At 43.5% G+C, this 144179-nt stretch overlaps 2 protein-coding genes across 4 annotated transcripts; both read left to right on the top strand.

Moving 5' to 3' along the window:
- Window positions 1-5349: 5349 nt before the first annotated feature.
- Window positions 5350-16702, top strand: LOC6590634 (troponin C). Of its 3 annotated transcripts, none has more exons than XM_026987032.1 (4): window positions 5350-5382; window positions 16037-16064; window positions 16129-16524; window positions 16588-16702. In XM_026987032.1, exons 1-4 carry the CDS (start codon window positions 5365-5367, stop codon window positions 16620-16622), a joined length of 477 nt encoding a protein of 158 aa, XP_026842833.1. In that variant the 5' UTR covers window positions 5350-5364; the 3' UTR covers window positions 16623-16702. The 3 variants fall into 3 exon arrangements, with proteins under 3 accessions (XP_026842833.1, XP_026842832.1, XP_026842834.1); XM_026987031.1 differs by lacking the exon at window positions 5350-5382 and adding an exon at window positions 10716-10748; XM_026987033.1 differs by lacking the exon at window positions 5350-5382 and adding an exon at window positions 13385-13472.
- Window positions 16703-44365: 27663 nt separating this feature from the next.
- On the top strand, window positions 44366-124643 carry LOC113565246 (forkhead box protein N2-like). The gene is given in 5 exon segments (XM_026986991.1): window positions 44366-44374; window positions 103917-104521; window positions 104523-104970; window positions 105019-105285; window positions 124608-124643. Coding segments are annotated over 5 exon segments (1365 nt in total).
- The last annotated feature ends 19536 nt before the right edge of the window (window positions 124644-144179 follow it).

Genomic DNA, 144179 nt, shown 5'->3' with positions numbered 1-144179 from the left:
GCGAAAATCATGCAGAATGTAAAGGACATGGGAATCTTTACAGGTCGGTTCTATTGCTGGTCGGATTCGTTAACAGCATTATCTTGGATTAGGGACGAGCCAGCCAAATTTCAAGTTTTCGTGGCAAATCGAGTGGCATCAATTCAGGAGTTGACGGCAGCCATGGAATGGCGCTATGTTCCCACATCTTTAAATCCTGCTGATATCCTCTCGAGAGGCTCGCTTCTCAGCCATCTTATCCAGTCAGAGCTATGGTTTCACGGCCCATCCTTTTTGCTAGGCTCCAAGGATAAGTGGCCTGTATCTCCTGCTAACGACATAGCAACTTTGGAGCTTCGCAAGAGAGGATTGCTAATCACGTCTCCACATGCCGATCTCACGTCCGGATGCAAATTTGCGAATTCATTCTTTCGCATGCAGTGCACATTCGCCTACATGCTTAAATTTATACATCGTCTTAGGCATCCAGGACTCACCGTTTCTGATATTCGGCAAGGAACGCATCTTTTAATTCTTTAGCTGGCATTTTTAATGCTTTAGCTGGCAGATTGGTGGATGAATATAAAGGAGATTCGGCGCAATGGACAAGTCATGAAATCCAGTTCTATTAGTTCGCTCAACCCGTTCATCGATCGTTCTGGACTACTTAGAGTTGGAGGTCGTCTTGGCAACTCATCGCTAGGATTTGACGCTCAGCACACACTCATTCTGCGCAAGGGACATTCCATTACCTTTGCGCTGATAAGATATTGCCACGAAAGAAACCTCCATGCCGGACCTCGCGCCCTGCTATCCAATTCAGCTGGAATATTGGCCCATTGGAGGTATTAAAGCAGTGTCAAGGGTCGTCAGCAGATGTGTGAGATGCTTCAGGACTAGGCCGCGCATAGTTGAACACATCATGGGAGACCTACCTAAGGAACGTTTGTAAGGAACTTGCTATTGAAGTCACTGGAGTAGATTACTGTGGACCTTTTTTCTACCGATCAGAAGTCCGCACGAGGCCTCCGATCAAGTGCTACATTAGCGTATTCATCTGCTTCAGTCACTACGCTCTCCGCATTTTGGCGGGTTGTGGGAAGCGGCCGTAAAGACCGCAAAATATCACCTGTACCGCTCAGTTCAGATCTCTCCTTTGTTAACTCTCGCCCTTTGATCTTGCTTTCAGAAAATCCTGATGATTTAGATTTTAGGCGGTCCCCATGTGCAAATCCTCGAGCCTGACCTAACGAAGCTGAACTACTGTCGTCTGGATGGCTGGCAGAGGGTCACCCAACTACAAAAAATATTTTGGAGCCGTTGGCGCGAAGAGTATTTCACTCTTTTGCAAGAGCGCGCGAAGTGGCGTAGCTCCGCGCAAAACATCTGCAAGAACGTTCTCGTCCTGGTGAAGGACGAAAATCTTCCTCCAATGCGTTGGCCACTGACTAGAGTGGTCGATGTCGTTATGGGCAAGGACAGAGTTTGTCGCGTCGCTGACCTGAAGACATCCTCCGGAAACATCAGGAGGGCCGTCACTCGGCTATGTTTGCTGCCCCTTAAGGAATCTGTTGAGAGACTAGCTCCCAACGGGGGGAGTATGTTCGGACCAGCCGTCGAAGAATACCCATAAATTTAAGCATTGTTATTGTATGAGCAGAGTGAGCCGCCTATGTTTTGCAAACGTTGACGTTCTGCAGAGCTGAGAGGTGCTGCGCTCTCCCGCTAAAGGGGCTCTCTGCCGCCGCAACTTCGGCAATAACCTTGCTGTGCCGCCGCCACTTCGGCAATCACATTTTATCTGCCGCCTTCGTCTTTTAGTTCCATCCCTCTGCGCATCGGCTGCATACCTCTTACCTATCTGGCCCTAGCAAGTAGCCGGCCTTAGCCCATCCAAAAAATCAAATAAATATAAAGTTTAACCCAGTTCTCTTTTTATTTTGAAAACAAATAGGTGACAAAAAAGCTCGGCATCTCAAACAGTGCCCTCAGTACAAACTACACCGGGATCGTAAAGAATCAGTCCGGAAAAACTTCATACTTCCGTATCTCCTTAACTGGGATGCAGGTGTATCTACTTTAGGTGACGTAGATAGACCTAATCTGTTGAGCTGCATAAGCTTCAAGGTTCCCATTAGACTCACTAGAAACTATGTACCGTTGTTCCTTCCACTTTTTAGATCGAATTATTCCATGCATGAACCGTTTAGGGCCTTATGTGCGGATACATACTCATAAACCATTCTCGTAATTAGTAATAGTATTTCTATGTTGAATGCATGCTTAGTTCTCTTAGTAAGTTTTGTTCTAATTTTCCTCGCATATTAGTATAACATCATTCCTGCATGTTCGCGTTCGGTTCAGCTACGCGCTGCGCGTCATGCTTTAGCGCCCCTCTGTCGGTTGGGCGGGCGGAGGGCTGCGTTTTTCCTGCGATCCACGCGTAATAGCATTCTGCTGGTGTCACACTGGCCACTTGATGATGCAGTAATAGCATCGCCAATATAAAAAAAAATGTGGGAAGACAGTTTTCTCTTATATGAAAATATGGATGGCGGGCCGCAATGCTTGATTTTCTTACATATTTCAAGTCGATGCACAATTTTTTCACTAAGAGGAACCAAGGAGCATGCTTCGAAACAATTGGATTTAGTGGCTACATTTCACCTAATATAATATTTAATAATATTTTAATATTTCCTCTCAATATTTGTTCTTTTCTTTGGCGCAAAAAATTTTGCTTTATCTCAATTTCTGCTCTAATATTTTTGAGTGTAAAGCAGCAATCGGATTTTCCTTCGTGCGGATTCGTGCCAGTTGTCTGCGCACACAAACGGACTAAAAACATTTGAATGGCTGCATGCTGACCTCTAGACTAGACATAAGCTTTTTGTGCGCGGTCATACCAAAGTTATCCTAATATCCAAAAATTTTTACGCAGTTTAATCAAAAAAAAGAGACTTTGAATAGCGCTACATTAATCTTATAAATCTCTTCCATAGTTATTATCAAAATTACAATTGTCTAAGTTTTTTCAACTTCACATATTTTATGGTCCCCCGCAACTGGCACCAGCTTGTCAATTCTCATGCACAAACAATTATAGCAATTACAGTCTGTTTTTAGCGACTATTGCTTTGAAATCGGCTAGATTATTGCCCTCCCAAATATATTATATTATTGAGAAATGTTTTTAAAGGAATCCGGAAAATTTCAACCATATTTAGAACTTTAGCTAATATAAGTTATTCATGATATGATATTACAACCCAGTTGTAATAAGAGCAGATCGAAATGTAGAACAAGTTTTGTTTATATGTATACTTAACTATGATCATACTAAAAAACTACATAGAGTAGGAAACAACTGTCGAAGGTTATATATTTTCAAAATGTAAGAGTTAATCTGCTTCTAAAGTTTGGAATCTAAAATTGTATGTAGCAACATTATAACCGTAAAATCCATATAATCAGTTCTAAAAATATCTTTAAAAAAGTTGAGTCTTACATTACATGTGTTGCTCCCATTTTTGTATTCAATTTTTCCAATGGAAATTATATGAATATTGGTCTTCGTCTTTATAATAATCCAATAACCTTGCAAATAAGATGAAAGAAAGTCACAAAAGTAACAGACGAACAAATAATCATGTCTCGGGTAATTAAAGATATATTAATATCCTAAAGAAGGATCTAAAGGGGTATTTACAGACTACCTTTTTATATTGGAAGAAACCCAGAAACCCTACATATACATATACATATACATATACATATACATATACATATACATATACATATACATATACATATACATATACATATACATATACATATACATATACATATACATATACATATACATATACATATACATATACATATACATATACATATACATATACATATACATATACATATGCATATATATATACTTATACATATACACATACAAATGTATATTTATACGTACCTATATTTTAGTAATCATTAGTCTGAACCAAAATTGCATCTAATGTATATTTGTATATAGTTGATTGTGGCAAGTCCAATGGTTTGGGAACAAATTTAAGATATATTTATTACAAAATAAGACATTTGTTAACTATGCGCTTTGACTTAATTTGAGACACATATGTATGTATATAATTAACGTATGCATGTATGCATACTATTCGCATGTGATCATTCACACATAACTACGGTCCACTCTCTTTTCCAAGTTCAAGATCCAGTGTCTTGGGAAATCGACTCGGCTCGCTACGTACTTTTTTTATTTGTCAGGAGGGCATCCTCGGGCTAATCCTCGCAAGGGTATGTAAAAATGTATCTCATTGTGCAATGTAAATGTGTGAATAAATATTAATTTTTCACAAAAATAAAACATTTTTCACATCGACTTATTCGACCGAAGCGAAAGTCTATGGCCTCCACAATTTTGAAGATACAAGAAAACCAAAAAAGCAGAGCATAAAAAGAGAGATAGACAGATGTATATGGCGGAATACAAAAAAGTACCGGATAAACGGAAGCAGATAAAATATTCTAAAGTTCTAGTCAAATAGAATGGAATGGAATGGAAATAGACGGAATGCAAAAACTAACATTAGAACATGACTAGCCCTCTATATGTTTCTCCCATCACAGTATGTCTTTTCTCAAAACAAAACATTTTTTTTTTGTTTTTATGGAGCTATTTCTTGATATAAGGAAATAAGAATTTTTCTTATTTAAAATGTAGACTTGTATCTTACGAGAACCAGGTTAACAACAAGTCGAACCAAAATTTATTAAAATATACGAATTTGATTCGACTATAAGGCGTACACGAAAATTTTTCCTTCTTAAACATAACCATTCAACATCAACTACATACATATGTATAGCCGTAATTAACCTTGACAATTAATCTCGACAATATTTTGTGTATAAAAAGTTCTTTCAAAATTGTTTACTCAAAAACATAATTTTCTTGGACCCATTTTATCGCGTAGAAATATTTACTTGTATAACTATATATATATAACTATCTCTTTTCAGTGACGTTTTGGCTTTTCGAATCGCAATTTATAGTGGATTTCTGACCTAAAAAATATCTTCAACGTCATGAGCGCTTCACGCCATTTTCTGCATACAAAATCAATTTAAATGTGGGATGAAAATGAGTATGTGCTTTCATATGTATGCATGGATATGTGTATATTTGTTTTGTACTTACGAGTATATTTTGCGATATGAATTTTCCGTTCGTCTGCTTCCATCATCATAAATGACTTGGTCCAGTTAGTAGAGAATGGTCATTTAGTTCAAGCAGTAAATTTTTCGTGTTCTTCATAGATCGATTTCCAGTGCACATTTGCCTGTTCAAAAGTCAAGAAGATAAAAATGGGAAACTCAACAATGGTCCGTGTGAAAAAAAAAAATTGTGACTATAGTATTAAACATGTTATGGATAAAAGGCGTTAAAAATTAAAAAAAAAAAAATGACTTAAATATGTAACTTAAAAGTCGATATTCAAAGTATACGCAACCCTTATTCCCGAAACAATGTTTTATATACTCGTATTATAATAATAAATTATAATAAATAATAATTATAAAACGTTGTCAAGAAGAATCTTAGTTTGAGCAGTTAGTTTAATATAGTCAAGTGTTATCTTTTTTATCTCTTTTATACTTTTTTATTAAATCAACAAGTTCTGGGTCGATATTTTGCTTTGGGTCGTTGCCCGATATGCCCGAAATGTCTGGCGAAATAGTTGTAAATGCTTGATAAATCGTGTCTTTTTTTGGTGCTTAATCAATTGAGACGGGGTTTGACATTGGGCGTGTCCCCTATTTTATGTAAAAGTTATGTTTTCATTTCCGGCAATCACTTGAAGAGCGCTCTCCTCGGATTAATAGTGTAAATGTGAACTATGTGGACAATGATACAAACAAATGTATGCTTCGAACCATAAACAGTATATAAATAGAAAAGAAACCAAATAGTTTCTACTCAGCGTAAGAAATCGCTGTCCATCGAGGCCATTTCTGGAATGAGTATAGGCCGTATATCGAACATTTACCTGAATTCAGTTTGTTTCGTTTTTTCGCTTCCCTTATCGCACCCTACCTAAAATCGCTAAGAATGTGGCATCCATAACTTTGAATTTGTGAGAAAACCAAAAATGTTTTTATGTATGTTTAGGGACTGTTTTTATATGAACATTATGTATGCGCTAATTTATACAAGTGTAATTTCCCAAGCTCAAAGGGTATAAAAAAGTTCCATTTGGTCAAAAAAATAATATGAGAAGTTCTAGTCCTATTCGACAATTTCGTTTGTTCGTTATCTACGTTTTATCTATGTATGCGGAACGAAGCTGCGCTCAACGATCGGAGCGGCAAGGTAGCCATGCAAGTCATGCCCAAGCTTCACTTGCACTTTGGATACCACGCATTAAAGGGCATATCGCAATTTTACTTGTGCGTCGTATTTCCCTGTCATGAAAATTCGATCAGTGTAGTGCAGTCGGTAGTGCAGTGAAAACATCAATGCACACAAAATCACTAAAAGGGGAATCGGAAAGCTAAACTCATTAGCTGTAATCCCCTTGCTCGCGGTTCCCACTTGTATACATATACAGGGTGTCTTTTTCTGTCGTGCTAAGCGATTTCGTATAACCTCTTTTTAAAACATGGCATTACCTGAGCCTTATAATGCCGCAAGCGCAGTAATGCCGAGTGATGTCGATTTTTATAAGAATTACGCCGTCCATTGCGCGTCAATTAAAGGCCATGAATCGATTTCTCCCCAAGGAAGAGCTGACCGATTTACATGAGGCAGAGCTTCAAGCTCGCTTAGAGCAAATGAATTCGGATTTCGATGCCGCTCAAACGAGCCTTGAAAGTCTGGATTTGATGCTGTTAGCCCATGATACTCGACTGGAGTTTTCTAATACCTTTGTGGTCAGGTCCAAGCTGTCGCGATCATTTATGGCTGCTCGCACGGTTAATTCTGCTCATTCAACGGCTCGGCATATTCTCGACGAGAATTCGACTTGGTTCGCCTATGATATCATAGGCCGTTCTCGCCTGCCTGAGATGCAGCTTCCTCGATCTAGTGGAAACTAAATGGATTGACCAGAGTTCCATTCGAAGTTTTCGAGAATGGTGCACAAGGAGTCATTGAAAAATTCCAGAATCTTCGTGGATGCCTATATAGTGCTGAGCTGGATACGATTCGTTAGAGAATTACGACAAAGCATTAAACTTACGAATCAATAATAAACTTATACATTTTCAGGCACACGTCAAGGCTATTTTCGTAATGCAAGGGGTGAAGGAGCGCTAAATAATCGAATTGCGCGGGCTCAGCGACTTCTGACTTACATCGTGTGCACGAAATTGGACCACAATACACAAGCGAAATAGGAGGAGAAACTCGCGACCTCAAAATTGGCCGTATGGTCAGGCCTGATCTCGTTCTTGAAATCTTTTTCTTAACTCCACATGTAACCATTTCAATTGATCCGAATATTATCTAGATGTCAGGAATTCCTTAGTCTCTCTGCTTTTAGTCAGTATATAGAAACAAATAAGAGTCACTTATGTTTAAACTGCCTCAACAATGGACACGAATTGCAGAAAGACAGGTCAGGATCATGCAGGCATTGCCAGTCCAAACATTATACGCTGCTCGACTTCCAATCGAGAGCTGGTGGAGGAGCTTTATGGCTCGATCTGGAATCGAGGAATCGATCTGGCTAGCAACGTCCCTCGTCCATGTCACAGATCGTTATGGAAAACTTAACCCCTGTCATGCCATTTGGGATTCTGCATCGTAGACAAACTTTATAGCATCCAGACTCGCTAATTTTTAACAGATCATCGTTTGTCTCATGATAACATCTTCAGTATTGGAGATTCCATTCTACCTTTGAGCAAGTCTAGGCAGCAAGCTATCGCGATTCTTTCTTTAACGTGGATGCAAAGGGTTAGCCAATAGCGAAAAATGTGGATCCAGCTGACCCTGAATTCGTCAAGCCCGTACTAGCCGATATTCTGATAGGAGCTGGCCTATTCTTCGACCTATTGTGCGTGACAAAGATACGACGTTCGGCGCAATTACCAATATTAAAAAAGACAACTTGGTTAGATATCGTCTGAAAACATCAGTAGCTCAGAAGATAAGCGTGCAGTGTTATCCGCTTTTGAAAATTCTCCTCACATCTCCAATGACGATTTTAGTTCCACAATGCTGCACTGCAAGCTGACACAGCAATGGCACCAGGAGGAAACCGATCAAGAGCAACAATACAATGCGCGAACTTACAAGTACAACAAACACGTATATATCTACGTGTAATGAAAGTCAAACTTCCACAATTTAAATTTCTACCTTGCTAAATTCCCTATGATCTGGATGTACTCATCAAAACTCACAATCACTATTGGAGTAGCCGTCAGCCGCACTCAAAGATGCGTCTTCAAAAGTGCTTTCTTATCTATACGGATCGAAGCTGCGCTCAGCGATCGGAGCCGGCAATGCAGTCATGTAAAGGGCAACCAAGCTTCACTTGCACTCTGGATATCACTCATTAAACAGCATATCGCAATTTTTTTTGCGCCGTAATAATCGAAGTAATTATTTGGTCGATCGGGCATAGAAATCATTATCTCCACAAACTTGATTCAGTGAGACATTACAGGAGTCTTAATACAAAATTTCGTTGCTCTAGCTCTTATAGTCTCTTAGAACTAGGCGTCAAACAAGACGGATGGACATTCGGACAGACATGGCCATAACGACTCGGGTATAGATGCTGAACAAGAATATATATAATTTATGGGGTTGGGAACGCTTTGTTCTGGGTACTAACACATCCACTTTTACCACAAATCTAATACTCTTTAAGTGACTGCGATTTTTCAAGAGATACATTTTTATCTATGAGAAACAAGTGCCGCGGCTCTTTTTTATACCACGACTGAGCTCATTATATATATATGTAAGATCTAAGATCTAGTTTAAACAATACATTTTATGTTTGATTTATATATTAAGTATATAAACATATATATATTAATTAAATATATACATATATATACTCCTAATTCTGTATTTACACGGAAAAAACCGTGTAAAATAAAACATTCGTTGATCGTATGCAAAAATAGATGATTGGTTCCTTATCTCTACAACCTATTAAAATTAAGAAAAAAATTAGGAATCGTTGGAAAAACAAATTTGCGTATACAAAATTTCTTTACCAAACACGTCTGATTGCATTGTCAGTTCACAAAATACTAACAAATTTTGTTTGCAAAAATGTAATTCCCATAAATTTCCACATGAAGTGAATTCCCCTACATATGTGCTATCTACAATTGATCTGACCAGTAAATTTGCTTATACATATGTATGTATGTATACGCAAAAAAACAACGAAAGAGAAACAAATATGTATGTACATATTTTTATTTTCTTTATTTATATATTTATATATTCTTTATTTTTTATTTTCCAACCGTGTTATTTCGAAACTGTGTAAAAAAAGGCCATGTAAAAACAGAATTAGGTGTATACATACATATGTATATATATAGTCGACTTAGGTCACAACAATGAAACCAAGAATTTAACGAAAATAGTGTTATAATACAACAATAAGCAAGTTAAAAAAATATATATTCAACAAAAAACTTTAAAAATCTGAGACCATCTCCAAAAAGTCCTGCCACCTGGAAAAAAGGCTAAAAAAGTTCAAATTTGGCCTGTATTCCTTATATTTTTAATTGATTTCCTCTTGGTTAAGCCACGACTTGACTATCTTGCAGCAATTATTCGGGTCGTTGTCCTGCTGAAATATCCAGGCAAGTGGAAAATTATGGGCATATTCTCAGGGGACCTACGCCCGATGATCTGAAACAGCCCCAGACCATAATCAAAGCGCCACCATGTTTAACGGTCTTCTTTGTGTATTTTTGATTTAATTGTTTGTTGGGAAGACGTCCTGCATATAAATATATATAACTATATCTTCTTCTATATATATATATATATTAATATATATTTATATATATTTATACAATTTTAAAGTCTTTATAACTCAAGAACGGCTGAACCGATTTGCCTGAAAATTGATGGGGAGGTAGCTAAGATTAAGGAGACTACTGTATTCCGTTCGAAAGCGTTCCCGTGTTACATGACATAAACGTCAGCACAGTAGGTTGTTTGTGACAGCCCCGACTTGGCTGTGTTTTTCAAAACATGTAATCATTATTCTGGTAGACTCAGATACGAAACTATTTCAAAAATTCTTAAAGTTATTTGGAATGGATTTTGAATAAAAACAGAAAAGAGTACGCGTTTAATAAACATACGTGTTTTTGTTGTTCTCATTGGAACAATATTCCCATCATATCGTGCAGCATGTGAATAATTCAATTTACTCGAACAATCGAGGAAGCTTTTATCTCAGCATTTCTAAGTCAGAAACGCACATTATTTGCTAGCATCATTTCGACATGCTCTCCATCTAACCTGTGCCACAAATACAAGGATAATATGTCAGAAGATATTTTACATCAAAATCGTGTAGGTTCCAGAAATCCCGATCTTGAAATGATTAAACAAAATTAAGCGATACTATTGATTGAAAACATGTGTTACCTCAGATCAGCAAATCGTGGAATGAATGACGCATTTTATCGCGAATTTGAACGGGAATAATTGAAGGCAATTGATGATGGCTTATATATCCTGGATGGCCCTGGTGGAACTGGTAAGACATTCCTCATGTCAATAATTTTAGCCACTTTTCGTAGGAGAACAAATTTTACGGTTGCAGTTGCTTCTACTGGAACAGCAGCCATATTGTTAGAAGGATGCCGTGCGTCAGATTCAGCATTAAAATTACCGTTAAATCTTTAAAATATTGAAGAGCCTATATGTATTATTGCAAAACACTCCGCAATGGCCACATTTTTGTCAGCATCGAAAATTATCATCTGCATAAACGTGCATTTGAAGTACTTAACCGAAGATTATAAGATCTACAAAATGACACGAGATATTTTGGAGGAGCCATGATTCTACTGTCTTTCGATTTCCGCCGAACATTACAGTTTTATTGTAAAATTATCTCAGAGCATTTTCTGACTATCGGTAATGGTCAAGTAGCTGTCAACGAATAAAGCGGATTGATTTTATTTCCTCAGAATTTCTGTAACTTTGTCACAACAAAGTATTCCCAAACATCAATTCCAACTACAACGATGGGGAACGTTGTGAGTTGCTACTGCGACCGCAACTCTCCATTTATACCCGATACATAGTGAGTATGGCTACATTGAGCGACAATGTGTGCGTGCGGGAGGCAGAAAACGTGTCTGAACGTGTCGTCGGGCGCTGCGTAGCCACTGCAAATTGATTTGTTGCTTTTGGCTATAATAATGATGCGATCTGATCCAGATTCGCTAATCTGGTAGATATGCTCATTATGATTTATTTCATTCTTTATTTATATTATATTATATTATATTATTTATAATATTTGTATACCCGATATATGGGGTATATTAGATTTGTAGTGAAAATGGATGTGTGTAGCGTCCAGAAGATCAGCATCAATAGCCGAGTCGATTGAGCCATGTCTGTCTGTCCGTCTGTCCGTCCCTATTAGCGCCTAGAGCTCAAAGATTATAATAGCTAGAGAAACGACATTTTATATCCGGACTTCTGTGATATGTCATTGTTACAAGTATATTTCAAAACTTTGCCCCGCCCACTTCCGCCCCACAAAGGGCGAAAATCTGTGGCATCCACAATTTCAAAGGTACGAGAAAATCAAAACCGCAGAGTCGTAGAGAATGACCATATCTTCTACACTCTTCTAGAATCTGAATTGGATCGTATCATTATTATAGCCAGAATGAAGAAAACAATTTCATTTTTTCTCGACCTGTCTCTCTCTAACACACTCGTATCATAGCCGGCTTTGCTTAGCGCAAAACAATAGCGCCTAGATCTCAGAGACTATAAGAGCCAGAGCAACCAAATTTTCGTATTATTATTTTCATTTTTGAAGTTTTATGGCATTGAAAAATAATATGGACTTTTAGTTACGAATGATATTTCTGCCCCTTTTTAAAGAATTGGAATTTTTTAAAGATATTAAATGCGTTTATCCCAAAATAAATATTTTTGTTGGCTTCCTGTTTGTCCTTCAGATCAAAGCACAAAAGACCTAAGCACAGTTAAGAAAATCAAGCAAAGGAGGAATAGTTATAACTTTGGTGTTAATACACTTAGTCTCTCTTTCTCGTTCTCTTTCCATCAACGAATTAACACCCAGTCGTTCTGTCGCTCAATCCGCCAGGGCGCAACACTGGACTGCCCACGGCAGGCCAGGCAATATCACAGGAATCTACACAAAAAATTCGGACAAAACGGACAAACGTTAACGAAATTATTATACCCCTATCCTGTATTTTTGGGGTACTGGGTTCTAGGGAAAAGTTGTTTTGATTGTGGTTAAAAAACATATAATTTTTGTTTTGTTTCCCTTGTAATTTGTTGGAATCGTCCCATAAATTCCTTACTGGTTTTTGTGGTTAGTTTTTGATTGGGGACAAGACAAAATTATGGAAGTGTGGTATCTTCTGGCAGCTTTTTAATATAAAAAGTATATATGTAAATAAGACAAACGTATAGTAAAAAAACAGTACACGTATAAGCAACTTAAAATACGGATCTGTATATTTCAGAGAGTATGTGATTCAAGAAAAAATATAGTGCAATATAATAAGGCCTAACGTTGAACAATTTTACCAAGAAATATATTTTTCTATCAAGAAATTTGTAGCTTATTGTAAATCTATAAATAAAGTAACGAACCAGGGAAATTAGGGAAATTTTTCTGATGGAGAGAATATATGACGCTCCCCGAACATCTTACCGCAAATATTCAGAGAGGAACATGACGAATACAATGTTTATGCTCACATCAAATTTTTTTGATTTTTTTTTTAAACACTAGCAACTACTTCTACGAGTGCAGTTTGTGATTTTCGTCTCATCCGATGCTGCGACACATGTCGTTGATAGCAAGAAATACAAAAAATGTGGATCGCGTAAGAGGGAAGACTATATTTATTCCCTGTCTTCGATCGTAATAAACAGCGGTGGCTGTGGGATCTCTGATACTAACGTTAAAGGTGTTACGACTTAGGCCCTCTTGAACTATTGAGCAAACGACAATAAGGTTGTGTCCGTAAAATCTTGCAAGTAGATACAAATATAAATTTATACTCGTATTTACCAGCAAGCTACAAAATTATTTGTTTAGAAACAGTCTTCAAATCAAACACGCCTATACCTGATTCGCTGATTCGTTGTATGACAGTGTTCCTAAATCGTATGCATTTGTGTACAAAAATTAAAACTGCCAAAAAATATAATTAAATTATTCGGGATAACGAAAAATTCTTGAGTTGTCGAAATGAGCGTAAGTCTTTGTTGCCGTAGCTTATAGCTACGTTATAAGATATAAAAACAAATGCTTATTAGTGAATATAATGTTTTCTAAACAACACAACGTTTTCAAACAACGACCATAAGTGTTACTGGTTAGTTCATACGGCGAGCTGCGATACAATTTATTAAATAGTTTTCGATGTGTGCGTTTTACTACTTCGGGTAGGATTATATTTAAGCCGACAGATAGTCGTACGAATAATAATATACTAAAAAAAAAATCAATTTACTAAGCGGATAGTCATATAACAATTATTCCAAAAAATTAATGGTTCACTTAACCATTTTTTTTATTAAAAATAGTACCTTTAATAAAATGTAATCATTATTCTGCCAAACGACACAAAAGAAAATTGTAAACCGTTTTAATTGTGGGAGCAGGTACTGTTTCAGACATGATCATTATGTTTAAAATGTTTTTTATTTATGTATTTTGTTGAAAATAATTCAAATTGAAACAAAAAAGCACTACCTACAGACGATCAAAAAATCAGTATTTTTGAAAAAAATGGGTTTTCTTTATTACATTATTAAAAAACTTCGAAATTTTATTGAAATCTCATTATTTTTACCTACAGGAATACTGATATTTGTTTGTTGGGATTTGTTTGGACTACTTATAAGAGACGCAGATTTGACAAACACATTTTTATAAGCGATACTCAAAGAGTATAGGGGTATTTTAAATTTGTAGTAAAAGTGGATGTGTGTAACACCCAGAAGGCAGTGTCTCCGACCACATAAAGTATATATTCTTGATCAGCATCAAAAGCCTCGTTGATATAGCTATGTCTGTCTCTTGATTCAGTATCACATGAGTCTGGATACAAAATTTCGTTGTTCTAGCTTGTAGTCTCTGAGAAATAGGCGTCAAACAGGACGGACGGACGGACGGACAGATGGACAGATATGGCTCTATCGACTCGGATTGTGATGTTGATCAGGAGTATAAATCATTTATGTTGATTATTGGTATACAAAGTAAAAAACTTTCTATACTCAAAGTATATGACATTGTTTGTCAATACAAACTTTTTATGTTTTGCCAGATTTATAAATAATTAAACTATGCAACACCATATTTCCGCTCAGAACCAAACCGACTTTTTCTGATAGTTGTCTTTAAAAATGCTAACTGTTTTTTATGGTGTTTTTTTTACATTTTTTTCGACTTTCAAAGGTAAAATTAAAAAAAAATGTATATCGCCAAAAATTATTCATTTCGAATTTGAAAGCTTTCTATTTGGTAGGCTGTAAGCTGAAGCTACAAAGTGTTTGAATCAGATTTATAGCTGAATTTATCAGCTTTTCAGAATTGCAGTTTAATACCACCAGGAGTAAGACGCCGCTAATATTAAAAGACACGACAAAGAGTGAGTGCGAGAGAGACAGAAAATCAGCCTGAGCGTGACGTCGGGCGCTGCGTAGCCACTGCAAATTGATTTGTTCTTTTTGGCTATAAAAATGATCTGATCTGATCCAGATTCAGCAATCTGATAGATATGGTCATTATCTATGATTGTGCGTTTTTAGTTTTCTCGAATCTGCAATATTGTGGATGCAACAGATTTTCGTCTTTTGTGGGGGCGGAAGGGGGTGGGGAGAAATTTTGAGATATACGTTTTATAGTGAGATCTAACAGAAGTGCGGATACCGAATTTGGTTACTCTAGCCTTAATAGTCTCTGAGATTTGTGGATGCCCCAGATTTTCGTCCTTTGTGGGGCCTTCCGCCCCCACGAGTGTGGCGAAATTTTGAAAATAAACTCGTCAAGATCCGATATCACAGGAGTGTGGATAAAAAATTTGGTTGCTCTAGCTCTTATAGTCTCTGAGATCTAGGCGCTATTGTTTTGCGCTAAGCAAAGTCGGCTATGATACGTGTGTGTTAGAGATAGACAGGTTGAGAAAAAATAAAATTGTTTTCTTCATTCTGGCTAAAATAATGATACGATCTGACATATGACATATGGTCATTTTCTACGATTCTGCGGTTTGGTTTTCTTGTATCTTTAAAATTGTGGATTCCACAGATTTTCGGCCTTTGTGGGGGCGGAAGTGGGTGGGGCAAAGTTTTGAAATATACTTGTAACAATGACATATCACAGAAGTCCGGATTTAAAATTTCGTTGCTCTAGCTCTTTTAGTCTTTGAGCACTCGGCGCTGATAGGGACGGACAGACGGACGGACGGACAGACAGGGCACAATCGGCTCAGCTATTGATGCTGATCAAGAATTTATATACTTTATGGGGTCGAAAACGATTCCTTCTGGACGTTACACACATCCACTTTTACCACAAATCTAATATACCCCAATACTCATTTTGCGTAACGGGTATAAAAACGAGTTTTAAAACTTTTATAATATGAAATCGCTCATTGAAAAAATATTCGTTAAAAATTTTTAAAGACCCAAATCTATCAGAAAAAGTCCGTTGGGTTCGAAAGAAGCTTTATCAAAATAGATATAATTATTAGATACTATGTAGCTAAAATGAAAATATTAACTTTTTAACTTTCCGTATGTTTCAAGGATGAATTGACGAAAGAACAAATCGAACGTAAGTCTGCTTAAATACTCTTAACATTCGTATCAGATTTTCTCATTTATACGTTTTGATACAGTGCTTCGCAATGCATTCAATGCATTCGATCCAGAAAAAAATGGATACATCAATACTGCTATGGTTGGAACCATTCTAAGCATGTTGGGTCACCAACTGGATGACGCGACATTGGCCGACATTATAGCTGAAGTCGATGAAGATGGATCGGGTCAGATTGAATTCGAAGAATTTACGACATTGGCTGCTCGATTTCTTGTTGAAGAGGATGCCGAAGCAATGATGCAAGAATTAAAGGAAGCCTTTCGCCTTTACGACAAAGAGGGAAATGGTTATATAACAACAGGCGTCCTTCGAGAAATTCTGCGAGAATTAGATGACAAACTGACTAACGATGATCTGGACATGATGATTGAGGAAATAGATTCGGATGGATCAGGAACCGTAGATTTTGATGGTTTGCTAAATAATGTCATGGAAGGTGAGACATATGAATTGAATGACTATTTTTAATTTTTAGAATTTATGGAAGTTATGACTGGTGGCGACGACTAATACATGGATTGATCGATACAATGCTAGCAACAAAATTTAAATAGTCTTAAATTGTTGGTCTATAAAAAAAAAATAATAAAAGTCCAACTTGAAATATCAAATATTTATTTATAAAAATGTATTTTTTTGATACGTCAATCTTCATATATTCTAGCTCAGGACAACAAGTTTATCTAGCGATGTCTGTGTGTTTTGAAGATATACATATGTATGTACATATGTATTAGAAACATCGCCATACTATTCTTTTATAAAATATTCTTTCCTTCGTCAAAACTGGCTAAATTTTGTATTTTTCTACAGCAAACTGCTTTTGATTTAAGATCATTATTTTGATCGTTTTCTTCGTTCTTGAGTTAAATATATGACTTCAGATGCTTAAAAATCAATGTCAATCTAAATATTGAGCAGCGTTTCATAAAAAATTTCAGCCCTACCTACAATATGAAAATTCCCGCAAAAGTGAAAAAGGTAGCAAATAATTTAAAAGACCTTGGCTTCTTTGATGGCTTTGAAAAATTTCAGTAATGCATTAAAACAAAAAATATTTTTTTTTCTAGTCAAGATAAGCACAATGATAATGTATTATTTAAACAAGATTTCCTTTCTATGGAATTTTCACCGTATCAATTTCCTACCGTAGATACTGCTGCAGTGTTGGTTTCAATGTTTGCCCATAATCAACAGATTATAGTCAGTGGTGTACTAGTAGAGGAAAACCCTATTGTTGTCCGTCATTTGCACTGCCCACTGTACCACACTGTCATCTACATATGTACTTATAAATATTCTCGCGCTTTTCTTTCCTTCCTTGGCTCTCTCAATCTGTCGCGCTCTTGTCGAAGCCTCGCTTGCATTGAATTTGAATCTTTGAATTGATCTATGCCTACTTATTTGTCGTGCTCTCGTGCTATATCTAATTCTATCGTTATCGAAGCGGCGCACCTCTCGCTCTTGTTCTATATACCAAAAATACAATAAACATTTAATTCAGTTACTATATTAACCGATTAGAGCGTTATTATTGTATTAGAAAGCAAGCTGATATATTAGATGATCTCCTTTAAAGAGGAGCGTTCGGTAAAATATCAAGTTGATGTGAGAAAAGAAAAAGGACTAAAATAATCCAACCTAATCTTTCACATTTGTATTTCAATACTACGTACATGTGCAACTTGCAAACAGAAAGGGGCTGGAAATATTACTCGAAGAGTAGATTTTTGTTATAGTTATGATATATATTTAGTTATTTATTTTTCTCTAATATACTTACAAGCTAAAAGTGTACTGTTGGGGCTGGGTGCCCTAAAAAAGGTGCCATAAAGTTAATATATTATTGATCAGCATCAATAGCAGAGTCGATATAGCCATGTCTGTCAATCCGTTCGCTCGTCCGTTTTGAATCACAGAATCATAGAGAAGTATGTGGTGTGGTCATTACCTCTGAATGTCTGAGATGTAATTATAAAAAAAAATATGATGTAGAATGTGAAGAAAAAAAAAACAAATAAATATACAAAAAAAAAAAAATAACAAATCTAGTATATTAATTTTAAAATTATGAATCAAAGGCTTATTTTTTTTTTTTTAGAAATCAGCTTCACTTAAATTATGATCTAATATAAATGATATTTACATTGGCTTACTACATATTTTAAGAGTTTAATTGTTAGGTTTTTTCACACAAAACACAGCGCTTTGATGATTAAGTATCTTTATTAATTACGTTAGTTAAAAATTCCTCAGAAGCGTTAGCTAGATAGGTTAGGTTAGGTTGGGTAGAGGCGGCTGCCAGGCTCGTTCGGAGCCCGGCACACTTAGGCCGGTGTCGGCCCATTGTGATACCGCTTGGGATCATTCCCTTCCTGCATTGAGACTTCATGTCAGCAAATGTCAGCTCTTATAAAGTTTGCGATCTTTCTGAGATGTCGTCTAGCAAGGCAGAGCATAAGTGTTGTAGCCTTCTTCTGCTGAGAGCTGGACAGGATCAGAACAGGTGTTCCACTGTCTCCTCCTCATCTTCTTCTCTGCACCTGCGGAAGAAATCATTATGTGGGGCACCCAGCCTGTTTGCGTAGGTGCCTACTAGCCAATGTCCTGTGAGGGAACGTATGACTGCGCTGCACCTTTCCCTGCCTAGTTTGCAGAGCTCTGAGGTGCGCTTCTTATCTATGGTCGGCCATGTTTGCCGAGTTGTGCGACAACGTGTCCCTATTTGCCACTTTTCGTCTGTCAGTCGCTTGTATTGCTCTTTTATGATAAGCTTGCAGGTGGCCATAGGCATACAAATATCCTCCTCATCTTGGAGAAGGGGGTTCGTAGTACCAGATCTAGCCAGCTCGTCCGCTATGCTCTCGATGTCCCGGTGGCCCGGGAACCATTTAAGGCTGAAAGCAAATTGCTGAGCCATCTCGTGAAGAGATTTGCGGCAGTTCGCCACAGTAGCCGAGTTCGAGGAGATCGCGTTAAGTGATCTGATCGCAGCTTGGCTATCGCTGTAGATGTTTAGATTGGTGGCCGTGGTGGTAACCGTGTGAAGGCAGTACAGAGCCTCCCTGGTTGCTGTAACTTCCGCTTGGAAGACGCTACAGTGATCCGGAAGCCTGAAAGATTGCCTTATGTTTAGCTGTTCAGAGTAGATTCCCCCTCCAACCCTGCCGTCCAGCTTTGAGCCATCCGTGAAGATGCTTATGGCCCCGTCTGGGCCGGGGAGTCCCTCGAGCCATTCGTCTCTATGAGGGATAATTGTGCTGAATGGAGTCTCCGTGTGCTCCCTTCGAACTTGATAGTCCGTTCTTGCTGGGACCATGTTGTTTTTATTTGGTATAGATGAGTGACCTATGTATGTGTTGAGGTACCCATTGTTCAGAGTCCCTAAGACGTATTGCTGCCATTTCTGCCCGCTCCTTTCCTGCAAGGTCAAGGCTCTGGAGGCATAACATGGCGTTTAGCGCATAATTTGGTGTAGTTCGAGGAGCTCCACTGATGCAGAGGGCGGCCGTTCGCTGAACCTTGCCCAGCTGATTGGTGATCGTCCTTTTTGTTAGGGCAGGCCACCAGACAGTAACTCCGTAGAGTATTATAGGTCTGACTATTGCCAGATATATCCATAGGACTATGCTTGGGTTCATGCCCCACTTTAGGCCGATGCGCTTGGGAAAACCAAACACAAATGACCAATCTCTCAGCCTCTTCACAACTTCTTCGTGACCTGTTGACTTAGTTGGGAACAGCCACACAAACTTGGAGAAAGCATCTACCACAGCAAAAATGTACTTGTATTGCTAGGCTGTCGCATCCATTGGTCCCAAATGATCAACGTGCAGCGTGTATTGTGGTGTGTCACCCTTGTCAATGCAATGAAGATAGCCTTCTTGTTTGCCCAACTTTTTGCTGAAAATTATACAACTGATACAATTAGTAATCAACTTATTTACTTTCCGTTCAAGGTGCGGAATCCAGTATTGCTGCTGAACTGAGTGCATTGTCTTCGCTGTGGAGAAATGACCAACTTCATGCGATCCTTGAATGATTTCCCTTTCCATCAGCCTTGGAACCACCATTACGTCATTGCCATTTACAGATTTGAAGAGAAGACCTCCTTTTAGCTTGTAGTCTTAATATGGGTGCTGCTTCAGGATCTCAACTGCTTTCTTTATCCGTGCTGTTAGCTCCGTCGTCACGAACATGCATGTCTGCGGAAAACGAATGAGACAGTCCACGTGTCTCATTCTGTCCCCTGGGCGGTGTACTGCTTTGAATGTAAAGCCCTTCATATACAGAATCCACTGGGAAACTTCTAAACGCCACACAGTCAGTGGCAAGATAAAATTTGATCCCCAACAGGTAGTGACGAAACTTCTTGAGTGCGAGGTATGCAGCTTTGACCTCCAAATAGTAACTGTGACGTTTGGACTCAGCTTGTGTAGTCTTTTTACTCCAATAGTAAATCGGGTGGAAATTGCCATCAAACTGCTGCAACAAAACTGCTCCGAAACCTTCTTTGGATGCATCCGTGTGGAGTTCCGTTGGCGCTTCTCGTGAGTATAAATGTAACACAGGTGCGATTACAAGCAGATTCTTTAAGGTTTGTAGCGACTGTTGCTCTGCTTCGCCAATGTTGAAAACTGCTTCCTTCCTGAGTAGATTCGTGAGCGGCCGGGCAACTTGTGCATAGCCAGGGATGAACTTTCTGAAAAAGCCTGAGTCCCAGAAATGCTTGAACTGCTTTAATGTCTTTGGGCGTAGCAAACCGACTGACAGCTGCTGTCTTCTCTTTGCCGGGCCAGATTCTCCCGTCCTCAATGATATGGCCCAGAAAGCTAATGCGTGGCTGCATGAAGCTACATTTCTTCCACTTGATCTTTAGGCCAAACTGCGCAGCTGTCTCCAGAACCAACTTCGTCTTCCTCATGCATACCTCGGGCGACGCGGCGTAAACAATTATGTCGTCCATATAAAGCTGCATAATGTCAGAGTTGATTAATTCTTGAAAAATATAGCTTACGAACCGAATGAACGCAGCTGGCGAGTTCTTGAATCCGAAAGGCGCTTTATTAAACTCAAATAATCCCTCCTTTGTGACGAAGGCCGTATACGACTTGCTTTACTCTTCCATAGGCACATGTAAAAATCCGTTTTCAAGGTCCATTATGGTAAACCACTTAGCCGGCTGCAGCTTTTCCAAGACTTCCTCCATAATCGGGACTGGGAAGCAGTTCAGCAATACCATGCTGTTTAACTTCCTGTAGCCTACGCAAACTCTAAGTGTACCATCTTTTTTCTTCACGACGACAACTCTGCTCGCTACATTTGAAGACGACTTGCGCACGATTCCTTGCTCGATCCATTCTTCGACTTGCTTCTTTACGCACAGGCTTCGTCTGTTGATAAACGACTCGGTGAGTGATTACTCGGCTTGATTACTCCGTCGGGAACTATCTTCAGTTGGATTGGAGACTGCTTTGCAACTTCTGTGGTAACTGTGGCATTTGGTAACTGTTTCTTATCATCTGTTCAACGTCTTTGCGGTATTTGCGATATTGCGGCGGAGCTACAAAGGATGACTCTTCAGTTACATTATATATAAGAGCATGCTCATCTGGTGGCACAGGATTTGCGTCATGCTTTAAAAACGTATTCTTGCATATCAGCGACGAAACGGAACTTTTTAATGAAATCATGCCCCAAAAGTGCGTCGAAGTATCCAACAGGCTTTGTTGATATCTGACCCAGACCGCGCAACATAGTTGTGCACTTCAAAAGTTTAAGTTTTGGCATACTTATACTCGTTTCTTATGTCCAGACCGTTCACAATATGGCTTATAACAGCCACGTCTTCAACATGTGCACTTCAAAAGTTTAAGTTTTGGCATACTTATACTCGTTTCTTATGTCCAGACCGTTCACAATATGGCTTATAACAGCCACGTCTTCAACATGTCCGACTGCTGCTATTTTTCTCATCTGCAGCAAGTACTCGTGCATCGACTCACTACTCTTCCTCTTTCTTTCTTGCAGCAGCTTATGAATTTCTGCACTGTTATAGCTACATGTGAATTCATCCAATAATACGTTCTTGAGTTCCTCAAAGGTGCACACGCATTCAGCTTCAAGGAAAAGCTTAGCTGCACCGGTCATTTTTCCTCTGGCCTGCACATACTTTTGCTTTTCAGTAAGCTCATATGCGTCGGCATTTTTTTTCGAAAATCTCAAACCATTTTTCTATGGGAACCGATTTTCCATCACAATCGCTCACAACTTTTGTAAAATTACTGTACTGTACTGTACAATACTGTACTGTATTGTACTGCGCACGGACAAGGCGACGCTGCGGCGCGACAATGAATTTCACAATTTTCCAACCGAATTAAACGACCGATCTTTTATTAAACTCCGTGGCTACTGTTATGCTCACAGAATTTGGATTGTTCAACTTAATGTTTATAGCCACCAACAACAACTTTACAACTTTATGTAGGTACAAACAACAACTTTAACAACTTTTCAACAATCCTCTTCTTGCATCAGCTTCTGCTTTCTTCTGTTTTTCTTTTTCACACACTCCGAGCTCTGTATTCGACGCGGACGAGTCCCCAAATGTAAGATTAATAATAATGTATCGTTTATTAATAGTGTTTTTCGAAAAAGAGTACAAAGTGTATGATTTAAGATGTGAAATTAATGAGTCTGTTCTTCCGACTTTTTGTGCAACTTTCTGCTTCTACTTCCCACAACCGACTACTTTTTCGATAGCCCGTTATCGGTTATGGTGAGAAATGAGCCTCGTAGTTTTTAATTCAATGCTCATGTATATTGCGATTGACCTATTTACACGCTCATGATTGTAGTACACCGCCTAAGTAACTATTTTTACGCGCATAGCTGTATTGTTGTTTTGCTCGTGTCCAAAACATAGCTGTAATGTTCTCACACGCATAGCCAAGCCCGCAGCTGCACACGCACACACCGATGTGTACCGTTTGGCATTGGACCGTCGCATCGCCTGATCTTCCAATTCCCTTTTGGCTCGACTTCTTTTCGCGGAGTTGAGTCAGTAGAAATTTCTAGACGAAACCGCCCGCACGCATACTTTGTACCGCCGCAGAAACGATCCCCCCGCTGTTCTTGTAATATACTTGTAAAATAACCACCAATATTAAATAATCAAGAAAATAAATAAGCTCAAGATACAAACGATTATACAGTCCACTAATTCATAACCATAGCAAAATTTGGTCCTTCGAGCCGGATCTCCGCGTTTGAGTTTATTTATATACATATTGAGTGATACCGTTACCCGCTGTTTGCCATGAAGGCCCTAGTGCATCGTCTAATTCAGCAACGTGGGGCCTGCAAATCCCAATTAACTCGCGTGGCTGCGGAGGCTCAAGAGTTTGTACAGTCATGTACTGCTGTGCAAACATTAGAGCACAAGTTGGACCGACTTGTGGCAACTTTCAACCGCTTTATGGAGCTGTCTGAAGAGCTGGTCCAATATAATGATGAAGATGAATACGTGGATCCGGATTTGGACATCCCCGAATATGAGAAAAGGTTCTTTAGTGCGCATAGTATCTTCACTGAAGCCATACGTGACCGGAGCAGTCACGAGAATGAGCACGACAACTCAAGTCTACTGCTATCGACCACTGTGGAACGCTTATTTGAGGGACAAACTCAACTTCTGGAGAGGATTCGGGACTCATCGGGAACCACAGAGCTGCAGTTCGAGAAAATACGCATTCCGACGTTTTCGGGCAGATACGAGGATTGGTGTCAGTTTAGTGACTTGTTCTTATGCTCAGTCGACAAGAAGAGTAGTCTGTCCAAGTGCCAAAAGTTTCATTATTTGAAATCCTATCTGGATGGTGAAGCGTTGTCTCTGATCAAACATATTCCCGTATCGGATGCCAATTACCAGGACGCATGGGAGAGGCTCGAAAATCGCTATAACAAGAAGTCACTGATTGCTCGTTCGTTCATTCAAAACTTTCTTTCGTTGCCAACCGCAAAGGGTTCAAACATCGCCGAGTTGCGTAAGATAGTCGACACCGCTGACGAAAGTATACGTGGTCTACATGCGCTGAGCTGCGACAGCCGCGATGTGTGGCTAATCCATATCTTGCTCTCAAAGTTAGACCCGGAATGCAAGGAAGCGTGGGCCACCTCCAGTGAATCGTGCAAGGAAAATGTGACCATAAATGACCTGTTCGGCTTTGTCTTCGCCCGTTGCGATGCACTTGAGTCTTGTCAAGATCCAAAGCTAATCCAGGATACACACACGGTGCTGAATAAACGTCGTGCAATTTCTCATCATGTGGACGTGCCAAATACGTCTGCTCGTGACTGTGTATATTGTCACGAGCAACACAGTCTTTATGCGTGCACTCAATTCAAGGCTCTGGATGTTGTGGACCGCCGCAAGTTCGCAAGGGATGGTAATTTGTGCTTCAATTGTCTAAGCCGATCTCATCAAGTCAAGGAGTGTAATTCCACAAACACGTGCCGTCTGTGTAAGCTGAGGCACCACACTCTTGTTCATCCAGAGGACATACGCTCTGTCACGGCTTCCGCTGATGTCAACAACTCCGCTGACTCACCCGTCCGCTCGTCCAGTTTCCCTGCTGACGCTGATCCTGCCGTGGTCAGCCATCATACATTGGAGAGGAAATTCGTGGCCAAGAGTCAGGCCATATTGCCAACGATTTTGGCCACTATAGTCGACTCCTGGGGCAACGAGACCACCGGCAGGATACTGTTGGATACTGGTTCGACTATAACGATGGTCGCCGAATCATTTATTCAACGAATTGGTTTGCCGCGCACCCACGCTCGTATACCAGTGGTTGGTCTAGGCGCAAATCCTGCTGGGGTTACTAGAGGTCGCGCTACATTCACGCTGCTCTCCCGCACAAGCTCGGCCTCAGTGGTGGTAACAGGTCTGATTATGAACACTTTAACCTCCTCGATTCCAGCCCAGAGGATCGAGTCTAACACACCGATGTGGAAAAGGATTCGTGATCTACCCTTAGCGGACCCTACATTTGGTAAACCAGGCGAAATCGACGTGATCTTAGGAGCTGATCAGCTTTGGAACCTTTACACTGGACAACGCAAAGAGTTTGGTTCTGAATATCCTATTGCACTTCATACTAATTTTGGTTGGGTCATTACAGGCAGCTACCATCTCAGTAGTGATGCTCACAACCTGGATCTGGACACTTTGGTTCGATCGTTCATGGACATGGAACGAGTTCAACCAAGTGACGCTACCATTGATGCTAGTGATCCCGCTGAGCAACACTTCGTTCATACGCACGCCCGCAGAAACGATGGCGTGTACATCGTCCAATACCCGTTCAAGGAATCTGCCCCTCCGATGGGGTCCACACTGCCACAAGCACTACGCCGCTTTTCTTCTCTCGACAAACAACAGTATGTCGAGTTTATGGAGGATTATATACAACGAGGACACATGGAGGTGATTCCTTCTACTACCGTAGAAAACGGTCCCGCCAATCACAATTACTTAGCACACCACGCAGTATTTAAACCAGATAGCACCACCACGAAATGCCGAGTTGTATTCGATGGCTCTGGGGAGGACTGCAATGGATCTTCACTTAATTCACGACTACACATCGGACCACCTATTCAAAGGGATTTACTTGGAGTATGTCTACGTTTCCGTCAGCATCGCTATGTGTTTTGTACGGACATTGAGAAAATGTTTAGAGGCATCCTGGTTTCAGAAGATCACACGCATTACCAACGGATTGTCTGGCGAAAGGAGGAGACTGCTACACTCGATCATTATCGATTGCTGACCGTGACGTATGGTTTAGCGTCTTCGCCGTTCTTGGCTGTTCGAGTTCTCAAGCAGATCGCGCTAGATCATGCCGATTTGTATCCGAAGGCTGCTGCTGTGCTTGTACGAGACGCGTACGTGGATGATATCCCTACTGGTTGCGATAGTATCGACGATCTCATTGCACTCAAAGATGAATTAATTTTGCTATTGAGCCAAGCTCAATTTAAACTTCGAAAATGGAGTTCAAACTGTTGGTCACTACTCAAATCGCTGCCACAGGACATGTGTAAGTATCCACTTGAAGCCCTAGAGGGAAATAGCCCAACTCAATATGTCAAGGTTCTTGGAATACGCTGGGACCCGGCTGTGGACGAGCTTTCCTTCAAGTTGACCATTCCCGACGCCACAGGGGTTCTGACAAAACGGATTTTGCTGTCCGAGCTTGCCAAGATCTACGATCCACTGGGGTTGCTTGCCCCCAACTGTATTTCTAAAGGTTCTCTTTCAAGATAGTTGGCTGAGCTCGGTCGACTGGAACGAACCACTACCCGCGCAGCTATGCGCACGGTGGCAACAGTTTGTAGCTGAAGTTCATTTACTGGAAAGCTATCGCATACCCCGCTACCTATCCTCGCCACTTCAAGCAACGGAGCTGCATGGATTCGCCGATGCTTCATCTCATGCATACGCCGCTGTCATCTACAGTCGCGTAAGAGTCAATAATGACTACGCTGTAACACTGATCGCCGCAAAAACCCGGGTGGCACCCATCAAACCTATCTCCATCCCACGGCTCGAGTTGAATGCCGCTCATCTTCTGTCGAAATTGATGTCTCTGGTTAAGCAAACTCTAACTATTCCTATTTCCAGTACTTCGTGTTGGTCAGACTCCGAAATTGTACTACATTGGCTCTCATCACCCCCACGGACTTGGAACACTTATGTTTGTAATCGCACGGCTGAGATTCTAGAAGCTTGCCCACGTAGCTGCTGGCAACACATTCGCACTGAGGACAATCCCGCGGACTGTGCATCACGCGGACTTCTACCAAAGGATCTGGTAGAACATCAACTGTGATGGAATGGACCACCGTGGCTTTCCCAATCACATCGCACTTGGCCACCTGCTCAGGCCAAGTTTGCACTGTCGACTGAGGACGCTGAGCGGATGGGAGTAAAGGTCAAGCCCCAAGTTAATCTACACATTTCCAATGAAGGAAATGATCTTAACTGTATGATCAACAAAGCTTCCTCCTGGCCACATCTCTTGCGGACACTTAGCTATTGCTTTCGGTTCGTACATCGTCTTCGTTGCAAGGACCGCCTGTCATCATTTTTATCGTCATGGGAGCTTCAATATGCCCGCTCTAGGGTAATCAAACATGTCCAGATGGAGTTCTTCCAAGTGGAGTACAGACAGCTGAGCACTGGACAAGCCCTCTCTCAAAAATCCAAGTTGATTCACTACACTCCATTTGTTGACGACCAAGGAATTCTGCGCGTAGGAGGACGCATTGGAAATTCGATGACAACCTATGACGCAAAACATCCCATACTTCTTCCAAAGGAATCACCAGTCGCTGTTTTAATAGCTAGACACCAGCACGTCACATCGTTACACGCTGGAGTCGAATTTATGTTTCACACGTTGAGACATAAGTATTGGATCCTGGGAGCCCGTAACATAGTCCGCAAAATTGTATTCAACTGCAAGATATGCTTCCTCCAGCGCAAAGGAACGAGTACACAACTCATGGCTGATCTTCCCGCCTTTCGCGTTCAGCCCACCCGCTGCTTTCTACATTCTGGATTGGATTACGCTGGACCAGTTACCATCAAGACATCAGCAGGTCGGACACCGAAGTTTGGCAAAGCTTGGTTTGCCATCTTTGTTTGTCTGTCCACCAAAGCAATTCATATCGAGCTCGTCAGTGATTTGACGACTCCTGCATTTATCGCCGCTTTCAAACGTTTTTGGTCTCGACGTGGCCCTATATCCGACTTGTACTCGGACAATGGCACAACATTCCATGGAGCCAGAAAGGAACTAACGGGGATGCAAAGGATAGCTGTATCTCAAAGTCAAGACGAGGAAATTGCTAATTTTCTGACGAGTCAGGACATCAACTGGCACTTCATTCCGCACTATTCCTTCGAGGAATATTCAAAAATTTTAACTCAGATTGAAGGGTTACTCAACTCTCGCCCACTGTGCGCGCCCAGCGATCACAGCTTGGATCCCCTTACCCCCGCTCATTTTCTTACAGGTCAACCTCACATGTCGGTGCCGGAGCCGTCCTTGTTAGACGTCAACATTAACAGACTGCAGCGTTGGAGACAACTGCAAGCCAAGGTTCAAGGATTCTGGAAACGTTGGAATCTGGAATACCTTACTTCCTTGCAACCTCGCACGAAATGGCAGCAGGAGTCCAACGACATAACCGTGGACACTCTTGTGGTATTGAAGGAGCCAAATTAACCGCCTAGCAAGTGTCTGCTTGGGCGAATCACCGAAGTTCATCCTGGCCAAGACGAGAGGGTTCGAGTGGTCACCGTCAAAACCGCCCGAGGAGTGTACAAGAGGCCTATTACCAAACTTGCTGTGCTTCCCTTGTTCTGAACAGTCGTTCAGGGGGGCCGGTATGGTGAGAAATGAGCCTCGTAGTTTTTAATTCAATGTTCATGTATATTGCGATTGACCTATTTACACGCTCATGATTGTAATACACCGCCTAAGTAACTATTTTTACGCGCATAGCTGTATTGTTGTTTTGCTCGTGTCCAAAACATAGCTGTAATGTTCTCACACGCATAGCCAAGCCCGCAGCTGCACACGCACACAACGATGTGTACCGTTTGGAATTGGACCGTCGCATCGCCTGATCTTCCAATTCCCTTTTGGCTCGACTTCTTTTCGCGGAGTTGAGTCAGTAGAAATTTCTAGACGAAACCGCCCGCACGCATACTTTGTACCGCCGCAGAAACGATCCCCCCGCTGTTCTTGTAATATACTTGTAAAATAACCACCAATATTAAATAATCAAGAAAATAAATAAGCTCAAGATATAAACGATTATACAGTCCACTAATTCATAACCAGGTTAGGTCTTTTAAACATCGGTTAAGTCTGGTTATATCGGTTAGGTCTTATCGATGGTATGTTAAGTTTAAATGTTAATTTAGATGGGATAGTGTTAAGTGCTTGATACACGGTCCTTTACATTTATTTGTGAATAACACGAGTTCCGTTTTCCAGGGATTTAGTCCCAATCCGCGCAATTCTGTCCATCCGGACAATCGAGCAAGCTTTGTGGTCATTAAGTCGCAGAGTGTTTGTGGGTATTTCCCCGCAAAGATAATTACAGCGTCGTCCGTGTATGCTATGATTTTTCGAGAAAAGCTATTAGTGAGTTTTCTTTGAGATGCAGATATTTTTCTACACTCGAGATAAGTCTCTCAAAGGTTTTGAGTAGGAAAGACGATAAACTAATTAGCCTAAAGTCTTTCGTGGTTGAGTGTGATGCTTCACCTGGTTTAGGGATGAAAAGTATTAAGCCTTAAGCCTTAAGCCATGCTTGTGGTATTGTACTTACCGCCAGTATCTTCCTGAAGATACTGTTCAACCAGTTAATGGCCGTATCCCCGGCTTTCTGAAGTTGCGCCGGGATTACCTGGTCCGGGCTTGGCGATTTAAACAGGTTGAAGCTGTTTACTGCCCAACTTATGTTGCGTTTTGTAAGGATATGGTCCATCGATTCTACCGGTCTCTCTCCTGGGAGGTATGCCGGCTCGGTGGCTGTACATCCGGGGAAATGCGTGTCGAGCAGAATGTGTAGGGACTCCTCACTGTAGTTGGTCCACGTACCATCAATCTTTTTTAGGTAACCTACCAAAGGGGTTGTTTCTGAGAGAACTTTCCGGAGTCTTGCGGCCTACGACGTTTCCTCGATTTTGGATCAAAATTTTTGCCAGGAGGCTCTTTTAGCCTTCCTCGTTACCTTTTTGTATAGTGCTAGACTGATTTTATAGTCTGCCCAGTGAGTATCCTTATTAGCTCTTGTGGCTCTATTGAAGAGAGTCCTACAAGTCCTACGAAGGATGTCTAGTTGTTTAGACCACAAGGAGGGTTTTTTTTTCCCCCTTGGTCTGTTAGAAGGCCATGCTGCTTTGAAAGGCTTTATTGCACGCCTACGTGAACCTGTTCACGTATTTAGGAGTTTTAGGAGGGAGTTGTTCAAGTTCTGGGCTTGATATAGTCGGTGGGTTGAGTGATCGCGAGGGATAATATCGTCTCGATGTACGTGTGGTCCGAGAAGGAATGGTTTTCTAGGACTTTCCAACTCTTGATTGTGTCTAGCAGTTTGTTTGACACTATCGTGAGGTCAATAACCTCCTGCCGATTTTTAATTATAAACGTGGAGTCGTTGCCCCGATTGCAAACGAATTAATTTGTGTCCAAGATGAAGCTGAACAGTGACTCACCCCTTACATTCGTGTCCGTCATCCCCCATTGGGTGTGATGGGCGTTGGCATCGTGGTATTGGTATTTGGTATTTTTCCGTGCTTTCGCTGTCGCTGGCTATTTTGCGAACAAGGTCGTTGGGAGGATCATCTTCCTCGTGGGCCATATAGGACGTCACCAGCCTGAGATGAGTCCCGTTTATCTCCAGGCTTGCCGCCGTGTTATCGCCATCGCTATAATTGTGTAGCAGAAAGAAATTTAGGTGCTTTTTAGCAAGTATGCAGGTAAGGGTTTTACCTTAATTTTGGGATACAATGATCTTGTATTCCATCGTCCCTAACACACAGACTTTGTTTCCTACCACCCAAGGCTTCTGGATCAGGACTACGACGGCTCCGCTCGCGTCTAAGCGGAGTATGAGGGCAGTCGATGCTGCTTTACAGTGGTGGAGATTGATTTGAAGAATCCTAAGGACCATCCAAGGTTCTCAAGCACTGTAATGTGTGCGTCCGAGTCGAAGGTAGGCGGCACCCAAATTCTGGCCTTAGGTCTGCTGGGCACCTGGCTTCAATCGACTGCAATTATCTTAACGTTTCCCTGGAACCACCCCATATCCTTGCAGACAGGCGGTGGTCATGAGTCTTTGTCGAGGAGGTCGAAGCAGCGGTCGGCCAATGCCGATTTCTCCCACTTCCACTGACTCCTTGGATTCCTTCGCTTTGCGCGGATTGCCAAGGAGAGGACTCTATTTGCGTCCCCTCCTTGCCGTTCTCCCTCGCCGCAAAAGAGGCTGGCTTCACTGCTGGCGTGTTGCCGCCGGAGTATGTGCCCTGCACTGCTCTTTTTGGCATAGGTGTAGCGTTTGGCTTTTGGCATTTGGGGAGTGCCGGACTCATTTTGTTTGTTTTTTAAATCTTCCATTCTTTTCCCACGAGCTGCAGAGAAGGGGTACGGTCCGTCCGGGCAGATCCACGTTGCCCGGATAAGGCATATTTAGAACAGGGGGCTGCCAAGTCCCTGAGCTCTCCGTTAACGACAGGGCTAATTTTATATACCGGGCCCCCAGCCAGGCTGACTCTCGGCACGGGTCGAATAACACTCTTAGTCCGGCCCGGTGTGAGGTGGGTGTTGGGATATGGGTAGGTATGGTAGGTGTGGGGATGGGAGTGTGTGAGCTACTTATTGAGGCGGTACCACAAGTGCATCGTCAGTGTTGCTACCTGGCTAACACCCGCTGGCTGTCCGGGACTGCCTATTTCGGTACTCTCCCGTGAGGGATGCCCGCTTATTCGCAGCAGACCTACCGAGGTAGACCGCTATCCGCAACCCGCGAACCGTGCGGTGGCCTCACCTAGGCCCCCTTTGAGCTACCTCACGAGCTTATCAGACCAGATAAGATAAGATAAGATAGCTAGATAAATAATATTAAATATATAGCGTTAGCTGGCCGAATATGATGAATGAGAATTAGTGATCAACGGCGAGCGATACGCTGCGGTTTATTTAGATTCTACTTAAGACTGAAAATTTATGAAATTTATGAAAAAAAGCTTTGATTGCAGCTGGCTTCTCGGCCAGTTCTGCCGCGGCGCTGCCGTCAGCGCAGAACCATCGCCGCCGTTATAAGAACTCCAACGTCGCTTGCAGCTGTTCGGCACCCGTGGGAACTGCTGACTTACGCCTTGTGGGTGGTGTCGGCATTGCTGCAGCGGCTACCAACATTGTTGCGACACATCCTCCGCACCTCTGGTCGACCGCCCTCGGTCGCGTCACAGTTCTGGACTATTTCGGAGACTAGTAAATTATGTTTCATGGACCCTTATTACGGAGCAGTCGCCATAGCTGATGGTGGCGCTAACATCGTTTACGATGATGATGCCGTGGTCGACCATAGTGACAGGGTCGAGGTGGCTTGGTTGCGTTTGACAGTGAGCGATGTCCCCTGAATGGAGACCTTGCGCACAGGTAACGTTCTCTGACGCGTTGCAGAATGTGGCTGTCGCTGTTTGGGTGCAATTTGTCGCGGCCATGACCTTCACGTTGCATTCGGCTACCTTCCTGTAGCTGGAGTGTCAAAATTATAAGCCTAAAATGTTAAATGAAAAAGGGATTAAAAATACAAATAACCGACGGAGGTTGTCTTTGTGGACCACCTTCCCCTTGATGAGGACCGTTGTCCCCAATTCCGCTTCAACCATTTTTCATCGCAGATGGGTGAAAGTTTGTTCCCTAACCTGTGGTTGCTTTTTACTGTCGGTTTTTATTTAGTCTGATATTTTGCTCGATCTGTGCTTCCTCTATTTTTTTACAATGCCCTGGATTCATTCCGGCGAATCGGTGGTTACGGCATTCTTGGGGCTTTGCTCGGTTACCAAATGAGTAGAACTGTTATATTCGATAGCAGCTTGCAAGATAAGGTCGACTGTGCCTACGATTCCTCTTTGGAGTTTCAGGCACCTGGCTATATCTAACAGGGTGCTGTGGAACCGTTCCACCTGGCCGTTCGCCGCGGAATGGTGGTGTGTTTACGATGTTTACATCATAATTGTTCAAAAGAAGACGTTCATTAGTATCAACAGAGTGGGTGGTAAGTCTTCTATTGTACTGGATTCAATGGGTTGTACCATTGCGAACTTGAATAGTTTGTCTACGCAGGTGAGGAAGAACTTTTTGACTGTGGAGAAGATGTCAACGTGTAACATCTCTCCAGCCTGTGAGGGAATCGGTGTTTGGCCGAGCTCTTGGTTTTTTGGTTGCCTATCGTACTTTTCCCTTGCGCAAACTTTACAATTTAGGACCATTTTGGAGAAATAATATTCCGTCATTATTTGTTTCTCCCTTTTACTGCGCTGCCCTGTGGCTGGGAAGGCTTTTTTCACCTCGTGTTGGATGTTTTCCACTTTTGTTAGGCTGCAGTGATTCGCATTCACTACGCCTCGGTTGATGACAGACTTGACTGTCTCCGCTAAGGTTTCTTTGTCGGTGAAGTTTATCAAGTGGCGAGCTTTTTCGTTGAACAAGATAAAGTTCTTTTTCAGTGGATGCCAGTTACAGGTCGCGCTTTTCAGCGTGTATTTGGAATTTGGGTTTCTCCAAGTGGCTGATGGTCGGTAAATATGTTAATATTTTTCGCACCATAGAGTATGTGCCACAGTTTGGCTAAGGCCCAGACGATAGCTGGCAGTTCTCGCTCTTTAGTTGCGTAATTTGCTTCTCTAAATTTCAATGATTGAGATATCATTGTTATTGGGCGGCCGTTCTGCCTCCGATGCAATACGCCGAGACGTCTGTAGTCAGATCGAATGGCTTTTGGTAATCTGGGTACATGAGGTTTACGTCCTCCGAGGCTAGTATGTTTCTTAACTTTTCAAACGAGTTGCGTTGGTCCTCATTAAACTGTACCTGGATCTTTTTTGAACTGTATTTGCAGACGGATCCGTTTTCTCCTTTCAGAACTTCGGAGCTTGGTTTCGCGATTGCTGCGAAATCCTTAATGAAACAACGGCAATAGCTGGCTAGACCCTTGAATGATCTGACGCTTAATACCGTTTTCGGCTTTCACCTTTTCAGGGTCCGTTTCTGCGCCGTGCTTAGTTACGACAAAGACCTCGGCTTTGTCGCTCTCGACTCGACGCTCTCTTTAAACTCGACTTTTCGCGGGCCATCATACTGTTTACACGATGAAGGTTCTTTAATATCCAGCGGACGTGTTTGACGTGATCCGCCTCATCTTCGGAGAAGACGAAGATATCGTCAACATACACGTAGCACGTAACTTTATCGATCGTGCGCCGAAAAATACCTCCAGCATTTTTTTAACCCGAAGGGAAGTCGACCAAATTCGTATTTCCCCCGTTAGCTAAGAAAACCGTTTTCTCTCGATCAGATTCTGCCAGAGTGATCTGGTGGTAACCTGATTTGAGATCGAGAGTGGTGAAGTACTTTGCTTTACCTAAATTTGCCAGTATCATCATAATCATGGTGATGCTCAGCTCGGGGTATTTGTTCCCTTAAAAAATAAGCGTTGTCGCTTTCTGTGTCAGAGTCGTTGCCGTCGTCTATATTAGCTACCGCTTCCTGTGCTACTTGTGCGTAGTTTGCCTCTTGTTCAGCGACTGTCTTTAGGCTTGCAAAAGCGTATCTTTCGTGCTTTGCTTCGACCTCCTGTGCCAATGCGAGAGCTTTTGGCAATTCGAGGGGGTTAGCGTGGAGCACAGAGCGCCAGTCAAGCTACGCTTCAGCCCAGAGATGAATACACGAAGTGCGTCGCCTCTGAACTTTTCGTACATGATCTTTGCCAAGCTAATGTCGTAGGTCATGTGGGCCTTGTTGGTCAACAAGGTAAGTTTCTTTTTTACCTCATCATAATACTGTAGAATTGACATTCCGCCTTGCCTCAGCGTGCCCATTTCTTATTCAATGACATGTACATATGTAGGGAGTAATCGAAAAAGAAGAGTTTGAGCTACGAGAGGGAGAGGTTGTGTTCTCTGTGCGCGTCGCAAATGGAAACGAAAGAAGAGAAAATTATAAAACATTTGTGTAAATTAAATATAAGACGAATGAATGAAATACAGCTATGATCTATTAATGAATCCGTCGACAGCAGTTATTGCGAGAAATAAGATTCAAATTCGACACAACCGGGAGGATTATACGTGCATGCCCTGCAGTACCATGACGAATGTCATCTACAATGTCATCTAGGCGTCTACGCCAGCCAAATCGAACCCTTTGTTTTTTCTTTAGTTTCTTTCTTTTCCGCGCGTGCCGAATGTAATTCGGTTCTGCCGACCGTGCGCAGTAGCAGAGAACTTCGTTTTTTCTATTCGTCGTCAGAACTCTTTTGCTTTGTTCTTTGCTATTTGCAATCGTCAAACGAAGTTTTAATAAGTGAAATTAAGTAATCTGTGATTATTATTATTATCAGGTAAGTGCAGTTTTTAAATAATTAATAATATGTGTTGTGCGCGTGTTAAATAAAGAAAATCTCAATTGTATAAATAGTTATATTTATGAAAAAACTGTGTTCAAATTATATTAATGTTTCGCTGCATTGACATTATATTTCTTTATTCTTCTCTTATGCTCGGGAATAAAAGAAGAATAAAGAAATATAATGTAAATCCGTATTAGCGAATTAAATTGTTATAATCTGCGGTGGGCACGAAATTGCAATTTGTGAGCAGTCCAGCAGCAAAACAAACAACAAAAGAAAAGTAACAAAAAGTAACCCTTATTTGCGGGGCTTGGCTCGAGCAGGTACATTTAATAAATTTGTAATAATAACAGCTCAGCGTATGGCTGGTCATCAGCTATGTCATCGGGGGTAGTGACGCGGTCATCGACGTGTCAGCAGCTGAGTCATCGATGACCCGTACTGCAGGGTATATTTACTCCGCCCTTAATACATTTGTTCCAGATATCACTGTACCTGTATCGTCCAAGCCTCCCCGGTTCTCCAAGTATTTGTCATACTTAAAAAATAAGAAATCCAGGCTTTATAAAAAGTACCAGAAGACGAGATCCACGTTGGCCTTAGCTCTACACTCCTCCGCTCGCTCTCAGTTCCTTGCCGTTAATAGTCAGTGTTATAATCAATATCTTTCACAATGTAGTAGAAACTTTCGTAGTGATCCTAAAAAATTATTTTCGTTCATTAACTCTTAGCGCAAGTCAAATGCTTTTCCTCCGTCCCTTCATTACCAAAACAAAACATAAGCTTCTGCTGTTGCTATTGCAAATTTATTCGCTACCTTTTTCCAAACAACGTACTCGTCTCATATTTACAACGCATCCACTCCGTATCCCTACCATCTACCTCACGCTAACAGCATTTTTCTGCCCTTTTTCGAGGAAAGCGTTGTTCTGAAAGGTTTGTCATCTATGGACAGATCGTTTTCTGCGGTTCCAGATAAGACACCAAGTTGCATTTTAAAACACTGTGCCCAATCCCTTTGCAAACCCTTGACCTTTCTCTTCAACCTCTGCTGAAGTTTTGTCTCCCAGTAATTTTGAATGATTCCTACATCATTCCGCTTCACAAAAATGTTTCAAGATCAAATATTAAAAACTATCGTGGTATCGCAAAGCTTTCCGCTATCCCGAAGCTTCTTGAGTTCCTGGTCAACTGCAATATCTTTGTTGCAGCTCGATATCTCCGTCGCAATACGGTTTTTTCAGACATCGGTCAACATCGACTAAAAACAGCGATGGTGCAACGACGGCAGGTCAATTAGATTTAGCCTAGACCGGTAGGGTGGCAAGATTCTACCCGAGTCCCAGTTAAAGTTATGTAGGCTATGCAAAAATTAAAAATTGCTTTTGCACGGATTCAATAACAACCTGCTGCTCTTTATACTGCGGGCTCCACACACAAGAACAATACTCCAGTATAGGACGTAACGTTCTGGTCGTCAAACTCCTTGGACCAACGCTTGATGAACGCTAAACACCCTTAGTTTTATTTACTGTTGCAGCTAAATGCAGCTGTTAAAACATATCTTATGATCAAAACGGACTCCGAGGTCATTTTAACTCGAAATTCGCTCCAGGACATGATTTCCTAGACTGTATGAGACAAAATGTGGAGCGCGACGGTAAATTGTCATAAGTTCGCATCAAGAGAGGTTCAGAAAAAGAACATTAGCTGAACACCAAAATAGTAATTCATTTAGATCCAGTTAAAGGCGTGTGCAAGTACCAATCAGAGTGAGGCAGACAGATTTTAGCATCATTAGCATACATGTAGTAGAGTATGTTATAACTTGAGCAAGGTCATTCACAAATAAAATAAACAGAAGCGGGTCCAAACGACTTCCCTGGGGCACTACTGAAGTAACTGTAGCGCCATTTGAATAATAATAATTGTTATTAGGATATTTTTTCATGAAGTCTAGTGTAAGTTAGGCTAGGGCAAAGCGGGAGCGCAATAAAAGCTCGCTCTCTCGCTCTTGGCGAATTCGCCCCGCTTTGCAACCGTAGGTAAGGTAGGCATAGAAGAAATTGTTAATATATGAAAAGAAGTCGAGAAAAATCCATGAAATCGAACGCACGCACCCCTTTTCTTTCGTCGTAATAAAATAAAATTGCAGTCACCCAAGAAATTTCGGTATTGTTATTTAGAAAAACTCTTCTAAAATTTCATGGCGCCCCCGGGTGGACTCGCAATTTAAACGTACATATTAATTCAAGTGGAAGGCAAAAAGTGACAGTGACACAGTGAAGAAAAAAATAAACAGCCAAACTCTATTATACATACATACATACATGTACATGCATATGTGCTGCAGCTAAATTGCCAAAGTGACCGCGACGTGTGTGCAAATAATTAAACAAACCAAACTAAAAATCACCGCGTCGGTCGTGCAATACCCTGTCTGCAGCTACATATATACAAGAGGAGAGTACAGCACCTGGAATTTCCTATCTTCCCAAGAGGTATTTGTGCAAAAAATTGAAAGCTCGAGTGAAGACGAAAAGATTAAAAAACTCGCAATTATTGTCTTGTGCTGAAACAATTGCACCTCGCTTTCAATTCTTGGCACATACGTATGACATAGTAGAGCTAGATTGCATGCTGTAGTTAGAGTTGAGCATATATATTAATACATATATACATACATATGTACATCTAACCCTCTTGGACGCAATAACTACACATATAACTCATTTTAACTGCAATCGCTGTCGCCCCTTTCCCCTTTCTCGTTTTCGTTGTGTCAAATATATGTATAGTTGGGTCATTGGCCAAGCACGCATACCAATACGCAGCTTGAGCGGTGAATTTTTTCGTCTCGCTTTCGCTCTTCACCGTTGCTTATCGTTGTTCTTTTGTTTGGCGCGCTTGATCCAAACCAAACACCAAGTGACGCGCTACCCTGTTTTCGTCGGGTATATTCGTTTGGTGTCAGTAGGATCCCACTATCAATTAAGACAAAGTCGTGCCTCGCCAAATTTAGCGTCGATCGTTGTCGGTGCATACGTATACACAACGTTCATTCTTCAGAACTGCAGCGGTGAAATTTTTCGTTTTCGCTTGTCACCAGTGCAGTTCGTTGGTATTCTTGTGTGGTTTTCGTGTACGCGCCAGCCAAGCGACGCTCTACCCTAAATTTTTCGGGTATATTGGTTTTTCACCTCGTTTGGGTACAATTACCCATTATTTCATTGAGTGCCTCGGCATTAAATACGATTATTAGAAACGATCTTTCGCCTTCAGTTGCTTGTATTGAGAATCAATATGACCTCAAAAGCCAACAATATCGTCCTTGAAGAGCTGAAGAAAAAGCGCAGTTGCCGTGTCAAAGGCATTCGTTTATTAGCGGACCGTTTAGAAGCGGGGGATATTCCGCTGGTATTGACGGAGCTCGAGTGCAGACTCGAAACGCTGATGCGTAGCATTGACACGGCACGCGAACTTCAAGAGAAGATTGAAGATATAGACATTGACGATGAATTTGGAGTCGAGTTGGAAGAACTCTCAATTGTCACAAAGGCAAAATTAATGTCTCTCATTTGCGCATTAAAGACAGCTGATGAGACAATACCGGCAGTACCAGCTTATGGTGGCCCAACTCATGCTCGCCTTCCGAAGTTAGCTCTGCCGCAGTTCAGCGGCAACTTTTCGGACTTTAAAAACTTCATAGGTTTATTTGAGACTCTAGTTCATAATGACCAAAGCATTCCAATTATCGAAAAGTTCAACCATTTGCTTTCGTGTCTCTCCGGTGAAGCGTTGGGAACAGTTAGGGCTTTCCAAGTAACCGAGACCAACTACGAGAAAGCAATGGCTAGCTTAAAACGGGTCTACGATAATGATTGTCTGATCTTTAAAAATCACATTGATGCCCTATTTAATCTTCCCAAAATGACCCAGCAATCAGCATCGTCCTTAAGGAACCTTATCGATACAGCCTCATCCATATATGGTTCGTTGTTGTCGATAGGCGATGATAAAAAGATCTCGAATGCGATGATTATTCATCTCGTCTTGAGCAGAGTGGATCCGGTGACCAAAGAGAAATGGGAAGAACAGCTCGATTATGACAAACTGCCACTTTGGACGGACTGTGAAAAGTTGCTTAATCGCAGACATCAGCATCTTTCGGCCGAAAATTCGGACAAACCAAAGCAGGAGCAGAAAGCTGTGCCAAGCAAGCCGCATAATCGGAGCTCATTCGCGTGTTCCACCGCGAATACCAAAAATCAACAATGCAGCTACTGCAATGCGAAAGGCCATTTGTTGACAGATTGCAGTCCATTTGGTCGGCTAGCAGTAATGCAAAGGTTCGAATTTGCAAAAACTGCATCCTTGTGCATCAATTGTCTGCAGCCAGGCCACTCTGTAGTACGATGCAAAGCTAAGAAGTGTCGAGTGTGTGGCTGCTCACACCATACCTTATTGCATAGGTACACAGTGGCGAATAAAAGTCTAGCGTTACCATCACCCCCAGAGAATTCTTCTCCTCCTCCCAATCAGAATCAACCTTCCACTTCGCATGCTCTCCATGCGACAGCTATGGATAGAGTTATTCTGGCTACGTCGATCGTAAGCGTCCGAACAAATAATGGTGAACATGTTTTGGCCCGAGCTCTGCTTGACTCGGGGTCTCAAACCAATTTTATAACTGAGGACTTAGCACAGCGCTTACAGATCCGTAGGGAGGAGTCGTGTATCAACTTGCTTGGTATTGGTGAATCCAATTCACAAGTCAAGAAAAAGATACACACGGTGGTGAAGTCGCGAATTACTGGTAGTGAGTTTTCGGTTGATTTCTGGATTCTAAGGTCCATTTCGGGGTATCACCCTGATCAGACACTTAACGTGAGTGACTGGAAAATCCCGAAGAACTTATCACTTGCAGACCCATATTTCTTCAAGCCACAGAAGATAGATATGTTGATAGGTGCAGAAACATTTTTCGAACTTCTATCTGTTGGTCAGATTCGACAAGGTCCTGACTATCCAACTCTGCAGAAAACGCTTCTCGGCTGGATTGTGTCGGGCAGATACACTCCAAAGGTGACTGCCACCCAAGAAGCTAGGAATTATTTGAGTTGTCGAGAAGAGTCAGTGATCCACATCGACAATACATTACAAAAGTTTTGGTCACTGGAAGAATTGCCGTCTTCTAAAAAGTCTTTATCTACTGAACACAAGTTATGTGAAAAGCATTATAGAAGGACTACTCAGATCGTGCCTTCAGGTCGGTTTGAAGTAAGACTGCCGTTCAAATCAGATCCCAGTATCTTAGGCAACTCCTTTGATGTGGCTAAACGGCGGTTTTTATCGCTTGAAAAAAGATTGTCTCGTGACCCCGAGTTGCAGAAAATGTACTTGGAGTTCATGGAAGAGTACCTCTCCTTGGGTCACATGTCTACCACAGACAACACAATCCCCAAAACTCCACATTATTTCATTCCACATCAGTGTGTGTTGAGGCCTCAAAGCACGTCGACCAAGCTCCGCGTCGTTTTCGATGCGTCTTGTAAAACGTCCTCTCAGGTGGCCTTGAACGACATATTGATGGTCGGTCCTACGATACAGGATGAGCTGTATTCGACATTGCTCCGATTCAGACTACACAGGTACGCCTTGACAGCCGATGTTAAGAAGATGTATCGCCAAGTCTGGGTCGCTGATGCGGATAGACAATTCCAGCTCATAGTGTGGAGAAGAGACCCGTCTGAGTCCTTGAGAATATACCAGCTCAACACCGTAACATATGGGACTGGACCAGCCTCATTTTTGGCAATTCGGTGTTTGAAGAGGTTGAGTGAGTCTGCAAAACTCTCATTCCCTAAAGCTGCTGAAGTTATTGACTCCGACTTCTATGTCGATGACATGTTGACTGGTGCTGGTTGCGTAGAGGAGTTAAAGACAATTAAGTCTGATGTGGCTCAGGTTCTTCAAACCGCTGGGTTTGAATTGACTAAATGGTTTTCGAACTCACCTGAGGTCACCGCATCCGAGAGCACAGTTAAACCGATAACGATCTCGGACTCAGAGTCAACTAAGGCGTTAGGAATATCGTGGCTGCCACACGAAGACGTCTTTAAGTTCCAAATTGACACGTCAGTTATGGGTCTCCGAGCGACAAAACGGAACATCTTATCGGTGACATCAAAGCTGTTTGACCCCCTTGGCTTGTTAAGTCCTTTAGTAATTAAGGGAAAGATCCTACTGCAGGAGCTTTGGCTCAACAAGCTAGATTGGGATGAGTCAATTCCAATGAACTTGGAAACAGCATGGAACTTATTAAAAGACTCCTTGGGTCAGTTGGAGAAGATTACCATACCTCGATTTGTGCTTACTGATCCCATGTCACCGATTCAAGTACATGCCTTTGCCGACGCATCCATGAGAGCTTATGGAGCCTGCGTCTATATCCGTAGAAAGACTGCAGAAGGTTTCGAGGTCTCCTTGTTGACTGCAAAGTCGAAAGTAGCGCCACTCAAGACGAAAACGCTCCCAAGGCTTGAGTTATGTGCCGCTCACCTTCTAGCAGACCTTTGTCACCGAATCAAATCACTGCTCAAGGTTCCAATTGATAAAATGATATTCTGGTCAGATTCAGAAGTTACTCTTCATTGGATCAGATCCCACCGTTCGTCGTTGTCAACATTCGTTGCGAACCGAGTAGCGGAGATTCAAGAGTGGTCAAGTGAAGCTACGTGGCGGCATGTGCCAACAAAACAGAACCCAGCAGACATAGTTTCGAGAGGTTGTGACGTAGAGGAAATCGTGCAGTCGATCTGGTTTGGTGGACCAGAGTTCTTAAAGTTCGAAGAAGAGAGCTGGCCCAGAAATCCACACTTTCCGAAGAAGAGATACAGATGGAAAGTCGGAAGAAATCGGTCGGACTGACCGTCGCGGCCAAGCCAAATTACTTAGTGGATGTAATCGAGGGATACTCGTCACACCTCAAACTGCTAAGAGTGTTCGTTTTCGTGTTCCGATCCATCCGAAAATGCAAAGACAAAAGTCTCAACTTTGGAAAAATTCCGTCATCCGTAGAATACGACGAGGCGTTTCTAAAAATAGTCGAAATAACACAGAAAAATGAGTGTCAAGAAGATATTGAAAGGGTTCGTAAAGGCACCAAGTTAGGCCCCAGTCTTCAGCGCTTGAATCCCTTCATCCATGAAGAGGCTGGGACATGGTGCTCTTTTTCGTTGTTGCGAGTTGGGGGGCGACTAGTTAACGCTCCTATGTCATATAATGCCAAGTTTCCTTTGTTATTGACAAAACGCTCGCAGTTTGTGCAGACATACGTTCGCTATCTGCATCAAACGAATTTTCATGCCGGCCCACGAGCACTCGTGAGTATCCTTAGACAGCGCATTTGGATAGTGAATGCTCAGGCGGTCTGCAGGGCGACAGTTAGGTCGTGTATTCGTTGCTTTAAATGCAAGCCGCTACTCCAGACCCAAATGATGGGCAACTTACCCGCAGACCGGCTCCGTGCTCTCCGCCCATTTTCAGTATGTGGCGTTGATTTTTGTGGCCCAGTCTATACGACTCTGAAAATTCGTGGAAGGCCCCCTTATAAGTCCTACATAGCGTTATTCGTCTGTTTTGCGTCCAAGGCGGTTCATTTAGAAATTGTCTCCGATTTGACGACTAATTCCTTCTTGTTGGCATTCCAAAGGTTCGTCGGTCGTCGAGGATGTCCGCAACGCGTGAACTGCGACAACGCGACAAATTTCGTCGGAGCAAGTCGCCACTTCAGCGAACTGCGGAGGAAGATAGAGGCGGAAGCGGACGCGATACGCGAATTTGCGTCAAGAAGCGGGTGCGAGTTTGCCTTCATACCGCCTCGAGCACCGCACATGGGCGGACTTTGGGAGGCCGGTGTGAAGTCTGCCAAGGGCCTACTCCTACGGGCAGTCGGAAGCGCTCTCCTCACCGCAGAGGAGCTGGAGACCGTGCTGGTCGGGATCGAGGCGGTACTCAACTCGCGCCCGCTAGGACCCCTAAGCCCAGACCCAAGCGACGGAGACGCGCTGACTCCCGGGCACCTGCTGACAGTCGGGCCGCTCATCGCACCCCCAGCACCCAGGACCCCGGACCAGGAGGGTCTGAGCTGCTTAAAGCGATGGCGGCTTGTCTCGTCAGCCAGGCAAATGTTCTGGCAGCGATGGTCCCGGGAGTATGTGCTGGGATTACAAATAAGATGCAAGTGGCACCAGGAGGAGCCAAACATAAAGGAAGGCGACCTCGTAATCGTCGCCGAGGACAACCTGCCCCCTCAACAGTGGCTCCTCGGAAGGGTGGTCGGAACAACCGCCGGGCAGGACGGAAGGGTCAGAGTGGTCGAGCTAAGGACGAGCAGCGGAGCCACGTTCAGGAGGCCGATACACAAATTGGCGCTTCTGCCAATGGTTTGAAGCCTTCCAGGCCTTCAACGGGGCCGGTGTAGCGCCATTTGAATAATAATAATTGTTATTAGGATAGTATTTCATGAAGTCTAGTGTAAGTTAGGCTAGGGCAAAGCGGGAGCGCAATAAAAGCTCGCTCTCTCGCTCTTGGCGAATTCGCCCCGCTTTGCCACCGTAGGTAAGGTAGGCATAGAAGAAATTGTTAATATATGAAAAGAAGTCGAGAAAAATCCATGAAATCGAACGCACGCACCCCTTTTCTTTCGTCGTAATAAAATAAAATTGCAGTCACCCAAGAAATTTCGGTATTGTTATTTAGAAAAAATCTTCTAAAATTTCAGTAACATTAACAATATTTGGCAACACATAAGAAAACAAAAACGTTGAGTAATCTAATCCAATCTAAAAGATTGGTTTTAACCCTAATATAGAGAGCCTGTGAATAAGCAGAGCATGGTTCACAGAATCGAATGCCTTGCTGAAATCCGTAAAAACTACATTCGTCTGCAAACTTCTTTTAAAACCACGGTGGATTAGGTTAGAAACCTCAAGAACCTCTACATTTATACCCGATACACAGTCAGTATGGCTACAGTGAGTGACAATGTGTGCATGTGGGAGAGACAGAAAACAGGTTAACAGTCTTCAGGAGAGTGGCTAATCGGGTTAGGAAGAAATTTGCGAAACAAAGCACCGCCGCCACGGATAGACTGCTATCGGAGGCCAAGAGCAGAATTGGACAGAGTGAAGGCTTTTGCGACGAACCTGGAAGAAAGAATCTAGAAGAGCAAAGATGGTCTCTGAGAGGCTGAATGAGACCCACCAGATGAAGTTCCCTGTGGCGCCAATCACATAAAAGAAAACTCGGAGGACATAAAGAAACTCAAGTCCAAGAAGGCCCCTGGCGTCGACAGGATGGACAATGTTGTGATAAAAGTCTTACCAAACAGAGCGATACTATATCTGTTGCTAGTCTTTAACGCGACGCTAAGATTAGCATACTTCTTCAAAGCCTGAAGATGTACCCGCATAATCATGTTGATAAAGCCAGGAAAGCCCCCGGAAGACCTCAACAACCATAGATCAATTAGTGTCTTGCCGACTTTTGCCAAGACTTTTTGAGCTTGCCTGGATATATCGCAGGCCTTCGAACAGGTGTGACACGAGGAACTGCTCGCCAATATCAATGTGATGATCAACACCAGGCTATATGAAGTTATCAAAACCTGCCTGACGGAGAGAAACTTCCGTGTAGTCCAGGATGGTGCAACTTCTTTGTCCGAGACCATCAAATCAGGGCCGATGCTGTACTGCTTATTCACACACGTCATGCCAAAGCCCACTACGTTCCGAAGGAAACCAGTGCAGACCCTCAGGGTGGCAACATTTTCTGACGACATGGGCCGATGGGCCCGCCGATGGAACACACACTTTAAGAAAGGGATCTAGCCCGAGGGTCTTCCTGCTTGCGGGTTTCGTGGAGAACGTAGGAATCACACATACCTCGGAGTTACACTGGATGCACGTTTAACTTTTGACAGCCACATCCGTAGCGTGAGGAGCAAGCTGGTGGTAAGGTCCAGAAAATGTGCTAGCTACTTAAACAAAGCAACAAGCTCAATTTCAATAACAAAGTCATGATCTACCAAGCCATACCTACCCCTGCCTGGAAGTACGGCATTCAGGTGTATGGGATTGCCGCCAAGACTAACCTTGCGCTGAGTGGTATATCCGTAGCCGGAACGTGATCTTGACTTTCGGTATGAACCATCGCGGGAGTGTCTATGTGGTTTTAAAGTCCCCGAGAATCGAGGCGGTTTTAGCATAGGCCAGCAGTTCCCGTGGCGTCCTCTTGGAGGCTTATTCCAGTGATGCCAGCACTGGGGCGCCCAGGTATTTCCTCCTTGTCCTTGAGAGAGCCGGACAGTTGCAGATGAGATGTTCCAGGGTTTCGATTGCCCCAGGTTCATCACAGTTCCTACAACTGTGTCTGTTGGTGATGCCTAGCTTTGTTGCATGTGCGGCAGCCAGAGAGTGACCTGTTAGTATTCCCATTGCGCGCTCGATGGTGGCTACTTGTGAGTGTAGTGCCGTCTCCACTGATTTCCCTTTGGTTTAGGCGTGTTGGTTTGTTGACATCAGTCCCCCTACCTCATTCGTGATGTTAAAATCCAACAGCTTTTCTGGTTTTTTTAGTATTAAGGAGGTAAGGCTTATCGGTCTGTAATCCTTGGGACGTGGCTGCACTCTTTTGCCTTTGGGAGGAAGACAACTCTCGATGTTCTCCATTGGATACGGATATAGCCCGTACTTAGACATGCTGAGTATATTGCTGAGAGCCAGGGGGTGATAACCTCTTTGGTCAACTGCATCATGGCTGGGAATATCCCGTCCAGTCCTGGTGCTTTTATTCCCGCGAAGGAGTCTATGACGCGTGGTTGGACTTCTCTATATCGTCCGCAGATTTCACTGAGCCCGGATTCGCGAGCTTTGAAGTAACTGTTAAACTTTACCCAGTTTGTGCTCCGGGGGTTTCTATAGGCTGTTTTCTTCGAAGAGTGTTCGAATTCGCACTTGAACTGAATGTACTTATGGTCTGAGAAAGATAGTCTTTCGAGGACTCTCCAGTCAGATACCAAAGTACTTTTTCCAGTGACGAAAGGTTAGGTCTAGCACGTTTGATGAGGTGGGACCGACGAAGGTGTGTTCCTCCCCCACGTTTGCTACGTCTAAGTTAGGAGTGACTCACCTCTATCATTGAAGTCGGGGCTTCCTCACACATTGTGATGGGCGTTGGCGTCTGCGCCATTGAGAAGTTGGAGATTTTTGGAGCCGGCATTTGTCACCAGACTCCCAAGATCTTTCGGTGGAGCGGGCCTGTCGTGTGCAATATAGCAGGAAGCTGCCATAAGGCGCTTTTCCTCACTCTACAGCATCACTACCGTCAGGTCATCCGTACTGCAATGAGTCATAAGATGAGCATGGATTCCCTTCCGTACGAGTACGGCGGTTCCGTTCCTGCCTACCGATGTTGAGTAGAGAAGGTTTGAATTTGAGGACTTTAGTCCGGCCACAGAGTTGCCTGACGCAATCCACGGCTCCTGAACTAAACCTATGACAGCGGGCCCTTGCTCCATGGCAATGAGGAGCTCCGCCGATGCTATTTTGCTTGTATGGACGTTGAGCTGCAGCACCCTTAGTGTCATGGGTGGCTAACTCCACCTCACACGACGGGCTGACTATGATTGTCAGGTCTCCGTCCTTCTCTTCCTCCGAGTCGTCCATCGCAAGACCCTGGGCGGCCTCCACTATGGTCTCCAGACCTAAGTCTTTCGCGACCTCGCCTGCCTGGAGGGTGTACGAATCTTTGTCCTCGGGGTGGCGCTTTTTCAGCCGTAGGTATACGCTTCCTACGCCCCACACCATCTTCCCAAACTTTGGGTACAAAGTATCCTCTGCCTCCTTGCTGATCTGGAGTATCACATGCTGGCCTCCCTCGTTGGGGCACCTTCTGCACCAGCCGCTGCCGCGTTGAATCGCCGTTCAGCCATCCCGCTCCATGGAACTTGGCAGGGGAGATCTGGGGTCCTTCTCCTTTCGCAAGAAGAGTGACTCAACGAGCTGCGCATGGACTAACTTCCACTGCACCGCCGTCATCTTCGCATTCTCGTCGATGCGGTCAATCAGGGCCACAATGAGATGTCTCTTGGACACTTCGCTCAGGGTCTTCTGTCTCGGCTTCCTCGTCTTCGGCAGGGGGGTGGCCACCTTAGGCCCGCGTTGCCGCTTGCTCGCCGGAGTGTCTTTGGCAGCACTCTCGATCGAACATCCCCTCCACCTTTTTGGCTAATCCACTTCTATATAAACGCAAGCACGCCCATGGCCTTATTAACCATTGTAGAAATGTGTTCAGAAAAGTTTAACTTGGAATCTAACATAACACCCAGATCATCCACAAGGGTAATTCTCTCAAGAGAACCACCAAATATTGTATAGTGAGCCAACAAGGGGCTAGAACGATGAAATGTCATAACTTTGCATTTCGAGGCATTAAGGTGTAACAAGTTTGCAAATCACCATGACTGAAAGTGATTGAGATCTGATTGCAAGCGAGAATGAAATGCAATGTACTTATACTGCTTAGAGTTTAATATCAACCGCATACATAAGACCTCAAGAGTATGTCAATATCGAAGATAAGTCATTAATATAGTATGGTACTCCCGAAGAAACCTTTACTGGTAAAGAGAGAGAGTTTTTGAAGAGGACTCTTTGAGACCTAGAACAAAGACAGCTAGAAATCCATCTCAGGAGGTTGGGCGGAAACCCTAAAAGGCCAAGTTTATGCGCTAAAAGGGAATGGTTTACAGAGTCGAATGCTTTACTAAAGTCGGTGTAAATAACATCCGTCTGTAAGTTACCTTGAAAGCCTTTAATAATGAAAGAGGTAAACTCTAGCAAGTTCGTGGTGGTTGATCGCCGCCTTATAAGTCCATGCTGAGCTGGAGATATAAGTAACTTGCAGAGATGTTGCAAGTGCGAAGTTAAAACCTTCTGAATCATTTTGGGAATAGCGGATAACTTTGTTATACCTCTGTAATTTTTTACGTCAGACTTGCTACCTTTTTTATGGAGAGGAATTATAAACGATTCCATCCAGATCGGGGGGAAGCAAGAAGAATAAAAGAGAAGTTAGTTTTTTGGGAAGGTGGAAGCAAGACGGGAAGTTGAGCAAGAGGAAGTTGAGGTTGGGGGTGGCACACTGGAAAGATTTGTAAGGGATATGGGGGGCCTATTCTTCTTCTTAGCCTTAAACTCCTTCACCACCAAATGCTCCGGCCAAAATTTGGCGGAGCAAATGGTGTCAAATTGAGTTGGGGAAATGCTTATCTTAAGCGAGGCTATCTCCCCCTGGCATATGAGAAGTTAAACTTCTCCACCTTTAAACCCAAGGCTTTTATTTTGCTTTGAATAGAATCAATTACATCATTAGATGTGAGGTCATGGGCCAGCCGGGAAACAAAACTTGTCGTTTTGTTGGGACACCTACCACTACAAGTCTTGCAGATCCCGCGGAGTGACCCTTTTACGCCTCGGAGACTCATTCAGCAGTTGCAGACTGACAAATTGAGACTCCATGGCTAGGAGCCGATCGTACTGTTTTTTAAGGGCAGAAAATCCTAAGCATTTTGCGTGCACTACGCTGTCGCAGAGCCAGCAGGGGACATTCGGCTGATCGTGGGTGATCTGCTTCTTACAAGTTTTTTTGGCGCAGACCACAGCGTATTCCATTTTTATTATTTATTTATTTAAAAATTTGCAACAAAATATTTCAAACAAATTGGTATCAGACCAATGTGCCAGCCAACGCGGAATTATTAAAAACGAGGGGGAACGTTGTGAGTTGCTGCGGACACCGCAACTCTACAGTTATACCCGATACTAAGTCAGTATGGCTCTCCTCCGGCAGACGCCGCTAATATTAAACGACACGACAAAGAGTGCGTGCGAGAGAGACAGAAAATCAGTCTGAGCGTGACGTCGGGCGCTGCGTAGCCACTGCAAATTGATTTGTTCCTTTTGGCTATAAAAATAATCTGATCTGATCTAGATTCAGCAATCTGATAGATATGGTCATTATCTATGATTCTGCGTTTTTAGTTTTCTCGAATGTGCAATATTGTGGATGCAACAGATTTTCGTCCTTTGTGGGGGCGGAGGGGGGTGGGGCGAAATTCTGAGATATACGTTTTATAGTGACTTCTTAAAGGAGTGTGTGTACCAAATTTGGTTACTCTAGCCTTAATAGTCTCTGAGATTTGTGGTTGACTCAGATTTTCGTCCTTTGCGGGGGCGGAAGGGGGTGTGGCGAAATTTTGACACAAAACGGTCAATGTCCGATATCACAGGAGTGTGGATACCAAATTTGGTTGCTCTAGCTCTTATGGGTTCTGAGATCCTTGAACTCATATTTTGCAATTGGCAAAACCGACCATGAAACCTGTGTGTTAGAGTGAGACAGAGCGAGAAAGAGTGAAATTGTTTTCGTGATTCTGGCTGTAATAATTGTACGATCTGGTTCAGATTTTGCACTCTAGAAGATATAGTCATCTTCTATGATTCTGCGTATCGTTTTCTCGTATCGTCGAAATTGTGGATGCCACAGATTTTCTCCCTTTGTGTGGGCGGAAGTGGGCGGGGCAAAGTTTTGAAATATTTTTGGAACAGTGACATATCACAGAAGTCTAGATCCAGAACATCGTTGCTCTAGCTCTTATAGTCTTTGAGCATTAGGCGCTGAAGGGGACGGACGGACGGACGGACGGACGGACAGGCAGACATGGCTCAACCGACTCGGCTATTGATGCTGATCAAGAATATATATACTTTATGGGGTCGGAAACGATTCCTTCTGGACGTTACACACATACACTTTTACCACAAATCTAATATACCCCAATACTCATTTTGAGTATCGGGTATAAAAAGAGAGCAGGTTGGAGAGCGGTTAAAGCGAGAGCTAGAGAGAAAAAACAGTGGTTTGAGTTAGGGAGAGATAATAGGGAGCGAGATATAGCTACAGCAAAGGCTAAGGGATAAGAGCGGGCTAGACTCTGCGTAAGCATACTTTCAGAAAGCAACACACAAACAAACGATTAACAAACGCAGATAATTTATATAAAAAACGAGGGGGAACGTTGTGAGTTGCAGCGGACACCGCAACGATTTATGACTCCGATTTATGAGAAAACGCAAGCAGAAGCAACGTCGACATTATCCCGCGTGCGCAGTCTAGAATACTGAAAACCATCACTCATGCACACGCACCAGCCAATCTTGCAGACACAGTCGGCTGCAGCGAAATAATAAGCCAGCACAGCTCCAAATTTCTCATAGGGCCGTATAATATTCATACAATTTGAAAAATTAGAAGAGTTTTTCTAATACAAAATAACCGAAAACTTTGGTTGGCTGTATCTTGATATAGATATATTAGCGGGACGAAAAATATTAGGTGCGCTCGATGGTCTTCAATTTCAACGAATGCCTTGTGTTTCTTCACAATTTAATCTCCTAGTCTAGCTAACCTACGGTGGCACAGCGGGGCATATTCGCCAAGAGCGAAGGAGCGATCTTTAATTTCGCTCCCGCTTTTCCCTAGCGTAACTTAAACTAGACTTCATAATTATGATTAACAATTTAAATTATTAAGAACTGCGGCCATGTCACTCAACACAATTAACTAATTAATTTTACAAATACATATATTAAATTAAGATTTGATTACATGTTGTCATTCCCTTATGATGAAGATGGAGATCGTGAAGGCCGTCTTCAAAACAATAAAAAAAATATTAAATTATTAGATTTGAGGTTTGGGGTGGGACCCCAACCATTATTTTTGCACCACAGGCCTGGTACATGTGATGGCAATATTCGGTGGTCCGGGACGCTTATTGATGGGATCGGGATAAGTTTGCGGACTCAACGGACTCTCCGAGGTGATAAATTCGGCTACCAAATCTGCATCAGTTGTCGTTGCCTTTGGAGTTACAAAGGATATCATCTGCTGCACTGAAGGAGGTGTCGGAGTTAGTTTCTTAGATGCCGACGGCCAGAAGGCTGTTGGCAATTGGTCCCGCGGAGTAGTTTTCTTGCGCCGGGTGTGCAGGGTGTCCATGGCCAAGAGCCGATCATATTGCTTCTTAAAGCCCTGAAGTCTACTTCATGGACAATCGCAAGATCGTCAAGATGGACGACAGACCAAAGTGCCAGACAAAAGCTGAAGCCGAAATCATTAAAAGCTGAGAGGAGAGAGGTTGCTTCAACAGCTTATATGAGAGAGAACTAATGCAGAGTAAGTTATTTAGATTTAGGTGATAGGGAGAGAGCTGATAGATCAGCTAAGGCTACGACAAGAGAGCAGGCTAAGTGCAATGTGAGAGCGTACTTACGAAAAGCCACACGTCTGAAATACTACGAAAGACAATGGACGGATAAAGAGTTACAAACTCTTGGTCACAAGCTGTTCCAGAATGTGCCTGTGGATCATAGATACATAGATCATAGATTTTCACATTGCAGGATAGTTATCTTATTGGATATGATGTCCGGGACCCACTGTTACTTTTAAAGTCGTCGGTTCTGCTGCCCCGAGTCTTACACGAAAGCAAATTCAACCTTTTCGGCAGTGACGGTAACACTATGGGTTGCCGGAAACCAAATACTGACCTGCATCTGGGGTCCTTCTCCTTTCGCAAGAAGAGTGACTCAACGAGCTGCGCATGGACTAACTTCCACTGCACCGCCGTCATCTTCGCATTCTCGTCGATGCGGTCAATCAGGGCCACAATGAGATGTCTCTTGGACACTTCGCTCAGGGTCTTCTGTCTCGGCTTCCTCGTCTTCGGCAGGGGGGTGGCCACCTTAGGCCCGCGTTGCCGCTTGCTCGCCGGAGTGTCTTTGGCAGCACTCTCGATCGAACATCCCCTCCACCTTTTTGGCTAATCCACTTCTATATAAACGCAAGCACGCCCATGGCCTTATTAACCATTGTAGAAATGTGTTCAGAAAAGTTTAACTTGGAATCTAACATAACACCCAGATCATCCACAAGGGTAATTCTCTCAAGAGAACCACCAAATATTGTATAGTGAGCCAACAAGGGGCTAGAACGATGAAATGTCATAACTTTGCATTTCGAGGCATTAAGGTGTAACAAGTTTGCAAATCACCATGACTGAAAGTGATTGAGATCTGATTGCAAGCGAGAATGAAATGCAATGTACTTATACTGCTTAGAGTTTAATATCAACCGCATACATAAGACCTCAAGAGTATGTCAATATCGAAGATAAGTCATTAATATAGTATGGTACTCCCGAAGAAACCTTTACTGGTAAAGAGAGAGAGTTTTTGAAGAGGACTCTTTGAGACCTAGAACAAAGACAGCTAGAAATCCATCTCAGGAGGTTGGGCGGAAACCCTAAAAGGCCAAGTTTATGCGCTAAAAGGGAATGGTTTACAGAGTCGAATGCTTTACTAAAGTCGGTGTAAATAACATCCGTCTGTAAGTTACCTTGAAAGCCTTTAATAATGAAAGAGGTAAACTCTAGCAAGTTCGTGGTGGTTGATCGCCGCCTTATAAGTCCATGCTGAGCTGGAGATATAAGTAACTTGCAGAGATGTTGCAAGTGCGAAGTTAAAACCTTCTGAATCATTTTGGGAATAGCGGATAACTTTGTTATACCTCTGTAATTTTTTACGTCAGACTTGCTACCTTTTTTATGGAGAGGAATTATAAACGATTCCATCCAGATCGGGGGGAAGCAAGAAGAATAAAAGAGAAGTTAGTTTTTTGGGAAGGTGGAAGCAAGACGGGAAGTTGAGCAAGAGGAAGTTGAGGTTGGGGGTGGCACACTGGAAAGATTTGTAAGGGATATGGGGGGCCTATTCTTCTTCTTAGCCTTAAACTCCTTCACCACCAAATGCTCCGGCCAAAATTTGGCGGAGCAAATGGTGTCAAATTGAGTTGGGGAAATGCTTATCTTAAGCGAGGCTATCTCCCCCTGGCATATGAGAAGTTAAACTTCTCCACCTTTAAACCCAAGGCTTTTATTTTGCTTTGAATAGAATCAATTACATCATTAGATGTGAGGTCATGGGCCAGCCGGGAAACAAAACTTGTCGTTTTGTTGGGACACCTACCACTACAAGTCTTGCAGATCCCGCGGAGTGACCCTTTTACGCCTCGGAGACTCATTCAGCAGTTGCAGACTGACAAATTGAGACTCCATGGCTAGGAGCCGATCGTACTGTTTTTTAAGGGCAGAAAATCCTAAGCATTTTGCGTGCACTACGCTGTCGCAGAGCCAGCAGGGGACATTCGGCTGATCGTGGGTGATCTGCTTCTTACAAGTTTTTTTGGCGCAGACCACAGCGTATTCCATTTCGAAATTCTGAGATATACGTTTTATAGTGACTTCTTAAAGGAGTGTGTGTACCAAATTTGGTTACTCTAGCCTTAATAGTCTCTGAGATTTGTGGTTGCCTCAGATTTTCGTCCTTTGCGGGGGCGGAAGGGGGTGTGGCGAAATTTTGACACAAAACGGTCAATGTCCGATATCACAGGAGTGTGGATACCAAATTTGGTTGCTCTAGCTCTTATGGGTTCTGAGATCCTTGAACTCATATTTTGCAATTGGCAAAACCGACCATGAAACCTGTGTGTTAGAGTGAGACAGAGCGAGGAAGAGTGAAATTGTTTTCGTGATTCTGGCTGTAATAATTGTACGATCTGGTTCAGATTTTGCACTCTAGAAGATATAGTCATCTTCTACGATTCTGCGTTTTTAGTTTTCTCGTATCGTCGAAATTGTGGATGCCACAGATTTTCTCCCTTTGTGTGGGCGGAAGTGGGCGGGGCAAAGTTTTGAAATATTTTTGGAACAGTGACATATCACAGAAGTCTAGATCCAGAACATCGTTGCTCTAGCTCTTATAGTCTTTGAGCATTAGGCGCTGAAGGGGACGGACAGACGGACGGACGGACAGACAGACATGGCTCAACCGACTCGGCTATTGATGCTGATCAAGAATATATATAGTGACATATCCATAATTCCCCACATCCCATACACATTATGTTTATGTACAATTCATCCACCCCATCCACACAAGTAACAGGACCCCACTCAAGAATCAATAACTGTTTCTTCCCATACTCCAAGCTAGGGCCCCCCATAATATAAACAATGGACCACATTGTTTCAGCAACATTAGAATCACGCCACTCTCGAGAAATCGATTCTTTAGAATCACGCCACTCATGAGGACCAATCAAAGCTAGACATAAAACCAAGGAGTATCACATTCCTAGCTCCGTCATGTAATGCAACACCGATCGCCAGCAGTGGATGCCTTTCATCAAAGCCGACGCATCCCCAAATATCGATCCAGGCACGTACGCCACCGACACGAAGATGCAGCCGAGGAAAGCAACGCCCGAAGCCAGAGTCGGGAGTTCCAAGAGAAGGGCTCATGGAAACTAGCCAGCAGCAGAGAGATCAGTTCCGTTTGAGACAAGCAGACCGAAAGTCAAGTCGGGGAATTCATTTAAATCTTGTGACATAAAGATATTTAAGTTGTAAAATAAAAGTCTTTGTTAAAAAACTTAAAATCGAGTTGCGGATATTTAACTGGCGCAGCCGGTAGGATTTCGTTTAAAATTAACACCTATATTTCGGTAATGGTCAGCTTGTGTAATTTATAATTACTGTGATCACGTAATCCCGGAATTGTTAATAAAATTGTGAAATCCGCCAAAGAACCTATGTGCTGCAAGCACATACGATTTGCAAAACTAATTTAAGTGAACTGAAGTAAGCGGAGATAGTGAATCACCAAGGACAGTGAAACACTTAATACAAAATCAAAAAAACTTACAAGTGAACCAAAATAAAGTTAAAAACTACAACAAAACAAAACCCAATCAACACCAACAATATGGCGTTACCACCACTATCATTGAGCGAAATCCACTTGAACCAGGCACTGCTGTCGAACCGACAAATACCTGCCTATGACGGTTCATCTGGACAGCTAAGCTCATTTATCAAACGAATCGAATATGTATGCGGATTATATCCAACTGAAGATCTTCGCCAACAAAGGATCCTATTTGGAGCGACCGAGATCCAACTGTCAGGAGAGGCACAACGCATATCGCAAATGATACAACCCAACACGTGGCTCGAACTGAAGACGGCGCTGATCAACGAGTTCAAAAATCACACACCATATGAAGAACTCTAACGACAACTATACACCACCAGATTCAACGGCAGTCTTCGTAAGTTTATAGAAGAATTAGAGATAAAAGCATTATTAATAAACAATAAGCTAAACTTAGAAAACATACCAGAAAATAATGTCATTTATAAAAACGCTTTGAACAACACAATTAAAGATGTCATTACTCGAAAACTTCCTGACAGAATGTTCATGACCTTAGCAAGAAAAGATATTACCACATTGTCTAATCTTAAGAAGGCAGCACAAGAAGAAGGATTGTACGAAGCTAGTACAACAGATTCAGGTACAAATAAAGATCAATCGAAATCGTCTCAATCAAATCGAAAGAATGTTGGAAACTATTATCCAAATTATAATACTACTAACTATCACAATCAAACTCAGAGTTCATCTGGAACAGGTCAGACTAATCGAACAAATCAAAATCAAAATTCCCAAAATCCTGGATTATACAATGAGTTCAAAAATTCCTTGAATCAAGGTAGGGCTCAGAATCCATTCAATCAGCAAATATCTCAAAACCAAGCTAGTGGGAGTGGACCCAACCAACCTACTAAAAGAGGAAGGGGGAGCCAGAGTGGCCAAACGAAGATGGACGTAAATTTTCATCAAGCCGCCTCGGAAGAAACCGAGGAGGACCCTATATAAACATTACCATTAATAAAAGAATATTAAGGTGTATCGCTGACTCGGGATCATCGATCAACATCATGAAAGAAAATTACACAGATTCCGAGATAAAAGACGATAACCTTACGGTCCATACCATCAATGGACCTGTCCGTTTAACTAAGAGTATAATGAGGAATGCGAACAAAACATGTCCGTCCGAACAAAAGTTCTACATACATAACTTTTCCGAAAATTATGATATTTTATTAGGAAGAGAATACTTGATGGCAAGTAAAGCCGTCATCGATTACAGAAATGACACTGTAACACTAGCAGCTAGGTCGTACCCAATCATTCAGGGTGGAGAAGCTATTGAAGCCGGCAAGACCCCACAGAAGTGCATAGATCCCTCTACAAAAGAAGAGAAGATCGCACATAAGTGCCTTGATCCATCTCCAGAGGGAGATCAATACTTCGCTTCCCCTCTAGACAGTAAACTAAGGGTATGTAATCAATTAAGATTAGATCATTTAAACGACGAAGATAGGGAGGCATTAAAGAAGGTCTTATATGAGTTTATAGATGTGCAGTACAGAGAAGGTGACAATTTGACTTTCACAAGTACAATCAAGCACGAGATCAAAACTCAACATGAAGACCCGATCTACAGACGACCTTACAAATATGCCCAGATACACGATCAGGAGGTAAACCAACAAGTCAAAGATATGATCAGACAGGGAATAATTCGAAAGTCCAATTCTCCTTACTGCTTGCCCATATCTATGATTCCGAAGAAGATAGATGCTTTAGGAAATCAAAAATATCGAATGGTAGTAGACTATAGAAGTCTAAATGAAATAACAGTTTAGGACAAATTTCCAACTCCACGAATGGATGAAATCCTAGACAAACTAGGTAAATGTCAGTATTTCACGACAATCGATTTAGCAAAGGGCTTCCATCAAATACACATGGAACCTAGCTCAATCCCCAAAACTGCGTTCTCCACTAAGCATGGACATTACGAGTTCACTCGTATGCCTTTTGGGCTAACCACTGCCCCCGCTACCTTCCAAAGATGTATGAACAATCTGCTAGAAGAGTTAATCTTCAAAGATTGCTTTGTATACATAGACGACATCATTATATTTTCCAGTTTATTGGAAGAACACCTGTTGTCACTAAGGAGAGTATTTGGAAAGTTGAGAGACGCCAACTTAAAGCTACAAATGGATAAATGTGAATTCATGAAAAAGGAAACTGAATTCGTAGGTCATGTAGTCACTACTGAAGGAATAGTACCAAATCCAGGCAAGATCTCTGCCATCGTCAAGTTTCCAATACCGGAAACGACTAAGCAAATAAAATCATTCTTAGGTCTGTGCGGGTTATACAGGAAATTCATTCCTAATTTTGCAAACATAGCAAAACCCATGACACTCAAACTAAAGAAAGGAGCTGTCATAGACCCCAAGGAAGAAAGGTACGTCGAGGCATTTGAGAGACTAAAAGTACTCATCACCTCAGACCCTATCCTTGCGTTCCCAGACTTTGACAAAATGTTCACGGTAACAACCGACGCTAGTAACATAGCATTGGGAGCGGTTTTGTCACAAGAACACAAACCGATCTGCTACGCTAGCAGAACCCTAAATGAACATGAAATAAACTATTCAGCCATCGAAAAGGAATTATTAGCGATCGTATGGGCAACCAAGTATTTCCGTTCATACCTGTTCGGTAGAACATTCGAGATACAAAGCGATCATAAACCCTTGATTTGGTTGAACAACCTCAAGGAGCCAAATATGAAATTACAAAGGTGGAAAATAAAACTGAATGAGTTTGATTTTAAAATGAAATATCTACCAGGCAAAGAAAATCATGTAGCTGATGCCTTATCAAGGGTAAAGATTAATGAAAATCTCCTGGGAGAAGCTTCCAATAGCGTTGGTGCAACTGTACATAGCGCACAGGAAGACAATCTAAATCACATTGCTATCACGGAACTATTAACTATTACAATCGGCAAATTGAGCTATTAAAAGGCAATGAAGATAAGGTAGAAACAATTCGTTATTTTCACAAGCTAATCATCAAGATCACGTATAAGGAAATGACTAACACCTTAGCGAAGGATATAATAAAGGAATATCTATGCACCAAAAAGAGCGCATTATATTTCCATAACGAAACAGATTTTCCTCCATTCCAAAAAGCCTATTTAGAAATCATTAATTCTAACAATATAACCAAAGCTATTAAATCAAGCACGAAACTCCTAGATATTCAGAATTACGCTGAATTTAAAGAAACCATATTAAAGAATCATAAAGGCTTACTCCATCCAGGGATAGAGAAAACCGTCAATTGGTTTAGGGGAAAATACTATTACCCGGATTATCAAAAACTAATCCAAAACATCATAAACGAATGTCCTACTTGTAATATTGCCAAAACAGAGCATAGAAATACGAAGTTGGCATTCGAAACTACACCGGAAATACTGAACATCAGAGAGAAATACGTCATGGATTTCTATATGGTTGGTAACCAACAGTTCCTATCATGTATTGACGTATACTCGAAGTTTGCCACTCTTGTAGAAGTAAAAAGTCGTGACTGGTTAGAAGCAAAAAGAGCCATCATGAAAGTTTTTAACGAGATGGGCAAACCAATTGAAATCAAAGCCGATAAAGATTCAGCTTTTATGTGCACAGCATTGCAAGCATGGCTGAATGCGGAAAACGTCAAAATAGAGATCACTTCCAGCAAAAATGGAATATCTGACGTAGAAAGATTTCATAAAACAGTAAATGAAAAATTAAGAATAATATCTAGCGAGGATAACACAGAAGATAGATTCACGAAGTTTGAATTAATTCTTTATACTTATAATCATAAAACCAAACATAATACCACAAATAGGACACCAGCTGATATATTCATTTATGCAGGCTCACCTGATTATGACACACAACTAAATAAAGTGAATAAAATCACTCAATTAAATAAAAACCGCATAGAGTATGAAGTAGATACCCGCTATAAACTATCACCTCTAGTTAAGTCTAAGGTAACAAATCCTTTCAAAAGGACGGGTGAAATTAGACAGGTAGACGAAAAACATTATGAAGAAAAGAATAGGGGTAGGAAAATAACTCATTATAAATCAAAATTCAAGAAAAAGAAGAAATCTAATAGAAGCAAATATAATAATTCCAGAGAAACCGAGGAAGTTAATGGAATCGGCGAACTTCAACACAATTAAAATCCTCATCTTCCTCATAATTACCATCGTAATGGCACAGGGCCAAAACATAGAAATAAATTCTATAAAATCCCAAAACGGATATATGATATTCAAAACTGGATCGATCAACATACCTATCAATTACGAATACCATTATCTAACTGTTAATGTAACTAAAACCGAAGAACTATACCAAAATTTGTTAAGGCAAGCCACTAAATTCCAGGACATAATCCAAATAAAATATCTAGTAGACAAATTGCAAAGAGAAATGAACGGGCTAAAAATAACCAAAAGAAATAAAAGAGGCCTAATCAATATAGTAGGAACAGCCTACAAATATCTCTTTGGAACACTAGATCAGGAAGATAAAGTCGATTTGGAACAAAAAATAGAAAATTTAGCCAGCCATAGCATTCAAATGAATGAACTAAATTTGGTAATAGATGCAGTTAATAGCGGAATAAACGTTATAAACAAACTAAATGAAGAAAAAGACAGGAATCAACAAATAGAAATTTTGATATTCAATCTACAACATTTCACAGAATATATCGAAGATATAGAACTAGGTATGCAATTAACTAGGCTCGGTATATTTAATCCAAAATTATTAAAACAAGACTACCTGGAACAAATACATTCTGAGAAAATACTAAATATAAAAACCTCCACATGGCTAAAATCCGATACCAACGAAATTCTAATAATTTCCAACATTCCCAAAGACATTACAAAAGTACCAATCTATAAAATCGTTCCGTATCCAGACGAATTAAATAACATGTTAACAGATATGACATACGACAAGTACTACATAAAAAATGAAGAAGTATTTGTTAAAGAAACTAGATTGAAAACCAATGACAATTGTATAAAAGGAATTTTAATGCAAACTCCCACTAAATGTCCATATTCCAAAACTTTTCAAAACTTTCAAATAAACTTTATTGAACCCAATATACTAATCACGTGGAATCTTCCAAAAACAACGCTAAATCAGAATTGTGTAAACCAAGAAATCATAGCGGAAGGAAATACCATTATATAAATCTACAACTGTTCAATCCAATTAAATGAATTTACAATATCAAACACAATGTTAGATTTTGCCCAGAATGTTTATGTCAACAACAACATAACTAAAATAAAACCACTGTCGTATGTCCAAACTAATGAAATAATTATGCAATACACCACATATAGTAACCTATTACAAATAAGTCTACTAATTTCATTTGTCATAATTATATTAGTACTACTAAGTTATGTAGCTGTTAAATTTACGAAAACTTCTAAAAGAGTCACGGTTAAATGTATAAACCCTATAATAGAAGCAGAAGAGGAACCAACCTCAGCCACCGCACTTGACACCCCGTCACTATACCCGAGGGTAATCGCCTAGGGACAGGCTAATAACAAACGTTGGGGGAGTGACATATCCATAATTCCCCACATCCCATACACAAATTGAGCTATTAAAAGGCAATGAAGATAAGGTAGAAACAATTCGTTATTTTCACAAGCTAATCATCAAGATCACGTATAAGGAAATGACTAACACCTTAGCGAAGGATATAATAAAGGAATATCTATGCACCAAAAAGAGCGCATTATATTTCCATAACGAAACAGATTTTCCTCCATTCCAAAAAGCCTATTTAGAAATCATTAATTCTAACAATATAACCAAAGCTATTAAATCAAGCACGAAACTCCTAGATATTCAGAATTACGCTGAATTTAAAGAAACCATATTAAAGAATCATAAAGGCTTACTCCATCCAGGGATAGAGAAAACCGTCAATTGGTTTAGGGGAAAATACTATTACCCGGATTATCAAAAACTAATCCAAAACATCATAAACGAATGTCCTACTTGTAATATTGCCAAAACAGAGCATAGAAATACGAAGTTGGCATTCGAAACTACACCGGAAATACTGAACATCAGAGAGAAATACGTCATGGATTTCTATATGGTTGGTAACCAACAGTTCCTATCATGTATTGACGTATACTCGAAGTTTGCCACTCTTGTAGAAGTAAAAAGTCGTGACTGGTTAGAAGCAAAAAGAGCCATCATGAAAGTTTTTAACGAGATGGGCAAACCAATTGAAATCAAAGCCGATAAAGATTCAGCTTTTATGTGCACAGCATTGCAAGCATGGCTGAATGCGGAAAACGTCAAAATAGAGATCACTTCCAGCAAAAATGGAATATCTGACGTAGAAAGATTTCATAAAACAGTAAATGAAAAATTAAGAATAATATCTAGCGAGGATAACACAGAAGATAGATTCACGAAGTTTGAATTAATTCTTTATACTTATAATCATAAAACCAAACATAATACCACAAATAGGACACCAGCTGATATATTCATTTATGCAGGCTCACCTGATTATGACACACAACTAAATAAAGTGAATAAAATCACTCAATTAAATAAAAACCGCATAGAGTATGAAGTAGATACCCGCTATAAACTATCACCTCTAGTTAAGTCTAAGGTAACAAATCCTTTCAAAAGGACGGGTGAAATTAGACAGGTAGACGAAAAACATTATGAAGAAAAGAATAGGGGTAGGAAAATAACTCATTATAAATCAAAATTCAAGAAAAAGAAGAAATCTAATAGAAGCAAATATAATAATTCCAGAGAAACCGAGGAAGTTAATGGAATCGGCGAACTTCAACACAATTAAAATCCTCATCTTCCTCATAATTACCATCGTAATGGCACAGGGCCAAAACATAGAAATAAATTCTATAAAATCCCAAAACGGATATATGATATTCAAAACTGGATCGATCAACATACCTATCAATTACGAATACCATTATCTAACTGTTAATGTAACTAAAACCGAAGAACTATACCAAAATTTGTTAAGGCAAGCCACTAAATTCCAGGACATAATCCAAATAAAATATCTAGTAGACAAATTGCAAAGAGAAATGAACGGGCTAAAAATAACCAAAAGAAATAAAAGAGGCCTAATCAATATAGTAGGAACAGCCTACAAATATCTCTTTGGAACACTAGATCAGGAAGATAAAGTCGATTTGGAACAAAAAATAGAAAATTTAGCCAGCCATAGCATTCAAATGAATGAACTAAATTTGGTAATAGATGCAGTTAATAGCGGAATAAACGTTATAAACAAACTAAATGAAGAAAAAGACAGGAATCAACAAATAGAAATTTTGATATTCAATCTACAACATTTCACAGAATATATCGAAGATATAGAACTAGGTATGCAATTAACTAGGCTCGGTATATTTAATCCAAAATTATTAAAACAAGACTACCTGGAACAAATACATTCTGAGAAAATACTAAATATAAAAACCTCCACATGGCTAAAATCCGATACCAACGAAATTCTAATAATTTCCAACATTCCCAAAGACATTACAAAAGTACCAATCTATAAAATCGTTCCGTATCCAGACGAATTAAATAACATGTTAACAGATATGACATACGACAAGTACTACATAAAAAATGAAGAAGTATTTGTTAAAGAAACTAGATTGAAAACCAATGACAATTGTATAAAAGGAATTTTAATGCAAACTCCCACTAAATGTCCATATTCCAAAACTTTTCAAAACTTTCAAATAAACTTTATTGAACCCAATATACTAATCACGTGGAATCTTCCAAAAACAACGCTAAATCAGAATTGTGTAAACCAAGAAATCATAGCGGAAGGAAATACCATTATATAAATCTACAACTGTTCAATCCAATTAAATGAATTTACAATATCAAACACAATGTTAGATTTTGCCCAGAATGTTTATGTCAACAACAACATAACTAAAATAAAACCACTGTCGTATGTCCAAACTAATGAAATAATTATGCAATACACCACATATAGTAACCTATTACAAATAAGTCTACTAATTTCATTTGTCATAATTATATTAGTACTACTAAGTTATGTAGCTGTTAAATTTACGAAAACTTCTAAAAGAGTCACGGTTAAATGTATAAACCCTATAATAGAAGCAGAAGAGGAACCAACCTCAGCCACCGCACTTGACACCCCGTCACTATACCCGAGGGTAATCGCCTAGGGACAGGCTAATAACAAACGTTGGGGGAGTGACATATCCATAATTCCCCACATCCCATACACATTATGTTTATGTACAATTCATCCACCCCATCCACACAAGTAACAGGACCCCACTCAAGAATCAATAACTGTTTCTTCCCATACTCCAAGCTAGGGCCCCCCATAATATCAACAATGGACCACATTGTTTCAGCAACATTAGAATCACGCCACTCTCGAGAAATCGATTCTTTAGAATCACGCCACTCATGAGGACCAATCAAAGCTAGACATAAAACCAAGGAGTATCACATTCCTAGCTCCGTCATGTAATGCAACACCGATCGCCAGCAGTGGATGCCTTTCATCAAAGCCGACGCATCCCCAAATATCGATCCAGGCACGTACGCCACCGACACGAAGATGCAGCCGAGGAAAGCAACGCCCGAAGCCAGAGTCGGGAGTTCCAAGAGAAGGGCTCATGGAAACTAGCCAGCAGCAGAGAGATCAGTTCCGTTTGAGACAAGCAGACCGAAAGTCAAGTCGGGGAATTCATTTAAATCTTGTGACATAAAGATATTTAAGTTGTAAAATAAAAGTCTTTGTTAAAAAACTTAAAATCGAGTTGCGGATATTTAACTATATACTTTATGGGGTCGGAAACGATTCCTTCTGGACGTTACACACATACACTTTTACCACAAATCTAATATACCCCAATACTCATTTTGAGTATCGGGTATAAAAAGAGAGCAGGTTGGAGAGCGGTTAAAGCGAGAGCTAGAGAGAAAAAACAGTGGTTTGAGTTAGGGAGAGATAATAGGGAGCGAGATATAGCTACAGCAAAGGCTAAGGGATAAGAGCGGGCTAGACTCTGCGTAAGCATACTTTCAGAAAGCAACACACAAACAAACGATTAACAAACGCACATAATTTATATAAAAAACGAGGGGGAACGTTGTGAGTTGCAGCGGACACCGCAACTCAACATTTCTACCCGATACTTTGTCAGTATGGCTCTCCTCCGGCAGACGCCGCGAATATTAAATGACATGACAAAGAGTGCGTGCGAGAGAGACAGAAAAACAGTCTGATCGTCTGCAAATCAGTCTGCAAACCACTGCAAATTGATTTGTTCCTTTTGGCTATAAAAATAATCTGATCTGATTCAGATTCAGCAATCTGATAGATATGGTCGTTATCTATGATTCTGCGTTTTTAGTTTTCTCGAATGTGCAATATTGTGGATGCAACAGATTTTCGTCCTTTGTGTGGGCGGAAGGGGGTAGAGATATACGTTTTATAGTGAAATCTAACAGGAGTGCGCATACTAAATTTGGTTACTCTAGCGTTAATAGTCTCTGAGACTTGTGGATGCCTCAGATTTTCGTCCTTTGCGGAGGCGGATGGGGTGTGGCGAAATTTTGACACAAAACGGTCAAGGTCCGATATCACAGGAGTGTGGATACCAAATTTGGTTGCTCTGGCTCTTATGGGTTCTGAGATCCTAGAACTCATATTTTGCAATTGGCAAAACCGACCATGAAACCTGTGTGTTAGAGAGAGACAGAGCGAGAAAGAATGAAATTGTTTTCTTGATTCTGGCTATAATAATTATACGATCTGGTTCAGATTTTGCGCTCTAAAAGATATAGTCATAAAAAAAAAGATATAGATATAAAAGATATCGTCGAAATTGTGGATGCCACAGATTTTCGCCCTTTGTGGGGGCGGAAGTGGGCGGGGCAAAGTTTTGAAATATTCTTGTAGCAGTGACATATCACAGAAGTGTGGATCCAAAACATCGTTGCTCTAGCTCTTATAGTCTTTGAGCACTAGGCGCTGAAGGGGACGGACAGACGGACAGACGGACAGACGGACGGACGGACAGACAGACATAGCTCAATCGACTCGGTTATTGATGCTGATCAAGAATATATATACTTTATGGGGTCGGAAACGATTCCTTCTGGACGTTACACACATCCACTTTTACCACAAATCTAATACACCCCAATACTCATTTTGAGTATCGGGTATAATTAAAATACCAAGCCCTAAATACACGCGCACATGCGGACCACCAATCCAGCGTCTTTCGAGCCGGCTATTGATACAACTATTCGACACAGGTACAACAATACGTGCCTGCACTATTCTTAGTCGTCACCCTACAAAAAAGTGCTAGCCGTGAGACGCAAAGCAAGCACCTCAAATAATCACATAATCGTAACTGGAGTGCCCCAAGGCAACTTTATCAAGCCAATCCTCTACGTAATGTACACGGCAAATATCCCTTCAAATAACCAGGTAACAACCTCGACGTTTGTTGATGAAACTGCGATTTTTAGTCGCTCCACATGGCCGGTAAAGACCCAACTAGTCACCCATCTGTGGAGAGATGGCTTGCAAGTAAACGAACAAAATGCAAAGAAATAAAGAAATATATACTTCTTTGGATCTAAACAATGCACGCGTCCCGCAAGATAATGAATTACCTGGGCGTCTATATGGATAGACGGCCCACCTGGCGCAAGCACATAGAAGCCAAGAAGACGTATTTTACAATTAAAGAAAGTAATCTCTACTGGCTAATAAACACACGCTCTCCCCTATACTTGGACTATAACGTCCTCCTGTAAAACTCCGTGCTGAAACCTATCTGGATTTATGACTCCGATTTATGAGAAAACGCAAGCAGAAGCAACGTCGACATTATCCCGCGTGCGCAGTCTAGAATACTGAAAACCATCACTCATGCACACGCACCAGCCAATCTTGCAGACACAGTCGGCTGCAGCGAAATAATAAGCCAGCACAGCTCCAAATTTCTCATAGGGCCGTATAATATTCATACAATTTGAAAAATTAGAAGAGTTTTTCTAATACAAAATAACCGAAAACTTTGGTTGGCTGTATCTTGATATAGATATATTAGCGGGACGAAAAATATTAGGTGCGCTCGATGGTCTTCAATTTCAACGAATGCCTTGTGTTTCTTCACAATTTAATCTCCTAGTCTAGCTAACCTACGGTGGCACCGCGGGGCATATTCGCCAAGAGCGAAGGAGCGATCTTTAATTTCGCTCCCGCTTTTCCCTAGCGTAACTTAAACTAGACTTCATAATTATGATTAACAATTTAAATTATTAAGAACTGCGGCCATGTCACTCAACACAATTAACTAATTAATTTTACAAATACATATATTAAATTAAGATTTGATTACATGTTGTCATTCCCTTATGATGAAGATGGAGATCGTGAAGGCCGTCTTCAAAACAATACAAAAAATATTAAATTATTAGATTTGAGGTTTGGGGTGGGACCCCAACCATTATTTTTGCACCACAGGCCTGGTACATGTGATGGCAATATTCGGTGGTCCGGGACGCTTATTGATGGGATCGGGATAAGTTTGCGGACTCAACGGACTCTCCGAGGTGATAAATTCGGCTACCAAATCTGCATCAGTTGTCGTTGCCTTTGGAGTTACAAAGGATATCATCTGCTGCACTGAAGGAGGTGTCGGAGTTAGTTTCTTAGATGCCGACGGCCAGAAGGCTGTTGGCAATTGGTCCCGCGGAGTAGTTTTCTTGCGCCGGGTGTGCAGGGTGTCCATGGCCAAGAGCCGATCATATTGCTTCTTAAAGCCCTGAAGTCTACTTCATGGACAATCGCAAGATCGTCAAGATGGACGACAGACCAAAGTGCCAGACAAAAGCTGAAGCCGAAATCATTAAAAGCTGAGAGGAGAGAGGTTGCTTCAACAGCTTATATGAGAGAGAACTAATGCAGAGTAAGTTATTTAGATTTAGGTGATAGGGAGAGAGCTGATAGATCAGCTAAGGCTACGACAAGAGAGCAGGCTAAGTGCAATGTGAGAGCGTACTTACGAAAAGCCACACGTCTGAAATACTACGAAAGACAATGGACGGATAAAGAGTTACAAACTCTTGGTCACAAGCTGTTCCAGAATGTGCCTGTGGATCATAGATACATAGATCATAGATTTTCACATTGCAGGATAGTTATCTTATTGGATATGATGTCCGGGACCCACTGTTACTTTTAAAGTCGTCGGTTCTGCTGCCCCGAGTCTTACACGAAAGCAAATTCAACCTTTTCGGCAGTGACGGCAACACTATGGGTTGCCGGAAACCAAATACTGACCTGCATAAGAATCAATTAAGACAAACAGTAAAACATGGCGGGGTAGCGTTATGATGTGGGGCTGCATTTCGACAAAAGGAGTAAGAAATGTGGTGTTCATTGGAGGAATAATGAATCATGATCAGTATCTGAAAATTTTAAAAGAAAAATGTAAGCAGATAGCGTAGAAAATGGGCATTGACAACACGTTCAAATTACATCAGGAAAACTACCCGAAACATTAGGCCTATGAAGTAAGGTCTTGGCTGCTATATAACTGCCCAAAATTAGTAGAAGTGAAACCGCAATCGCCTGATCTAAGCCTTATTGAAAATTTTCGGAGCTAGCTGTACCGCCGTTTACGCAAAACGCCAATATCGGCTATATCCGCGTTACAGGAACGGCTTCAGGAAGATTTGGCCAAAATCGGCAATGAATATACCCAAAAAATCTTAAAAAATATGACAAACGCCTAAGCGACACATTAAAAAACGAGGGGGAACGTTGAGAGTTGCTGCGGACACCGCAACTCTACAGTTATACCCGATACTAAGTCAGTATGGCTGTCCTCCGGCAGACGGCGCTAATATTAAACGACACGACAAAGAGTGCGTGCGAGAGAGACAGAAAATCAGTCTGAGCGTGACGTCGGGCGCTGCGTAGAAAGTGCAAATTGATTTGTTTCCTTTGGCTATAAAAATGTTTTGATCTGATCCAAATTCAGCAACCTGATATATATGATCATTTTCTATGATTCTGCGTTTTTAGTTTTTTCGTATCTTCAAAATTGTAGATGCCACAGATTTTCGTCCTTTGTGGGGGCGGAAGGAGGTGAGGCGAAATACTGAGATATACGTTTTATAGTGAGATCTAACAGAAGTGCGGATTGGTTACTCTAGCCTTAATAGTCTCTGAGATTTGTGGATGCCCCAGATTTTCGTCCTTTGCGGGGGCGGAAGGGGGTGTGGCGAAATTTTGACACAAAACGGTCAAGGTCCGATATCACAGGAGTATGGATACCAAATTTGGTTGCTCTGGCTCTTATAGGTTCTGAGATCCTTGAACTCATATTTTGCAATTGGCAAAACCGACCATGAAACCTGTGTGTTAGAGAGAGACAGAGCGAGAAAGAATGAAATTGTTTTCTTGATTCTGGCTATAATAATTATACGATCTGGTTCAGATTTTGCGCTCTAGAAGATATAGTCATCCTCTACGATTCTGCGTTTTTAGTTTTTTCGTATCGTCGAAATTGTGGATGCCACAGATTTTCGCCCATTGTGGGGGCGGAAGTAGGCGGGGCAAAGTTTTGAACTATTTTTGTAGCAGTGGCATATCACAGAAGTCTGGATCCAAAACATCATTGCTCTAGCTCTTATAGTCTTTGAGCATTAGGCGCTGATAGGGACGGACGGACGGATAGACGGACAGACAGACAGGGCTTAATGGACTCGGCTTTTGATGCTGATCAAGGATATACATACTTTCTGGGGTCGGAAACGATTCCTTCTCCTTACACACATCCATTTTCAGCACAAATCTAATACACCCCAATACTCATTTTGAGTATCGGGTATAAAAACTACACTAAAGCACTTCAACTTACACTAACAGCGAAGAAACTTTTAAAAGCTTAAAAATCTAATAATTTTATGGCGTTATATATATATATATATATAGTTAAATATCCGCAACCCGATTTTAAGTTTTTTAACAAAGACTTTTATTTTACAACTTAAATATCTTTATGTCACAAGATTTAAATGAATTCCCCGACTTGACTTTGGGTCTTCTTGTCACAAACGGAACTGATCTCTCTGCTGCTGCCTAGTTTCCATGAGCCCTTCTCTTGGAACTCCCGACTCTGGCTTCGGGCGTTGCTTTCCTCGGCTGCATCTTCGTGTCGGTGGCGTACGTGCCTCGATCGATATTTGGGGATGCGTCGGCTTTGATGAAAGGCATCCACTGCTGGCGATCGGTGTTGCATTACATGACGGAGCTAGGAATGTGATACTCCTTGGTTTTATGTCTAGCTTTGTTTGGTCCTCATGAGTGGCGTGATTCTAAAGAATCGATTTCTCGAGAGTGACGTGATTCTAATGTTGATGAAACAATGTGGTCCATTGTTTATATTATGGGGGGCCCTAGCTTGGAGTATGGGAAGAAACAGTTATTGATTCTTGAGTGGGGTCCTGTTACTTGTGTGGATGGGGTGGATGAATTGTACATAAACATAATGTGTATGGGATGTGGGGAATTATGGATATGTCACTATATATATATATATAGTTAAATATCCGCAACTCGAAATTTAGTTTTTAGAAAAAGATTGTATTTTTAGTACTTAATTTCTTTATGTCACAAGATTGGTTGAATTCCCCGACTTAATTTTACGTCTGCTTGTCTCAAACGGAACTGACTTCTCTATTGTTTGCTAGTTTCCATGAGCCCTTCTCTCGACTCTGGCTTCGGGTGTTGCTTTCCTCGGCTGCATCTTCGTGTCGGTGGCGTACGTGCCTGGACCGATGTTTGGGTATGCGTCGGCTTTTGATAACATGAGTGAGCTAGGAATGTGATACTCCTTGGTTTTATGACTTGCTCTGATTGGTCCTCATGAGTGGCATGATTCTAACGGATCGATTTCTTGAGGGTGTCGTGATTCTGGCGTTGATGAATCAATAGGGTCCATTGTTTAGATTAGTGGGCTCTAGCTGGAGTGTGGGAAGAATCAGTTATTGATTCTTCAGTGGTGTCCTTGTGTGGATGGGGTACTTGTGTGGATGAATTGGACATAAACATAATGAGTATGGGATGTGGGGAATTATGGATTATGTCACTCCCCCAACGTTTGTTATTAGCCTGTCCCTAGGCGATTACCCTCGGGTATAGTGACGGGGTGTCAAGTGCGGTGGCTGAGGTTGGTTCCTCTTCTGCTTCTATTATAGGGTTAATACATTTAACCGTGACTCTTTTAGAAGTTTTCTTAAATTTAACAGCTACATAACTTAGTAGTACTAATATAATTATGACAAATGAAATTAGTAGACTTATTTGTAATAGGTTACTATATTTGGTGTATTGCATAATTATTTCATTATTTTAGTTATGTTGTTGTTGACATAAACGTTCTGGCAAAATCTAACGTTGTGTTTGATATTGTAAATTCATTTAATTGGATTGAACAGTTGTAGATTTTTATAATGGTATTTCCTTCCGCTATGATTTCTTGGTTTACACAATTCTGGTTTGGCGTTGTTTTTGGAAGATTCCATGTGATTAGTATATTGGGTTCTATAAAGTTTATTTGAAAGTTTTGAAAAGTTTTTGAATATGGACATTTAGTGGGAGTTTTCATTAAAATTCCTTTAATACAATTGTCATTTGTTGTCAGTTTAGTTTCTTTAACAAATACTTCTTCATTTTGTATGTAGTACTTGTCGTATGTCATATCTGTTAACATGTTATTTAATTCGTCTGGATACGGAACGATTTTATAGATTGGTACTTTTGTAATGTCTTTGGGAATTTCGGAAATTATTAATATTTCGTTAGTATCGGTTTCTAGCCATGTGGAGGTTTTTATATTTATTTGTCTACTAGATATTTTATTTGGATTATGTCCTGGAATTTAGTGGTTTGCAATAACAAATTGTGACAGCGCTTCGGCCGGGGAATGCTCGTCGCGCCGGGTTCCACAGAAATTTGTTTGATCTCTGGGTGTGGTAGCTGAAAGAGAGTCTCGTGGTTCAAGAATAAGGCGGGGCTTGAGCGGTAATAAAAGAGATAGAGTTATTTTTATTGTTCTTAAAAGGTACAAAGTTTGGTGCGCGGGTTTTTTCTTCTGGCTCTTCCTTCGGGGTCGTCCTTCGGGTTGGCCGCATTTGGCGGATGGTTGCATGCGGGTCCTGGTAGTCGTCCGGTCGGTGTCGGTTGAGGTCGCGGAGGTTTAATGCGCTCCGAGGAGGATGAGAGGATCGCTGGGGCTGCTGTTGGCTGCTGTGTCCCTAACGCGTTTGTACGGATCGGCTGATAGTGTGCCTGTTGGTGCTTGGGTTATGGTCACACTTGGGGCGGTCAGCTGTGGGTGTGACCGTGGGTGGCTGTGCTACGGGCCCATTGGTGGTGATCAGCTGTGGTTGGTTTTATGTCTCTTTCGTGTTTTCTTTATTGTTTGTTTATTTATACTTATTTCTTTTTTCCTTATGTGGCAGGTCTTCATGTATTGTCGCTTATGTTCTACTTATCCTACTAATACTTATAGCTTAGTCTTCATGGCTTGTCTTGGTGTTTCTAATGTCTTGTTGTGGTGTTTGTTGCGCCGGCGCATGGTCTTCCTGGCGCTGGGCGTCACACTCCCCCCTCCTTTCCCAGTGTGGCGTTTTCGGTTGTCTTTCCTTGTGTCGCCCGGAACCAGGTGCCGATGCGGACATCTCCAGCTCGGCCGATCTTGACCCAGCACGCCTCCTGTTCCTCGTTCCATAGTTTGAACCGTCTTTGCGTGTGTTTCGGGCGGTCTTCGAGTTTCGCTTTGATGATTTTGATTAATGCGTCCAACAGCTCGAAGCTAAGCGGAACGTTTCATTCCAGGTTTAGGTCCAGCACGTCCCTGTCGGATTCTTCGTCTTTCACTTGTTTGGCCCATGAAAGTTTCGTGACTTGTTGTTCGCTGACTCTTCGTGCCGTTTGTTCCCGTTGGTTGGCCTAGTTTGCCCAGCTGATCCTCTTCTTTGTTGGGATTACGTCCTTGTTGCTACTGGTTCTCCTTTTGTCTCGTGCTGTCCTGCCGTGGTTTCCATCGTCTTGGTTTTGGTTGTTTTCCTGGGTGCTGACACTTTTGTTACTGATGTTCTCATCCGTCAGCTGAGTGGGGGGGCGGCCGATAGTAGCTTTGCCGCTCGGTTTTTGTGGCAGGCCTGTGCCATCCTCTCCTTAAATTTCCGGGCCGAAATGTCGAATTTATTTTCATTATTTTCCATCTTTCTGAAAAGGTAGAGAGATGGCATCATTATTGTGTTTGCTTCCTCTATTTTTGCTGGTTTTAGTTGTGAGACGTGTGCCCGTAGTTTTTTGTTCGTTGTCGTATCTTGTACTGTTGTAATCACTGGTGGGGTTAGTTCGAGTACCTTACACGGACCGGTGTATTTCGGTTCTAGTTTCGCTGTTGTTTTGTCGATTTTTTTCGATAGTGGGTGCGTTCGTACCCATACCAAGTCCCCTATTTTTGGTTTCCATGCTCGCTTTCGCAAATTGTAATGTCTTGCTTGTTTTGCTGCTGCTCTTTCAATTTTTGCCTTGCTATTGTTTCTGTTTGTTTTCGTTTTTCGGTGCTTTCTTGGTTTGTTTAATTGTTGAACCCTGACCCTAGTGTTACCTCGTCGAATAGGTTGCCCGGTAATCTAAGTTCTCTCCCGAATATCAGGTATGCTGGACTAAACCCTGTTGCCTCTGACTTGCTGCTATTTATCGCTAGGCTTAGTTCTGGTAGTTGTTCGTCCCATTTGTTGTGTGTTTCCTCCCGCGAATTGTGCGATCATCGTCTTTAGTGTTCGGTTCGCGCGTTCGGTTGGGTTTTCTTGTGGTGTGTATGGTGCCGTGAATTGTTGGGTGATGCCCCACGTTTTCATTACCTGTTTCGTTTTTCTGCTTGTAAATTGAACGCCGTTGTCTGAGATCAATCGCTTTGGTGCACCTCCCCTTGCCAGTATTTTTTCTTTGGGCGCCTTTAGGAATGCGTCGGCTGTTGCGCTTCTTGCCGGTGTGACCTCCACCCATTTCGAAAATTTATCGATAAACACGATTAGTGCAGTGTTGCCGTGCGGCGATCTTGGGAGTGGTCCCACAAAATCGACGCATATTGTTTCCCATGGTGCGTTTGCGATTTTGGTCAGAATTTTGCCTGCCGCTGCTTGTTGCGATACCTTAAATTTTTGGCAGCTTTCGCATGTTAGTACGAATCGTGTTACGTCTCTGCTCAACCCTAGCCAAAAGTATCGCTGCCTTATTCTGATTGGTATGTGTCGGTATAATCTTCCGTGTTTTATGCTATAATCCGTAGCTTCGTTTGGTATCTTCTCTACTTGGTTCCATTTGTTTTGATACCAAGCGCATTCTACGATTTCTGCTATTCGGGGTTCTTCGCATGGTAAGTGGGATAGTCCGTCCGCCACTGCGTTCAACTTGCCTTTTCGATATCGTATTTCGAATGAGAATGGTTGCAGTTCCAATGCCCATCTTGCTACTCGTCCGGATGGGCTTTCGATGGAATTTAACCATTTGAGGGCTAGGTGATCTGTAATTACAATAAATTGATAGCCTTCTAGGTACATCCTCATATTGTGTATACCAGTAGATGGCTAGGCATTCTTTTTCCGTTGCAGAGTATTTGGTTTCCTCACTTTTGAGCTTGCGGCTTGCGTAGGAAATTACATGTTCTCCGTCCGCATCTTCCTGGGTCAACACCGTTTGGAGTATGAATGTTTTTCTGCAGTCTGGGCATGCCAATATTGGTGCTTCCGTTAGACACAGCTTTAGGTCTTTGAAGCTGTTTTCTTGTGCTTCGCCCCACTCAAATTTTTGTCCCTTTTTTAATAGGTCTTGTAGTGCTTTTGCTCGTTCGGTGTACGCTGGTACGAATCTGCGGTACCAAGATGCCAGGCCTAAAAAACCATGCAGTTGTTTTAGTGTAGTTTGTGCGGTGAGTTCTTTAATGGCCGCCACCTTGTCTGGGTCTGTGTGTATTCCTTCCTCGCTCACCATGTGTCTTAGGTATTTAAGTTTCTTTTGGAAAAAGTGGCATTTTTCTGCGTTAATACGTAGGTTTGCTGTCCGTAGTCGTTCAAATACCGTTTGTAGTTTCTGCATGTGTTCAACTTTCGTCCGCCCAATTACGATTATGTCGTCTAGGTATGCGAAAGCGAATGGTTCCATGTCCGGTCCGATTACCGAGTCTAGGGCTCTTTGGAACGTAGCAGGTGCTGTTGTGGGTCCGAATGGCATGACCTTCCATTGATACAATCCCTGCCAGGGAGCTGTATAGGCTGTGTAGTGTCGGCTCTGTTTTTCCATTGGGATTTGCCAATACCCTGACTTTAAGTCGAGCGTGCTAATGTATTTAACCTCTTTAAGCTGATTTAGAATAAAGTCCATCCGTGGTAATAGGTATGCATCCTTCTCTGTTTTTATACCCGATACTCAAAATGAGTATTGGGGTATATATATATTCTTGATCAGCATCAATAGCCGAGTCGATTGAGCCATGTCTGTCTGTCCGTCCGTCCGTCTGTCCGTCCGTCCGTCTGTCCGTCTGTCCGTCCGTCCGTCTGTCCGTCTGTCCGTCTGTCCATCCCCTTCAGCGCCTAGTGCTCAAAGACTATAAGAGCTAGAGCAACGATGTTCTGGATCCAGACTTCTGTGATATGTCACTGCTACAAGAATATTTCAAAACTTTGCCCCGCCCACTTCCGCCCCCACAAAGGGCGGAAATCTGTGGCATCCACAATTTCGACGATACGAGAAAACTAAAAACGCAGAGTCGTAGAAGATGACTATATCTTCTAGAGTGCAAAATCTGAACCAGATCGTATAATTATTATAGCCAGAATCAAGAAAACAATTTCATTCTTTCTCGCTCTGTCTCTCTCTAACACACAGGTTTCATGGTCGGTTTTGCCAATTTCAAAATATGAGTTCAAGGATCTCAGAACCCATAAGAGCCAGAGCAACCAAATTTGGTATCCACACTCCTGTGATATCGGACCTTGACCGTTTCGTGTCAAAATTGCGCCACACCCCCTTCCGCCCCCGCAAAGGACGAAAATCTGGGGCAACCACAAATCTCAGAGACTATTAAGGCTAGAGTAACCAAATTTGGTATCCGCACTTCTGTTAGATCTCGCCCGACCCCAATCCGCCCCCACAAAGAACGAAAATCTGTTGCATCCACAATATTGAGGATACAAGAAAAACGCAGAATCATAGATAACGACCATATCTATCAGATTGCTGAATCTGGATCAGATCAGATAATTTTTATAGCCAAAAGGAACAAATCAATTTGCAGTGGCTACGCTGCGCCCGACGTCACGCTCAGACTAATTTTCTGTCTCTCTCGTACGCACTATTTGTCGTGTCGTTTTCTCTTTCCTTTCTCTTTGGTTTGGTTCCCCGTTGAAGTTTATTGTGCCTGCATCCTTTAAGAATTCCATTTCTAGTTTGGGGGTGTCTGGTACCCCTGTCATGATTAGGAATGATTGGGTGGTTTCTTTTCCCCCTAGTTGTACTGTGAGTTGGACTCTTCGTGTTGTTCTTCGAGTGCTTCCATCCGCGAGCCGGATTAATCTGTTTTCCACTCCTTCGATACCTTCTCCTTTTAGTTTCTCGGCCGCCCTTTCGTTTATCATGCATCTTGTTGCCCCTGTATCGATGATTACTTCCATCAGTTGTGATGGAATCCTGGCCCGTCCTAAAAGTTGGTTCTTGTCAAATATTAGTTGTGTGTTGTCCCGCTCAGCTGGTTTTGGGCCACAGGAGATTCGCGGGCTGGTCCTGCGCCCTGTGTGTTTTCCGGTTGTTTTCTGCAGCAGTCTATTATGCGTACTCCTTGTTTGTTGCAGGTCCAGCAGTACAGTACGGGTTCCCTGCTGCATGTTCGGGGCTCGTGTCCATAGTTTCCACATCTTTGACATTTCCTTTGTCGGTATTGCGTCCTTTGCCATGCTGATTGGTTTGTGTCGTTTTGTGGGTAATTCCATTGGCGACCTGTAACCTTGGAGAGTCCTGCATCTGTCTCTATTTTTTCGAATTCCTCTGCGATGATAGTGAATTCCGAAAGCGTTTGGAACTCTCTTCTCTTCACGTATAGTTTCAGCGGCAGCCGGCAGTTCTGGTATATTATTTCCAGTTTTTCCTGCTCTGTGTAGGATCCGAACCTCATTAACTTCCTTATTTCTTGGATATAGTCTCGAACTGGTTCTGTTCTCCTCTTGGAATCTCGGGGATATGAAGTTCTCTTTTAGACCGACCTTTGCTTCCTCCCATGATGTGACTGGCGCTGGCTTTCTGTGCCACTAGCTACTGCTTCTGGTGATCCTTTCTTTATCTGTTTTCGAAATAGCGATTTCTTCCTGACTGTCCTGGTCTCCCCTTGGCTCTCTTCCATTGTTGGTTGTTGGTACTCCTTTTGGTGATTGTTGCCTTGGGCTCTTGGTTCTCGGGCCTTTCCGTCGTGTTTGGGTATATGTATTGGGAGGTCTGTTCTCTCCGAAAATTGTAGTAGTTGTTTCCTTTGGGTCTCTAGTCCGTCCAGTTTCTTCAATCCGAATTCCTCGCAATAGTTTTATAACTCCAGTTTCGTTACTTGGTTTATCCATTGTTTTGCCATCTTGACCTTTGAGATTATGCTTCTTATGCTACCACAACATGCTCGGGCGCCACTGTGACGGCGCTTCGGCCGGGGAATGCTCGTCGCGCCGGGTTCCACAGAAATTTGTTTGATCTCTGGGTGTGGTAGCTGAAAGAGAGTCTCGTGGATCAAGAATAAGGCGGGGCTTGAGCGGTAATAAAAGAGATAGAGTTATTTTTATTGTTCTTAAAAGGTGCGCGGGTTTTTTCTTCTGGCTCTTCCTTCGGGTTCGGCGGGGTCGTCCTTCGGGTTAACCGCATTTGGCGGATGGTTGCATGCGGGTCCTGGTAGTCGTCCGGTCGGTGTCGGTTGAGGTCGCGGAGGTTTAATGTGCTCCGAGGAGGATGAGAGGATCGCTGGGGCTGCTGTTGGCTGCTGTGTCCCTAACGCGTTTGTACGGATCGGCTGATAGTGTGCCCGTTGGTGCTTGGGTTATGGTCACACTTGGGGCGGTCAGCTGTGGGTGTGACCGTGGGTGGCTGTGCTACGGGCCCATTGGTGGTGATCAGCTGTGGTTGGTTTTATGTCTCTTTCGTGTTTTCTTTATTGTTTGTTTATTTATACTTATTTCTTTTTTCCTTATGTGGCAGGTCTTCATGTATTGTCGCTTATGTTCTACTTATCCTACTAATACTTATAGCTTAGTCTTCATGGCTTGTCTTGGTGTTTCTAATGTCTTGTTGTGGTGTTTGTTGCGCCGGCGCATGGTCTTCCTGGCGCTGGGCGTCACACTCCCCCCTCCTTTCCCAGTGTGGCGTTTTCGGTTGTCTTTCCTTGTGTCGCCCGGAACCAGGTGCCGATGCGGACATCTCCAGCTCGGCCGATCTTGACCCAGCACGCCTCCTGTTCCTCGTTCCATAGTTTGAACCGTCTTTGCGTGTGTTTCGGGCGGTCTTCGAGTTTCGCTTTGATGATTTTGATTAATGCGTCCAACAGCTCGAAGCTAAGCGGAACGTTTCATTCCAGGTTTAGGTCCAGCACGTCCCTGTCGGATTCTTCGTCTTTCACTTGTTTGGCCCATGAAAGTTTCGTGACTTGTTGTTCGCTGACTCTTCGTGCCGTTTGTTCCCGTTGGTTGGCCTGGTTTGCCCAGCTGATCCTCTTCTTTGTTGGGATTACGTCCTTGTATGTTGCTACTGGTTCTCCTTTTGTCTCGTGCTGTCCTGCCGTGGTTTCCATCGTCTTGGTTTTGGTTGTTTTCCTGGGTGCTGACACTTTTGTTACTGATGTTCTCATCCGTCAGCTGAGTGGGGGGGCGGCCGATAGTAGCTTTGCCGCTCGGTTTTTGTGGCAGGCCTGTGCCATCCTCTCCTTAAATTTCCGGGCCGAAATGTCGAATTTATTTTCATTATTTTCCATCTTTCTGAAAAGGTAGAGAGATGGCATCATTATTGTGTTTGCTTCCTCTATTTTTGCTGGTTTTAGTTGTGAGACGTGTGCCCGTAGTTTTTTGTTCGTTGTCGTATCTTGTACTGTTGTAATCACTGGTGGGGTTAGTTCGAGTACCTTACACGGACCGGTGTATTTCGGTTCTAGTTTCGCTGTTGTTTTGTCGATTTTTTTCGATAGTGGGTGCGTTCGTACCCATACCAAGTCCCCTATTTTTGGTTTCCATGCTCGCTTTCGCAAATTGTAATGTCTTGCTTGTTTTGCTGCTGCTCTTTCAATTTTTGCCTTGCTATTGTTTCTGTTTGTTTTCGTTTTTCGGTGCTTTCTTGGTTTGTTTAATTGTTGAACCCTGACCCTAGTGTTACCTCGTCGAATAGGTTGCCCGGTAATCTAAGTTCTCTCCCGAATATCAGGTATGCTGGACTAAACCCTGTTGCCTCTGACTTGCTGCTATTTATCGCTAGGCTTAGTTCTGGTAGTTGTTCGTCCCATTTGTTGTGTGTTTCCTCCCGCGAATTGTGCGATCATCGTCTTTAGTGTTCGGTTCGCGCGTTCGGTTGGGTTTTCTTGTGGTGTGTATGGTGCCGTGAATTGTTGGGTGATGCCCCACGTTTTCATTACCTGTTTCGTTTTTCTGCTTGTAAATTGAACGCCGTTGTCTGAGATCAATCGCTTTGGTGCACCTCCCCTTGCCAGTATTTTTTCTTTGGGCGCCTTTAGGAATGCGTCGGCTGTTGCGCTTCTTGCCGGTGTGACCTCCACCCATTTCGAAAATTTATCGATAAACACGATTAGTGCAGTGTTGCCGTGCGGCGATCTTGGGAGTGGTCCCACAAAATCGACGCATATTGTTTCCCATGGTGCGTTTGCGATTTTGGTCAGAATTTTGCCTGCCGCTGCTTGTTGCGATACCTTAAATTTTTGGCAGCTTTCGCATGTTAGTACGAATCGTGTTACGTCTCTGCTCAACCCTAGCCAAAAGTATCGCTGCCTTATTCTGATTGGTATGTGTCGGTATAATCTTCCGTGTTTTATGCTATAATCCGTAGCTTCGTTTGGTATCTTCTCTACTTGGTTCCATTTGTTTTGATACCAAGCGCATTCTACGATTTCTGCTATTCGGGGTTCTTCGCATGGTAAGTGGGATAGTCCGTCCGCCACTGCGTTCAACTTGCCTTTTCGATATCGTATTTCGAATGAGAATGGTTGCAGTTCCAATGCCCATCTTGCTACTCGTCCGGATGGGCTTTCGATGGAATTTAACCATTTGAGGGCTAGGTGATCTGTAATTACAATAAATTGATAGCCTTCTAGGTACATCCTCATATTGTGTATACCAGTAGATGGCTAGGCATTCTTTTTCCGTTGCAGAGTATTTGGTTTCCTCACTTTTGAGCTTGCGGCTTGCGTAGGAAATTACATGTTCTCCGTCCGCATCTTCCTGGGTCAACACCGTTTGGAGTATGAATGTTTTTCTGCAGTCTGGGCATGCCAATATTGGTGCTTCCGTTAGACACAGCTTTAGGTCTTTGAAGCTGTTTTCTTGTGCTTCGCCCCACTCAAATTTTTGTCCCTTTTTTAATAGGTCTTGTAGTGCTTTTGCTCGTTCGGTGTACGCTGGTACGAATCTGCGGTACCAAGATGCCAGGCCTAAAAAACCATGCAGTTGTTTTAGTGTAGTTTGTGCGGTGAGTTCTTTAATGGCCGCCACCTTGTCTGGGTCTGTGTGTATTCCTTCCTCGCTCACCATGTGTCTTAGGTATTTAAGTTTCTTTTGGAAAAAGTGGCATTTTTCTGCGTTAATACGTAGGTTTGCTGTCCGTAGTCGTTCAAATACCGTTTGTAGTTTCTGCATGTGTTCAACTTTCGTCCGCCCAATTACGATTATGTCGTCTAGGTATGCGAAAGCGAATGGTTCCATGTCCGGTCCGATTACCGAGTCTAGGGCTCTTTGGAACGTAGCAGGTGCTGTTGTGGGTCCGAATAGCATGACCTTCCATTGATACAATCCCTGCCAGGGAGCTGTATAGGCTGTGTAGGGTCGGCTCTGTTTTTCCATTGGGATTTGCCAATACCCTGACTTTAAGTCGAGCGTGCTAATGTATTTAACCTCTTTAAGCTGATTTAGAATAAAGTCCATCCGTGGTAATAGGTATGCATCCTTCTCTGTTTTTATACCCGATACTCAAAATGAGTATTGGGGTATATATATATTCTTGATCAGCATCAATAGCCGAGTCGATTGAGCCATGTCTGTCTGTCCGTCCGTCCGTCTGTCCGTCTGTCCGTCCGTCCGTCTGTCCGTCTGTCCATCCCCTTCAGCGCCTAGTGCTCAAAGACTATAAGAGCTAGAGCAACGATGTTTTGGATCCAGACTTCTGTGATATGTCACTGCTACAAGAATATTTCAAAACTTTGCCCCGCCCACTTCCGCCCCCACAAAAGGCGAAAATCTGTGGCATCCACAATTTCGACGATACGAGAAAACTAAAAACGCAGAGTCGTAGAAGATGACTATATCTTCTAGAGTGCAAAATCTGAACTAGATCGTATAATTATTATAGCCAGAATCAAGAAAACAATTTCATTCTTTCTCGCTCTGTCTCTCTCTAACACACAGGTTTCATGGTCGGTTTTGCCAATTTCAAAATATGAGTTCAAGGATCTCAGAACCCATAAGAGCCAGAGCAACCAAATTTGGTATCCACACTCCTGTGATATCGGACCTTGACCGTTTCGTGTCAAAATTGCGCCACACCCCCTTCCGCCCCCGCAATGGACGAAAATCTGGGGCAACCACAAATCTCAGAGACTATTAAGGCTAGAGTAACCAAATTTGGTATCCGCACTTCTGTTAGATCTCCCTATAAAACGTATATCTCAGAATTTCGCCCGACCCCAATCCGCCCCCACAAAGAACGAAAATCTGTTGCATCCACAATATTGAGGATACAAGAAAAACGCAGAATCATAGATAACGACCATATCTATCAGATTGCTGAATCTGGATCAGATCAGATAATTTTTATAGCCAAAAGGAACAAATCAATTTGCAGTGGCTACGCTGCGCCCGACGTCACGCTCAGACTAATTTTCTGTCTCTCTCGTACGCACTATTTGTCGTGTCGTTTTCTCTTTCCTTTCTCTTTGGTTTGGTTCCCCGTTGAAGTTTATTGTGCCTGCATCCTTTAAGAATTCCATTTCTAGTTTGGGGGTGTCTGGTACCCCTGTCATGATTAGGAATGATTGGGTGGTTTCTTTTCCCCCTAGTTGTACTGTGAGTTGGACTCTTCGTGTTGTTCTTCGAGTGCTTCCATCCGCGAGCCGGATTAATCTGTTTTCCACTCCTTCGATACCTTCTCCTTTTAGTTTCTCGGCCGCCCTTTCGTTTATCATGCATCTTGTTGCCCCTGTATCGATGATTACTTCCATCAGTTGTGATGGAATCCTGGCCCGTCCTAAAAGTTGGTTCTTGTCAAATATTAGTTGTGTGTTGTCCCGCTCAGCTGGTTTTGGGCCACAGGAGATTCGCGGGCTGGTCCTGCGCCCTGTGTGTTTTCCGGTTGTTTTCTGCAGCAGTCTATTATGCGTACTCCTTGTTTGTTGCAGGTCCAGCAGTACAGTACGGGTTCCCTGCTGCATGTTCGGGGCTCGTGTCCATAGTTTCCACATCTTTGACATTTCCTTTGTCGGTATTGCGTCCTTTGCCATGCTGGTTGGTTTGTGTCGTTTTGTGGGTAATTCCATTGGCGACCTGTAACCTTGGAGAGTCCTGCATCTGTCTCTATTTTTTCGAATTCCTCTGCGATGATAGTGAATTCCGAAAGCGTTTGGAACTCTCTTCTCTTCACGTATAGTTTCAGCGGCAGCCGGCAGTTCTGGTATATTATTTCCAGTTTTTCCTGCTCTGTGTAGGTTCCGAACCTCATTAACTTCCTTATTTCTTGGATATAGTCTCGAACTGGTTCTGTTCTCCTCTTGGAATCTCGGGGATATGAAGTTATCTTTTAGACCGACCTTTGCTTCCTCCCATGATGTGACTGGCGCTGGCTTTCTGTGCCACTAGCTACTGCTTCTGGTGATCCTTTCTTTATCTGTTTTCGAAATAGCGATTTCTTCCTGACTGTCCTGGTCTCCCCTTGGCTCTCTTCCATTGTTGGTTGTTGGTACTCCTTTTGGTGATTGTTGCCTTGGGCTCTTGGTTCTCGGGCCTTTCCGTCGTGTTTGGGTATATGTATTGGGAGGTCTGTTCTCTCCGAAAATTGTAGTAGTTGTTTCCTTTGGGTCTCTAGTCCGTCCAGTTTCTTCAATCCGAATTCCTCGCAACAGTTTTATAACTCCAGTTTCGTTACTTGGTTTATCCATTGTTTTGCCATCTTGACCTTTGAGATTATGCTTCTTATGCTACCACAACATGCTCGGGCGCCACTGTGACGGCGCTTCGGCCGGGGAATGCTCGTCGCGCCGGGTTCCACAGAAATTTGTTTGATCTCTGGGTGTGGTAGCTGAAAGAGAGTCTCGTGGATCAAGAATAAGGCGGGGCTTGAGCGGTAATAAAAGAGATAGAGTTATTTTTATTGTTCTTAAGAGGTACAAAGTTTGGTGCGCGGGTTTTTTTTTCTGGCTCTTCCTTCGGGTTCGGCGGGGTCGTCCTTTGGGTTGGCCGCATTTGGCGGATGGTTGCATGCGGGTCCTGGTAGTCGTCCGGTCGGTGTCGGTTGAGGTCGCGGAGGTTTAATGTGCTCCGAGGAGGATGAGAGGATCGCTGGGGCTGCTGTTGGCTGCTGTGTCCCTAACGCGTTTGTACGGATCGGCTGATAGTGTGCCCGTTGGTGCTTGGGTTATGGTCACACTTGGGACGGTCAGCTGTGGGTGTGACCGTGGGTGGCTGTGCTACGGGCCCATTGGTGGTGATCAGCTGTGGTTGGTTTTATGTCTCTTTCGTGTTTTCTTTATTGTTTGTTTATTTATACTTATTTCTTTTTTCCTTATGTGGCAGGTCTTCATGTATTGTCGCTTATGTTCTACTTATCCTACTAATACTTATAGCTTAGTCTTCATGGCTTGTCTTGGTGTTTCTAATGTCTTGTTGTGGTGTTTGTTGCGCCGGCGCATGGTCTTCCTGGCGCTGGGCGTCACACTCCCCCCTCCTTTCCCAGTGTGGCGTTTTCGGTTGTCTTTCCTTGTGTCGCCCGGAACCAGGTGCCGATGCGGACATCTCCAGCTCGGCCGATCTTGACCCAGCACGCCTCCTGTTCCTCGTTCCATAGTTTGAACCGTCTTTGCGTGTGTTTCGGGCGGTCTTCGAGTTTCGCTTTGATGATTTTGATTAATGCGTCCAACAGCTCGAAGCTAAGCGGAACGTTTCATTCCAGGTTTAGGTCCAGCACGTCCCTGTCGGATTCTTCGTCTTTCACTTGTTTGGCCCATGAAAGTTTCGTGACTTGTTGTTCGCTGACTCTTCGTGCCGTTTGTTCCCGTTGGTTGGCCTGGTTTGCCCAGCTGATCCTCTTCTTTGTTGGGATTACGTCCTTGTATGTTGCTACTGGTTCTCCTTTTGTCTCGTGCTGTCCTGCCGTGGTTTCCATCGTCTTGGTTTTGGTTGTTTTCCTGGGTGCTGACACTTTTGTTACTGATGTTCTCATCCGTCAGCTGAGTGGGGGGGCGGCCGATAGTAGCTTTGCCGCTCGGTTTTTGTGGCAGGCCTGTGCCATCCTCTCCTTAAATTTCCGGGCCGAAATGTCGAATTTATTTTCATTATTTTCCATCTTTCTGAAAAGGTAGAGAGATGGCATCATTATTGTGTTTGCTTCCTCTATTTTTGCTGGTTTTAGTTGTGAGACGTGTGCCCGTAGTTTTTTGTTCGTTGTCGTATCTTGTACTGTTGTAATCACTGGTGAGGTTAGTTCGAGTACCTTACACGGACCGGTGTATTTCGGTTCTAGTTTCGCTGTTGTTTTGTCGATTTTTTTCGATAGTGGGTGCGTTCGTACCCATACCAAGTCCCCTATTTTTGGTTTCCATGCTCGCTTTCGCAAATTGTAATGTCTTGCTTGTTTTGCTGCTGCTCTTTCAATTTTTGCCTTGCTATTGTTTCTGTTTGTTTTCGTTTTTCGGTGCTTTCTTGGTTTGTTTAATTGTTGAACCCTGACCCTAGTGTTACCTCGTCGAATAGGTTGCCCGGTAATCTAAGTTCTCTCCCGAATATCAAGTATGCTGGACTAAACCCTGTTGCCTCTGACTTGCTGCTATTTATCGCTAGGCTTAGTTCTGGTAGTTGTTTGTCCCATTTGTTGTGTTTTCCTCCCGCGAATTGTGCGATCATCGTCTTTAGTGTTCGGTTCGCGCGTTCGGTTGGGTTTTCTTGTGGTGTGTATGGTGCCGTGAATTGTTGGGTGATGCCCCACGTTTTCATTACCTGTTTCGTTTTTCTGCTTGTAAATTGAACGCCGTTGTCTGAGATCAATCGCTTTGGTGCACCTCCCCTTGCCAGTATTTTTTCTCTGAGCGCCTTTAGGAATGCGTCGGCTGTTGCGCTTCTTGCCGGTGTGACATCCACCCATTTCGAAAATTTATCGATAAACACGATTAGTGCAGTGTTGCCGTGCGGCGATCTTGGGAGTGGTCCCACAAAATCGACGCATATTGTTTCCCATGGTGCGTTTGAGATTTTGGTCAGAATTTTGCCTGCCGCTGCTTGTTGCGATACCTTAAATTTTTGGCAGCTTTCGCATGTTCGTACGAATCGTGTTACGTCTCTGCTCAACCCTAGCCAAAAGTATCGCTGCCTTATTCTGATTGGTATGTGTCGGTATAATCTTCCGTGTTTTATGCTATAATCCGTAGCTTCGTTTGGTATCTTCTCTACTTGGTTCCATTTGTTTTGATACCAAGCGCATTCTACGATTTCTGCTATTCGGGGTTCTTCGCGTGGTAAGTGGGATAGTCCGTCCGCCACTGCGTTCAACTTGCCTTTTCGATATCGTATTTCGAATGAGAATGGTTGCAGTTCCAATGCCCATCTTGCTACTCGTCCGGATGGGCTTTCGATGGAATTTAACCATTTGAGGGCTAGGTGATCTGTAATTACAATAAATTGATAGCCTTCTAGGTACATCCTCATATTGTGTATACCAGTAGATGGCTAGGCATTCTTTTTCCGTTGCAGAGTATTTGGTTTCCTCACTTTTGAGCTTGCGGCTTGCGTAGGAAATTACATGTTCTCCGTCCGCATCTTCCTGGGTCAACACCGTTTGGAGTATGAATGTTTTTCTGCAGTCTGGGCATGCCAATATTGGTGCTTCCGTTAGACACAGCTTTAGGTCTTTGAAGCTGTTTTCTTGTGCTTCGCCCCACTCAAATTTTTGTCCCTTTTTTAATAGGTCTTGTAGTGCTTTTGCTCGTTCGGTGTACGCTGGTACGAATCTGCGGTACCAAGATGCCAGGCCTAAAAAACTATGCAGTTGTTTTAGTGTAGTTTGTGCGGTGAGTTCTTTAATGGCCGCCACCTTGTCTGGGTCTGTGTGTATTCCTTCCTTGCTCACCATGTGTCTTAGGTATTTAAGTTTCTTTTGGAAAAAGTGACATTTTTCTGCGTTAATACGTAGGTTTGCTGTCCGTAGTCGTTCAAATACCGTTTGTAGTTTCTGCATGTGTTCAACTTTCGTCCGCCCAATTACGATTATGTCGTCTAGGTATGCGAAAGCGAATGGTTCCATGTCCGGTCCGATTACCGAGTCTAGGGCTCTTTGGAACGTAGCAGGTGCTGTTGTGGGTCCGAATGGCATGACCTTCCATTGATACAATCCCTGCCAGGGAGCTGTATAGGCTGTGTAGTGTCGGCTCTGTTTTTCCATTGGGATTTGCCAATACCCTGACTTTAAGTCGAGCGTGCTAATGTATTTAACCTCTTTAAGCTGATTTAGAATAAAGTCCATCCGTGGTAATAGGTATGCATCCTTCTCTGTTTTTATACCCGATACTCAAAATGAGTATTGGGGTATATATATATTCTTGATCAGCATCAATAGCCGAGTCGATTGAGCCATGTCTGTCTGTCCGTCCGTCCGTCTGTCCGTCTGTCCGTCCCCTTCAGCGCCTAGTGCTCAAAGACTATAAGAGCTAGAGCAACGATGTTTTGGATCCACACTTCTGTGATATGTCACTGCTACAAGAATATTTCAAAACTTTGCCCCGCCCACTTCCGCCCCCACAAAGAGCGAAAATCTGTGGCATCCACAATTTCGACGATACAAGAAAACTAAAAACGCAGAGTCGTAGAAGATGACTATATCTTCTAGAGTGCAAAATCTGAACCAGATCGTATAATTATTATAGCCAGAATCAAGAAAACAATTTCATTCTTTCTCGCTCTGTCTCTCTCTAACACACAGGTTTCATGGTCGGTTTTGCCAATTTCAAAATATGAGTTCAAGGATCTCAGAACCCATAAGAGCCAGAGCAACCAAATTTGGTATCCACACTCCTGTGATATCGGACCTTGACCGTTTCGTGTCAAAATTGCGCCACACCCCCTTCCGCCGCCGCAATGGACGAAAATCTGGGGCAACCACAAATCTCAGAGACTATTAAGGCTAGAGTAACCAAATTTGGTATCCGCACTTCTGTTAGATCTCACTATAAAACGTATATCTCAGAATTTCGCCCGACCCCAATCCGCCCCCACAAAGAACGAAAATCTGTTGCATCCACAATATTGAGGATACAAGAAAAACGCAGAATCATAGATAACGACCATATCTATCAGATTGCTGAATCTGGATCAGATCAGATAATTTTTATAGCCAAAAGGAACAAATCAATTTGCAGTGGCTACGCTGCGCCCGACGTCACGCTCAGACTAATTTTCTGTCTCTCTCGTACGCACTATTTGTCGTGTCGTTTTCTCTTTCCTTTCTCTTTGGTTTGGTTCCCCGTTGAAGTTTATTGTGCCTGCATCCTTTAAGAATTCCATTTCTAGTTTGGGGGTGTCTGGTACCCCTGTCATGATTAGGAATGATTGGGTGGTTTCTTTTCCCCCTAGTTGTACTGTGAGTTGGACTCTTCGTGTTGTTCTCCGAGTGCTTCCATCCGCGAGCCGGATTAATCTGTTTTCCACTCCTTCGATACCTTCTCCTTTTAGTTTCTCGGCCGCCCTTTCGTTTATAATGCATCTTGTTGCCCCTGTATCGATGATTACTTCCATCAGTTGTGATGGAATCCTGGCCCGTCCTAAAAGTTGGTTCTTGTCAAATATTAGTTGTGTGTTGTCCCGCTCAGCTGGTTTTGGGCCACAGGAGATTCGCGGGCTGGTCCTGCGCCCTGTGTGTTTTCCGGTTGTTTTCTGCAGCAGTCTATTATGCGTACTCCTTGTTTGTTGCAGGTCCAGCAGTACAGTACGGGTTCCCTGCTGCATGTTCGGGGCTCGTGTCCATAGTTTCCACATCTTTGACATTTCCTTTGTCGGTATTGCGTCCTTTGCCATGCTGGTTGGTTTGTGTCGTTTTGTGGGTAATTCCATTGGCGACCTGTAACCTTGGAGAGTCCTGCATCTGTCTCTATTTTTTCGAATTCCTCTGCGATGATAGTGAATTCCGAAAGCGTTTGGAACTCTCTTCTCTTCACGTATAGTTTCAGCGGCAGCCGGCAGTTCTGGTATATTATTTCCAGTTTTTCCTGCTCTGTGTAGGTTCCGAACCTCATTAACTTCCTTATTTCTTGGATATAGTCTCGAACTGGTTCTGTTCTCCTCTTGGAATCTCGGGGATATGAAGTTATCTTTTAGACCGACCTTTGCTTCCTCCCATGATGTGACTGGCGCTGGCTTTCTGTGCCACTAGCTACTGCTTCTGGTGATCCTTTCTTTATCTGTTTTCGAAATAGCGATTTCTTCCTGACTGTCCTGGTCTCCCCTTGGCTCTCTTCCATTGTTGGTTGTTGGTACTCCTTTTGGTGATTGTTGCCTTGGGCTCTTGGTTCTCGGGCCTTCCCGTCGTGTTTGGGTATATGTATTGGGAGGTCTGTTCTCTCCGAAAATTGTAGTAGTTGTTTCCTTTGGGTCTCTAGTCCGTCCAGTTTCTTCAATCCGAATTCCTCGCAACAGTTTTATAACTCCAGTTTCGTTACTTGGTTTATCCATTGTTTTGCCATCTTGACCTTTGAGATTATGCTTCTTATGCTACCACAACATGCTCGGGCGCCACTGTGACGGCGCTTCGGCCGGGGAATGCTCGTCGCGCCGGGTTCCACAGAAATTTGTTTGATCTCTGGGTGTGGTAGCTGAAAGAGAGTCTCGTGGATCAAGAATAAGGCGGGGCTTGAGCGGTAATAAAAGAGATAGAGTTATTTTTATTGTTCTTAAAAGGTGCGCGGGTTTTTTCTTCTGGCTCTTCCTTCGGGTTCGGCGGGGTCGTCCTTCGGGTTAACCGCATTTGGCGGATGGTTGCATGCGGGTCCTGGTAGTCGTCCGGTCGGTGTCGGTTGAGGTCGCGGAGGTTTAATGTGCTCCGAGGAGGATGAGAGGATCGCTGGGGCTGCTGTTTGTACGCGTTTGTACGGATCGGCTGATAGTGTGCCCGTTGGTGCTTGGGTTATGGTCACACTTGGGGCGGTCAGCTGTGGGTGTGACCGTGGGTGGCTGTGCTACGGGCCCATTGGTGGTGATCAGCTGTGGTTGGTTTTATGTCTCTTTCGTGTTTTCTTTATTGTTTGTTTATTTATACTTATTTCTTTTTTCCTTATGTGGCAGGTCTTCATGTATTGTCGCTTATGTTCTACTTATCCTACTAATACTTATAGCTTAGTCTTCATGGCTTGTCTTGGTGTTTCTAATGTCTTGTTGTGGTGTTTGTTGCGCCGGCGCATGGTCTTCCTGGCGCTGGGCGTCACACTCCCCCCTCCTTTCCCAGTGTGGCGTTTTCGGTTGTCTTTCCTTGTGTCGCCCGGAACCAGGTGCCGATGCGGACCTCTCCAGCTCGGCCTTGACCCAGCACGCCTCCTGTTCCTCGTTCCATAGTTTGAACCGTCTTTGCGTGTGTTTCGGGCGGTCTTCGAGTTTCGCTTTGATGATTTTGATTAATGCGTCCAACAGCTCGAAGCTAAGCGGAACGTTTCATTCCAGGTTTAGGTCCAGCACGTCCCTGTCGGATTCTTCGTCTTTCACTTGTTTGGCCCATGAAAGTTTCGTGACTTGTTGTTCGCTGACTCTTCGTGCCGTTTATTCCCGTTGGTTGGCCTGGTTTGCCCAGCTGATCCTCTTCTTTGTTGGGATTACGTCCTTGTATGTTGCTACTGGTTCTCCTTGTGTCTCGTGCTGTCCTGCCGTGGTTTCCATCGTCTTGGTTTTGGTTGTTTTCCTGGGTGCTGACACTTTTGTTACTGATGTTCTCATCCGTCAGCTGAGTGGGGGGGCGGCCGATAGTAGCTTTGCCGCTCGGTTTTTGTGGCAGGCCTGTGCCATCCTCTCCTTAAATTTCCGGGCCGAAATGTCGAATTTATTTTCATTATTTTCCATCTTTCTGAAAAGGTAGAGAGATGGCATCATTATTGTGTTTGCTTCCTCTATTTTTGCTGGTTTTAGTTGTGAGACGTGTGCCCGTAGTTTTTTGTTCGTTGTCGTATCTTGTACTGTTGTAATCACTGGTGAGGTTAGTTCGAGTACCTTACACGGACCGGTGTATTTCGGTTCTAGTTTCGCTGTTGTTTTGTCGATTTTTTTCGATAGTGGGTGCGTTCGTACCCATACCAAGTCCCCTATTTTTGGTTTCCATGCTCGCTTTCGCAAATTGTAATGTCTTGCTTGTTTTGCTGCTGCTCTTTCAATTTTTGCCTTGCTATTGTTTCTGTTTATTTTCGTTTTTCGTTTCTTTCTTGGTTTGTTTAATTGTTGAACCCTGACCCTAGTGTTACCTCGTCGAATAGGTTGCCCGGTAATCTAAGTTCTCTCCCGAATATCAAGTATGCTGGACTAAACCCTGTTGCCTCTGACTTTCTGCTATTTATCGCTAGGCTTAGTTCTGGTAGTTGTTCGTCCCATTTGTTGTGTTTTCCTCCCGCGAATTGTGCGATCATCGTCTTTAGTGTTCGGTTCGCGCGTTCGGTTGGGTTTTCTTGTGGTGTATATGGTGCCGTGAATTGTTGGGTGATGCCCCACGTTTTCATTACCTGTTTCGTTTTTCTGCTTGTAAATTGAACGCCGTTGTCTGAGATCAATCGCTTTGGTGCACCTCCCCTTGCCAGTATTTTTTCTCTGAGCGCCTTTAGGAATGCGTCGGCTGTTGCGCTTCTTGCCGGTGTGACCTCCACCCATTTCGAAAATTTATCGATAAACACGATTAGTGCAGTGTTGCCATGCGGCGATCTTGGGAGTGGTCCCACAAAATCGACGCATATTGTTTCCCATGGTGCGTTTGAGATTTTGGTCAGAATTTTGCCTGCCGCTGCTTGTTGCGATACCTTAAATTTTTGGCAGCTTTCGCATGTTCGTACGAATCGTGTTACGTCTCTGCTCAACCCTAGCCAAAAGTATCGCTGCCTTATTCTGATTGGTATGTGTCGGTATAATCTTCCGTGTTTTATGCTATAATCCGTAGCTTCGTTTGGTATCTTCTCTACTTGGTTCCATTTGTTTTGATACCAAGCGCATTCTACGATTTCTGCTATTCGGGGTTCTTCGCGTGGTAAGTGGGATAGTTCGTCCGCCACTGCGTTCAACTTGCCTTTTCGATATCGTATTTCGAATGAGAATGGTTGCAGTTCCAATGCCCATCTTGCTACTCGTCCGGATGGGCTTTCGATGGAATTTAACCAATTGAGGGCTAGGTGATCTGTAATTACAATAAATTGATAGCCTTCTAGGTACATCCTCATATTGTGTATACCAGTAGATGGCTAGGCATTCTTTTTCCGTTGCAGAGTATTTGGTTTCCTCACTTTTGAGTTTGCGGCTTGCGTAGGAAATTACATGTTCTCCGTCCGCATCTTCCTGGGTCAACACCGTTTGGAGTATGAATGTTTTTCTGCAGTCTGGGCATGCCAATATTGGTGCTTCCGTTAGACACAGCTTTAGGTCTTTGAAGCTGTTTTCTTGTGCTTCGCCCCACTCAAATTTTTGTCCCTTTTTTAATAGGTCTTGTAGTGCTTTTGCTCGTTCGGTGTACGCTGGTACGAATCTGCGGTACCAAGATGCCAGGCCTAAAAAACTATGCAGTTGTTTTAGTGTAGTTTGTGCGGTGAGTTCTTTAATGGCCGCCACCTTGTCTGGGTCTGTGTGTATTCCTTCCTCGCTCACCATGTGTCTTAGGTATTTAAGTTTCTTTTGGAAAAAGTGACATTTTTCTGCGTTAATACGTAGGTTTGCTGTCCGTAGTCGTTCAAATACCGTTTGTAGTTTCTGCATGTGTTCAACTTTCGTCCGCCCAATTACGATTATGTCGTCTAGGTATGCGAAAGCGAATGGTTCCATGTCCGGTCCGATTACCGAGTCTAGGGCTCTTTGGAACGTAGCAGGTGCTGTTGTGGGTCCGAATGGCATGACCTTCCATTGATACAATCCCTGCCAGGGAGCTGTATAGGCTGTGTAGTGTCGGCTCTGTTTTTCCATTGGGATTTGCCAATACCCTGACTTTAAGTCGAGCGTGCTAATGTATTTAACCTCTTTAAGCTGATTTAGAATAAAGTCCATCCGTGGTAATAGGTATGCATCCTTCTCTGTTTTTATACCCGATACTCAAAATGAGTATTGGGGTATATATATATTCTTGATCAGCATCAATAGCCGAGTCGATTGAGCCATGTCTGTCTGTCCGTCCGTCCGTCTGTCCGTCTGTCCGTCCCCTTCAGCGCCTAGTGCTCAAAGACTATAAGAGCTAGAGCAACGATGTTTTGGATCCACACTTCTGTGATATGTCACTGCTACAAGAATATTTCAAAACTTTGCCCCGCCCACTTCCGCCTCCACAAAGAGCGAAAATCTGTGGCATCCACAATTTCGACGATACAAGAAAACTAAAAACGCAGAGTCGTAGAAGATGACTATATCTTCTAGAGTGCAAAATCTGAACCAGATCGTATAATTATTATAGCCAGAATCAAGAAAACAATTTCATTCTTTCTCGCTCTGTCTCTCTCTAACACACAGGTTTCATGGTCGGTTTTGCCAATTTCAAAATATGAGTTCAAGGATCTCAGAACCCATAAGAGCCAGAGCAACCAAATTTGGTATCCACACTCCTGTGATATCGGACCTTGACCGTTTCGTGTCAAAATTGCGCCACACCCCCTTCCGCCCCCGCAATGGACGAAAATCTGGGGCAACCACAAATCTCAGAGACTATTAAGGCTAGAGTAACCAAATTTGGTATCCGCACTTCTGTTAGATCTCACTATAAAACGTATATCTCAGAATTTCGCCCGACCCCAATCCGCCCCCACAAAGAACGAAAATCTGTTGCATCCACAATATTGAGGATACAAGAAAAACGCAGAATCATAGATAACGACCATATCTATCAGATTGCTGAATCTGGATCAGATCAGATAATTTTTATAGCCAAAAGGAACAAATCAATTTGCAGTGGCTACGCTGCGCCCGACGTCACGCTCAGACTAATTTTCTGTCTCTCTCGTACGCACTATTTGTCGTGTCGTTTTCTCTTTCCTTTCTCTTTGGTTTGGTTCCCCGTTGAAGTTTATTGTGCCTGCATCCTTTAAGAATTCCATTTCTAGTTTGGGGGTGTCTGGTACCCCTGTCATGATTAGGAATGATTGGGTGGTTTCTTTTCCCCCTAGTTGTACTGTGAGTTGGACTCTTCGTGTTGTTCTCCGAGTGCTTCCATCCGGGAGCCGGATTAATCTGTTTTCCACTCCTTCGATACCTTCTCCTTTTAGTTTCTCGGCCGCCCTTTCGTTTATAATGCATCTTGTTGCCCCTGTATCGATGATTACTTCCATCAGTTGTGATGGAATCCTGGCCCGTCCTAAAAGTTGGTTCTTGTCAAATATTAGTTGTGTGTTGTCCCGCTCAGCTGGTTTTGGGCCACAGGAGATTCGCGGGCTGGTCCTGCGCCCTGTGTGTTTTCCGGTTGTTTTCTGCAGCAGTCTATTATGCGTACTCCTTGTTTGTTGCAGGTCCAGCAGTACAGTACGGGTTCCCTGCTGCATGTTCGGGGCTCGTGTCCATAGTTTCCACATCTTTGACATTTCCTTTGTCGGTATTGCGTCCTTTGCCATGCTGGTTGGTTTGTGTCGTTTTGTGGGTAATTCCATTGGCGACCTGTAACCTTGGAGAGTCCTGCATCTGTCTCTATTTTTTCGAATTCCTCTGCGATGATAGTGAATTCCGAAAGCGTTTGGAACTCTCTTCTCTTCACGTATAGTTTCAGCGGCAGCCGGCAGTTCTGGTATATTATTTCCAGTTTTTCCTGCTCTGTGTAGGTTCCGAACCTCATTAACTTCCTTATTTCTTGGATATAGTCTCGAACTGGTTCTGTTCTCCTCTTGGAATCTCGGGGATATGAAGTTATCTTTTAGACCGACCTTTGCTTCCTCCCATGATGTGACTGGCGCTGGCTTTCTGTGCCACTAGCTACTGCTTCTGGTGATCCTTTCTTTATCTGTTTTCGAAATAGCGATTTCTTCCTGACTGTCCTGGTCTCCCCTTGGCTCTCTTCCATTGTTGGTTGTTGGTACTCCTTTTGGTGATTGTTGCCTTGGGCTCTTGGTTCTCGGGCCTTTCCGTCGTGTTTGGGTATATGTATTGGGAGGTCTGTTCTCTCCGAAAATTGTAGTAGTTGTTTCCTTTGGGTCTCTAGTCCGTCCAGTTTCTTCAATCCGAATTCCTCGCAACAGTTTTATAACTCCAGTTTCGTTACTTGGTTTATCCATTGTTTTGCCATCTTGACCTTTGAGATTATGCTTCTTATGCTACCACAACATGCTCGGGCGCCACTGTGACGGCGCTTCGGCCGGGGAATGCTCGTCGCGCCGGGTTCCACAGAAATTTGTTTGATCTCTGGGTGTGGTAGCTGAAAGAGAGTCTCGTGGATCAAGAATAAGGCGGGGCTTGAGCGGTAATAAAAGAGATAGAGTTATTTTTATTGTTCTTAAAAGGTGCGCGGGTTTTTTCTTCTGGCTCTTCCTTCGGGTTCGGCGGGGTCGTCCTTCGGGTTAACCGCATTTGGCGGATGGTTGCATGCGGGTCCTGGTAGTCGTCCGGTCGGTGTCGGTTGAGGTCGCGGAGGTTTAATGTGCTCCGAGGAGGATGAGAGGATCGCTGGGGCTGCTGTTGGCTGCTGTGTCCCTAACGCGTTTGTACGGATCGGCTGATAGTGTGCCCGTTGGTGCTTGGGTTATGGTCACACTTGGGGCGGTCAGCTGTGGGTGTGACCGTGGGTGGCTGTGCTACGGGCCCATTGGTGGTGATCAGCTGTGGTTGGTTTTATGTCTCTTTCGTGTTTTCTTTATTGTTTGTTTATTTATACTTATTTCTTTTTTCCTTATGTGGCAGGTCTTCATGTATTGTCGCTTATGTTCTACTTATCCTACTATTACTTATAGCTTAGTCTTCATGGCTTGTCTTGGTGTTTCTAATGTCTTGTTGTGGTGTTTGTTGCGCCGGCGCATGGTCTTCCTGGCGCTGGGCGTCACACTCCCCCCTCCTTTCCCAGTGTGGCGTTTTCGGTTGTCTTTCCTTGTGTCGCCCGGAACCAGGTGCCGATGCGGACCTCTCCAGCTCGGCCTTGACCCAGCACGCCTCCTGTTCCTCGTTCCATAGTTTGAACCGTCTTTGCGTGTGTTTCGGGCGGTCTTCGAGTTTCGCTTTGATGATTTTGATTAATGCGTCCAACAGCTCGAAGCTAAGCGGAACGTTTCATTCCAGGTTTAGGTCCAGCACGTCCCTGTCGGATTCTTCGTCTTTCACTTGTTTGGCCCATGAAAGTTTCGTGACTTGTTGTTCGCTGACTCTTCGTGCCGTTTGTTCCCGTTGGTTGGCCTGGTTTGCCCAGCTGATCCTCTTCTTTGTTGGGATTACGTCCTTGTATGTTGCTACTGGTTCTCCTTGTGTCTCGTGCTGTCCTGCCGTGGTTTCCATCGTCTTGGTTTTGGTTGTTTTCCTGGGTGCTGACACTTTTGTTACTGATGTTCTCATCCGTCAGCTGAGTGGGGGGGCGGCCGATAGTAGCTTTGCCGCTCGGTTTTTGTGGCAGGCCTGTGCCATCCTCTCCTTAAATTTCCGGGCCGAAATGTCGAATTTATTTTCATTATTTTCCATCTTTCTGAAAAGGTAGAGAGATGGCATCATTATTGTGTTTGCTTCCTCTATTTTTGCTGGTTTTAGTTGTGAGACGTGTGCCCGTAGTTTTTTGTTCGTTGTCGTATCTTGTACTGTTGTAATCACTGGTGAGGTTAGTTCGAGTACCTTACACGGACCCATTTCGAAAATTTATCGATAAACACGATTAGTGCAGTGTTGCCATGCGGCGATCTTGGGAGTGGTCCCACAAAATCGACGCATATTGTTTCCCATGGTGCGTTTGAGATTTTGGTCAGAATTTTGCCTGCCGCTGCTTGTTGCGATACCTTAAATTTTTGGCAGCTTTCGCATGTTCGTACGAATCGTGTTACGTCTCTGCTCAACCCTAGCCAAAAGTATCGCTGCCTTATTCTGATTGGTGGTCTGGTCTGATGAGCTCGTGAGGTGGTTCAAAGGGGGCCTAGCTGAGGCCACCGGACGGGTCGCAGGTTGCGGATAGCGAACGACCTACCTATATACAGGTCATATAGGTAGGTCAGCTGCGAATAATCGGACATCCCTAGGGAGAGTACCGAAAATAAGCAGCCCCGGACAGCCAGCGGGTGTTCGCGAAGTAGCAACACTGACGATGCGCTTGTGGTGCCGCCTCGTATAAGTAGCTCACACACTCCCCTATCCCTACACACTACCTACCCACATCCCAACCCCCCACATTCAGCTCACACCGGGCCGGACTAAGAGTGTTATTCGACCCGTGCCGAGAGTCAGCCTGGCTGGGGGCCCGGTATATAAAACTAGCCCAGTCGTTAACGGAGAGCTCAGGGACTTGGCAGCCCGCTGTTCTAAGTATGCCTTATCCGGGCAACGTGGATCTCTGCCCGGACGGACCGTACCCCTTCTCTGCAGCTCGTGGGAATAGAATGGAAGAATTTAAAAACAAACAAAATGAGTCTGGCACTCCCCAAATGCCAACAGGGAGCAATCCCAAACAGGGGAAGGCAGCGGCCCAAAGGCCTGGCCCGACCCGCAAATCAGCAGGGAAAACCTGCGCGGCGGAAGATGCTAGGGAGAGCCCAAAGGGGTCCCATCCCGGTGTCGGGGTGGGTGGTGAATTGGCTCCCAAAACCGATACCTTGGCAGAGTGGCTATGCAATCCTGCGGCTGCTCTGCCTGCTGGTAAAGTGGAGGGGGAGGAGTCACCATCTACTAGTGTCAAAGCCAAATCCTTTACATATGCCGACAGAAGGAGTGCTGGCAACATACTCCGTCGGCAGAACGCAAGCCAGATGTCTAGCCCGACGGACAAATGGATTAAGAAGGTCGAGTGGGCCTCGAAGGTGCTGCCGAACTTTGGCAAGGAAGCACCGAAGAAGGAAGCCCCTCAGCAAAAAAGGCAGCGCTCGCAGGAGACTCCGGGGCCGACACCGAAGCGCTCCAGAGTGCTGCCTAACGCATCGTTCGCGCAGATTGCCAGAGAAAGGACGCTGATTGGCGTCCTGGACAAAGGCAGCGTGGACTCCCGGATCCCTAGGAACCAGTGGAAGTGGGTGGAAGCGGCACTGGCCGACCGCTGCTTCGAGCTGTTGGAAAAGCAGCCTGGACCCCCCCCCCCCCCCCCCCCCGTCTGCAGAGACATGGGCTGGTACCAGGGCTGCATAAAAATCGTAGCCTGTGAAGATGAGCGCTCCGTACAGCTGTACAAAGCAGCGGTAGCGCTAGTCGGGGAAGTCTACCCAGGGGCGAAGCTCGTCGCTGTAGACTGGAGCGAAGTGCCCAGTAGACCAAGGGCGAGAGTCTGGGTGCCCGCCTCCATGAAGGAGCCGGAGCGCATCCTAAAAATGCTGCAAAGATGCAACCCCCACCTCCCAACAGCGGATTGGAAGGTGGTCAAAGTTGAGACGACACAGGGCCCCACAAACCAGGCGGTGGTCGTCCTCAACAAAGAGTCGCTGGCCCCGATTGAGGCTGCCAAAGGCGAGCTCAATTTTGGGTTCAGCTCTGTGACCGTAAAGGTCTACAAGTCGGATGCGGCGGCCGAGGCACGTCCTGTCGACAAGCCAGTCGAGCAGGACGCTGCCTCGGAGATCGAAGCACCCGACGATCACACAGAGATAGACCCAGAGGGCTACTCCACAGATGGCACGCTGAGATGCGACTTCGAGGCAATGTGTTGCCACGAGGAAGTCGAGGACGATCCGGATGCCGACATTACAGTGGTGGAGAACACTAAGGATGTCCCTGAGGCTCCTTCAGATCAACCTCCACCACTGTAAAGCAGCATCCGCTGCTCTTATACTCCGCCTCGAAGAGAGCGGAGCAGACGTAGCCCTGATCCAGGAACCTTGGATAGTGGGAGATAAGGTTTGTGGATTAGGGTCGAAGGAGTACAAGATAATTGTAGCTCAACATGAAGGTAAAACTCGCACCTGCATTCTCGCCAGAAAGCACCTTAATATCTTTCTGCTCCATAATTATAGCGATAGCGACAACACGGCGGCAAGCCTAGAGCTGAAAGGGACACATCTAAGGCTGATGTCGTCCTACATGGCCCATGAGGGAAACGATCCCCCCAACGACCTTGTTCGCAAACTAGCCAGCGACAGCGAGAGGTCGGACATAGACCTATTAATAGGTTGCGATGCCAACGCTCACCACACTCAATGGGGGAGCTCGAACACAAATGCAAGGGGTGAGTCACTTTTCAGCTTCATCCTTAACTCAAATCTATTTATTTGCAATCGGGGCAACGACCCCACTTTTATAATTAAAAATCGACAGGAGGTTATTGACATCACCCTAGTGTCTTCCAACATGTTAGACATAGTCAAGAGTTGGCAAGTCCTTGATGACCACTCCTTCTCTGACCGCAGATACATCGAGACCACACTATCCCTCGAGTGTCCGAAACCTAAGGACTATATTAATCCCAGGAAAGCCAACTGGGAAAAATATAGCTCAGCCCTGGAGGACTTACTCCCCTCCAAAGCACCATCATGCCCTGACACAAAAGACGACCTAGATCGCCTAGTGAACAGGTTCACAGAGGCATGCAACAAAGCCTTCGCGGCAGCATGCCCCTCTAGCAAACCTAGGGGGAAAAAGACAAACCCCCTGGTGGTCAAAACAAATAGACATCCTACGTAAAAGCTGCAGGACCCTTTTCAACAGGGCCAAAAGCGCGAACGAGGAGAGCCACTGGGCAGACTATAAAATCAGTCTGTCACTATATAAAAAGGAAACAAGGAAAGCAAAAAGGGCCTCTTGGCAAAAATTTTGCTCGGAAATTGAGGAAACATCAGAGGCCGCAAGGCTTCGCAAGATTCTCTCAAAAACTAACCCCTCGGTGGGGTATCTTAAAAGGAATGACGGCACGTGGACTAACTCCAGTGAGGAGTCCCTGCAAATTCTACTTGACACACATTTTCCAGGGTGCACAACCATCGAGACGGCACATCTTCCAGGAGAGGGACCGGTAACCTCGATGGATCACATCCTCACAAAACGTAACATAAGCTGGGCAATAAACAGCTTCAACCCGTTCAAATCGCCAGGCCCAGACCAGGTAATCCCGGCCCAACTTCAGAAGGCCGGGGATACGGCCATAAACTGGCTACAAGGTATCTTCAGGAAGATACTGGCTGTGGGTACAATGGCTTAAGGCAAAGATAGTCTTCATTCCCAAAGCTGGGAAAGCCTCGCACTCAGCTGCAAAAGACTTTAGACCAATCAGCCTATCGTCCTTCCTCCTCAAAACCTTTGAGAGACTCGTCGGGCTGCAACTGAGGACAACTATACACCCTCAGTTGCTGTCAGGCGCACAGCATGCCTACCGGAAAGGAAAATCCACGGAAACGGCTCTTCATGAAGTGATCTCTGCGGTAGAGAAATCTCTGCATCACAAAGAGTACTCACTCATAGCATTTCTCGATATTGAGGGAGCTTTCAACAACGTTGTACCGGGTGCCATTACAGAAGCCCTGACTGACCTGGGGGTGGACCGTCACTTGCTCATTGATCAATTGCTCACATGCAGGACGGTGACATCATCGATGGGATCGTCCGCCCAGTCAAGGTATGTCAACAGAGGCACCCCGCAAGGTGGTGTCCTGTCTCCTCTTCTGTGGAACATAGCAGTCAACAAGATTCTATGGGACCTGGAGGGGGGGGGGGCTGCAAAGTCGTGGCCTATGCGGATGACGTTGCGATTATTTTCTCGGGGAAATACCCCCAAACACTGTGCGACTTAATGTCCACAAAGCTAGCGCAACTGTCGGATTGGACGGAATCGCGCGGTCTGGGAGTAAATCCCTCAAAAACGGAACTCGTATTATTCACAAATAAATACAAGGTCCCGCCCCTCAACCCTCCAATACTACAAGGATGCAGGCTCTCCTTTAGCGACAGTGCCAGTTACTTAGGGTTGGTAATTGACAAGAAGCTTAGCTGGAACCTGAATGTCAAAGACAGAGTGAAGAAGGCAATGACTGCACTCTATACATGCAAAAAAGCTATTGGGCGAAGATGGGGTATGATCCCAAGCATAGTCCAATGGATATATCAAGCTATAGTTAGACCAATACTACTCTACGGAGTTACGGTGTGGTGGCCAGCCCTATCAAAAAGGGCGATCACCAAGCAACTGGGCAAAGTCCAGCGGACTGCCGCCCTATGCATCAGCGGAGCTCTCCGCACCACCCCAAATGATGCGCTAAATGCCATCCTATGCCTACAGAGCCTTGAACTCGCAGGAAAGGAACGGGCAGAAGCAGCAGCAATACGTCTAAGAGACTCAGATCAATGGGTGACACAGTGCATAGGTCACTCAGCCATATTAAATAGCAGTACCGTCCCCTCAAAAACAGACTACCAAGTTCCAAGAGAGTATACAGACACTCCCTTCGACACAATCATCCCTCATAGAGACGAATGGCTCGAGGGACTCCCAGGCCCTGATGGGGCCATAAGCATCTTCACAGATGGATCAAAGTTGGACGACAGAGTCGGAGGGGGAATCTACTCTGAACAGCTAAACATAAGGCATTCCTTTAGACTCCCAGATCATTGCAGTGTCTTTCAAGCGGAAGTCATAGCAATCAGGGAGGCACTAGACTGCCTACAAGCGGCTGCCGTCACGGCAACCAAGCTAAACATTTATAGCGACAGCCAGGCTGCGATCAAATCGCTAAGCGCGATTTCCTCGAACTCGGCCACCGTGGCAGACTGCCGCAAATCTCTACACGAGATGGCTCAGCAATTTGCTATTAGCCTAATTTGGGTCCCGGGCCACCGGGACATCGAGGGCAACTGTATAGCGGACGAGCTGGCCAGATCTGGCACTACAATCCCCCTTCTCCAAGACAAGGAGGATATCTGTATGCCAATGGCCACCTGTAAGCTCATCATAAGGGAGCAATACAAGCGACTAAAAAACGATATGTGGCAAACAGTGCCACGATGTCGCACAACTCGGCAAACATGGCCGACCATGGACATGAAGCGCACCTCCGAGCTCCTCAAGTTAAGCAGGAAAAGGTGCAGCGTAGTCACACGTTTCTCACGGGACACTGGCTAATAGGCACCCACGCTAACAGGCTGGGGGCCCCACATAACGATTTTTGTCGCAGCTGTAGAGACGAGGAAGAGGAGGAGACAGTGGAACATCTGTTCTGCTCCTGCCCGGCTCTCAGCAGAAGAAGGCTACAACACCTGGGCTCAGCCTTTCTACACGACATCTCAGAGATGTCCAAACTATGTCCCAGAAGGATAGCGAACTTTGTGAGAGCATCTGGATGGGATAATTGCTGACAGGAAGTCTCACAACGCAGGAAGGAAATGATCCTATGCGGTATCACAACGGGCCGAAACCGGCCTAAGTGTGACGGGCTCCGAGCGAGCCCGGCAGCCGCCTCAACCTAACCTAACCTATTCTGATTGGTATGTGTCGGTATAATCTTCCGTGTTTTATGCTATAATCCGTAGCTTCGTTTGGTATCTTCTCTACTTGGTTCCATTTGTTTTGATACCAAGCGCATTCTACGATTTCTGCTATTCGGGGTTCTTCGCGTGGTAAGTGGGATAGTCCGTCCGCCACTGCGTTCAACTTGCCTTTTCGATATCGTATTTCGAATGAGAATGGTTGCAGTTCCAATGCCCATCTTGCTACTCGTCCGGATGGGTTTTCGATGGAATTTAACCATTTGAGGGCTAGGTGATCTGTAATTACAATAAATTGATAGCCTTCTAGGTACATCCTCATATTGTGTATACCAGTAGATGGCTAGGCATTCTTTTTCCGTTGCAGAGTATTTGGTTTCCTCACTTTTGAGCTTGCGGCTTGCGTAGGAAATTACATGTTCTCCGTCCGCATCTTCCTGGGTCAACACCGTTTGGAGTATGAATGTTTTTCTGCAGTCTGGGCATGCCAATATTGGTGCTTCCGTTAGACACAGCTTTAGGTCTTTGAAGCTGTTTTCTTGTGCTTCGCCCCACTCAAATTTTTGTCCCTTTTTAATAGGTCTTGTAGTGCTTTTGCTCGTTCGGTGTACGCTGGTACGAATCTGCGGTACCAAGATGCCAGGCCTAAAAAACTATGCAGTTGTTTTAGTGTAGTTTGTGCGGTGAGTTCTTTAATGGCCGCCACCTTGTCTGGGTCTGTGTGTATTCCTTCCTCGCTCACCATGTGTCTTAGGTATTTAAGTTTCTTCTGGAAAAAGTGGCATTTTTCTGCGTTAATGCGTAGGTTTGCTGTCCGTAGTCGTTCAAATACCGTTTGTAGTTTCTGCATGTGTTCAACTTTCGTCCGCCCAATTACGATTATGTCGTCTAGGTATGCCAAAGCGAATGGTTCCATGTCCGGTCCGATTACCGAGTCTAGGGCTCTTTGGAACGTAGCAGGTGCTGTTGTGGGTCCGAATGGCATGACCTTCCATTGATACAATCCCTGCCAGGGAGCTGTATAGGCTGTGTAGTGTCGGCTCTGTTTTTCCATTGGGATTTGCCAATACCCTGACTTTAAGTCGAGCGTGCTAATGTATTTAACCTCTTTAAGCAGATTTAGAATAAAGTCCATCCGTGGTATGCATCCTTCTCTGTTTTTATACCCGATACTCAAAATGAGTATTGGGGTATATATATATTCTTGATCAGCATCAATAGCCGAGTCGATTGAGCCATGTCTGTCTGTCCGTCCGTCCGTCTGTCCGTCCGTCCGTCTGTCCGTCCCCTTCAGCGCCTAGTGCTCAAAGACTATAAGAGCTAGAGCAACGATGTTTTGGATCCACACTTCTGTGATATGTCACTGCTACAAGAATATTTCAAAACTTTGCCCCGCCCACTTCCGCCCCCACAAAGGGCGAAAATCTGTGGCATCCACAATTTCGACGATACGAGAAAACTAAAAACGCAGAGTCGTAGAAGATGACTATATCTTCTAGAGTGCAAAATCTGAACCAGATCGTATAATTATTATAGCCAGAATCAAGAAAACAATTTCATTCTTTCTCGCTCTGTCTCTCTCTAACACACAGGTTTCATGGTCGGTTTTGCCAATTTCAAAATATGAGTTCAAGGATCTCAGAACCCATAAGAGCAGGAGCAACCAAATTTGGTATCCACACTCCTGTGATATCGGACCTTGACCGTTTCGTGTCAAAATTGCGCCACACCCCCTTCCGCCCCCACAAAGGACGAAAATCTGGGGCAACCACAAATCTCAGAGACTATTAAGGCTAGAGTAACCAAATTTGATATCCGCATAATCATAATCAGGTGAGCCTGCATAAATGAATATATCAGCTGGAGTCCTGTTTGTGGTATTATGTTTTGTTTTATGATTATAAGTGTAAAGAATTAATTCAAATTTCGTGAATCTATCTTCTGGGTTCTCCTCGCTAGATTTTATTCGTAATTTTTCATTTATTTCATTTATTCCATTTTTGCTGGAAGTGATCTCCATTTTGACGTTTTCCGCATTCAGCCATGCTTGCAATGCTGCGCAATTAAAAACTGAATCCTTGTCGGCTTTGATTTCAATAGGTTTGCCCATCTCGTTAAAAACTTTCATGATGGCTCTTTTTGCTTCTAACCAGTCACGACTTTTTACTTCTACAAGAGTGTCAAATTTCGAGTATACGTCAATACATGATAGGAACTGTTGGTTACCAATCATATAGAAGTCCATGACGTAGTCGCAGTCCAGTCCGTCTGAGGAGGGCGGCAACAAGACCTCAAAGACCTCCTCCAACCTGCTCACCACCGGAGACGTCTCCACCAACACGATCAAGCTGGCGCCCGGCATCGGAGGCCTGACCTTCTCCAACAGCGCCGCCTACCAGAAGCTGAAGCACCAGTCGTCGGCCAAGTCAATCAACGGTTCGTCCTCGAGTTCGGGCAACGGCATGGTCCTGAAGCGGGAAGAGGCCTCCAAGCGCGGCCTGCTGCAGCAGGGGAGCACCACACCAAAGAGCATCGCCTCGGCGGCCCATTCGCCGCACCACCAGATGCAGAGCATGGGCTCGACATCGTCCGGCTCGTCGCTGGCCTCCTCCTTGCCGCTCAGCAATGGCAGCAACAACAGCAGCGGCAGTGCTGGTCTCGTCAAGCCGCTGCAGCAGAAGGTCAAGCTGCCTGTCGTGGGCAGCGCCCTTCCCAAGCCGGCCTACTCATACTCCTGCCTCATCGCGCTGGCCCTGAAGAACTCGCGGGCCGGCTCGCTGCCCGTCTTGGAGATCTACAGTTTCCTGTGCCAGCACTTTCCCTACTTCGAGAATGCGCCGAGTGGCTGGAAGAACAGCGGCCACGAACGGCAATCAGCGTAACGGCTGCCGCTGGGCCTTGAACCCGGAGCGCATCACCAAGATGGACGAGGAGGTGCAGAAGTGGTCGCGCAAGGATCCACAGGCCATTCGCTGCGCCATGGTCTATCGGGAGCATCTGGAGTCGTTGGAGCGCGGCGAGATGAAGCACGGATCGGCCGACTCCGATGTGGAGCTCGATTCAACGTCGGAGATCGAAGAATCCTCCGATCTGGAGGAACAGGACTTCGACGGCACCCTTGTGGATGCGATGCTCGTTGAGGAGGACGAAGATGTCGTGGACGAGGATGAGGACGACGATATGCTGGGCGAGTCCGAGGCCGAGGAAGAGCTACTCGCCAGCCACCCCGCTGCCAGCCAGTCGAGCCATCACCTGCCCCTTGACCACGTCCTGCTCCGCTAGAAGGGCAGCGATTTAGACATTGAGGTGAGTTTGGAAAGGCACCTGGTCGAGAAGTCTTCGTTGCTATACGAGAAGGCCGACGAACAACTGTACGATGCCATCGACATCGAGGACGATAAGGAGGCAGTGCGCCGCGCCATAGCCAGCGGCCAAGGCACACAAATCATCGAGCTGAATCCGGCCGATCTTAATGCGAACCACAACGGCTACCACCACCAGCAGCAGAAGGTGAAGCGTGCGCGTTTGGACATCAACTATGCCATCGGTCCCGCCGGCGAGCAGCAGTATGGCCAGAAGGTGAAGGTTCAGCAGCTGGTGCAGACACAGGCGCAGCCACAGGTGTGGTTTCGAATGCCAACTTTGTATTTCTATGCTCTGTTTTGGCAATATTACAAGTAGGACATTCGTTTATGATGTTTTGGATTAGTTTTTGATAATCCGGGTAATAGTATTTTCCCCTAAACCAATTGACGGTCTCCTCTATACCTGGCTGGAGTAAGCCTTTATGATTTTTATACCCGATACTCAAAATGATTATTGGGGTATATTAGATTTGTGGTAAAAGTGGATGTGTGTAACGTCCAGAAGGAATCCTTTCCGACCCCATAAAGTATATATATTCTTGATCAGCATCAATAGCCAAGTCGATTGAGCCCTGTCTGTCTGTCCGTCTGTCCGTCCGTCCGTCCCCTTCAGCGCCTAGTGCTCAAAGACTATAAGAGCTAGAGCAACAATGTTTTGGATCCAGACTTCTGTGATATGTCACTGCTACAAGAATATTTCAAAACTTCGCTCCACCCACTTTCGCCCCCACAAAGGACGAAAATCTGTGGCATCCACATTTTTAAAGATACGATAAAACCAAAAACGCAGAATCGTAAAGGATGACTATATCTTCTAGAGTGCAAAATCTGAACCAGATCGTATAATTATTATAGCCAGAATCAAGAAAAGAATTTCATTCTTTCTCGCTCTGTCTCTCTCTAACACACACGTTTCATGGTCGGTTTTGCCAATTGCAAAATATGAGTTCAAGCATCTCAGAACCCATAAGAGCTAGAGCAACCAAATTTGGTATCCACACTCCTGTGATATCGGACCTTGACCGATTTGTGTCAAAATTTCGCCACACCCCCTTTCGCCCCCGCAAAGGACGAAAATCTGGGGCATCCACAAATCTCAGAGACTATTAACGTTAGAGTAACCAAATTTTGTATCCGCACTTCTGTTAGATCTCACTATAAAACGTATATCTCAGTATTTCGCATCACTCCCTTCCGCCCCCACAAAGGACGAAAATCTGTTGCATCCACAATATTGAAGATATGAGAAAATTAAAGACGCAGAATCATAGATAATGATCATATCTATCAGATTGCTGAATCTGGATCAGATCGGATCATTTTTGAAACCAAAAGGAACAAATCTATTTGCAGTGGATACGCAGCGCCCGACGTCACGCTCAGACTGATTTTCTGTCTCTCTCGCACGCACTCTTTGTCGTGTCGTTTAATATTAGCGGCGTCTGCCGGAGGAGAGCCATACTGACTTAGTATCGGGTATAACTGTAGAGTTGCGGTGTCCGCAGCAACTCACGTTCCCCCTCGTTTAAAATGGTTTCTTTAAATTCAGCGTAATTTTGAATATCTAGAAGTTTCGTGCTTGATTTGACAGCTTTGGTTATATTGTTAGCATTAATGATTTCTAAATAGGCTTTTTGGAATGGAGGAAAATCTATTTCGTTATGGAAATTTAATGCGTTCTTTTTGGTGCATAGATATTCCTTTATTAAATTCTTCACTAAGGTGTTAGTCATTTCTTTATACGTAATCTTGATGATTAGCTTTTGAAAGTAACGAATTGTTTCTACCTTATCTTCATTGCCTTTTATTAACTCGATTTGCCGGTTGTAATAGTTAATCGGTCTTTCCGTGATGGCAATGTGATTGAGATGGTCTTCCTGTGCGCTATGTACAGTTGCACGAACGCTATTGGAAGCTTCTCCAAGGAGATTTTCGTTAATCTTTACCCTTGATAAGGCATCCGCTACATGATTTTCTTTGCCTGGTAGATATTTTATTTTAAAGTCGAACTCATTCAGTTTTATTTTCCATCTTTGTAATTTCATATTTGGCTCCTTGAGGTTGTTTAACCAAATCAAGGGTTTGTGATCGCTTTGTATCTCGAATGTTGTACCGAACAGGTATGAACGGAAACACTTGGTTGCCCATACGATCGCCAATAATACCTTTTCGATGGCTGAATAGTTTATTTCGTGATCGTTTAGGGTTCTGCTAGCGTAGCAGATCGGTTTGTGTTCTTGTGACAAAACCGCTCCCAATGCTATATTACTTTCGACGGTTGTTACAGTGAAAATGTTGTCGAAGTCTGGGAATGCAAGGACAGGCTCTGAGGTGATGAGTACGTTTAGTCTCTCAAATGCCTCGACGTACTTTTCTTCCTTGGGGTCTATGACAGCTCCTTTCTTTAGTTTTATTTCTTGGACGTTGACATGCAATGACTGCATCTTTCAAGAGGCAATGCAGTTACTGCACCGTCAAGTGGCCCGTGTGACACCATCAGAAGGCTGTTACGCGCGGATCCCAGGCAAAACGCAGCCCTCCTCCCGCCCAACCGACCGAGGGGCGCTGCCGCATGATGCACGGTGCGTAGCCGAACCGAAAGCGAACATGCAAGAAAGATAGCTATTATACTAACATTCGAGGAAAATTAGTACTAAACTTACTAAGAAACTAAGCAGGCAATCTGTGGAGATAATTTTTTTATCCCCAATCGGCCGACTAATTATTTCGAATTAAATAAAACTCGGCGCAGAAATAAAATTACGATATGTTCTTTAATGCGTGACATCCAAATTGCAAGTGTGGCTTGTCTGCCCTTTACATTGCCGCTCCGATTGCTAAGCGCAGCTTCACTCGGCTGACGTCGGTAGGCAGACGCAAAGCGGAGATAGCGAAGAGCGAGCTGGCAGAGAGCGTTTAGCAGGGCAAGCACGCGCAAAGCTTTAACAAACAAATGAGTGACATAGACATAAGTAACAAATAAAATAAGCAGCTGAGGGCCAAGAATTAGGTGCTATTTGTCAAGCAACTAATCGGCTGGGTTCTGCTCAGAACTTTCACCCCCCGTTGGAAGGCAAAAGCTTTCAACAGATCCATCCTGAAGGGCTATTTTTCCAACGGCCCTCTTGAAGATGCTTGCTTGGGCGCAGCTGGCGGCTGCGCTGGGATGATCGTCAAATGCAGCAATCGGCGCTTCTTTACGAAGGCGCCTTGTCGTGATTACAACTTGATCATCGGGAACCTCTGTAATTGCAGAGAATGGCAGGAAATTTGGCAATGTAGAATTGTGGAAAGTTGAATTTCATTTAGTGTGGATATGTAGGTTTTTAATACATCGAAAAGTTCGCGCTGCATTTCCTGATTCTCCGATCGCAGTTTTTCCACTTGCACCTGGCACTCGAGCAGCTGCTTCCTGCATTGCTGATCTAAGTTTTGGTACTCCAGCGTTGTGGGCCGAAAATCGTCATTAGAGATGCAAGAGGAATTTTCAAAAGCGGCTAAAACTGCACGATTATTCTCCGAGCTATCAATGCTTCCTGACACTATCCAACCAAGTTTTGTCTCCTGCAATGTAGGCAATTGGTCTGATAGTCGAATCTGTCCAACGCACATTAAATCGAAGAACAAACCACAACCTATCAACAGATCGATACGTTGGGGCTTGGAGAAATTAGGATCAGCTAGTTTTAGACTATTCGGCATGGGCCAATCCTTTGCGTCTAGGCCGAAGTTGGGCTGCATTTCCGTAATTGAGTTGGTGACAATTGCAGCGAAGGAAGCTCGATAGCTTGCGTCCTGGGATTGTACAACTATATGTACAGACTTGCTCGAAGGTAGAATGGAATCTCCGATACCGGAGATGCTAACATAAGACGAGCGGTGATCCAACTGCAACTGATTAGCAAGTCTAGATGTTACAAAGTTTGCCTGTGATGCAAAATCCAAAATGGCACGACATGGATAAGTGTAACGATCTGTTACATGGACGAGGGCAGTAGGTAGCAACACGTTCTGGCTAGGCTGAGACTTCTGGATCGAGGGGGGAGGGCTAGAACATCCGCTTGCTAGAAGCACAGTCGCGGCCTCTTGCTGGATCGATTCCTCGGTCGGTGAAGAGGAAGATGAAGCACCAGTTCCCGATGGAATGTGGAGTAGCGTGTGATGTTTGGCCTGGCAATGCCTGCAAAGTTCTGACCTGCACCTCTGCAATTCATGGCCTTTGTTGAGGCAGTTCAAACACAAGCGGCTCTTCTTTGCTTCTTTTTATCGTTCAAACGCAGAGAGATTCAGGAATGCCTGACATCTAGATATGTAATGCTCGGAGGAATTGCAATGGTTACATATGGGGTTAGGATGGTCGTTACTGGAGGTGATAAGGGTGACAGGTTTGTCTTCTCCCACCTGTTGACTAGGACTTGTTGCCATGGCTGATACCAAATTCTCCAGCATCCGCCATCTTGCTTCCAAGACTGAGGCCATGCTTGACCACCGAGGCAATCCTGACGTCGGCAAGTTCTCTTCCCATTTCTCCTTGGTCTTGTGGTCCAGTTTCGTGCCTATGATGAAGATCAGCAACCTATCGGAAATCTCCTGCGGGGTCGCCAAGGTCTGAAGTGCACGCAAGTGCGAATTGATTTTGTCGCTGAGAGCGCGCAAGCCGATAGCCGAGCCATTCTCCACCCCTTGCAACCCGGAAATAGCTTTGACGTGTGCCTGAAAATGTAACAGTTTACTATCGAATCGCAACATTAGTAAATTCAACGCCTTGCCGTAATTCTACACAGAAAGCTCCAAGGAACGAATCGTATCCAGCGCAGCACCATCTAGACATCCACGAAGATATTGGATTTTTCAATGATTGGTATACGATGGTCTTTGTGCACCATTGTCGAGAACATCGAGTGGAATTCTGGCCAATCCATGTAGTTCCCACCGAATCGCGGAAGCTGCAACTCGGGCATTCGAGAACGGCCTATACTATTATAGGCGAACAACGACGAACTCCCCTCGAGAGTATGCCGAGCCGTTGAATTGGCAACATTTACCGTGCGAGCAGCCATCAACTCCCGCGACAGCCTGGACCTAACCTTGACATAAACATTCGAAGAGTCCAGTCGGGCATCATGGGCTAACTGCAGGAAATCCAGCCTTTCAAGGCTCGTTTAAGCGGCATCAAAATCCGCATTCATTCGCTCGATTTGCTCTAAGCGAGCTTGAAGTTCTGCCTCATCTAACTCGGCAAGCTCTTCCTTGGTGAGAAAGCGATCCATGGCCTTTAGTTGGCACGCGATGGACTCGGCCTTGTGCTTGTAGAAATCTACATCACTCAGGTGCTGCCATGTTGAGGTTTTAAAAGAGGCACTCAGCACGACCGAAAAAGACACCCTGTATACGTATAAACGTGGGAACCGAAAGCAAAGGGATTACAGCTAATGCCTTTATCTGTGCGGCTGTGCGAGCTGTCCGATTCCGCTTTGTACTCCGCTTGTGTGTATTAGTGAGTTCGCTGCACTGCACTGACCGAATTGTTGCGACAGAGAAATTAATAGCCAGCCATGCGTGTACCTATATATGTTTTAGCACCGAATTGTGCTTAAACACCGAAAATTTGCTAAGGCTAACGAATGTCGATCGCGAACGATTATTAATTGACACTGCAACTCAGAGATCACGTCGGGGTCACCAAATTTTATGTGGAGATAATGTTTTTTATCCCCAATCGGCCGACTAATTATTTTGAATTAAATAAAACTCGGCGCAGAAATAAAATTACGATATGTTCTTTAATGCGTGACATCCAAATTGCAAGTGTGGCTTGTCTGCCCTTTACATTGCCGCTCCGATCACTAAGCGCAGCTTCGCTCGGCTGACGTCGGTAGGCAGACGCAAAGCGGAGATAGTGAAGAGCGAGCTGGCAGAGAGCGTTTAGCAGGGCAAGCACGCGCAAAGCTTTAACAAACAAATGAGTGACATAGACATAAGTAACAAATAAAATAAGCAGCTGGGGGCCAAGAATTAGGTGCTATTTGGCAAGCAACTAATCGGCTGGGTTCTGCTCCAAACACAATCAAAATACAAATACTACTACAATTACTAATTACTAACGAGGGGGAACGTTGTGAGTTGCTGCGGACACCGCAACTGTACAGTTATACCCGATACTAAGTCAGTATGGCTCTCCTCCGGTAGACGCCGCGAATATTAAACGACACGACAAAGAGTGCGAGAGAGACAGAAAATCAGTCTGAGCGTGACGTCGGTCGCTGCGTAGCCAGTGCAAATTGATTTGTTCTCTTTGGCTATAAAATGAATATATCTGAAATGAAATGAAAATATAATGATCTGATCCAGATTCAGCAATCTGATAGTTATGGCCGTTATCTATGATTTTGCGTTTTTAGTTTTCTCGTATCTTCAAAATTGTGGATGCCACAGATTTTCGTTTTTGGGGGGGCGGAAGGGGGTGGGGCGAAATTTTGAGATATACATTTTATAGTGAGATTAGATCTCAGTGATGTGCGGATACCAAATTTGGTTACTCTAGCCTTAATAGTCTCTGAGATCTATGAATATCGCCAGATTTCCATCCTTTGCGGGGGCGGAAGAGGGTGTGGCGAAATTTTGAAACAAACTCGTCACGGTCCGATATATTAGGAATGTGGAAACCAAATTTGGTTGCTCTAGCTTTTACAGTCTCTGAGATCTAGGCGCTAATGTTTTGCTCTAAGCAAAGCCGCCTATGCTACGTGTGTGTTAGATAGACAGACAGGGCGAGAAAAAATGAAATTGTTTTTTTGATGCTGGCTATAATAAGATCCAATTCAGCTTCTGCAGTCTCAAAAATATGGTCATTCTCTACGATTCTGCGTTTTTGGTTTTCTCATATCTTGAAAATTGTGGATGCCACAGATTTTCGTCCTTTGTGGGGGCGGAAGTGGGCGGGGCGAAGTTTTGAAATATTTTTGTAGCAGTGACATATCACAGAAATCAGGATCCAAAACATCGTTGCTCTAGCTCCTATAGTCTTTGAGCACTAGGCGCTAATAGAGACGGACAGACGGACAGACGGACGGACGGACATACAGACAGGGCTCAGTCGACTCGGCTTTTGATGCTGATCAAGAATATATATACTTTATATATATACTTTATACACACATCCACTTTAACCACAAATCTAATATACCCCAATACTCATTTTGAGTATCGGGTATAAAAAGGTGTGTAAGGATTAGTAATTTAATAATAGGAAGAGAATTTGTGGTGGATATAATATGGTAGAGGGAATTATAATACGAGCATAAGACCCTAAACGGTTCATGCAAGGAATAATTCGATCTACAAAGTGGAAGGAACAACGGTATAAAATTTCTAGTCAGTCTAATAGGAATCGTGAAGTTTATGCGGCTCAACAGATCAGGACTGTCTATGTCACCCCTGAACAAGTTGTGCATAAATATCACACCAAGAATTTTTCTACGGTTAACTAAGGATAGGAGGTTTACTAATAGTAGTCTGCTAGAGTAAGATGGGAGTCTTACACCCGCATCCCAGTTAAGGCCCCGCAGAGCAAAGAGTAAAAAGTTTTTCTGTACTAATTCTATACGGTCCTGGTGTACTTTGTACTGAGGGCACCATACACAGGAGCCGTATTCTAAGATCGGACGAACAAGCGAGGTATAGAGAGTCTTTGTTATATAGGGGTCGTCAAATTCCTTTGACCACCTCTTTATAAACCCTTTATAATCTACCATGGAAGAAATGTGTTCGGAAAACTTTACCTTGGGGTCTAACATAACACCCAGATCATCCACCAGGGTAATTCTCTCAAGAGAACCACCAAATAGGGTGAAGAGAGCCAAAAAAGGGCTAGAACGATGAAATGTCATAACTTTGCATTTCGAGGCATTAAGTTGTAACAAGTTTGCACAACACCATGACTGAAAGCTATTGAGATCGGATTACAAGCGAGAATGAAATGAAATATCCTTGTACTGGACTCGAGAGTATGTTAATACTGAAGGCAAGTCATTAATAAAGATTGTGAAGAGTAAGGGGCCTAGATGGCTGCTGATGATCTGCTTCTTATAGGTTTTTTTGGCGCAGACCACAGCGTATTCCATTTTTATTATTTATATATTTGCACATAAAAATTTTCGAAAAGAAGAAAATTTCCAAAACAAATTGGTATCAGACCAATGTGCCAGACAACGCTCAAAGTGGAATTGGTAACAAATGAGAGCAGAGTGGAGAGCGGTAGCGAGCGGTACTGAGTAGAGAGCGCTATTGCTCAGAAAATTTAAAGAGAGAGAGTGTCAAGCTATTAAGCGTTTTTAATAACTGTTGCAATTTGAAGTTAATGAAAGTCGAGAGGCTGTTTATAATTCACAATTTATTTGCATATGTAAACCAACTTATCGCGTATGTACATATGGGGATGATTGGGCGAACGATTGATGCGAGGATGATAATCTAATAGCTGCGACGATTAGCTCAAGACTGCCCATACAAGGGCTGACGGGCCAAATTGCCGGACCCTATGCAGCAAGCTTAGACGCGAGCGAGAGCGTATGATAGCCCGAGAGCGTTAGAGCTGCTCGGGGACGCTGTTAAGCCGAGTCAGAGAGATTGCGACATAAGGAGACGAAAGAATTGCGCTGCATGCGCATATGCGGTAGCAAATGATCTTTGCAGTGGGGGCATTGGAAACGACAACACCAAAATGCATTTCCTTTGGGCCGCACCACTGGCAATAATTTAAAATATTTAAGCTGCTTGACCCGACATACTCCCCCCGTTGGAAGCCTGACTTTCAACAGCATCTTTAAGGGGCAGCAGGCACAGCTTTTTGACGGCGCGCTTGGTGATTCCAGATGACGTCTTCAGCACAGCAACTCGGGAAACGCCATCTCGTCCAGGCAAATGCTCGACCACTCTCGACAGTGGCCACTTCATGGGAGGAAGATTCTCATCCTTGACAAGAACCAAATCTGCGACTGCTAAACTAGGCTTCGCAGTGCGCCACTTTGAGCGCTGCTGAAGTGACGTTATGTACTCCTACTTCCACCGGTACCAAAAGAGCTGCTGCAGGTACGAAACGCGCTGCCAGCCGTCCAGGCGATCGAAGTTTAGCTGCGTGACGTCAGGCTCAGCGAACGAAGCAGGAGGGCCACCATTCAAAAAATGCGCTGGAGTTAGAACATCTAGATCGGCAGGGCTCTCTGAAATCGAAACTAAAGGTCTTGAATTAATCACTGCCGTGATGGGGCCAACAGCGTCCGCAGCTCGTCAAATCCAAGAACCGAGTTGCCTATCGCACGGTAGAAGTGGTACTTGGCCGTCTTCACTGCAGCCTCCCATAGACCACCAAAATGAGGGGAGCGCGGAGGAATGAAATGCCAGTGTATAGCCTCGACCAAGCAAAAATCCAGCAGCGCCTTCTGATGGTCATCGCTGAGGACCAGGCGCTTTAATTCCATCAGCTCATTCTTAGCGCCGACAAAATTGGTTGCGTTGTCTGACCAATTTTGCCGCGGCTTTCGTCTGGTACATATGAAGCGCTTTAGTTCATGTAGAAAAGCAACTGTGGATAAGTCCTTTATAAGCTCCAGATGAACAGCATTGGTAGCGAAACAAATGAAGACGCAGACGTAGGACTTGATTGGAGCCTTGTTGCGTGCCTCCGGCTTGTAGAAAAACGGCCCACAGAAGTCCACGCCTGTGATCTCAAAGGCATGAGAACCATCGAGCCGCTCCTTTGGAAGATCCGACATAATATGCTCCAATACCCTGGGCTTCAGTCGAAAGCATCTTACGCACTTGCTTACTGCCTTGTTTACCGTCTTCCTCCCCCCAATAGGCCAATATTGGGATCGAATTAGTCCAAGCAAAGCTCGAGGACCAGCGTGCAGATTCCGCTCATGAGAATGGGAGATTATTGCAAGAGTCAGTGGATGGCTGCTGGGCAAGATGATTGGATGACGGCCATCAAAATCCAACGAAGAGTTTTTCAGTCGACTATCTACCCTGGGAAGTCCAAACTGATCCATGAATGGCGATAACGATGCGATTGAGCTCGATGAGGAGACTGCTCCACTTGCCCGCAGTGACTTCATGTCCTCCCATAGCTGAGTACGCTGGACTAGTCGTAGCAATACCTGGGTTCCATGTTCAATGTCTGAGACAGTGAGTCCGGGGCGCCGAATTCGGTTGCAAAACTTGTGAATGTATCCGAAAACGCGTTGCAAAATTCGTATACTTGGAATCAGCAATAATGTCCATGTAGGGCGATTAGACCAGAAGAGCCTTCCGACGAAGTTCAAGGGCTGGCTTATCAGGTAGCACAGTGGGTGGCCAGTCATCTGCGGAGCCGCAAAGAAATGGAGGACCATGAGCCCAAAGAGGTGACTCATTCAGCTCAGTCGGATGAGCCCCTCGAGACAGAATGTCGGCTGGGTATAAAGCTGTGGGAACATAGCGCCATTCCATTTTTTCGGTCATTTCCTGAATCGTTGACACTCTATTTGCAACAAAAATATTAAATCTTGACGGCTCGTCCCGAATCCAAGAGAGCGCAACAGCAGAATCACACCAACAGTAACACCTTCCCTTGAAGACATTCATTCCAGCTATCTTAGATATGAGCCTAGCCAGCAACTCCGCTTCACAAAGCTCCAACTTTGGTACTGTAAGTGTCTTCAAAGGAGCCACACGAGATTTGGCACAGAGTAAGTGACTGCTGGAATGCTGACCCTTGGACACGACATAAATGCATGCACCATAAGCCGATGCTGGCATCGCAAAATCCGTGAATTTCCAGCGTAGAGTCTGGAAGGAGTACAAGCCGAGGAAATTCAAGTCGACGAATCTGACCAAAACTGGTGCATATTTCCTGCCACTCGGTGTTCAGTGCGACTGGAAGGCTTACATCCCAGTACAACTTCCCTTGGCACAAACGCTGGAGAAAGATTTTGGATTTAGTAATTACGGGACCAGCTAGTCCGAGAGGATCGTAGAACCGCGCTATGGATGACAAAACAGAGCGCCTGCAGGAATTCAAAGAAGATTGAAGGGCAGAGAACGAAAATAATAGTAGATCAGAAACCGGATCCCACGTAAGTCCTACAGTTTTAGTCACATGGCTGCCATCGTCGAACTTCAAAAATGTTTCCTTGTCCTCTTCCGGAACTCCATCCAGCACAGCAGGGACGTTAAAACACCATTTCCTCAATCTGAACTGACCTCTAGCCAAAATTCCAGTAGTTTGCTCCCGAATTCGGATAGCCTCCTCCTCCGAGCTGGCTCCAGATATCAAGTCATCCCTTAGAAGTCACGGCGAAGGATTTCCGCTCCAACTGGAAACGCCATCTGCATCGCTCGCACAGATAGATAGGAGGCAGGCTTCGTCCCATAAGTAACGGTGTCCAATTGAAACACACGCAAGTCTTCTTCACTGGAGTTTCTCCACAGAATACACTGCAAGTTGCTATCCTCGGTCGAGACTCTTACACAACGATACATATTACAGATATCTCCCGTAATCGCAACGGCGTTTGACCGAAATCGAGCAAGAATATGAAACAGTTTGGGTTGGATTACGGGACCAGCCATTAAAACGTCGTTCAGGAACTATCCAGATGATGTTGAAGCGGATCCATCAAAAACGACGCGAAGCTTGGTCGTAGAACTATCTTCCTTCATGAGGCAATGGTGAGGCAAAAAATATCGGCAGTTCCTGATTGCCTGGGTAGGAACCTGAGACATATGGCCTAAATCCAGGTACTCCTTTATAAATGCTGCATACTGAGATTTAACATCAGGGCGACGATCTAACTTTCTCTCAAGGGTTAGGAATCTACGAAGCGCTTGATTGCAAGATTCTCCAAGGAGATCCAAATTATATTTTGCTGGCAGCCGAACACAATAATCGCCTTTATGTAGTCGACGGAAATGCTGCACAAAGTGTGCTTCACAATCTAGCCCTTCTTTGGTAGACTTTATTATTGGTTCGATGCTATTTTCTACCTCCCAAAACCTCCGAAGAAGCACCTCAAGCCGATCCTCTGGACTATTATCCTCAGCAGCTACGGCCCGAGCGCGAGAGACCATCAACGAGGAACCTTTTAAACGCGAACAACTTCCAGACGCGACCCATCCCAAGCGCGTTTTCTGAATTGAGGAGCTCGAAAAACAGACTTGCGCCAATTAGCAGATCGACGCGTTGTGGCTCAAAAACTCCGGATCATAAAACTCCGGATCAGCTAATGGTATGTTAGATGGAATGTTCCAGTTTTGAGTGTCAATTCCAAAGCTTGGCTGTCGATCGGCTATGCTAGAGGCTACAATGGCAGTGATGAGAGTTGAGTAATCCGATGAGCGAGAGTGCAGGCTAACGTTGACCGAAAATCTATCCGTGACGAAGCTAGAGTCGCCTATTCCCGAGACTGCAGTCGATGATTTCATTTTTCGAAGCTGAAGCTGATTCGCGAAACGAGAAGTTATTAGATGCAACTGGGAGCCGGAATCCAGCAACGCTCGGCAGGGAACTAAAACTCCGGAACGATTTTTGACTAAGACCGTGGCCGTGGCAAGTAGAACAACACCATTCCTGAGATCTTGGGCAATAAGGGCAGACGAGGTAGCCGCTGAAGTAGAGGGCTCAGTGGTATGCTCAGACGGCATAGACTCAGACAGCGCAGACTGAGATGGAGTATACGGCGCTGATTTTCCTTAGACAGCGGTATCTTCAGGGATACCAAAATGAAGGAGGGTATGGTGTCTACCCCCGCAGGTATGACAGTTGCTCGAGGTGCATTGAAGTAATCGATGCCCTGTTCTGAGACAATTTATACATAACGAAAGCCGCTTGGCTTCTTTATGGCGATTTGTGGGGGACAGCGCTTGAAACTTCTGACAGTGGTGGACCTCGTGAGCACCTCGTTGCACAGCGCGCAGCGTGCTACGGTTTGGTTCGTTGTAACCAATGTGGACCTAGAATTATTATGCTTTCTACTTCTGCCCACCTGATTGCTCAACGCATAGCTTGCCATAGAAAAGTCCATCGTCTCCAATGATCTTCATCGCTGCTCCAAGAACGAGGCCATAGATTCCCACGACGGAATTAAGTTGGCGAATGCGGGGTCGTTGAATCGTTCCTCCCACTTCTCTTAGCTCGCTGGATCCAGTTTTCGGAGAAGCTCCTGCACGATGATGCATCCTGCGATCTGCTCAGTGGTGCCCAAACACTGGAGTGCGCGCATATGTGAATTGAACTTGTCTGAAAGCTCCCGAGTGCGCGCATATGTGAATTGAACTTGTCTGAAAGCTCCCGAAGCATGACCACTGACCCAGGTTCCACAGCCTGAAGCGCCAAGATTTCATTGATGTGTGCCTGAAAAACCAATTGCCGATTATTGAATCTGTTTTCCAGCAAATCTAATGCCACAGCATAATTGCCATCTGAGATTTCCAGCGACCGAACAGTCTCCAATGCCGAATCCCGCAGACATGAACGCAAATGCTGGAGCTTTTCTATGTTTTTTAAGTCCGGATGGCTGTCGATGATGGTGGCAAACATTGAATAAAAGTCCGTCCAGTTCGCATACCCGCCGCTAAACGTCGGCAATTGTATAGGAGGCAGGGATGGTACTTGTCTACGGTGAGGTAGAAATTGCGAGCCGGCAAACTCAACCGTAGTGTTTCCTCCAGCCAAGGTAGAATGAAACGGCATGCGGCCGCTACTCTTAGCCATTTCCCTCATAATCGCCGCCTTCAGCGAGCTTGCAAGTGACTCAAAAATGTCACACAAACCACTATGAATTTCGCTTCGATCCAATTCCTCAAGCTCGCCGTGAAACATCTCAAATTTGCCGATCAACTTCTCGACTTGCTCTTGCTTTACCACGAGCATGTAGTAGTCACAGTCCAACGACTCATTCTGCCAAGCGGTAGCTAACCTTTTCATTTTCTCGCATAATTCCGTTGGCTTAAGCTTCAAAAAAGACACCCTGTTTTGCTCACTGGTCATTGGAATTTCGTTAGCAGCATTAATTTCCATGGTAGCGGCAGCGTTAGCAGAAAGACCAACGTCTCTAGCGGGAAGATGAGCGCAAAGAGTAGCACGAGCAATAGACGACAAGAACCGAGCCCAGCAAGCGAACAGCTATGTACGAACTGTATATACAAAGGCGACCGGTGTAAGAAACGTTTCTTGCGGGAAGATGACCGAAAAGAGAAGCGCATGCCAACAGCTACGTGCACTACCGAATATGCAGGGGAGGCCGGTGTATATATGTATGGATAACTTATGTGGTCGATGACACTGGTTGAGATGGCAATTAGTTTAGATCTTTGAATGCTATATTAGTTTGTGATTGCACTGATGGATTATTTATTGCACAATCACGTCGGGGTCACCAAATGTTAAGCTATTAAGCGTTTTTAATAACTGTTGCAATTTGAAGTTAATGAAAGTCGAGAGGCTGTTTATAATTCACAATTTATTTGCATATGTAAACCAACTTATCGCGTATGTACATATGGGGATGATTGGGCGAACGATTGATGCGAGGATGTTAATCTAATAGCTGCGACGATTAGCTCAGGAGTGCCCATGCAAGGTCTGACGGACCAAATTGCCGGGCCCTATGCAGCAAGCTTAGACGCGAGCGAGAGCGTATGATAGCCCGAGAGCGTTAGAGCTGCTCGGGGACGCTGTTAAGCTGAGTCCGAGAGATTGCGACATAAGAAGACGAAAGAATTCCGCTGCATGCGCATATGCGGTAGCAAATGATCTTTGCAGTGGGGGCATTGGAAACGACAACACCAAAATGCATTTCCTTTGGGCCGCACCACTGGCAATAATTTAAAATATTTAAGCTGCTTGACCCGACAGAGAGAAAGAATAGTTATTGAAGTTGAGGTGATAGTGAGAGAGTGATAAAACAACAAAAGCTGCAAGACGAGAGACGAGAGCTGTAATGCAATGTAATTTACTCACGTCAACAACACAAACACAACAACCGGACGCCGAACAATTTTAAGTTCAATAAATAATAATTAAACACAAATCCAAAGGCATGCACTCGCGGAATAGAATAGGTTTAAATATAGTAGGTGGATTACGAAGGTATTTAATGTTTATTTAAGAAAATACCGGTTGTTAATGTAAAACAAAAGGAAAATATACGGAGCGCAAAACAAAAGCGCGTCTGATCTACGAAAGAGAACGAATGCGATTGTATGAGTGTCATGGGTTTTGCTACGTTTGCAAAATTAGGAATGAATTTCCTGTATAACCCGCACAGACCTAAGAATGATTTTATTTGCTTAGTCGTTTCCGGTATTGGAAACTTGACGATGGCAGAGATCTTGCCTGGATTTGGTACTATTCCTTCAGTAGTGACTACATGACCTACGAATTCAGTTTCCTTTTTCATGAATTCACATTTATCCATTTGTAGCTTTAAGTTGGCGTCTCTCAACTTTCCAAATACTCTCCTTAGTGACAACAGGTGTTCTTCCAATAAACTGGAAAATATAATGATGTCGTCTATGTATACAAAGCAATCTTTGAAGATTAACTCTTCTAGCAGATTGTTCATACATCTTTGGAAGGTAGCGGGGGCAGTGGTTAGCCCAAAAGGCATACGAGTGAACTCGTAATGTCCATGCTTAGTGGAGAACGCAGTTTTGTCGTGAAATACTGACATTTACCTAGTTTGTCTAGGATTTCATCCATTCGTGGAGTTGGAAATTTGTCCTAAACTGTTATTTCATTTAGACTTCTATAGTCTACTACCATTCGATATTTTTGATTTCCTAAAGCATCTATCTTCTTCGGAATCATAGATATGGGCAAGCAGTAAGGAGAATTGGACTTTCGAATTATTCCCTGTCTGATCATATCTTTGACTTGTTGGTTTACCTCCTGATCGTGTATCTGGGCATATTTGTAAGGTCGTCTGTAGATCGGGTCTTCATGTTGAGTTTTGATCTCGTGCTTGATTGTACTTGTGAAAGTCAAATTGTCACCTTCTCTGTACTGCACATCTATAAACTCATATAAGACCTTCTTTAATGCCTCCCTATCTTCGTCGTTTAAATGATCTAATCTTAATTGATTACATACCCTTAGTTTACTGTCTAGAGGGGAAGCGAAGTATTGATCTCCCTCTGGAGATGGATCAAGGCACTTATGTGCGATCTTCTCTTCTTTTGTAGAGGGATCTATGCACTTCTGTGGGGTCTTGCCGGCTTCAATAGCTTCTCCACCCTGAATGATTGGGTACGACCTAGCTCCTAATGTTACAGTGTCATTTCTGTAATCGATGACGGCTTTACTTTCCATCAAGTATTCTCTTCCTAATAAAATATCATAATTTTCGGAAAAGTTATGTATGTAGAACTTTTGTTCGGACGGACATGTTTTGTTCGCATTCCTCATTATACTCTTAGTTATACGAACAGGTCCATTGATGGTATGGACCGTAAGGTTATCGTCTTTTATCTCGGAATCTGTATAATTTTCTTTCATGATGTTGATCGATGATCCCGAGTCAGCGATACACCTTAATATTCTTTTATTAATGGTAATGTTTATATAGGGTCCTCCTAAGTTTCTTCCGAGGCGGCTTGATGAAAATTTACGTCCATCTTCGTTTAGCCACTCTGGCTCTCCCTCCCTCTTTTAGTAGGTTGGTTGGGTCCACTCCCACTACCTTGGTTTTGGGATATTTGCTGATTGAATGGATTCTGAGCCCTACCTTGATTCAAGGAATTTTTGAACTCATCCAGGATTTTGGGAATTTTGATTTTGATTTGTTCGATTAGTCTGACCTGTTCCAGATGAACTCTGAGTTTGATTGTGATAGTTAGTAGTATTATAATTTGGATAATAGTTTCCAACATTCTTTCGATTTGATTGAGACGATTTCGATTGATCTTTATTTGTACCTGAATCTTTTATACTAGTTTCGTATAATCCTTCTTCTTGTGCTGCCTTCTTAAGATTAGACAATGTAGTAATATCTTTTCTTTCTAAGGTCATGAACATTCTGTCAGGAAGTTTTCGAGTAATGACATCTTTAATTGTGTTATTCAAAGCATTTTTGTAAATGACATTATTTTCTGGTATGTTTCCTAAGTTTAGCTTATTGTTTATTAATAAAGCTTTTATTTCTTATTTTTCTATAAACTTACGAAGACTGCCGTTGAATCTGGTGGTGTATAGTTGTAAGAATTCTTCATATGGTGTGTGATTCTTGAACTCGTTGATTAGCGCCGTCTTCAGTTCGTGCCATGTGTTGGGTTGTATCATCTGCGATATGCGTTGTGCCTCTCCTGTCAGTTGGATCTCGGTCGCTCGAAATAGGATCCTTTGTTGTCGAAGATCTTCAGTTGGATATAAACTGCATACATATTCGATTCGGATGATGAACGAACTCAACTGTCCAGATGAACCATCAAAGGCAGGTATTTGTCGGATCGACAGCAGTGCCTGGTTCAAGTAGACTTCGCTCAATGTTGGTGATGGTAACACCATGTTGTATTTGTTGGTGTTGATTGGGTTTTTTTTGTTGTAGTTTTGAACTTTATTTTGGTTCACTTGTAATTTTTTTTGATTTTGTATTTAGTGTTTCACTGTCCTTGGTGATTCACTATCTCCGCTTCACTTAAATTTAGTTTTGCAAATCGTATGTGCTTGCAGCACATAGGTTCTTTGGCGGATTTCACAATTTTATTAACTATTCCGGGATTACGTGATCACAGTAATTATAAATTGCACAAGCTGACCATTACCGCAACTAGAAATTTAGTTTTAAAAAAAAGATTTTATTTTTAGTACTTATTTTTTTATGTCACAAGATTGGTTGAATTCCCCGACTTAACTTTACGTCTGCTTGTCTCAAACGGAACTGACTTCTCTACTGTTTGCTAGTTTCCATGAGCCCTTCTCTCGACTCTGGCTTCGGATGCTGCTTGGGGAAGCGTCGGCTTTTGATCAAAGGCATCCGCTGCTGGCGATCGGTGTTGCATTACATGAGTGAGCTAGGAATGTGATACTCATTGGTTTTAGCTAGCTGGAATGTCGGAAGAATCAGTTATTGATTTTTCTGTGGTGTCCTGTTACTTGTGTGGATGGGGTAGTTGTGTGGATGAATTGGGCATAAACATAATGAGTATGGGATGTGCAGAATTATGGATATGTCACTATATATATTTATATATAAATAAACAGTCTCCCAAACTGACTCAAACTAATTCAACTCAATTATATCAAGGATAGGATAGTAATTCATAGTCCGATAGGGTCCCGAAAGTACTATCCGCGATTGCCTAAGCACTATCGGTGATACTTGTCGGTATCCCAGCTTAGCAACGATCTCAGTGGGAGCCCACGGTCCCATAGGAACCCGAAAGCGCTATCCGGCGATTACCTAAGCACCCACACGCTCCCTTTTCGGGGAATTGGTCTGCCGTCCACCATTTTAGGTCTCAGACTCGAAGTCCCGGCAAATTATAAATATGGCTGTAGTTTCGACCCTGGAGTAGACTGAGATGTGTACCCCAGCCAGGATCGCTTCCTTACAGATCTTTAAACTATTTGTGAAGCGGAATGATGTAGGACTCATTCTAAATCACTGGGACACAAGACTGTTCCAAAGAGAGGTTAAAGAGAAAGGTTAAGGGTTTGCAAAGGGGCACAGTGGTTTAAAATGCAACTTGGTGTCTTATCTTGGTACCTTATCTGGACCCGCAAAAAACGATATGTTCATAGATGACAAATCTTCCAGATTAACGTTTTCCTCAAAAATAGCTAGAAAAGTGCTGTTAGCGTGAGGTAGATGGTACCGATACGGAGTGAATGCATTGTAAATATGAGACGAGTACGTTGTTTGGAAATACCAACAGCAGAATCTTTTGTTTTGTTTTAGGTAATGAACGGATGAATGAAAACAATTTGAATTACGCTTAGAGTTAACGAACGAAAAGAATTTTTTAGGATCACTACGAAAGTTTCTACTACATTGTGAAAGGTATTGATTATAGCACTGACTATTAACGGCAAGGAACTGAGAGCGAGCGAAGGAGTATAGAGCGAAGGCCAACGTGGAGCCCGAGTTCTGGTACTTTTTATAGAGAATGGATTTATTATTTTTTAAGTATGACAAATACTTGGAGAACCGGGGAGGTTAGGTAAGGTTAAGGGCGGAGTAAATATAGCTATAAAATGAGTTAACAGTTGCGTCTATGTTCGGTAATGAATAAAGAAATTACCAATCAACACGCGAGAGATGTAGATCTAAATCGATAAAGTTTGTTTTGTGAAAACACTTTTTGCGGCAAGGAGCCATGGAACAGTCAGCACAACCAGATCGGGTACAGTCAAGGGATATGGACAGAGTTGGGTGGTAAGGATCTTCAGGAAATGATATTGGGCTTGCTCTGGATACAGTAGTTAGAGAAGCATCGTTAACAGACATAAGGCCAAGAAAAATGTCCCTAATGTTTTTAACAGTATTAATGGACCAGGGAAATATCCGCTAGCCCATTGATAAAGTCATTGTGGCAATTCAGAAACAACAGGCTAGCGTCAACCACATATGGTCATGAGATCAGGACACCAGCCACCAGGTCCGGTTAGGAAGCGAGCAGAGAATGAAGGAAACGCCGAGGGAAAAATACAGGCCCCGCTTGTCGGAAAGTGCCGTTGGAGCCAGGCGGCGTCGGCTACGACGTAGAAGCGATCCTATAAATGGAAGGCTACGACGATGAGGGAGGACAGTCAGCCAGAGAAGAGACATCAAGAGTGAAGTGAAAAGTGAGCAACAAAGTAAGATCAAGCACGACGGGAAAAACTTTAGAAAGCGAAGACGTTGTGTGAGGATTGAGAGGCGGACTCGAGCCCAAAGCCAAGAGCCAAAGGCCCCAATCCCTTGAACCAACGGTGCGACGCTTGGAGTGAATCCCATAGGAGGCGAACGGCGATCGGGCCAGAAAACCAAGTTGGCGGATTTGGGCTACCTGCCAAGCATCAATAGCCCCAGTCGTTAGAGCCGGCGGAGCCACGCTTGGAGACGCCTTGGCGGGCCACGAATAGGTCGCGCACAACACAAGAAACGGAGAGGAGCAGAAACCAACTGCCGAACTCGTCCAGAAGGCGAAGTAGCGTAAGATAGTTCTAAGATACCAATAAAGCTTAATTGTTGTAGTGTATTGACACTCAGACTTAAGCACGCGTTGTCTTCAAGATTCCCTTTTATTCTATATCCCTTGGATGGTGTGGCCGTATATAGATATTAATATAATACCTAACACGCCTCTCCTTAGATGTTTAATATACATGTCATTTACAAATCTATTTTCTTATAACAATTTGATTTGTGTACTTAATCTAATTAGCGTATATAAAATTTATGTGATTTCGTATTTTTCTTTCTTCTTAATCTATTTAGTATTTGTTTCAGTGTTTAATTTGTACATAATTTGATTTCATAATTCCTTTCTTTATATTATTTTATTGTTAAATACGCTTTACTACCTTCCCTGCCTCACGTGGTCTCAACTCTCTCCTGGTGGGTGTTTGTTGAGAAACTATTTGTTCATTGTTGGTTTTGGAATTGTCATCTACTGAACAATTGCTTTCGACATCAGGTGTTTTCGCATTAGGCGATGTATGATTGTTAGTGCTTTGGTTTCTAATTTGATCCAGGTGACGTTTTATTTCTTCATTGCATTTATGTGATAAAACACCTGAAACTGCATGACTGCTAGCATCAGTCGTTAATACTAACGGTTGATCTGGGTTGTAGTGAACTAAAACTTGTTCAGAAGTTACTTCTTTCTTTACCTCTTCATATGCACTCTGACATTCGCGTGTCCAATTAAATTTTGTATTTTTCTTTAATAATGCATATAAAGGACTCATTATCTGAGCGAAGTTATTGATAAACTTTGAATAATAATTTACCATGCCTATGAAAGCTCTAAGCTGTGATACGTTTTCCGGAGCCGGTGCAAACAATACACTCGCAACTCTATCATTGTTTTTGCTCAGTCCTATCCTGTCAATTGAAAATCCTAGGTAACAAATTTTGGATTTAAAGAACTCACATTTCTTGTCATTTAATTTAAGTCCAACTGATTTCAGTTTTCTAAGTACAGCTTTTAGGTTTGAAATATGTTCTTGAAGATCTCGTCCTGTAACTGTTATGTCATCTTGATAAACCACAACTCCTCGCATACCCTGAAACAACCCTTCCATTGTTTTTTGAAAAATAGCTGCTGCAGTTTTTATACCAAATGGTAAGCGTTTAACTTTCAATAGTCCAATATGTGTGCTCCAAGTACACAAATTTTGAGATTGCTCATCTAAATTTAGCTGATTGTAAGCATTTGACAGGTCAAGTTTTGAATACAGTGTACCCCCTTCAAGCGCTGCAAAAATGTCGTCTATTCGAGGTAGTGGATACTTTACGTCGACTAAAGACCGGTTTAATGTAACCTTATAGTCACCACAAATTCGTATGTCACCGTTTGGTTTTAAAATCGGTACCAAAGGTGTTGCCCATTCAGAACTAACAACTTGCTCTAAAATTCCATCATCTATGAATTTTCGTAACTGCACTTCAATCTTTTCTTTCCATGCTAATGGTACTGACCTAGGCTTGAAAAATATTGGTTTTGCATCTTCTTTTAATAGTAACGATATCGTATTCGTAGTATATGAACCTAAACGAGGCTCAAAAACTTCAGCAAACTCCGATTTAATCTGTTCTGTAATTACAGAATTTGGTTCATTTACGTACACATTGTTCACCTGCATTAACTCAAAATTAAAAGCTCTCAAAAATGTTCTACCTAGCGAAGGTGGACTCACTGCATTGGTTACAACAACAACAATTTGTTTTTTTAGACCTCGATATTCGATCGTTGCATCGTACTCACCAATAACTTTGATTGAATCTCCATTGTAATCTACATATGGAACTAGACATTTTCTAAGTGGTCTGCTGGTATTTAAGCTTTCGTAAAATGTTTTTGGAACCAATGTGCACGGTGCACCAGTGTCGCAAGCAAATTTCGTTATGTTTCCATCAATTTTTACAGGTAAATAATATACTCCACTAGTTGAGGTTGTATCAACGCTATAGATAGAAAAGTTATAATTATCATTATCAAAATTATTAACAGAATAGGTGTCATGTTTTGTTTGAGATACATAATTTACGGATTTTTTTGATTTATTTTTACAAATGCTCGCCAAGTGACCTATTTTTCCACAGCTGTGACATTTGCATGCCTTATACTTGCATTTGTTTGAGTTATGATTTCGCCAGTGTGTGCATGGCTGCTGCTTCTTTTCTCTGCCAGCGTCGCAGTCGTTTTCGCCGTCGCCGTCACCGTCGCTTCTGCCGCCTCTGTAACTCACGTTTCGGTTGCCCTTGAAATGACTTCTGCCGTTGCTCTTTGCTTGATCTCTGTTCTCGCCTCTTTGCCTCTGCCATTGACTAGTCCCGTTCTTTTGATGCATGTAGTTGACGTTGTGTTCTGTCTTCCTTGTGCTGATCTTCGTCTCCATGATCATCGCCTTCTTGAGTGCATCAGCCAGAGTTAGATTTTCGTCTTCTTCACATATTCTTTCATATATGGGGTTGGGAAGGCTCATCACAAATTGGTTTAATACAAACGCTTCCAGATTTGAGCCAAATTTGCATTCCAATGCCAATTGTTTAACTCGAGCATACCACTCCGCTACAGTCTCATCTTCACTTTTTGTGGACATGTGAAATTTTTTTCTTTCTCTGAATATGAGTGTAGGTGGTGTGTAGTGTGTTTTTAAAATTTCACATAATTCTTTGTATGCTTTTGATACGGGTGATACCGGATCGCACAAACTATGTAGTACAGTGTAAGCCGCTGTACCGATCGACTTCAACAAAACTGCCTTTTTTGTGTTTTCCTCTTTCACATTCAATTCGCACAAATGTATGTCGAATTTTTCCTTCCAAATGCAGAACGTTTCTTGGTGTGGCGAAAACTCAGCAATTGTTGCCATTTGATAGAATGTTGGTGCTTCATTTTTCGTCATGTTGCTATTCATATATTATATGCACTTTTAACATGTGTATGTATATTAATACGTTTTATTTTATCCTCGTCGCCAATAATGTAGTGTATTGACACTCAGACTTAAGCACGCGTTGTCTTCAAGATTCTCTTTTATTCTATATCCCTTGGATGGTGTGTCCGTATATAGATATTAATATAATACCTAGCAATTGTTATACAGTAACCTAACCCAATCCGTGTGTTCTTATTTTTCGTCGGGGCAACTTTATAAATTTGTTGCGGCGAGCCCACCGACCGCAGAGCCAGCCTAGCTGAATCAGACGGAACAAAGAGGTTCGTTACAAAATAATTCTATACGATAGAATTAATTGCTAAGAGGTGGTGTAAGTAAAGCTCAGCATCAGACCTGGGAGGAATGTAGGAGCAGGTTAAATAGAAAAATGCCGAACCAACACGAACTTTGACTGCAACAAATTCAATTCCATGGATGTTATTGAATGGGAATAACTCAGATGAGAAATCAGATTTGACTGCAACCAGAACCCCACCAGCTCAAGATGGGCGGTCCATTCTATAAATAGTGTAACTGTCAATGAAAATTTCATGATCATTGATAGAAGAGTTAAGCCAGGTTTCGTTAAAGCGATGGCATCGAAATCAAAAGACGCACTATTTGTATTTATAATTTGACGCAATTTTCCCAACATTAGTTTTTTGGAGCAGCAGGTTCGGTAATTCTGGGACTCGAGTTCGAATCTTAATTGAAGAAAGTCATGCATGAGCGATATATATAAAACGGAGCTGTTTCAAGATAAACCTAGTGGTTCGGTTTAACGTTTATTTGAGCAAAGTGGTATATATATTATAAGTACGATACAATACAGAGTTGCCAGATAATCGTTGCTTATTTAAACGATAATATTGATTACATTTTTAACAGTTATAAATAAGCTATAATATTGACCATTAGGTGGGATGGGGCTAGACAAAGTGCAACAATCTATTTCGTATATTCGCTATCTCTCGCGTACTCTCTATGCTTCCCCCAACATCGTTGCGTATTCGCTCACAAAAGGTGCAAGAACAATTTATAGCGAAGTGCGGTCTGCATTTTCCTTGTCCTACAGAAATAAATTTTTGTGAAAAACATTTTTATTTTGTTGGACGTTGACATGCAATGAATGCATCTTTCAAGAGGCGATGCAATTACTGCACCGTCAAGTGGCCCGTGTGACACCAGCAGCTGCCGCATGACGCGCGGTGCGTAGCCGAACCAAACGCGAACATGCAAGAAAGACAGATATTAGACTAACATTCGAGGAAAATTTGCACTAAACTTACTAAGAAACTAAGCAAGCAATCAAAATACAAAATACAAATACCACAACAATTACTAATTACTAGAAAGGTGTGTAAGGATTAGTAATTTAATAAGAGGAAGAGAATTAGTGGTGGATATAATATGGTAGAGGGAATTATAATCCGAGCATAAGACCCTTAACGGTTCATGCAAGGAATAATTCGATCTACAAAGTGGAAGGAACAACGGTATAAAATTTCTAGTCAGTCTAATAGGAATCGTGAAGTTTATGCGGCTCAACAGATCAGGGCTGTCTATGTCACCCCTGATCAAGTTGTGCATAAATATCACACCAAGCATTTTTCTACGGTTAACTAAGGATGGGAGGTTTACTAATAATAGTCTACTAGAGTAAGATGGGAGTCTCACACCCGCATCCCAGTTAAGGCCCCGCAGAGCAAAGAGTAAAAAGTTTTTCTGTACTGATTCTATACGGTCCTGGTGTACTTTGTACTGAGGGCACCATACACAGGAGCCGTATTCTAAGATCGGACGAACAAGCGAGGTATAGAGAGTCTTTGATATATAGGGGTCGTCAAATTCCTTTGACCACCTCTTTATAAACCCAAGCACGCCCATGGCCTTATTTACCATGGTAGAAATGTGTTCGGAAAACTTTAACTTGGGGTCTAACATAACACGCAGATCATCCACCAGGGTAATTCTCTCAAGAGAACCCCCAAATAGGGTGTAGGGAGCCAACAAAGGGCTAGAACGATGAAATGTCATAACTTTGCATTTCGAGGCATTAAGGTGTAACAAGTTTGCACAACACCATGACTGAAAGCTATTGAGATCGGATTGCAAGCGAGAATGAAATGAAATGTCCTTGTACTGGACACAGAGTTTAACATCATCCGCATACATAAGTACTCGAGAGTATGTTAATACTGAAGGCAAATCATTAATAAAGAGTGTGAAGAGTAGGGGCCTAGATGGCTGCCCTGTGGTACTCCCGAAGAAACCTTTACTGGTAAAGAGAGGGAGTTTTTGAAGAGGACTCTTTGAGACCTAGAACAAAGATAGCTAGAAATCCATCTCAGGAGGTTGGGCGGAAACCCTAAAAGGTCAAGTTTATGTGCTAAAAGGGAATGGTTTACAGAGTCGAATGCTTTACTAAAGTCGGTGTAAATAACATCCGTCTGTAAGTTACCTTGAAAGCCTTTAATAATGAAAGAGGTAAACTCTAACAAGTTCGTGGTGGTTGATCGGCGCCTTATAAATCCATGCTGAGTTGGAGATATAAGTGACTTGCAGAGATGTTGCAAGTGCGGAGTTAAAACATTCTCAAACAATTTGGGAATAGCGGATAACTTTGCTATACCTCTATAATTTTTTGCATCAGACTTGCTAGGGCGGAAACCCTAAAAGGTCAAGTTTATGTGCTAAAAGGGAATGGTTTACAGAGTCGAATGCTTTACTAAAGTCGGTGTAAATAACATCCGTCTGTAAGTTACCTTGAAAGCCTTTAATAATGAAAGAGGTAAACTCTAACAAGTTCGTGGTGGTTGATCGGCGCCTTATAAATCCATGCTGAGTTGGAGATATAAGTGACTTGCAGAGATGTTGCAAGTGCGGAGTTAAAACATTCTCAAACAATTTGGGAATAGCGGATAACTTTGCTATACCTCTATAATTTTTTGCATCAGACTTGCTACCTTTTTTATGGAGAGGAATTATAAACGATTCCTTCCAGATTGGGGGGAAGCAAGAGGATTGATTCAGGGTGAATAGTTTAAGCAATGGTCCACACAGAGCCTCGGCGCAGTACTTGAGTACACAACCTGGAACCCCGTCTGGACCCGGTGAAAACACCGGCTTAACTAGTCGAAGATCTTGAAGTAGGGAATATTCATTTAACAAGGGACTGAAAATGCCGTTCGACCTCGGTAATCCGTATGGGTACGGTTGACCAGAGTAGCGTTCCTCAGAATAGGTGGTTTGGAAAAACTGGGCAAAAAGATAGGCAATTGCCTGATCATTATTTGCCGACGTATTACAAAATGATAGCGAGGATGGGTGTGCGGACGTTCTACGCTTACAGTTTACGAAGCAGTAAAACTGTTTAGGGTCCTGAGAAAAACTTATCCTGCAACGAGATAGGTAGTTCTTATAGCATTGAGCATTAAGAACTGAAAAGTTTGACCGAGCTATTACATAACGAGAGTGAGAAGTAGGAGAACCCACTTCTTGAAATTTTGTATAAAGTCTTGATTTTAAGTTTTTAGACTGGATAACTCTTTGGTAAACCAAGGGGGTTTTCCAGATCTAATCGGACAAGAAAGCGGGACACAAGAATCAAAAAATGTGCCAAGAGCATTGTAAAAAATGTTTGTGCCTTTTGTGACATCAGTGCACAAGTACACAGCGGACCAATCAAAATCCCTAATTAGGTTATTAAGCTTCGCAAACTCGGCTTTATGAAAGCAGCGGACACGTTCAGTTGGTCCTATATCTAGCGACACCTCGAAAGTAGGGTGGTAGGCGTCTTCAGGTATAGTGAGCGGAAGGGCTCGGGTTAACAACACTATGGTCGGATCCGATACAAATCATAGATCAAGCAATCGACCCAAGGAATTTTTCACATGATTGACTTGAGACAGGGACAGGTCAAGCAAGCCGTCAACAAAGTCATGTCGTGACATGGGCACTAGGATACTAGACTCGTTTACCGAAGATCAAACAGTTCCTGGCAAGTTGAAGTCACCAAGAACTATCATACGATCTTTATCAGTTAGCGAGGAAGAAACAGCGGTTAAAGCGGACAAGTGCTGCTCATAAATTGAAATATCCGAAGAAGGTGGGATATACGAGCAAGTAATGAATATAGCGAAAGCGGGAAGAATCAGTTTTACACACAGGAATTCCAGTTCCTTTTGAACTTGGACTGTGAAGTGTTCTGACGTGAAGTAAGAGTCCACTGCAATTAGAACCCCTCCTGCACGTCGAGACGAACGGTCCTTTCTAAAAGTTGTGTACCGACCTGCCAAAACCTCGGAACTAAGAATGTCCGGCTTTAACCAGGTTTCAGTAAACACAATAACGTGGGAAGCAAATGCAACACTATCCCGGAAAAGAATGCTGAGCTTACTACGCAAGCCTCTTACATTCTGATAGGTTACTAAAAGAGAAGTTAGTTTTTTGGAAAGGTTGAAGCAAGACGGGAAGTTGAGGAAGAGGAAGTTGAGGTTGAGGGTGGCACACTGGAAAGATTTGGAAGGGATATGGGGGGCCTATTCTTCTTCTTAGCCTTAAACTCCTTCACCACCAAATGCTCCGGCCAAAATTTGGCGGAGCAAATGGTGTCAAATTGAGTTGGGGAGATGCTTATCTTAAACGAGGCTCTCTCCCTGGCATAAGATAAGTTAAATTTCTCCACCTTTAAACCCACGGCTTTTATTTTGCTTTGAATAAAAGCAATTACATCATTAGATGTGAGGTCAGGGGCCAGCCGTGAAACAAAAACTTGTCGTTTTGGTGGGACTCCCACCAGTGGTTTAGTCACCACAGGCCTAGTACCTGTGGTGGCAATATCCGGAGGTCCGGAACGTCTATAGACGGGACAACTAGCGAACTTGCGGACACCACGGACACGGACGCTGCAGACGTACTTGGCTGCACATTCTCCGAGGCGATGGATTCGGCTACCGAATCTGCATCGCCAGCAGCTGTCGTTGCCTTTGGAGTGGCAAACGAGATCAACTGCTGCACACTTGGAGTGGTCGGAGTCAGTTTTTCGGCGGCGCACGGCTGCGTGACGGTTGGCACTTGCAGGTCCCGCGGCTTGTTGGCTCCATGTTGTGGTAGTTCTCTCGAGAGAATTACACTGGTGGTAAATAAGGTCACAGGCGAGCTTAGGTTTGTAAAGAGGTGGTCAAAGGAATTTAACGACCCTTATATAACAAAGACCCTCGATACCTAACTAGTTCGTCCGACTTTAGAATACGGCTGTGTATGGTGCCCTCAGTACAAAGTACTCCAGGAACGTATATAATCAGTACATAAAAACGTTTTGCTCTTTGCTCTGTGAGGACCCATACTGGGAGCCTCACATAGTAACAAGAGTTAAGTGATTAATGAGACAACCTGAAAATATAGTAAGTCGCAATGGAGCGAGATTTGTATTAGTCAAAATCATATGCTATGGTAGTAAATAAGCTAGTTAAGTTTTGCATAGCCGAAATCCCGCCAAACGGCCAGCTCACACGGAACAACCGCAAAGAAAACAGCGAGGAGAGAGAGCCATGCTCAGCCGGCAGCAGAGCGGATCTCTTTCGAGAAAGTCCCGTTGGCCCGAAAACGAGCGCTAGGCGTGGGGAGAACGTCGAGCGACCGTGGCGAGAGAAGGAGTGGATTTTTGGAAGCGAGCGAAGACGGAACGTCGCGGACAGTGAAGAGATAAAGAAACGAGGGGGAACGTTGTGAGTTGCTGCGGACACCGCAACTCTACAGTTATACCCGATACTAAGTCAGTATGGCTTTCCTCCGGCAGACGCCGCTAATATTAAACGACACGACAAAGAGTGCGTGCGAGAGAGACAGAAAATCAGTCTGAGCGTGATGTCACGCGCTGCGTAGCCACTGCAAATTGATTTGTTCCTTTTGGCTACAAAAATTATCTGATCTGATCCAGATTCAGCAATCTGATAGATATGGTCGTTATCTATGATTCCCCGTTTTTAGTTTTCTCGAATCTGCAATATTGTGGATGCAACAGATTTTCGTTCTTTGTGTGGGCGGAAGGGGGTGGGGCGAAATTCTGAAATGTACGTTTTATAGTGAGATCTAACAGGAGTGCGGATATCAAATTTGGTTACTCTAGCGTTAACAGTCTCTGAGATTTGTGAATATCCCCAGATTTGCATCCTTTGCGGGGGCGGAAGGGGGTGTGGCGAAATTTTGAAACAAACTCGTCTCGGTCTGATATATTAGGAGTGTGGATACCAAATTTGGTTGCTCTAGCTTTTATAGTCTCTGAGATCTAGGCGCTAATGTTTTACTCTAAGCAAAGCCGCCTATGCTACCTGTGTGTTAGAGAGAGACAGGGCGAGAAAAAATGAAATTGTTTTCTTGATGCTGGCTATAATAGTAATACGATCCAATTCAGATTCTGCAGTCTAAAAGATATGGTCATTCTCTACGATTCTGCGTTTTTTGTTTTCTCGTATCTTTAAAATTGTGGATGCCACAGATTTTCGCCCTTTGTGGGGGCGGAAGTGGGCGGGGCAAAGTTTTGAAATATTTTTGTAGCATTGACATATCACAGAAGTCTGGATCCAAAACATCGTTGCTCTAGCTCTTATAGTCTTTGAGCATTAGGCGCTGAAGGGGACGGACAGACGGACAGACGGACGGACGGACAGACGGACAGACGGACAGACAGACATGGCTCAATCGACTCGGCTATTGATGCTGATCAAGAATATATATACTTTATGGGGTCGGAAACGATTCCTTCTGGACGTTACACACATCCACTTTTACCACAAATCTAATATACCCCAATACTCATTTTGAGTATCGGGTATAAAAAGTGTTGAACGGCCGCGCGCCAGAGAGGAAAGAAAAAGCATGGACAAGCTGCAGGAACACAGGCGCCGGATCCGCGGGTGAGCTGGCCGATGGCCAAGGTAGTAGTAGGAGTAGAAGGGAGTGCAAGGGGAATCAATCCAATAAAACTTTGATCATATAATTAAGAACTCTTTTGCTTCCATTTGTTTTCTCTGGTCGGACCACCGACTGCGGTCATCTCTCCACCCCCTCCCCTTCCGTTTTCCTGACTGTTTTCGGTCACTACGCTCCCGCTCTGACTCTGGCAACGGGGTTTTACCCTGCTGGAGTGAGAAGTGGTACGCGTTTCGGCAGAGGCGCCCCCCCCCCCCCCCCTTATCCTTTTCCTTCACCTCCCCGGACCCGCGGCCCACCTCGACCTTGGCAACAGGGGTTTTACCCTGCTGAAGTCGGGGAGTGCAGCGTCTCGGGTGAGTTTCGCGCCGCCCGGCCCATCGCCCGCTTCCCCCCCCCCCTAATTTCTCCCGAAGGCCCCGTCGTTGACGGCGGCTCGGCGATCCCTGCGCCAACGACCCGCCTCCCCCCCAGTCTCAACGTCTCAGCAACTTACAAATAAACTGTAGGTGACCCTGGGCAGACTGAGACTGACCCCAGCCTAGGATCACTACTTTACAGCTCTGCGGGGCCTTAAGTGGGATGCGGGTGTGAGACTTACTCTAGTAGACTGCTATTTGTAAACCTCCCATCCTTAGTTAACGGTAGAAAAATGCTTGGTGTGATTTGTGTGCACAACTTGATCAGCGGTGACATAGACAGCCCTGATCTTTAACTGAACTTTTGAACCCTGAACTTCACGATTCCTATTAGACTCACTAGAAACTTGATATCGTTGGTCCTTCCACTTTGGAGATCGAATTATTTCTTCCATGAATCGTATAAAGGTCTTATGCTCGGAGCATAATTCCCTCTACCATATTATATCCACCACTAATTCTCTTCCTCTCATTAAGTTACACTTAATGATAATAAGTTTAATAATAATAATCCTCACACACCTTTCTAGTTATTAGTAACTGTAGTGGTATTTGTATTTTGAAGTCATGCTTAGTTTCTTAGTAAGTGTAGTGCTAATTTTCGTCGAATATTAGTCCTACAACTATCTTTCCTGTATGAACGCGTTTAGTTCGGCTACGCATCGCGCATCATGCGGCAGTGCCCATCGGTCGATTGGGGGGGAGGAGGGCTGCGTTTTTCCTGGGATACGTGCGTAACAGCCTTCTGCTGGTGTCACACGGGCCACTTGACGGTGCAGTAATTGCATCGCCTCTTGTAAGATACAGTCATTGCATGTCAACGTCCATATAAAATAGTTATTTAAATATGTTAAATGTTTATTGTGTGCTAGTGGTCGGAGCTGCACTAACTCTATCAGTGCGGCCGAGCTGCATCATCAGCCACAAGCTCAGATCAAAGCTAATCAGAGCGCAAGCTTTAGCGGGGAGAGAGCTAATGGAGACATACTACAAAACATGCAAAGTAGTAAAAACAAACAATGATTCTCGATGGCATTTAATCTAGGAAAATTCTGCGCTGTTCTGCTCCGAACACCTGTAAAAGTTTAACGGGTATAAAAAGTAATATAAAGTAAAAGTAATATGCCTTCGTTAAAAAAATGTTTATTAAAGTCTCGTCAAAGCAAAAAATATTTCCTGGGCTTAAAAGTAAGTTATCGATTTAAGAGTTTAAAATCCTTGTACGTATATATTCTCATTTATACTAATATGTATGTTTAAATTTAAAAACAAAATGGAGAGATAAGTAACAAAATAGACTCGGCGAGGCGCTGGCCCTAATACAAATTCAAATAAAGAATGAACCTGAGGCAGCAGAATGCGGAATTAGTTTTCCAATACCGTCCACGATGCAGTTGGAGCACTTCGACTCAATTATAGCTCCGGAGCACACCGATTTCTATATGAGTGTTAGCTTCTTTCATATATAAAAACGAGGGGGAACGTTGTGAGTTGCTGCGGACACCGCAACTCTACGGTTATACCCGATACTAAGTCAGTATGGCTCTCCTCCGGCAGACGCCGCTAATATTTAACGACACGACAAAGAGTGCGTGCGAGAGAGACAGAAAATCAGTCTGAGCGTGACGTCGGGCGCTGCGTAGCCACTGCAAATTGATTTGTTCCTTTTGGCTAAAAAAATGGTCTGATCTGATCCAGCTTTAGCAATCTAATAGATATGGTCATTATCTATGATTCTGCGTTTTTAGTTTTCTCAAATCTGCAATATTGTGGATGCAACAGATTTTCGTCCTTTGTGGGGGCGGATGGGGGCGGGGCAAAGTTTTGAAATATTTTTGGAGCAGTGACATATCACAGAAGTCTGGATCCAAAACATCGTTGCTCTAGCTCTTATAGTCTTTGAGCATTAGGCGCTGAAGGGGACGGACAGACGGACAGACGGACGGACGGACAGACAGACAGGGCTCAATCGACTCGGCTATTGATGCTGATCAAGAATATATATACTTTATAGGGTCGGAAACGATTCCTTCTGGACGTTACACACATCCACTTTTACCACAAATCTAATATACCCCAATACTCATTTTGAGTATCGGGTATAAAAAACCCACTCTACAAAAAACGTTGCACGTTGTGGTAGAATACGAAAGACAACTGCAAAGGCAGACACTTTTATTTTGCGGCAATTTAAGCAGGATGTCTTGACCAATGAATTGAAGGAAACAGGAAATGTTGTTATCAGTGAACGGACAATTCATAGACGTCTGTAGGAAGCTGGTTATGGAACATTTATTGCCAGAGCTATACCACAAATAACTCAGCGCAATAAGTTAAAGCGCCTTGAGTTTGCCAAAAAATTGATCAGCAAAACATTTTCATTCTGCCAAAATGTTTTATGGACCGATGAAAGTGAAAAAAAATGGCACTCATATGGAGTGCCATGGAGGTGGGACCGTAATGTTTTGTGGGTGCGTCGCCTACAATGGCTTGGGAAGCTTAGTTCCTGTTAATGGTAGCATGACCAAACACAAATATTTCGAAGTGCTACAAAAACACGCTTTCCCCTGTGAAGATAATTTGATTGGGTAGTCTGAAAAACTAGAAGAGTTTTTATACCCGATACTCAAAATGAGTATTGGGGTATATTAGATTTGTGGTAAAAGTGGATGTGTGTAACGTCCAGAAGGAATCGTTTCCGACCCTATAAAGTATATATATTCTTGATCAGCATCAATAGCCGAGTCGATTGAGCCCTGTCTGTCTGTCCGTCCGTCCGTCCGTCCGTCTGTCCGTCTGTCCGTCTGTCCGTCCCCTTCAGCGCCTAATGCTCAAAGACTATAAGAGCTAGAGCAACGATGTTTTGGATCCAGACTTCTGTGATATGTCACTGCTCCAAAAATATTTCAAAACTTTGCCCCGCCCACTTCCGCCCCCACAAAGGGCGAAAATCTGTGGCATCCACAATTTCGACGATACGAGAAAACTAAAAACGCAGAGTCGTAGAAGATGACTATATCTTCTAGAGTGCAAAATCTGAACCAGATCGTATAATTATTATAGCCAGAATCAAGAAAACAATTTCATTCTTTCTCGCTCTGTCTCTCTCTAACACACAGGTTTCATGGTCGGTTTTGCCAATTTCAAAATATGAGTTCAAGGATCTCAGAACCCATAAGAGCCAGAGCAACCAAATTTGGTATCCACACTCCTGTGATATCGGACCTTGACCGTTTCCTGTCCAAATTTCGCCACACCCCCTTCCGCCCCCGCAAAGGACGAAAATCTGGGGCAACCACAAATCTCAGAGACTATTAAGGCTAGAGTAACCAAATTTGGTGCACACACTCCTTTAAGATGTCACTATAAAACGTATATCTCAGAATTTCGCCCCACCCCCATCCGCCCCCACAAAGGACGAAAATCTGTTGCATCCACAATATTGCAGATTTGAGAAAACGAAAAACGCAGAATCATAGATAATGACCATATCTATTAGATTGCTGAATCTGGATCAGATCAGACCATTTAGCCAAAAGGAACAAATCAATTTGCAGTGGCTACGCAGCGCCCGACGTCACGCTCAGACTGATTTTCTGTCTCTCTCGCACGCACTCTTTGTCGTGTCGTTAAATATTAGCGGCGTCTGCCGGAGGAGAGCCATACTGACTTAGTATCGGGTATAACCTTAGAGTTGCGGTGTCCGCAGCAACTCACAACGTTCCCCCTCGTTCTAATTGAAATTACCGAAAACTTTGGGTGGCTTCGGCGGGGCGAAAATTGATACGCTCGATCTCCTTCAATGTTAGCAACTATATTTTCTTCACAATTAAAAATCTCATACTCTAGCTAACCTACGGAGGCAACGCGGGGCGAATCCGCCAAGAGCGAGAGAGTGAGCATTTATTGCGCTCCCGCTTTGCACTAGCCTAACTTACACTAGACTTCATAATTACGACCAAATAACAATAATCGCCTCATAGACGGAAGGTCGCACAGAGTCCTTTAAATTACAGCAAGACAACACCCTGTGGTATAAAGCTAAAGGTGTAACCTTATTCGTGAAGGACATTGGGGTTAATACTTTGGACTGGCCGCCGCACAGCCCAGACATAAACATTATCGAGAATCTCTGGTCGTATATAAAAAGGAGCCGGACTCCAAATTTGACAAGGAACTATCAGGATACAATCTCAGAGGAGAAATCACTTTTTAGAGAAATTCCATTGTCTTATATCCACAGCTTAGTGGTGTCAGTTCCGAGACGTCTGCAAAAAGCCATACGCAAGGGTATACATAACTAATATAAAATGCTTGTTTGTAGGGGGGCGGATATAAGAATAAAAAACGAAGACAGATAATTCCAAATAAAGGTGTTCCAGTATATCGTTCAACTATTTCGTTTGTTTTAAGTATAAGTTGGTGGGTACACGACTCAGCTGCTTGTAGCGGGGGTGGAATCGTAACTAAAAACCTAACTTAAACGTTATGCTGCGCTGAGCGCCGTGTGGTCCCGAGCGCTCGAGAGCGAGCTGCGACCGGAGCGCACGGAGTTGGCACAGTGCGCGTAAATCATTTGCAGCTGCCCTTAACAATGGTCAAGAGCAAAAAAACAAAGCTCAGGGCAGCACAAATGAAAATTAAATTAAATAAACAAATGAATGCACTGAATTTTCTTGAAATTTATAAATTATACATTCGTATTGCGTTTGCCGCCCCCCACTCCTCGTCGGACGCTTTGTGTTTCTCGTGTTCGTTTTGTGTTTGTGATTTTGCGACGGCCGTTTGTTCGTTGTTGTTGCTGTATTGATTTGCGTAATTGTTTGTGCTACTTGATCATTATTAGTTTCGACTTAAAGTCATCGCTCAAGCATTTTCCTCGATTAATCTCACCTTTCTCATATTTATTTTCCTCATCTTTTCATAATGAGTATTTGTTGTGCTAAACGCTGCCGCTCAGCTGCCACACGGCAAACATTCACCTTCTGCTGGTTGTGTGATAACGTGGCATACACTGTTTGCGCCGACTTTGGGCAAATTGGAGGACGCGTAGTCGACCTCATAAAGACTCGGTCCCAACTGGACCTGTTGGGACTGCAGAGCGATTGAGAACGACATGCTGGTTTTTATGAGACAGACTCATACTGCATTCGCTGCTCTCAACTCCGGATTCAAAATGCTACAGGATAAGTTTCTTGCGATGGAGACTCATTTCAAAAATCTAAAAATTTTTACTGAGTCACTAAAGCGAAAGAAGGTTACCAATTATTTGCCAAACTCTAATCCGGCCGTTTCTCTTCCAGTCACGGTATCACCTGCACCCCAATCTCGATCACCGTGGTGACGCCATGGACATTTGTTATAATGGTTACATTGCACCGACTACGACGGTAGCCTCATCTGCAGTCTCTCCTGCAGTCGAACCTGACGCCACTCCCGCGCCCGTGTCTGACCAGGATGTCGGCCCGAATGTCATTGAGGAAGCCGTCGCAAGCGCTTCCGTGGTCCAACTTGAAGACGCTAACGCTGCCGTCCGGAGGGATGATGAGGCTCCCAAAACCTCAAGTCCCATAACTACTGGTTTCCCAACTAACACCTCTACGTCCACTGCTCCCGTCTCAACAAATAATTCTGTGACCCCTCTATCTGTTCTTACTGCGGTTGCTCCATCAAAACCTATTTTCGTCTCTCGACTCATGGCATCGGCTACGGAGGTTATGGTCCGAAACTTTATATTGTCTAAACTCAACATAGATAGTTCTGCGGGTCTCGTAGTTACCAAATTTAACTTCAAGGTCAAGCAAAACATCTGCTCTTTTAAAATTCTCGTCCCTGATAAGCATGTTAATAGTTTGCTCGACCCCTCTTTCTGGCCGGTGCATACGATTTGTCACCTCTTTACAAATCGTTCCACCAGCCCGGATCATCGAGTAGGTATTCTTCCAAATCCATCTGCTACATCTTCTGTAGCAAAAAACTTGCCTCCCCTAGTACGTTAAAGATTGCCTATCAGAACGTTCGTGGCTTGGGCAGCAAGCTCAACAAGTTACATACTGAGAGTGCAACTTTTGAGGCCGACATTATCGCTTTCTCCGAATCTTGGCTTCATCCCTCAATCTCTGATTCTGAAATCCTTTTAGACAAATTTAACATTTATAGATCGGATCGTCCATCTCGTGGTGGTGGTGTCCTGATTGCTGTCCGTTCTGACACAACATCCAAACTTTTTTCTGTCGAAGCTCGATAAATCTATTTATATCGTGCTCTTACATCCCACCGTCCTCTGAATTTTCAACCTACATGCTTCACGCAGCCCTTTTTCAAACTGTTTCGTCCCAACTTAATGAGTCCGATTTTCTTATCGGCCTCGGAGATTTCAATCTTCCAAATATTTCCTGGTCTCCATCCAAAGACTCCAACCAGATGTTCCCACGATTTCGTTGATTCTCTGTCCGACTCATCATTGGGTCAGAAAAACGGCATATGCAATAGCATTGGTAGGATTTTAGACCTTGTCTTTACTACCGACTCTACGAACACTTTAGTACACAGAGGTTCCCCTCTATCTTTTCCCGAACACCTTTACCATCCTACCCTCGTACCCTCCTGGTCCCACCAAATCCTGCATTAAGCCTTCAGCTATATTTTGCTTTAAGAGGGCTGATTTTATTTCTTTGAATAGCGCACTTTCTCTGATAAATTGGTTATTCCTCGACGACTTTCGTGACGCTTTCTATAGCACTGTTTTTTTCCATTTTTCCTACCTTTGTTCCATTAGTTTCCCCTCTCAGAAATATTTCTGGCCCTATTTGGTTCACTCCGTGGCTAGTAAGCCTAAGGAATATAAAATCTCGGTTATATAAGAGGTTTAAACTGTCTGGCTCGCAGTCAGATTTCTCTAAGTATTCATTTGAAAAATCTAAATTTTCCATTTGTAATACCCTATGCTATAATAGTTATTTGGCAAAATATAAGCTCAACTTTAAACGAGATCCTAAACAATTCTTTAAGTTTGTTAACTCTAAACGTAATTCTTCACAATATTCCTCTTCATTACACTTTAAGGGTACTTACGCAGATAACAATTCCGATATCGCTAACCTATTTGCTTCATTTTTTCAACTTTGCTACTCTGCTCCTTCTAATAACATGCCCTCTATTCTCGCATCACCCCACGACTATCCTGCCGCGCACACATATCCTATCCCTTTTATTAGTTCAAGTTGTATCCACCCCCCCTTTATTGATTATGATGGCCTTCTAACTAATTTGAAATCATGTAAATTTTCTTTCTCCACTGGTCCAGATTTGGTTCCCAGTGCCGTGCCCAAACTCTGTGCGGATTCTCTTTGCGTGCCCCTCTTGAAACTGTTCAACCTCTCTCTCGAGCTTGATGATTTTCCCACCGTCTGGAAAGAATCCTACATAATTCCTATTCATGAAAAGGGGTCTAAATCAGACGTCTCAAACTACCGTTGTATCTCAAGTTATTCTGCCATCCTAAACTCTTCGAAAAAATTATTACTTCTCAGCTCCACCACTTTTGTAGTTCCCTGTTATCAGAATCACAGCACGGATTTGTAAAACGTCGCTCCGTTTCGTCTAACCTCCTTGAATTTTCCTCCTTCGTAACTGCCGGATTTGCAAAGCAATGTCAAACAGACGTAGTTTATACTGATGTTAGTAAAGCTTTCGATTCAGGTAATCACAATCTCCTACACAAACTATCTCTACTATGATTTCCGACTAAACTTCTTCACTGGACTAATGCGTACCTTTGCAATCGTTCTCAGCGTGTCTACTTCCAATCTTCTCTTTCTTAACCAGTTTTTGTCTCTTAGGGTGTGCCGCAAGGTAGCCATCTCGGGCCCTTATTATTTAACCTCTTTATCAACGATCTTCCCCAAGTTTTAACGAATTCACGAGTCCTAATGTATGCTGACGATGTCAAGCTATGTTTTTCCTACAGCGATCCGGTGTCCCCGTTATTTCTTCAATCAGATCTCGACGCTCTCAACAATTGGTGTACTATTAACGCTCTTCCTCTTAACATTTCCAAATGTAACGTCATGATCTTCCATCGCAACAAGCCTTACCTTTTTGACTTTACAATTAATAACATTTCCTTGGAACGCCTGTACAAAGTTAATGACTTAGGCATTATCTTCGTTCCGAACTTATGTTCTTATGTTGTTAATTCTCATATATCCGCTATTTCGAATAAAGCCAAAGGAGTCCTTGGCTTTATTAAAAGATGGTCGAAGGAATTTTCTGACCCCGTTCCCACTAAACTACTCTACGTATCTCTTGTACGGCCTATCTTGGAATATGGTTCCTGTATCTGGTCTCTTACCAAAAATATCAAGATATGCTTGAGTCCGTTCAAAAACAATTCCTTATCTTTGCCCTGCGCGAACTTAATTGGGACCCCTCTCGTCATCTTCCTTCTTATGAGAGTCGGCTGCGCCTCATTAACTTACACTCTCTTGAAAGCCGTAGAACTTGTCATGGAATTCTCTTTCTCCATAAACTTCTCCTAGGCGAGGTTGAATCTTCGGCCCTCATTAGCCTTATCAGAATTGCTGTCCCATCCCGCCCGACTAGGCATTACTTTCCTCTCCGTCTTCCTCTCTGTCCTTCAAACTACTCTGACCATGAATGTTTCCGTAGCCT

The sequence above is a fragment of the Drosophila persimilis genome, unplaced genomic scaffold (assembly GCF_003286085.1).
Source record: "Drosophila persimilis strain 14011-0111.01,24,50 unplaced genomic scaffold, DperRS2 tig00000002-arrow-pilon, whole genome shotgun sequence".
NCBI classification, from domain to species: domain Eukaryota; kingdom Metazoa; phylum Arthropoda; class Insecta; order Diptera; family Drosophilidae; genus Drosophila; species Drosophila persimilis.
The sequence above is the reverse complement of the archived record's forward strand: the minus strand, read 5'-3'. Positions and strand labels throughout refer to the sequence as shown.

Excerpts from the sequence above, each read along its gene's own strand:
- LOC6590634 (XM_026987032.1), top strand. Across the intron at positions 16,065-16,128 it reads GACGAAAGAACAAATCGAAC|TGCTTCGCAATGCATTCAAT; the intron begins GTAAGTCTGCTT and ends GTTTTGATACAG. Across the intron at positions 16,525-16,587 it reads AGGAACCGTAGATTTTGATG|AATTTATGGAAGTTATGACT; the intron begins GTTTGCTAAATA and ends TTTAATTTTTAG.